Source organism: Mercenaria mercenaria, chromosome 11, assembly GCF_021730395.1.
Source record: "Mercenaria mercenaria strain notata chromosome 11, MADL_Memer_1, whole genome shotgun sequence".
In the NCBI taxonomy this organism is placed as follows: Eukaryota; Metazoa; Mollusca; class Bivalvia; order Venerida; family Veneridae; genus Mercenaria; species Mercenaria mercenaria.
In genome coordinates, this window is record NC_069371.1 from 26,544,806 (window position 1) to 26,688,984 (window position 144,179).

Below are 144,179 nucleotides of genomic sequence, written 5' to 3' on the forward strand. Positions count from 1 at the left end.
GCAATTTACCTAACCAATATTGACAATATGTCTCACCTCTCTCCATTTACTGCAGGAATAAGTAGAAGATTGTCACTTTCAAAGTAACAAACAACATATGAGACGACTTCGTTTGACACTTTGCACTTAGACTGTGTGTGCAGGCCTTTTAAAACACACCAGTTCAATACTAACGCATATTTGTTACTTCTACATTTACAAAACGATATTTTACCCTAAAAACGGTTCGCGGTCGGTAGGTAAAGTCAATGCTACAGAGGTCACAATTAAATAGATTAATAATACAATATTTGTTAGTAAAGTATTTATTTTGACTGAAATCTCATATAAACTAGAATAAGAGTTCTTTGCGTACTTCGGTTTTAGTAATGAACTGTCATTTATACGAAAAATGAAAACAATGGACTTCATATCTAAAATTGAACGAATGACATTTCGTCTTAATCATAATACTTATTGACAGCAAATACCGATGACTTTGTATGATGCATGGGGGTATTTAGTTTGTAACTGTAATCTGCAGTTAACAGAGCAAACATGAAAGGTTAAAAGCGTGTCAGTTTTGACAAGATATAATATGCTGTTTCTTTTTTTGACCGTTTCGTTCAATTTGATTGTCTAACAGAATTTTTTTTTAAAAGTGTGTAAAACAAATTTATTCGGATATCTTTTTTGCTGCTCCCGATGTTGGTCTACTTTTTATCGTCTGTCGGTCTGTCAGTCTGTCCGCAATTTTCGTGTCCGGTCTATATCTTTGTCATCGATGGATGGATTTTCAAATAACTTGGCATGAATGTGTACCACAGTAAGACGACGTGTCGCGCGCAAGACCCAGGTCCGTAGCTCAAAGGTCAAGGTCACACTTGGACATTAAAGGATAGTGCATTGATGGGCGTGTCCGGTTCATATCTTTGTCAACCATGGATGGATTTTCAAATAACTTGGCATGAATGTGTACCACAGTAAGACGACGTGTCGCGCGCAAGACCCAGGTCTGTAGCTCAAAGGTCAAGATGTTAAAGGTCATTTTTCATGATAGTGCATTGATGGGCGTGTCCGGTCCATATCTTTGTCATTCATGCATGGATTTTAAAATAACTACGCATGAATGTGTGGCACAGTAAGACGACGTGTCGCGCGCAAGACCCAGCTCCGTAGGTTAAAGGTCCTAAACTCTAACATCGGCCATAACTACTCATTCAAAGTGCCATCGGGGGCATATGTCATCCTATGGAGACAGCTCTTGTTTCAGTTTTTATTTATACTGCCAGTACAAAGATTTGAAATTGACTTGAAAACAATGACTATAAAAAGAAACAAAAGTAATAAATGTCATATCTACGTTTTACACACCTGTATCGGATATGTGTACTTCGGTACGTGTACTTCGGTTTCGGGTTTTACAAGTGTGTAAAACAAAAACAAAATATGACATTCATTCCTTTATTACAAAAACCTTTGTTCTTTTTCAACGCTTGGTAATACAGTATGATTCAGTACAACTTTTGTGGGATAGAGATATAGCCTTATGGCCGCGATAGTACAAATAAACATAAACATTGCAATATTTGTATTTCTTGTGGTCTTCAAATATTAGCATAATGAAGTAAGTAATAATCCTATCTATTTTTTTTTAATTTTTAGTCCAAACAAAAATCCGCCATTTAGTTTAATCTAACATTAATTTGACAGCCAGGGACAGACCGATTTCTAATGTTGGTAAAACTTGTGGTCCAACCCATTTGTATTTTCGCACCTTTGCTAAGTTACCGAATGTATCTTAATGTACAGTAGTATTATATATGTCTTGATGTAATGATAGTTTGCTGTTGTATATATATTTACATATGTATCTGTATATTATTGTCTTGATATACATTTACCATAATGTCTTGTGTGATAATTACAATAAAATATGATTAAACTAATACTGTCTAGAATGCTTATCTAATTTTATCGGACATATTTGTGCTTATCGATGTAACTGAAGACTCCAGGAGTTCACTGACACAAGTGGCGAAACTACAGATGCCGCACATGAAGCATTATGAATTATATTTTGAAATGAATGTATTTGTACATGGCAATGGCAATGAAAAATATATTAACAAAAAATATAAAAATTATAAAGTTTATATGATTATACCTCAGGTTTTAAAAGAAACAAAATAGCGTTGTCGGAGTACTGAACCCAAGCCGCTTTTGTTGCAAACCGCTGCGCAACCACTGTGACGTTCTGAATAATTAAGATAAAGCAAATCATGTCGATTTCTATAACTGACAGACGAGTCCAAAAACTGAACTATAAAGCGTTACAATCAAACTATAATTTATGTTTGTTTAAAAAAAAATCTCTGTCAGATAACAAAGTCAATAGGCCTACATTAGTGGTTCGTGTACGTTATTCATTATTCAGTCAGATAGAGTATAAGGTGAACGGCATAGCTATAGAAACTGCTGTTATAACAATGTGGTAGACTGTACAGACTCAGTCAAACCGAGGCTGCTATTATTTTGTTTGGCTAGTAGAATCTTCTTATAGATCATATTAGGTGTGTGACGTATCTGTGATGGGTCCCGGTCAGACCTTGTCTATCTAATCGGAACGTTGTTTTCTGTTTTATGCTTTAGCTTATTATTTATCGAGCAGCGTACTGGATCATGTTAGCAATCCAGATCACAATAGAGTATAAAATAAAATAGAAAATAGTCAGTGTTTTATGTCCCTTTAAAGGTTTTAGACGAATTATATTATGTGAAGATGAACTTCGGTAACAACAACAAAACAACTTACTAATAACAAAACACAATACCTTAGCAAGTAAACTTCTGCACTGAAATGCGATGGGAATAAATAAAGTTACCAAAGGTTAATACCAGTCTCATCATCCATTTCCGGTCTAAAGGTCGGACGGATGCTATAATGTCATTCTACTGTTAAACTGTTAAATTACAAAAGTACCTTTGTAAAAGCCTCAATATGGTTAATGCCTTTACTTCTTGTTTAATTTTCAAATTGTATCTGTTTGGTTTTGGTTTATTATTTTGATTGTTAATTTGATCAAATGTGGACTGTACGATGATTAATCATTGCTTCTAATATGTAAATACTAGTCTGTTACTTAAAGGATCAAATGATTTTCGATTACAACCGTTTACTTTCACTTTAATGAATAAGATTTCAGAGCATGAGCGTTGTGCGTAATCAGATTTATTCTCTTGAAATGATAGGAAATGGGCGGAAATCAGTTTTAACTTTTCAATAATAAATGACGTTGTGAGAGGGTACAGCATCACTTTCAGTCCTCCTAAAGATCATATAGCTTCGGTAGCCTAGTAGTAGAGCGCACGCTTCCGAGTGCGATAGATCGTGGATTCGCTTCCTTCAAAACGCGTAGTTCCTTTATTTTTGCCCCAGTAGCTCCCTTGCCTGGTCAGTTCGTATCACCGTGGCAGTGGATACCAGTAATGTTATGTACTTATTGTTGTGACTTAAATATAGAACTGTTTCCATAATCGACCTTATATATATATTGGTATAAATATAAACTAAACAATACAGATATGTTAAATTTGACATGGCTGATATTGCGTCTATTGATGTGTTATTGTGCTCTAAATCGTGTGGCTCGTTTTTGTCTAAAGCCTGATATCAGTACCGTATAAACAGAAATGGAAATACATGTTCTGATTCAGCACAACTAAATTAATAGATGTGTCGGACAATGAAATAACAATAATTATATTTTAGGCTATTTTTCTACCAGGATTTCAACAGAAAGCCATGTCAGATGTAGTATCGTCTTTTAAATTATATAAAGTTTACGTATGTTTTCAAGTGTTGAACTGTTTCCAAACCGTGCAAATATTTAGATAATATCATTTTTACTATAAAACAAGAAACATGCGCATTGAGATATTATATAACTTGCTGCGTTTAGTCTGTAATGTAATAATTCGAAAGTCAAAATTTCGAAATACAGAATTTCGAATACAGCAATATGCGTGTTCATTTCATTTTCTGGTAAGAGACAGCCACTCCAAAATCAGTTTTGCTTGTCCACTTATTAAGAAACAAAGCTTAATACTTGAGAAACCAACACAATATTTATGTACTCTAAGAAAGGAAATATTAATGATTCGAAAGCCCATTTAAAGTATTTGTTCTGGTTTTAATCAAGTTTTCCGTATGTGACAAAATTAATTTTCTTTTATGAGGTAGTAAAGGGAATGAATAACATCTGAGACTCGTGTGGGAGTTCTACCAAATTAAATTTTATCACTGTTTTAAAAAGTCTGGAAGGGTGTCTGGTAAAGTGTATTGCATTGAATCCAGCTTCTGACTTACAGATGTATTATAGAACTGAAAACATTTGCAGAATGTTGTAATCAGGAAAGGATACGAAAATTGACACATTATGGGAAAAGTGTAGCTTTACTGATGAAAAAGAAATTCAGCTCCAACACCTTACATTTGCACTAGTTCTTTCAACATACGTTGTTGCTTTGGCTATGTTATATGTTTCACGGTTTAGAATGAATTATTTTTTCTTTTCAACATATTTAATGGAAGAAAATAAAGGTCTAATTTCCAAGTTATTGTACACTAGGCATATCTGGTTGCACAGTATATTTTATAGAATCCATTTTGGTTGGACATTATGCGATATTTTTAATGGTGTACTTAGTAGCGGTTTTGTCCCTGAAACTTGGACCGAGGGTGTAATTGTACCTTTACATAAAAAAGGTGATAAGGGTAATGTAAAAAATATAGGGGGATAACTCTTGTAAGTTGCATGTCAAAATTATTCACAACTATTTTAAATAAAATAATTACTAATTTTTGTGAGCAATATAATACTATATCGGACGCGCAATTTGGCTTCAGGAAAGGAAGATCAACTGTTGATGCTAGTTTTATTTTGTTAAATCTTGTACAGAAATACCTGAATGATAATAAAAGACTCTATTGCTGTTTCGTAGATCTGAAAATGGCCTACGACGGTATTGACAGAAACGCATTGTGGTTAAAATTATTCAAACTTGGAATAGACGGTAAAATATTAAGAGTTATAAAAGATATGTACGAAAAGGTTAAATCTTGTGTGCGATTGTGTAATTGTTATTCTGATTTTTTTGAATATTCAGTAGGATTGCGTCAAGGGAGGTAATTTCGCCAGTACTATTTTCTTTGTTTATTGAAGACTTGGAATTGTTTTTCCAAAATGATATAAGCTCTGGGCTAACTGTTGACGATATTATAATCATTTTACTTTTATTTGCTGACGATATGGTTATTCTTGGTAAGTCTCCAGAGGAGTTAAATACATCTCTTGCGTTGTTGAACGGTTACTGCAAAAAATGGAGTTTAGAAGTTAACACGCAAAAGACTAAAGTAGTTGTTTTTCGAAAACGTGGTGGTTTATTTCAAAATGAAGAATTTACATATGATGGTAATATACTACAGGTTGTTAATGATTTTAATTATCTCGGTACGGTTTTCAACTATACTGGCAGTTTTGTATTAAATCAGCAACAATTAGCGGGTAAAGCATTAAAAGCATTAAATGTTCTATTAATAAATTGTAAAAAATATAAAATGAAACCAAAGGTACTATGTCAGTTATTTGAGTCATTCGTAGGATCTATACTACGTTATTCGTCCGAAATATGGGGATTTGGTATCTAAGGAAATTGAGATAATTCGCCTTAAATTTTTGAAGAAAATACTAAATGTAAAATTAAATACAGCAAATGCTACAGTATATGGAAAATTAGGCCGATATCCACTGTATATACAAAGGTATATTCGTATAGTGAAATATTGGTTCAAAATTATAAAAACAGATAATATTATTCTGAAACCTATATACAATATGTCTCATAAAGATTGTATAAATGGAAAGAAAAATTGTGTTTCTAGTGTAAAAAAAATGTTATGTGACTATGGATTTAACAATGTGTTTGAAAACCCAACGTCTATTAGCGAAACATACTTTTTACATATTTTTTAACAAAGGTTATTTGATTGTTTTGCTCAAGAGTGGTGTAATAGTAAGTCGTCGAACGCTGTGTTGGAATTGTATGATAATGTTAAGGTGACATTTGGGTATAAAAGCTATCTTGATGTTTTACCTTCTGGTCTTAGGTTTTATTTTATAATAACTAGATTTCGTGTTTCATCACATTCATTAAGAGTTCAAACCGGACGATATGGAGTTAATAGAATACCAAGAAATGAACTTTTTGTATTTTTGTAATTTAAATAATATAGATGATTAATTTCACTTTTTCTGTAAATGTCCATGTTTAGCTGATCTTAGAAGAAAATATATTGAATCTTATTTTTATAACAGACCAAATATGTATAAAGTTATTGAATTGCTAAAGTGCACTGATAAAAATAAACTCCTCAAATTATGTATTTATCAAATTGTCTTTAAATCGAAGAATTTCACTTTTGCAACTGTAATTATTGCCGTAACTGCTCATCCTCTAATAATTAGTGTATATTTGTATGTGTTTTAGTGTATCTGTTTTGTAACTTTTGAATATCGTGACCTATTGAATCTGTGTTTTGTAATGTATGTTATCTGACGATGTACATGTTGCACAAGTTAATAAAGAATATGTTCTGTTCTGTTCTGTTCAGTATGGTCGCCAAGTGGCGTAAACGATGCTTATTACCGAAGATAAGTTTGGTAAAGAACAATAGTAATACGGAAACCATAGTATTAACACCTCAAGGTGTTACCGTAACGGTATGACTTTAATATAATAAGTACCTAAAATTCCAAACATTTCCAAAAAGCGGGAAGTAGAAAATTTCATTAGATCTATGCAGCAGATGACAAATCAGAACCGTGTGACAAGAAACATAACAAGCGATTGGCTTGAAAAGTGACTAAAAGAAACAGATATTTTCCTCCATAATTCGCCATTTTTAATTTGGACCGGAAACCGATTGCCGTTATTAATGAAAAATAATATACAATGACATAGAAAGAAACAATTAAAGAGAAAGTGTTCAATGATGCGGCATTGTGGCTTCTTTTCGTGTCAATCTGACTGACATAAGCGATATCTTGACTAGATATTCGAGTTGTTTTTATTCTCGAAAAAAGTGAGTTTCATATATCGCTATTATTATATCAACCAGTCTGAATAATTGTTTAAACAGATAATACCATTTATAATTAATAAAAGTCTTTGTATAAGCTTCTAAAAAGACTGTACAGAATTGTTTAAGTCTGGAAATTAATAATTCAAAGGTCCTTTCATTACCTGAAGTAACTGTTTTACAGCTATTGGAGAAACTATCGAATTCTTTAAACTACATAGTAGTACTGGTTTTGTGTTTTTCTTATTATATTGATATTTTATAAGTATACAAAGTTCGAGTGCGATGTAAGTGATGAAATGGGTGACTACGTTCTTTGAATGATGTACTTTTGTCTTTGATTTTTATACCAAAGCAAACATGTTTTTAGGATCCGAGCCAAATATAGATTTTAAGAGTTAATCATAAACGCTGACTTCGAATCTGTGTGGGTTCAACCTCACTCGGGGCGTTGAATTCATCATTGTGTCCCCATATAACATAAGCTAGCATAATTATTGCGCCTTCACCATCCTCACAAAAAACTCAACGAATATACATATTTTTTTATTAAATTATTGACGATATAGATTTAAAACTTGCGGAAGTTTTAGGAGTATCAGATTGTAATATACAAATGATATTTAGTTGTTTAAAATGCGACATGTAAATATTTTAATACAAAATGGTAAGTACTGTGTGCGAAGAAAACAGTCAACTTTATGGTTGAAAATGCCAGTACTAATCTACAACAATAGTAATATGCATTTTGTTAGACATTGAACTTGTAAATTAAAGCCAAGTATCAGCCCCAACAATTATCTACCTAAAATGAATATTCTTTCAGTATAACATTTCAAAAATAAATTGCGAAGAATTTTTAGAAAAAAGATTTGGCACTCTGCCTTTAGTTATGTCGTGAAAAAAAATGTTGAAAGTCCTTACTAAGGTGTTGTTGATTTCAAATTGTCTGTTTGTATGGCTATGAGATATGTAGAACAATTGCATTATTCTTCGGCCTCGGCGTCTGCGTCCCGAACTGGTTAAGTTTTTTATGTAAGCTGGTAAAATAAAACCAATATACGCGAAAAAAGCTGGTATCTCTGTTACCACATTTGGGAATGGACTGGAACTTCACATATTTCACATCATTTACTGTAATAATTTGATATCCATTGCGCATGTCCCATAACTTTAGTTTGCAGTTTAGCAAAATTACATCCATTTTTCTACTAAGCATTTTTGTTACGTTTTGTATCTCAGTATCCACCTATGGGAATTTATTAAAACCTTCGCACACCTGCTCACTGTGACATGCACAGGTCCAATTACTCTGTTTTGTTTTCCTTTCACAAAGTCAGTCTACTTTTTTAACCAAACAATTTTCTTGTGTAACTGGATCATAAGAGGAAAAGAGGAAAAATCTTTACGACTCAAATTGTTTCCCTCTTCTGTACTTGTTCCCTCTTCTGTACTTGTTTATGTCTGATTTTAAATTTTTAAACTTTTTTCATGTTTTTTGCTGTATTCTATTATCTGTTTCTTGCACGAAATAAGGCTTAATATGTTATATTCGTATTTACTTGTAAATGTATGCGAAGAGTATAAAACTAACCTTTTTAAAATAACTATATTTAACCTTCCTGCTGAGTACAATTGCTTTACGTATGTCAGGAAATTTCTGTCATTAATATTGTCCCGTATTGTACCGGAAGTCGGTAATTCTTACGATAATCAGAAACATACGCTCATGATTATAACAACGAGAGCAACAGACAATTACGGAATTTAAGAAATGTGGTGGCAGAAATCGACCATTCCCTGAAAATAATATCTATAAGACTGTCCTTTGAGAGCACTGAACGCAACCAAGCAAAATTAAGTAAACATTTTTATAAAAGACTTACACACGTATGCATACTAGAATTTGATCATCCGTAAACAACCTACTCATTGATTGTTCAATAAATAAAGCACATGCTTACTTACTTTATTTTGCAATATTGAATAAATTGTAGCAGGATTAAGTAATATTTATGTTTCCGCTCAACTAGTTACGTTGTGATGTAGTGGCCTGCAGCTGAAGCTTTCTTTAAAACACAACACCATTATGACAGTTCTAATATTTTTATTTCCTACGAAGAGCATTGTACAGTTACTTATAAATGTTCAGTTAAATTTCAAAGATATAATCACTGTTCAATTAGCCTTTTAAAACAGTTCTATTAACGACTCTATTAACAACATTTCTTACTATATAATAGACAGTTATAAACGTATTTCAGCCTAGCTTTTAACAATGAATATTGAGTTTCAGCTCACGAGTGCGGGACTATGTCCCTAGCCCGTCACCTGGGCTGTTCCCTTCCTGATCAGTGTATATGGAGCTCATATAGGATTATACAGGAAACACACAGCAGACATTTTATTTAAATTCCTGTTCATTTAAGGATACTTAGAAAATAATTCACAGACGTGTACATGTCCTCCAGCTACTGAAGATTTGACAATCTCGTAATATACAGTTTTTGTGTATAATTTTAAAATCTCAAACTTCTGAAAGAAATACCCAAAATAAAATACAAAACCTAGCCATTATGAAATTGCACATGATGCCATTATTCAGTATGACGTAAACAACTGATTAATCCGGTATCATAGGTGTCTTTAGTTACTGACACCTCAAACACATTATACATGTATACATTCTTTTTATAGAAAAACAAATGTTACAATGAACTGAAATAGATACAGAATACTTGCAATAACAAGTACATACCTTGGTACTGTTTGTCAGTGTCAGAATGGTCTCGTGAATGATATTGTTATTAACAGCTTCTCAGCCTTGCTGGACTTTCATTACACAAAAACACATGTAGCAGCTTCTTAATATATATGTGCTTGCAATGAAACACGTACGTTGATGCAAAATAATCTTTTAGGCCCACGCGACACATGCTGATAGTTTCCTGACACAACGGGCCTTCAATATCACAAAAGTAAATGTACATTGTTCTATCCAGCTTTCTCTTCTCTTTATAAAGGAGAACAAAAATAGTTTATTTCATGCATAAATAACTTGAGCCATTATTGATCCTCGGCCACAAATCTGTTACAATATAATACAAGGTCAAAACATGTATTATACATATAAATATCATATGAAGTTTTACCGGTATGGTATGGCGAAGCATAGTATTGAGGTCGAAAAAAGTATACTGTTGGCTATACCATTGCATATAACATAACACATCTCTATGAAACATTATTTGTAGGGGTACAAAGGTATATAATGCGCATAAATAGTAATGCGTAGTAAATCTTTTTCTAACTTACAATCACAAAATATAATAAATAATAAGTTGCTTGAAGTTTTTCTATCTGTCGAATTCAATAGTCTAATAAATATCCACATACTAGGATTGTTGTTGTTTTTTTTCTATATCTCTTTGCCAATATAACGGTTTCTTACTTTGTACATAGGAAAACAAAGTGATATTTATCTTCTATGTCAGAACTTCTGTTGCCGCATGTCAAACATACTCTTTCATTTCTCTCTATCCTGTGTCTACCTCATCTGCCAGTTTCTATTCTAAGCATATGTGTTGATATTCCCGCTAAAAACCTTCTGTAATATTTACTTTACTGATCATTGCATTTAAATAACTTTCATACATAAAACATTTCTTCAAATGTTTATCTAACGACATATTCTATTATTCTGTAGGTTTTCTTACCTTAACATATCAACAGCTTTTGATCTGTTACTGACGGATTTTCCCACGTTTAACCGTAACTATGACTGTACAAAAATTATTTAGCATTATATGCCCTCAATATAATGACTTCATAATACAATTATCTAAGTTGATTGCGTTGAACCAATATTTGATTTCTCTAACATACATGTTTATAAACAAAGGTTATCTGCCTTATTCACCAGATATACATACTTAAAATCTTTTACAAATTTTCAAATGCACACGTTCTAACTCATTCGCCCTAATACTGTCCCATATTTCACGTGCATAATTCAGAATAAACCCCACAAATCCATTAAACAATTGACAAAATATTTTTGGATTCGGGCATACAATAACATGTTCATTGCTTTTAAACCTTTACCACCTGACACTGAAAGTTTTGGTCTTGAAACACCATCATTTTAGTTTTTACTTCGTTGACAATAAGTCCCTGTTTGTTACAATTATATTCTTTCAAAGAGTTCATGCTGCACTGAAGATCTTCCGGAGTCTCTGCTAATGGCACACATCAGCAATATTAACATCACCTCATTGAAATTAAAACCTAACAAGTAATGTTTTAGATGCTGTATTTCTTAAGAAGGCTTTGAAACAGTATGCCATCGAAACAAATAAGAATTAGTTGTTTTTACTATTTATATTTTTTCATTCAAAATTGAAAAGCGTTTATATTAAACTTAAAACTTTTATGCCATTCACAGTCTCGCAGAAAGTTGAAAAATTAAATTGTTAACCTATAAGAAACGACTAATGATATAATTAGTGACTGTTAAGAAATATCAGATATAAGAATTATCTCAAAATGTGTTTAAGTATTCTATTGGTAGTTGCCGCAGGTGCAAGATCGTTAGCAGACATGTTATTAAGGATGATACACTTTAAATGATTTGTGTCAGAAACTCTTACATATGTTGGTAATTCATCTTTCAGCGGGCTTTTTAATCGTCGACATTTATGTGGAAAATATGCATAACAAATTGTAAGTATAAACATTTAACAATGTGATGTTAATTTAGTAGGAGTGTTTTCACATCGAGAAATCACACACGTCTAAGTACTTTGAGAATACTCCCTTTAGCAAAGACCAATGACGCGTTATACTTCAGATTTTTTTTTTTTTGAAAGTTAAGTCATTATGTTCTTTTATACTTTATAAAAAGGTTTTAACAGAATCCTTTAATAGTTTGTCTGCTTTTATAACCAGTTACTACAAGAAACTGAAAATAGCAGATCAAACTGTTAAATGCTGTTAAATGTTAATATAGATTTAAAAAGAGTATTTGTTTTATAAACCTTTCATGCCAGTCCCCATACTTATCTAAGTTTCGCCGGATACACTGTATTGCCAATCGTTACTCACTACTGTTATCTAAAGTACTTATCATGATATTTATACGAAAGACCCGTGGTGACATTTCAGCATCATTATTTCACGCTTTCTGCTTCATGATCACGATTTCCACTTCATGAATTCACGAATTCACGATTTCTGCTTCCTGATTTCACGATTTCCACTTCACGAATTCACGATTTCACGATTAAACTTCACGATTTCTTGATTTCACGATTACATTTCACGATTTCCACTTCACGAATTCAAGATTTCACCATTACACTTCACGATTTCATGATTTCTTTATATCACTATTTCCAATTGGCCAATCCATTCCGTTACTCTCCATTCAATGAAGTGTATACGTAATGAATGGCCTGGGTTACCGAGGATGAGATTATACTCCTGCATACGTGTGTGTGGAGGTTGGGGAGGGATATTGGTGCCTGTACCAACACAGTATTGGATATACACTAAAACATGTATGAATACAATAAGATGCCCAAGTAGCTTTACTGTTTCAGACAATTCCAAAATATATAAGTATGTTTATTATGCCCCCGCCATTTATGGCGACGGGGCATTAAGTCTTGTAGTTGTCCGTCCGTCTTTCCGTTATTTTGGAATCCGTCTTTCTGTCCATAGACACATTGGTTTCCGTTCATTTAAAAGAGAAAGAGAATGATTGCTTGGATTGAATTTATATTTTGTATGTATATCCTTTCCACGCCTGTAACGTAGTAAAACGTCTAAGCCGCTGTTTTCATTTTGAACGGCCCTCGTGGTAAGGCCATTCTCTTGATCAACTCAGTTTTCATACCATTTACACAGCAGGTGGCAATAGCTTACATGTGAATAAGATGCATCGCTTTTCATTTAATAGAACAAAGATGGGGAGCTTACTTAAACCGAAAAAAAGGAACTGGAACAATTTCACATTTGAAGCAATAAATTAATGCATTCTAAAAGTGTTGTTTGTAATTCTATTTCCTCATCAGTTGAGGCATTTTCGGCCAGTTTCCACTTTCAGTAACCTGGTTGTGCAAATATATACAACACCATCTTACATGTAGCGAACATCCGCGATTTTCTACGTCATACATTAGTCATGTGACTAATAAAGTAGCCAAAAGTTGAAATTGTATTATTGTGAAATCGAGAAATCGTGAATTCTTGAAGTGGAAATCGTGAATTCGTGAAGTGGAAATCGCGAAATCAAGAAATCGTGAAGTTTAATGGTAAAATAGTGAATTCGTAAAATCGTGAAATCAAGAAATCGTGAAGTTTAATGGCGAAATCGTGAATTCTTGAAGTGGAAATCGTAAAACAGTGAAGTTTTATCGTGAATTCGTGAAGTGGAAATCGTGAAATCAGGAAGCAGAAATCGTAAATTCGAGAATTCATGAAGTGGAAATCGTGAAATCATGAAGCAGAAAGCGTGAAATAATGAAGTTGAAATGTCACCACGGGTCTTTCGTAATATTTAGCATAATTTTTATCAATCTTAGACTTTATGAACAATAATTTCTTGAACAGTTTGCCTTGGTTTATTTTCAAAACATCATATTTCAACCCGTAATGCAACAAGGGACGAAAAAGGATTGTCGTGTGACCGTTTGTTCAGTGATATATACTCAAGGAAGCATATGTTTCATTTAAGAAATGATGTATTCAAAACAGTAATGTGTGATTTGTCGTCAAGTAAGATCATTCTTTGGAATTCATCAGATGCAAGGAAATCATATATAGTAATACGCATCTAAGCGACAAACATTTCGATCCTTACACGAATTCAGTTATTATTACGTACATCCTTGACGACATCAACCAAATGTTTGCTTGTTTTATGATGTATGTGGAATTTTTTTTCTATGATGTGTGATGCTATGACGTAATAATGGAGACGTAAAATGTGAATTGCTGCATAATAACAAACAATTTTCAGTCTTCTGTGTTTCATAGGTTGCCTTAAAATTATATATATCGTCTGTTTACAATGCTTTGACAAGGTTTTACTCTTACTTAGCTATTTACTATGTAGTTGTTACTGAATAATATTAACTTCAAATAACTCTTTGACAAATCTAGACTTCTGCATGCATTTTTTTTTCATTACAGTCATGCAAAGGTCTTCTTAAATATCTGTGATTGCGTTTTCCTTGTAAATCGGTACCCATTGTGACACTGCTTCTTTTCCAACCAAATACACATTCCGGCCCATCCAGACAGTCCCTTGTTACGTTATGTGTTCTTTTTTGTTGTTGTTATTTCCAAACAACGGAAACGAACCGTTCGAGTACAATGAACGTTGTTTACCTCGTTTTCAGTACATTATGCAATTGGCGGGCTTAGATTCAAACAGTCTGTCTCAACTGATCTAAAGAGAAGCTTTCTAAATGAAAGTATCTTGATATCGATGTTATGCCGAAGTTAAGTTTCGTCATGAAACGTTTAATATAAACTAAATCAACTTCATCTGTGAAAATTAAGGAAGACGCATGTTCAACAAAATTAACACGCGCAAGAGATTTCTTTCACAAATGGATACAATTTTTATCGTTTTAAACAATTTTCCCAGGTGTTAATTATCTTTATGACTGTCTATTAACTGTATGACTGACGTGTGTCATTTTGAAAGCAGTTACTTTTTAAAATTATCTTTCAATTTCAGAAGCATAACAAACGGGCCGCTGGCCAGCTTTTACAAAAATCAGACCCTGATTCTTCGTTACTATTCAACAGAAAAACTGCAGTCCGTCCACTTAGCTCAATGAAGAGAGCGCAGATCTACGGATCGCGGGGTCGTATGTTTGATCCCCGGGCGGGGAATGTGTTCTCCGTGAATATTTGATAAAATACATTGTATTCTCCACCTCTGATCTATGTGATGGAGTTGATAGTTACTTGCGGAGAAAAGGTTTGTACTTGTACAGAATTCAGGAAGACTGGTTAGGCTTACTGCCCTCGTAACATAATTGAAATCCTGGTGGAAAAGGCGTTAAACAATAGAAACAAAAGCCATCACTAAGCTGTCTACTTTCAACTATCGCATCATTTCAAATGTGACATCAAAAGTCTAATTCAGTTAGATAATCTGTAACAACTGAAGCTAAACATTCTGTCAGACTGTTGTGTTTTTTTTAAAAAGAACAGTCTTTGTGTAAATATTCGTTCTTAACTTCAATATTAACAAAATGACCTGTAATTAATAAGACTCTGTTTTAGCGTCGTAATGGACTGTCTAATAGCTCTTTGACAGCGAGTCTTTCGTCTCCTCTTTCCTACAGGGAAATAAGTAAGAGGACGTGCTATTTCTTTCAAAGTATCAAACAACATAATAAACTATTTCGTTAGGTACGCACATGCGTCTAAAAATCTAGGAAACAGTCCAATATATTATCAGTAACCGATTCTAGCACATCTGTGTTAATTTGATTTATATGGTCAATTTACATGCTACTGAGAACAACCTTTCATGTATTTGTTTTTCAATATTGTTTCTTTCTGAATGGACATAAACTCAAGTTCCACAAGAAGGGTTTATCTATCAAATACAAACAACGCCAATTTCTCGTTCAGATGACGCAGTCAAATAGTGTAAAGTATTGATTTTGAAATATTTCAAATAGATTTGACAGCCAGTTTATAAAAGCAATGCCGGTAGTATTAACTGTTTCATAGGTTTTAATATTGCCATTTTGTTTGGCATCAAAACGTTATATATCTCGTATATGTTCATGTCTTTTTTCATTATATCTATAAATATATCTTTCCCCAACTGAGAAGTATATACTGAGGACGAGTTCGTCAAATATCAAAGCTAGCTGCACAAATGTAGAAAGGTTGAAAGCTATACAATTTAACATTGTAATGATTGTTTGTAATAATTAAGGATACACACGTGTTACATCAACAGGCATCGATGTAGGGTACAATAATTCCTTTCTGTAAGCCTCTCAAATACTTATCACTGCATATTATTTCAGCTTGGCCTTTGTGCAGAGTTGTTACTTTTCAGTAAAAGAGTGCTTTATCAAAAGAATATAGAAAGATTTGTTAGAACAACTGCAAGATGCATTATCAACAGCAAAACACACTAAACTTGCTAATAACCTTCAGCACTGACATGCAGTTAGAATCAATAATGTTAACAAAGGTTAATGCAATTTACATTTCCCAATTCTGATTTGAAGGTGGAACTGATTGCATGTCATTTCATAGGTAAATTATATAGAGAAGATGGATGTTAAAAAAAAAGTGATTAGCTGGGAGATACCTACAATGATTTTATTCATTGAACTTGAGATGATGATATTTCACGGTGTCTAACCATTACACGATGAGGAAGTTTTGCTATCAAAGTTATTTTTCTGTCGAAGTAAACACTTAATACTTTTGAAAATTCCGATTAATTCCTTTTCTGACTCCTTAAACTGAGGTCTGATTATTTTTTTGGTATTTTTCCTCTGATAGCATGTTAAATCGCTTCAAATTACAAACAGAATAAAACTCAAACATTTGCTTATTTTAAAAAGGACAATATTGATCAAGCACGAATTTCAATTATCTATGAATTTAAGGAAATAATATGTTCCTTGTTACAGTACATAATAATAATGAAATCTTAAGGATGTTTAAACGAGGCGAATAGTTTTTAATGTTCAAAGAACAGAAAATGCTCTAGTCAGAGGAAATAGCATCGCTTTCATTACTGCTAATAACCGGTATAATAAAAATCTTCCGTTTCTTTAAGGTCAATTCCTTACTGATGATGTTGAGTTTATTGCTATTTTATTATGCTTAGAATAATGATGACGAGTTACATTTTATATTTAGACCTACATCAGTTTATTTTGTCAAAGACAAAATGGTACTTCGCTTGCCAAGGGATAATCCATTTTTATACAGACACGGAATATTACGTATAGATGGGATATAATTCGCCACCTCAACGCAACAAAGTCGTAACTTATAATAAATCTATAATAAGATACGACTTTGTTGCGTTGAGATGACGAAATTATGCGCAAACGGTAGCTTTGCCACAATATAACAAAGATACATAAAATATACAGCCAGAAAAGGAAGCATATTCTTATGAAGATGCATCTAAATTATACAATTATAAAAAAGTTATTGAAATACGTACGATGAAGTTCTGCAAGAAGCTAGTACTGAACTTTCCAGTTTAAAACTATCTTCTGATACAAAATTTACATTTTCTTTAAACAATGTGTGCTTTAATCTCTTATGACCTATAACGCATGGATAACAGCATTTCTGTTTCTCGTTTATTTCGTTCTCCGCAGTTCAAGTCTTGCCAAATATATTAAATAGATTTCAGTATAAATTCATAACACGTGATCTGCATGACTTTGACGTGAGATTGTTGACTAGTAATGACAGTCGGAAAATCACGTATTTTCTCCTTATGCTATTTCGGCATTCTCCGTTTTTAACGGAAAGGCATTTGCGCGTTAAATTATATTTACGTCCAAGTATAATGAAAATAAGCAATAACATTGAAATTGCCAAGTTTCGGGACGGCAATCTTAAAATATATATCTTTGTATTATTGCAATGCATATATGTCTCAGATAATGCACTCACTTACAGTATGTTAAAACAATAGGTTTTCTACTATTGTACAGACACAGCGATATCATTATCATTTTCATAGTGGCCAGTAATTATTAAGAACTTTTTACGCTAATATATTTATTGGACAATTGGTAGAATATACTTTACAAAAGGTCTACTTTTATCACCATTTGATATGCTTTATAGAATTACATGCATTATTTAGACTATATTTGTCGTTCTCCATTGACCAGCAGTTTGTTAATATGATATGCCGCCATTATTCACTGTATATAACTACGAAAATGATGCTTAAATTGTCTACATGATGTAAACCTAAGTTGGAAAAAAAAAGTTTGAAAGTTTGAAAGTATTGCCTGCTTTTTAGATATACTTACAGATTTTCAAACATTTATTTTCCGTTTTCATACATAACATGTCTGTGACAATATTGTTAGGTGAACAGTCAATGTAACATTTGTTTCCCAACAAATAACATTACTTCTCAACTTCTTCAATTAATTTTTGACTGAGTGTACCACTCGTGTTCAAAACTCGTATCTGTTTTACTTTAAAACCAATTTTAAAAATAGTTTAGATTCCAAAATAGTTATTTAGACCTGTTAGATGCAAGTTTTTTGTCTCTTTTTTTTTTCACAGATTTTGCACGTTGTCAGTTAAATTGCAGTCACTGAGACAATGTGGGAGTTAAACAAAATTAAAATTTATCACTTGTTCAAATGGTCTGGAGAGGTGTGTGGCAAACAGAATATATTTGGAAACAAGCCACTAAATATAGGTAAACCATTCCTAAGAAATCATTTTTATACTGCATATATTATATCAGTGCTTAAATATTTTTGTTTAATGTTCTGTATTTTAAAGCGCTTAAATATTGCTTTACTGATAAAGAAGAAAAACAAGTTCGGCTATAATACTTTTCGCGGTTAGATAGCTAAGTACTCTAAGATGACTACTGATTAAATTCTAGGGATGTTTATATATGTACTTCGTAGACTATTATTCCTCTTAATATGTTGTAAAAATGTTCGGATCGAGTTGAAAATAACTTCAAAATTTGAAAAAAACATTTTTCATGAAGTCTGTTTTAATTATGTGTCTAGCGTAAATGTACGTATTTACGTAATGCGGGTATTTTGAAATGATTAAATTGTTTTGTATATGAAATATAACAGCATATTTGTAATTATATCCCACAAAACGAAGTTTTGGTGGGTGGGTGTATATAGGAGTGAGCTTGTCGGTCGGTCGGTCCGTTAGTTTTCATGGTTCCCGGATGATAACTCATGAAAGGCTTGACCGATTTAAATAATGTTTGGTATACAGGTGTAACATCAAAAATACAGGTCAGCTTTTACTTTGGGGTCAGTAGGTCAAAGGTCAAGGTCACAGTTACCCTGAACAGTTAAACTGTTTCTGGATGATAACTTGAGAACGCTTGGACCTAGGATCATAAATTTTGGTACATAGGTGTAACATCATAAAATACAGGTCGAATTCGACTTTGAGGTCAGTAGGTCAAAGGTCAAGGTCACAGTGACTCGGAACAGTTAAACGATTTCCGGATGATAACTTGAGAACGCTTGGGTCTAGGATCATATTTTTTGTACACAGGTGTAACATGATAAAATACAGGTGGTCAAGTTCGACACTGAGGTTAGTACGTCAAAGGTCAAGGTCACAATGATATGAAACAGTTAAACGGTTTCCAGACGATAACTTGCGAACGCTTAAGCCTAGGATCATGAAAATTGACAGGGAGGTTGGTTATGGTCAGCAGATGACCTCTTATGATTTTGAGGTTAGTAGGTCACAGATCAAGGTCACAGTGACACGGAACATTTAAAACGATTTTTCGGACAATAACTTCAGAACGCCTCGGACTAAACTTAAAATGGAGGTTGGTCATGACCCGCAGATGACCCCTTTTGATTTCGAGTTCAAAAGGTCAAAGATCAGAGTGACCCGGAACATTTAAACCTTTCCGTATAATAACTTGAGAACGCTTGGGCCGAGGATCATGAGACTTCATAGGAAGGTTGATCATGACCAGCAGATGACCTGTATTGATTTTGAGGTCAGTAGGTCAAAGGTCAAGCAAATTAGGCTTTGACATTGGCTTAGTTCTGTGACAAGGCCATATTGTGGGGGTATAATTCGTCACTCCTATGACAACTCTAGTTTTTGGCAGTTCTACTTTCAGTCATAATCGCTAGACAATTGTTCGGCAGTGGATAGTTTTAATTTGCAAATGTTACACTTTTTTCAATTATACATGTTTTGCACCATTTTAATTACATGTATTACCTTGAGATATGTTTGACTTGCATTAATTACTTAACATGAAAATGGAAGAAGTTGAAATTTAAATTTGATGTTCTCTAAGGAATATACCTAACATGGACACGCGAAGTATATATAATACACAGTAAATTATATATATCAAAATGCTAAAACCTCGCTAGATTTGCTCTGGGCTATCTTGTTTATATATTTTGCCGTGTAATGGGCTACAAAGAGTAAAATTCACTTAAAGAGAGACACCAAACCATTTTATAACAATTATGTATGTACATGCTTAGAGAGGGGCCTCCGTGGCCGAGTTGTTAAGGTCACTGACTTCAAATCACTTGCCCCTTATCGATGTGGGTTCGAGCCTCACTCGGGGCGTTGAATTCTTCATGTGAGGAAGCCATCCAGCTGGGTTATTCTACCCAGGTGCCCGCTCGTGATGAAATAATGCACGGAGGGGCACCTGGGGTCTTCCTCCACCATTAAAACTGGAAAGTCGCCATATGACCTACAGTTGTGTCGGTGCGACGTTAAATCCAACAAACATGTTTAGAGTCCGACAAGCAATCTTCAGAACAGATAAAGGCATGTTTATTTTTGTTCAATTTATTCTATAATTATTATACCACACGAAATAATGATAATTAATATTGCCTCAAAGCATCGGCAGATACCTCAGCTATCAATTTATTTCAAATTTACCTCAGATCTTAAACGCCATGAACAATAAAGTATACTAATTAATAACGTTCTATGTAAGTGTTTTCTAGACGCACTGTAAGCCTCATACCAAACTTAAGAGTCATAAAACACTGCCAATTATTACAGGGTAATGAAATTTAATTGCCATTCTTTTTATCTCGCATGTAATAAATATGCGCTATTAATGCATTCATAACAGACCTGTAACGATAGGCTGGTTCACCTTTCACACATATGTTTCTTTTGTTTTCATAACAGGTCTGGTTGTGATTTTTGAGGAAACTTTACAACATTATCATATTTTTATAGGGCTTTTAAATTTTCCTTTATTTTTGTTGTTGTGCTTATTGTTCAGTTTAAATATACTGATGAATATGTAATAATGAACAGAAATGTCAGTACATACATTAGTAAGGCTTTGAAATAGTACGACGAAACCGAATGAAATTATTTAAGAATCACGGTTATTCTACATTATGTCAGTATATACATTAGTAAGGCTTTGAAATAGTACGACGAAACCGAATGAAATTATTTAAGAATCACGGTTATTCTACATTATGCTGTTTTAGCAACGGGTGTCTGCAAAATGTCAATACTTTTTGATTACAAGAATAAAATTTTCAAGGTCACTGTATGCGAACAAAAAAAAAACATTCCTAAACCCCGTGCCGATACTTCCTAGATACTTCCTAACCTCTTCCGAAACGCTCTATAAAACGACCCTATGTGGAGTCAGATTGTAACAGAGACGTCAAAGTTATTGGACTGAGAATAGCAATATTTACCAATTCCGTTCTTATACAGTTCGCGTTTCTTCAGAGAGTTTATAACCGATATTTCGATACTTTATGTTTTTCAGTATTCCTTGAAGTGCCAGAGACGTTAATGCTGAGTATGGTATGGCAGATTTTACGACCAGTAATTTGGATGGAATATCACAGCCCAAGTTTATCAAGTGAAAGAAGATGTGGTTTTTATGATTTAACGATATATCAAGTGGTTCGACATGAGAAAGTGACTTTGATAAATTAAGGGATTTATCTGTTCATGAGTTAATGAAAATATCAGGTTCGATTCAATATACAGTACGAATTTATTACATTTACCGATCTAATCAGATACTGCACACATGGAAAAACAATTAATCAAAAACACTCGATTGAAATTTGGATATATTGATGTGATCGTATCTATGGTACCGCTTAATATTCTTTGATGTAGCTTTTTACAAAAACACGTTCCTGCTAGTCTACGATCAGGAAATACATCTGGTATTTTTTGCCTATGTATTGCCGGTAAGGCGGAAACATGTTGAATTAATTGGTACAAGATTGATGTTTTTTATCAATGTCAATTTAATTGCATATATCCGAACATTTCTACTGGAATAACTCTCGTGGAAATAAATTAGATATGATAAATTGAAACACTAATGGAAACATGAAGTAAGATATGATTATGCTCTGGTTTAGATCAGCAGTCTTATACAATTTTGAACGTTACATAGAGTATTCCGCTTTAGGGTATCATTTCATTAAGTGCACTATGGACACCATTTAGTTTGTTTTTTGGAACATTTTTAGTGCAATATCAGGTTTGACTGTGAAACTGTTTTGTATTGATATCACAAGAAATTAATTCAATGGATGTTATTGTCTTGGTTTTCGAAACGTTTACTTAGTAAACAAGCTACAGATATATTTATGTAAACTTTCAATCTTGCAGAAGATGAAAAAAGACGAAATGAATTTATAATTTACTTATAATTGTCTGAACTACAGTTTGTTGGCGGCGGATAAACACTTCTATTAACCACCTCCAGTTTAAAGAGATTATATATCTTCTTCCGTGATTTTAGCGGGAATAAAACATAAACTAAGGCAAAAAGAAAGACATAGCTTGCTATTAATGATGTAAATCGAACAGTAGTTGGTTATTACTTGCTAATGATATCTAAGAAAGTCTGAGAGTATAATAATTTACAGTTTCAAGCTCTAGACTGCAAGTGAATTTCTCATCTCCCGATGATATTGCTTTTCAGGGGAGGTCGTTAACAAAATGTTTAGTGTATTTCCGCGATTTCAATGAAAGAAGACAAATACTATCAAATGTAAATGAAGGAATAGGATCGTTTTGCTAGCGGATATACATCTTAAAAGAAATTCATGCTTGTTTTGACGCGGCTGGATATATTGTTTGAGTTTATCTAATTAAAAGAAAAGCAATTGAAACGTGGCTTTCAAAGTACTGCTTACATTGAACGATATTTAAAGCGAAGCTACGAATAGTAAGAATAATCATCTTTGTGACAAATACCCTTATCGGCTCTCTAGGAAGAACGGATGCAGGATTATTGCTGTTGTGAAACGTTCCATGTGTAATACGAATAAATCATTCTGACTGAACGGAATTAGACCAATTTCTTCAAAGAATATGAAGTTAAAATTAAGAGAAAGATAAAATAAAGAGGAATTAAAGCAAGCAATGATTTGGAACTTCTTTACTGATTAGATCTGGATTTCAAGTCCCAGACACACACGCATTGAGATCATTGGAAGGATATTTATCTTAGCTGCTTAAAACTGAACGATGCGTTACTTTATAAAAGTGTTTGGATTATTTGTACTGGATTTAATACGGATTATTATTGGAGGTAAGCGTACATTTTGTTCATATAACATACATTGTTTGTAAATCATGGTAAATAATACAATGTTTTAATATTATTCTAATAAATCATACATCTGACATGAAATACGCCATTTTCAAAACAATATAGATCAATGGTAAAAAGATATTCGGATATATTGATGTGATTTATATTGTTTAATAGTTTTCGTATATCGAAAACGCAAGTTAACCATATGTTCGAACCTAGCTTATGATCAAATTATCGCATACTATTCAGTAAGGCACCTAAGTCCTTAATGCAGTTGCTACGACGAATTATAAATTACATAATGTGTAGTTTTTAGACGTAAACTCCATGCAAATTTGTCATTAGATGCATTTGTTTTCTTAATCTACACAAATGAAGTGTTGTTTTTCCCGGCAATGATACACTTACCTGTATAAACGCGGTATCTACATCAGCTTGTAAAAAACATTTGTTAGCACTTAAGAGAGAAGTATCTGTATCAAAGCTTATTAGTATCATATAATTCTTATTGGAAGTGATTTTAAGGACCTACAGACGGATGATATTATGTATAAGGAATTCTATATTATAGTGGTTAAATAATAATACAATATTACATACCTACAAAAAATGTAAACTAGTATATTGAAAATAAAAATGTAAAAAGTAAATGTTAGGTAAAATCTTCATTAATAACTGTCAAGAAAATACAGATAACTGATACTTGAAATTTATTAGCATTCTTTTCTTTAAAATAAAAGGAAATGTTTTGTGTAAAGAAAACTAGGACTGACCCGCTATTAAAGTCGTTTTCCAGTACTTTTAGAACTGAGAAAACTTTGCAAAGTCTTTGACATTCATACTATCAAATTTAAAATATAATAATAAATTCACTAAATGACATGAATTGATAGAACTTCATACTTAACAATAATAATGAAAACACTATTGTATGGTTAAGCGATTTGAAGAACTAAATGTTTTCATATCTGGTCACGTAATGTCATTGTACTTGAAACGTATTTCCTTTTATCCTGCATGCCAATCGTATTGGTTTTTTCATGCATTGGCGGCTTAGTAAAAGAATGATGCGATTACTACATGCGTTCTTCATCATAGTTGTGATTTAGGACGAAAAACTTACCAAATAAGGTACAAGTACAACATTAAATTTAAAAATGTATATTCCATAATGCTCGGAACATTCAAATACATGACGTCATTTCGTTATAAAGTGAACATCGTAGTATTTTCGTCTATCATTTCTATTCTTGTACCCTAGAAAAATTTAACTAATACTAACGAAAAAAAAAAACACATTCAAAGAATTACTTTGCGGTTACATTCCATCACACGTGTCATTGAACAACTTCCAAAAAAAAAAAAATCATTCGGATACTGATATAAGATTATGTCGATATACAGTTGCGAATGAAGCCTTGTCTACTGCAGCAACAGTAACGCTATCAAAATCGCACATTTATATTATACATAATAATCGGATACCCTCTACATTTCAACGACATTTTCGTTTTCTTAAAGATCAACAATATTCACATATTACAATTTTCTGCGAGTAATTATCGTTGAAACCAATTATAGAAACAAGATTGTTTTCGACATATTGTTATTTTTTTTAATTGTAATGCCATTAAAGACATGATAAGAATACAATTATGGCTCATCGCGAGTTTGGCCATTCGTTGCAATTTTGTAAACACAGACTGAAAGATATTTCAGTCCGTGTCAAATCCGTTTTCTGTAAAATGATGGAATTAAAGGAGAATGAGCAAAGTTAGATTCTAGTCCTTGACCCCTTGCTAGATAGGCCGACACACTTCCCAAATATCTTGACTACACCACCGCTGCCTATTGATTACATGTTACGGGAATGTGTAAGTGCAAGCAATATGAAAATTCATGTAAAAATTTCACAGAAACAGACAGAATTTAGAGCCTTCAGTTATTGAAAAAGAAAAAGAGGTGTTTTATAGTGACTGTTTTCATCGAATTTGATCCTGGATCAGCAGTTACTTAAACTAACATCACCAAATTGGAAGAAATGCGATTTTAATGACATTCTTACCTTAATTAGGTGTTTTTGGTATCTTAATTTCTGACGTATTCTAGAATCAATTTCCATAAAATTTACAATAATTAATAGCAGAAAGTAAAAATCTGCAGTAACTTAATTAGAACGACATAAAGAATTTCCCAGAAGGAAATATATGAAAGTTTAGCCAATGCCCATAATGGAAATCCCGTCATTCAACATCTAGCTTGATGCAGCATTAGGTTTTTGTGTTACGCTTTGAATTTTGTTATAGTTTTCTTTATATGTGTTACGCATCAAATTTCGTTGTTGGTATGTCTGAAAGGATGGTTACTCTTTCGGCCTTTACTATATAGTAGTCATGGCCGTCTGATATAGGCACCTTGCCTACAAGAGTTTCTTTCTTTTCTTTCTCCGCCTCATGGCTAAGGCTGCGGGGATACTAAGATCTATAAAAAGAATAAAAATCTTGTTAGCTCCCAATATCATTTATTTATCTACGAAGCCAGAGTTTGTTTTTTTTTTTTTTTTTTTTTTTTTTTTTTGTTGTTGTTTTTTTTTGTACAAACATTCATATAAATCACATACATAACATCAAACATACATTAAATCAATGCTCAATAAACTTTAGAAAATGATAAATAATTCACCAAGCCTCGAGATTAACTCTTTAATGAACCAGAAAATCATACGCTAAGTTTATCAACAAATAGTTTTAATATACACAAACAAAAATCCTACCATTCTGGTTTCTTACATTAAATCAACATTCATGCAACATAAATATCATGTATTACAGTTTTTTCTTATAAGCTTTGGAATGTCTAACAGTTTTATTTTCAGTTTGCTTTTTTTTTAAATATACATCTAAATTTGTTTTCCTACGAAGAGAACTCAATGCCTAGAATATTATTCCAATGGACGAAAAACGCAGATTAAATAAGTTCTCAATGAAAGTACGCTTTAACTGATCGATAATTAAAGTACTCAATACGTTTCTTTTATTATGAGAATAATAACTAGTTAAACAATAATAAATCAACAGTAGAAAGAATCTACTAAATCTTACTCATAAACAAAAATACTTTGAAGTTTTCTGAATAGCGAAATGCATATGTATAAAACTAAACTATAGAAGTACAAATCTTACACATGAATAAAAATACTAAGTAGTTGTCTGAATAGCTGGATAGATATAAAACAAACAATTCCAATACACATGTGCCTAGCATTAAGATAAGATCTCTGTTAAAATTTAAAAGTTACCAATCAAGATTTTACAAAGTTGAAAAAAAATACAGAGTACAAAATTTTACTTACCTATAAAAAGAATAAAAATCTTGTCAGCTCCCAATAACATTTATTTTTCTACGAAGCCAGAGTTTTGGCTTTCTCGGGGTAGCTGATGTGCTTATAAAGGATTTGGAAACGGTTGATTTCTTCGAAATTATCCAGCTAAAAATCTTATTACAAATTCAACTGACCAATGAAAAATACGTACATAAAATCGGTTCGTCTCGGACCCTAAAACAGGATTTGGCAAGTAAGCAAATTAACTGCCATAAAACTGCCCGTAATACAGAAAAATAGTGTCCAAGTAAATCTTTGATGACACAATCTAATCCCTATTTATTGATTAAAAGTCATGTAACTAGTGTGCTAATTGTAAAAATGTGTTTGATTAAAGTCATATAACTAGTATGCTAATTGTAAAATGTGTTTGACATCTCAGTTAGATATTTCTGCTCAAAGGTCCTTATGCGTAATCGCAGGTAATGTATTATTAAAGGGATATAGCGTTAGACATCTTCAGGCCAGAGATTTCCAATTTACACATACCGTTATTCAATTATATCTATCTTTTATTTGTTTAGATCTACCTTAACATTATATGTCTGGACATGTCGAATTGCTTAGACTCCCAAATATATACAATTATTAGAAATCAAAAATTAAAAGAATTTCATACCATATAACAACAATTTACATCCCCTTACTTATAGTTATTAAAATCAAAATTAATAAAGAATTTCATAAAATATACCAAAAATTTACCGCAGAACATTTGTACCAGGGGAAACAATCCAGATATAAGAGTAAGACCTGTCAAGTGAAGAAACATAATAATCTTTTCCGTAATTATTGAAAACAATGGCATTTTCCGTGTTCACTCGTAAATGATTGATCACGCAACAGACGTTTAAAGCTTTACTTATAGGTTTTTCATTCATTTTTTATATGAACAGAGTAAAAAAAGATATCAAGAAATGAAAAAGAAAAAACAATTCTTACTTGAAACTGAGGGATATGAGTGCCATACACAAATGTTTATGAAACACAGTAACATGTATCTAAAGAGTCTTTTACGATGATAAAAAAGGAAGAATTTTTCAATACAAGTTATAAATTCACATGATCTAGAAGGTCAGAATTGAAATTTGTGTTCGTGTCGAGACGAGACAGAAATTTTCTACGTTAGAAGAACAGTGAGATAAATTTGTTGACACGTTCTCAGTATTAATTCTTGAGGGAGAGGAAAATACATATTATTGTAGCAGCATTTCTGGTTGCACTTACACTATCATCGATTATCGCAAGGCATGTCGGAAATATTTGATTTAAATTAATGTTATATTAAATCGGCCGTATATTATAATCTGTCTGTTATTATAGATCGTTAAAGAAGCGTTTTCTGGCTTGTGTTGTATTTCTTCAAAAATTCAGACTACCTGTGGGGAAAGAAATAGCGAAAACTTTTGGTAGCTTGTTATATCGGTATCCTGTTAGGAAATTGTTTTGATAATATATAAACCTGTTAGGAAATTGTTTTGGAAATATATAAACTTCTATGATTGAAATCCTTCAACTTAAGATGTTGTTCGGTAGATACGTTTTTCGTCCCTGTAACGATAGTTTACAATATAATTCAATGTCTAAATTGCTATTAAAATTGTTAAATGCAAGTCCAAAAATGGTAACTCTAATGTATAAGCTTTCAAATTATTATGTTAGCTTTTTATTGGATTATTGTGTTCATCATTTTAGACCACTTTTATATGCATAATACTTACATCTTTAATGAAATAATCATCAATTTTGTACCAATTAATTCAATATTTTCTCCGCTACACAGACGAGACATGATCAAAACAGATGTATTGATGATTGTGTTGTTGTTGGTTTTTGTTTGTTTAAATCCCTATATTGCGCATTTGCTATTATACTATCACTTTTCTCCTACACTGCTACCTAATGATTACAGACTGTGCTCTTAACAAACTACTACTGAATGCAAATTTTAAAGTCAACAGATGAGCCGTGCCATGGGAAAACCAACATAGTTGGTATGCGACCAGCATGGATCCAGACCAGCCTGCGCATCCGCGCAGTCTGGTCAGGATCCATGCTGTTCGCTAACAGTTTCTCCAGTTCCACTTTTGCTACCTAATGATTACAGACTGTGCTCTTAACAAACTACTACTGAATGCAAATTTTAAAGCCAACAGATGAGCCGTGCCATTGGAAAACCAACATAGGGGGTATGCGACCAGCATGGATCCAGACCAGCCTGCGCATCCGCGCAGGCTGGTCTGGATCCATGCTGGTCGCAAATCCACTATGTTGGTTTTCTCATGGCACGGCTCAGATAGACAATAACAACATTCAGGATTCGGAGTTGGATAAGAGAGGGGTGTTTTTTTCTTGCGACTCAGTGTTTAATCAAATTCGGTTCTGCAGGATAAGCTATTCCTAAAACTAACATTAATAAAATTGCATTTTCATTCGGGTTTTTTGTTCGCCATGTGTCTTATACATTCTGCAAATAGCTTACATAAAATTCGAAGTTACAAATAGCCTGCAGAAACTGTTAAAGCCATTAGGAACTGAATTCAAGCAAATTGCCTACTGGAAACATTGACACATTGGCCGAGAGAGCTAAGACGCTTTCCTAATGAGGTGAATCTTCTCTTGTAAGATTCCTGGCTAGTGTCTTTGGGCAAGGTACTTTGCGATTGCCTCAGTCAGCACCCTGTGAATAACATCTAATGTGAAGGCAATCTAAACATTCGTATTTCCGTGTTCAGTTCCCTGTAAAACTGACCATACAATTATTAGGCATACTAAAACCAACTGTGTTATTCTCTGACGAAAGACGAGATTGAATCTTTGAACATTGCAATATTATGCAAAGCAGTGTGAAAGCACATGTAATTAAGGTCAACTTAAACCAGCGTTATCATATCAACTAATAAAATCTGTAAGATCTTTTGATAGCATGGCCTGCATCCAAGCAATAATGGGAGACAGTTTGATTTAGTGACCCCTCAGGCCCATGGCACCGCCTTGACAAGAGCTCTGTTACACAGGTACTGAACGGAAATGAATTACGCTCACTATTCCTGAGACGGCTGTTATTAAAGATAAATCTTAAATTAAGAACATTTTTTTAAACAAAAAAACATATCGTGTTTCTTATTTTCATCCTTACGGTTTCAGTTAGATGGTATTTTTCCTACGCCTTCGCATGTGAATTATGATTTAAATATTGACTATGTCTATATAAATTAAACAGCTATTTGTAAAGAGAACCTGTAATATAACACTAGCAATTTCATGCCTTTATAATACACAAAGAAAAAGAGTTCATATTTTAGTAATTGAAGTCGTAGCCGTTTCTTTTGTTGAAATAATTTCTTGACTACGCAGTATTAAAAGCTTGTATTATGGAATTCTTTTTTTTTCTGTAAATAACGAAACAACATTGCATTTTGGTCGTTTTGGGCGACCTGTGGAATTTCAATTTCAACCGAGGAACACTGATGTTTCAACCGAGGAAACTGAAATGTTGATACTTGTAATACACGTTTTATTAAATTAATGACTTTCATAAATTATTGTAAAATATGTAATAAAATTGTATCATCGAGAATGTTGGAATAGAAACTTGTGTCTAGCAGGTGCAATTTGTGCCGAATGTGTAAGAACAAGACTGACATTTCCAGCTTTCAAAAATGAGAGAAAAATGAAATAAATTTATTGAGTTGATTTCTTTCTTACAGTTTTCCCGGCTACAGGACGGTATTGATTTCATCTTTACTTCCTGTTTATATCTGGGGTAAAGATAATTTAACAGCTGATTAAAACTGAACATTTTGATTGGTGGATGAAAAATTCCACAGGTTTCCGAATGAAATAGATAATAATTTCTTAAAGGGTGTGCTCTGAGCTGTATTGTTGGACGATACAGTATCCGTTGCTAGGCTCCTGTGGAAATAGCCAGTAAAACGTCATAAACCTGAATCCCCTGCGGCAGTGTTCTGCCACTCTGATACGGAGTGATCTCCCGTAAACGGTTTACAGTCAACTTGTCCCCTAGTCAACTCGTCTCCCAGTCAACTCGTCCCAATTTTGGTCAGTTCGTTTCCCTTGACGGTTTCAAAAACGGTCATTTAGCCCCACCCCCTCCACTTTTCGGCAACTCCTTTTTAGTCTTAATTTTTTGTCAAAGTTTCCTAGACTATGATTAATATAATTACGATGTAAAATTTGTGATATGTGTTCTGTAAAATATGTTCTACATAAAAAAGCATGAAAGTTTTTCTTTAAAAACTATATTTTGTTTTGCTTAATAAATACCCGATCGTATGTAAAAGTGCAGAGTGCATGCACGTTTCGTAGCTTAAAGTGTGCCGTGAATCTTTGTTTTTCTGTCTCTCAATACTGTAATTTTACTACGGCATTTAGATCATGAGCATCACGACATGTTAATCATGTTGGCAATGTCGATTTCAGGAGGTGGGTGGGGGAGTCTTAAAATACTTTTATCGTACTAAACAGGAATTTGGTGACATCTCTTCCGCTTATGTAATATCAAAATCCAATACGATGTAGCATGTTTTATGCCAATCCGTCCGCAATGAATTTATACCTTGCAACTCTTTTACTGTTGTTGTTGTAATTTTATAGATGAATATGCAACGAGATATTATTACTCAAACCAAAACATAACATTGTCAGGCTTGATTTGATGGACGTATTGCAACAGGTGAAAACGACAATTAAGATCAACAATACATTTATCATTATACATAAAAACTATGCCTGAAACACATACAAGGCGCCGCCTATCGCAGCCATAATTTACGATATATAGCCAAATATAAAAGGTAAATGCAGACTCCCTAGAAAATTGAGCACAACAAACACAGCAAGAGCAGCCAGCAACACGATGTAGGTCAAGCACAGGTAGAAACTATAGTTAAAAAGAAAAATTCCCGCAAATATTTTCCCCGGGTTTCGGTGAAACAACAAACCAAACAAATAAATATAAACAAACTACTTTTCACAGGTTTAATTTTAAATCCAAGACCTATAATCTAGCAAGGGCTGTAAAATGAGTACATATACTCTGTATATGAAGAAAACACATTCTTTGGTTCGAGTTTGTGTGCTTGTGAGTGCATTGACGTTTGCGCAGGCATGTGTGTGTGCGCGCGTGCATGTTTAAGCTTATTAGTAATTACTACCGTTTCACATACGGATGAGTTCTCCACTATTATTGTTTGTAATTTGAGGAAAGTGCAAGGCACAAAAGACCTTTCAATTCCAAAATTTTCCCTGATCATTTAGCGTGCACACGACTGTTATCCGAATGTTAGTAATTTTATTTGCACAACTCTGTCCCAGACAACAAATGTCCTCTCTTATTCGATAGTATTAGATCGTAACGTTCATAGTGTACAGTGTATATTACTGTATACTACAGATTCGTGTTTCATATCATAGTCAGCTTTGAAAATTATAGTATTTTTATCCAAAAAATTAAAAAAAAAAATAGAACGATTGTTCTACTTCCTCTTCGGTGCCTATCATTATGTTCATTTAGAAATATAATGGCAGTCCCTTGTACTCGTTTCATGTCGACAACGCAATTTCTTACAAATGCAGAATTAAGAATTACATCGGTAAGAAAAACAGAAATACGAAATCTTTCAGTGCAGTGCCATTAAGACTAGGATAGACATACAAGAATCTGTATAGCATGATAATTGGTGACTGCCCGGCCTCTGTGTTTTTATATTTCCTGGCTTCTCCGGTACAAATGTAAGGATACTTAATATTTGATTGTAGATCTAAATATTTATATCGCAAAATCATGGTTTGCTAGTAGTCTCATATCTATATATTTTACCTTATAAATGATAAAAGTATAAAAGTAGTTTTACCGAAATGATAATTCAGATTCGGTTACATACTCAGCGTACTTTATTTCGTCACTATCAGGCTGGTATTACAGGCGTTGTGCCCGTATGAGTTACAGCAAATGCGTCACTATCAGGCAGGTATAGGAGGCGTTGTGCCCGTATGAGTTACAGCAAATGCGTCACTATCAGGCTGGTATTGCAGGCGTTGTGCCCGTATGAGTTACAGCAAATGCGTCACTATCAGGCTGGTATAGCAGGCGTTGTGCCCGTATGAGTTACAGCAAATGCGTCACTATCAGGCTGGTATAGCAGGCGTTGTGTCCTTATGAGTTACAGCAAATGCGTCACTATCAGGCTGGTATTGCAGGCGTTGTGCCCGTATGAGTTACAGCAAATGCGTCACTATCAGGCTGGTATAGGAGGCGTTGTGCCCGTATGAGTTACAGCAAATGCGTCACTATCAGGCTGGTATAGGAGGCGTTGTGCCCGTATGAGTTACAGCAAATGCGTCACTATCAGGCTGGTATAGCAGGCGTTGTGTCCTTATGAGTTACAGCAAATGCGTCACTATCAGGCTGGTATTGCAGGCGTTGTGCCCGTATGAGTTACAGCAAATGCGTCACTATCAGGCTGGTATTGCAGGCGTTGTGCCCGTATGAGTTACAGCAAATGCGTCACTATCAGGCTGGTATTGCAGGCGTTGTGCCCGTATGAGTTACAGCAAATGCGTCACTATCAGGCTGGTATAGGAGGCGTTGTGCCCGTATGAGTTACAGCAAGGCTGGTATAGGAGGCGTTGTGCCCGTATGAGTTACAGCAAATGCGTCACTATCAGGCTAGTATTGCAGGCGTTGTGCCCGTATGAGTTACAGCAAATGCGTAACTTCCATACGAGAATATTTTATTGCAGATGATTAGTACGTGTCCTCTTTCTTTACACAGTTTATTCAGTGTTTGGTTTCCTGTTTTCTACGACAGGTTTCTTCTAATCACGAGGGATAAACATAGTTTATGTCTAGCTTATACTCACCTTACAGTTAGTGTACACGGAGAGATACATATATTGCCAACAATAAAAGATCAGTGCAACTTTTGTGCCACTGATATATTCTATGGCTTACTTACCAATAAATCATATCTTATCCCGTATTTCTACTCAAATCTTAATAAAATATTTTCGATTCATCCTTTGAGCTTACAAAGACTGTATACAACCTTTTATAAAAAAAACTAATTCCTGCAGTGATGCCATTTCGTCTGAAGATCTTAATTATACCTTGGGGTATGATTACATTTGGTTCAGAAAAACGGTATTTTTTTTTTCAATTTATGTTTGCAGTAAGGTTTTTTTTTTCTTGGGTTTTAAATTTGCAGCTACGGAAATTCCCGATGTGACAGTAAAGATCACTTCGGAATGATTTATAAAAGAATGAAAAGCGTAATTACTGATAGTTCATTACACATTTATGGTATTGCAACCAGGGAAAATTTCAAACTTTATTCAGTATGATTATAAAATTTTCAAGCTCGTTATTTCCAAATAACCTGATCAGAAATAGATAACGGATAGAAGGAGATCACAATTTTAAAAGTGTATTTCTACATGTTGAAAAGATGGGATATTGACATTGAGATTGACTGACTGACTGACTGACTGACTGATAGATTGACTAAATAACTGAATGAAAAAATGGTCAAAATCGTCATATATTAACTTAAAGATAGTTCTTTACGTTTGGATCACACTTTTTTTCTACAATGTAAAATTTGATTAAACTCTGTTTTTTAATACCTGCAGAGTATATTTGACACACAGAAAATACGGCGAATATTATTTTCTTATGCTAGACAGCTTTAAAAAAATTAGACCTCACACATGTTTTCATAAGCGGCGTCCAAAGAAAAATCACAATCTCTGGATTCTAGCCTTGTGTAGATTGTATACATTACCTGAAAAGAGCTCATATTTCACCACATGTTTTTCATTTTTGGATTGATTTAGGATGAAAACCTTAATGTTTTTAATCTGTCTGGTCATATTTTTCCATCCCAGGTCCGATACTCATGCCTGTGGAAAATTATAAACACTGAATCCAAGTCACATTAAATTTCCATGATTTACTACGAAAGATGCAGTTTATACACAACTGGAAGTTTTTTCCTATTGAATGTAAATGAGCCGTGCCATGGGAAAACCAACATAGTGGGTTTGCGAGCAGCATGGATCCAGACCAGCCTGCGCATCCGCGCAGTCTGGTCAGGCTCCATGCTGTTCGCTTTTAAAGCCTATTGGAATTGGAGAAACTGTTAGCGAACAGCATGGAGCCTGACCAGACTGCGCGGATGCGCAGGCTGGTCTGGATCCATGCTGGTCGCAAAGCCACTATGTTGGTTTTCTCATGGCACGGCTCATTTAAGTGTTGTGATGTTAGGATGCAGACGTTACTCCTACCAGGGCGACACACATCAATGCATCATATAACTCCCAGAGGTATGATTTAAGACAATTGGTGACTATTAGTTTTTGTTATGAACACATTTTTATGTAACACATTTGTTGCATACAAAATTATTAGCAATGAAGTCGTAAAGGTTGGATCATTTACCAATGGAACTATCTAAACTGTATTATTGAACTATTGTACATTCACATACCAGTACCTTTACTTCACACTGTTCACTCTAGCGTTCTCTAGGGCGGAATGATACACCCCCTATTGAGTGCAGTTATAATGAATGCTATCTTGACTTTACAAAATAGATATTTTGATTTCGTTTGTTAATTCGCACATGTTAGAAATATACAGTTTACATCCGCAGATCTGTTCATATGGCGGTGTACATTGAACCTTCAGTCTGAGTACAATTCCTTGTAAAGCGACACGTGGTCCTCATTTAAAATAATGGACGAGCCCTTATAGAGAAAACAATAGGCAACTTACGAGAAATATTTACAGAGCAGGAAATCTGCCATTTTAAAATTAAAATTGAAGAGGGAAGCTGTCTAACTGACTTACATTAAAGAAACAAAGACTAATAGTTTTTCTATAATTTTATTACCGCCCGCCTTCCCAGATATATTTGAGACGGAAATTACTTTTTGCACCTCGAACATGCTGAATTGCATTTGGCAGAATATAATCGAGCACAATGACATTCGCACACAAAATGCAATCACTAATTAAACTTTCTGTAATTTCAATCAAACCGGGTTTGTGCCTGAGGCAAACTGATTTTGAATTTAAATACAGTGAGTCAAAATCTAGAGTCACATCGAATGCTTTTAAATATTCAAGACGTTCAGTTGTAGCAAGTGGTTCAATTTTGTTGGGTAAACAGTCACACCTATACAGCTTAGGCGTAAAAAAAATTGTTTGTTTCCGGTATCCCGACCTACCCTAAATTGTTGGCCCGATCCTAAATGTTTTTATGACCTTGGAGAACATTTTTTTCAACTTTTTAACAAAAAGATGCAAAACTGCACTTTTTATGCTTTAAACATGACCAGTGATGTTAGAAATCAACTTACTGATGCTCTAAAGGCATAACCCCCTTATTTGTAATCACTTTTTAACAAAAAAATAATTTTCGAAAAGTCTCCCTTAATAAAAAAAAAATCCAAAGAAAAAAAAATTTCCGACCTACCTACCCTAATTTTTTTGAGCATGTTACCGGAAACAAAGAATTTTTTTAGGCCTTATGATGATCGGGGAAGAACCCTGGTGCTTCGCCGAATAATGTTTCATGGATGGACGGATATCTTATTAGAACAACCGGTTGTCCCTCATGGAAGCTGTATCACCTCCTCGAAAGAAGAATTTTAAACACCTAGCGAAGTTTCTTAATCATATAGATGAGAGGCATGTTATTCCAACCATTAGAGTTTGTATAATATTTGTATAATATAGATAAGAGTATTGGAGGTTATATGTATAACCCTTCAGAGTTCAAAAATGTTGACTGGGCAATTATGATTGTTTTTACGGAAGTGTAAAAGTGCCAACAAAATACGTTATAGGTGGCTAAAGGATTTGAAAGATCCCTATATTGGTGGTTTTAGAACAATAATGCTTTTAGTATATCAAGTAGATTTTGTGTAAGTACATTAAATTTTATAAAAACATTTTAAATGTTGTCGTTCGAAATGGGACATTGCCATAGCTTTATTTAAAATGTTCAGTACTAAGCATACAAATAAAGCTGTTTTCATAATGAATGTACAGGAAATGTTTTTTCCAGCCTTACTTTATCTTGCAAATGTAGAATTTGAATTATCAAACTTGAATGAAGATATTAAGATTAAAATGGTATGTTTTAATTTCTGAAGAATATAAACTTGGACTTATTAAAGTAGAATTGGCCGTAACACTGAGGGATGATATATCAAATTCATATGTCACAGTGCAACATATTTCAATGGAATCAATTTCATCTAAGTGCATTTACGAAACCAACACATCTTTGTGATACATGGGTATGTATCGAAGGTCAAAACAGAAACCCTTGTGTCTGGAAGCTAAAATTTCATCTGTAAATGATTCATGGTAATTTAGTAAGCGTTGTGTCTTAAATTAAAAAGGAAAACAAGTTCTTCAGTCGATGAAGTGAGAGATAAACAATAAACGTTCGACTTTTTATGCATCGATGGCTTCAGTTGTATTCTGTCAATTGCTTGATAAAAATGCGTAGAATTGGAAACAACCAATAGAGAATTTTAGTTTTCTAACAAACATGCGTTTTTTTTTCAACTTAAGTAAAAGTTGCGTACATATAGTTTACATAGAAATATCATGTTATAATGAACCACAGTGGTATGACGGACTGTTTCAGATGTAAATGATAAGACTTAATAAGCTTACGACAAACTTGAAGTACGGTTATACCAGCATTTTCGTATGTAAGAATAAAACCCAACACTATGCCGTTTATTACAGCAAATCATTTCAGTAACCTGATCGTCTTTATAATTCAAGTCCCAGAATACTTGATCCAGCTATAGCTGTACTCTAAGTTATGTATTTATCTTTTGAAATGGAAGACAGATAATGTATTTAATGTAATTATACGGAGCAAAGCTACGTATAGCGTAAAACAACATGTGGTGAGGTTTCAAATAAAAAAAACATATAAAATCATATAAGCTCGCAGGACATTTTCTCCTAAATAAATTGTTGATTAATTCAAAACTATCTGCGATATCTTATAAATGAACACCTGTACTCATAGATATGTATTATGTCACTGTATTTCTTGGCAGCAGAATGCAGACTTTTATACTCCAGAACACCTTGCATATAAATTATGGCATTTTTAAAACACTACACCAGTGTAAGTAACTATGCCGCTAATGTTTTTGACTGTAGCAATGAAACCAATTTGTCTTGATGAACGTAAATAGATATACCACTACCATTCGCCTCTTCAACAAATGAATACGGAATGATCTCAGTGCTCATATTTATTTATTTATTTATTTATTAAATCATATTATTATGATTGTTGACTCAAGAATATAACAAAAAGTGTTAATTTGATATTCCGCTTACTGAAGCTGTATCCTGCCAATAAACCAGAGAGCAGTTTATATCTTCTTGTCTCCAGACATTGTTGTTGAATGTAGATGCAGTTGAAGACATACTTTTGCACAAAGATCTAAATGCGAAATAGTGGACATAGTGTTAGAGTTTTTAGTAAATGTAACTGTATACAATGACTTCTTAAAACAGATGTGTCTGTAATAGGTTGTTTTTTTTTTTCAAAAAATATTTACATAAAAATAGCAGCAAAAGCCAGACTTAAACCTCTTTGATTAATGAAGGCAGAATAAAGAAATTATCTGGATTATTTTTCCGATGCTCCTAAGCACTGTTTAGTTACAAATGGGAATATCCAATATATTACTTTATGAGTTATTAAAAGTACAATACTTCCTGTTACATGTACAGAATTGTCAGGTTCTTGCAGAAAGGAAGTAAGTGATGTAGAGCACTGGTGCTTTGATGCATGTACAGAATTGTCAGGTTCTTGCAGAAAGGCAGTACATGATGTAGAGCACTGGTGCTTTGATGCATGTACAGAATTGTCAGGTTCTTGCAGAAAGGCAGTAAGTGATGTAGAACACTGGTGCTTTGATGCATGTACAGAATTGTCAGGTTCTTGCAGAAAGATAGTAAGTGATGTAGAGCACTGGTGCTTTGATGCATGTACAGAATTGTCAGGTTCTTGCAGAAAGGCAGTAAGTGATGTAGAACACTGGTGCTTTGATGCATGTACAGAATTGTCAGGTTCTTGCAGAAAGGCAGTAAGTGATGTAGAGCACTGGTGCTTTGATGCATGTACAGAATTGTCAGGTTCTTGCAGAAAGGCAGAGCACTGGTGCTTTGATGCATGTACAGAATTGTCAGGTTCTTGCAGAAAGGCAGTAAGTGATGTAGAGCACTGGTGCTTTGATATATGTACAGAATTGTCAGGTTCTTGCAGAAAGGCAGTAAGTGATGTAGAACACTGGTGCTTTGATACATGTACAGAATTGTCAGGTTCTTGCAGAAAGGCAGTAAGTGATGTTGAACACTAGTGCGTTGATGCATGTACAGAATTGTCAGGTTCTTGAAGAAAGGAAGTACGTGATGTAGAACACTGGTGCTTTGATACATGTACAGAATTTTCAGGTTCTTGCAGAAAGGCAGTAAGTGATGTAGAACACTGGTGCTTTGATACATGTACAGAATTGTCAGGTTCTTGCAGAAAGGCAGTAAGTGATGTAGAACACTGGTGCTTTGATACATGTACAGAATTGTCAGGTTCTTGCAGAAAGGCAGTAAGTGATGTAGAACACTGGTGCTTTGATACATGTACAGAATTGTCAGGTTCTTGCAGAAAGGCAGTAAATGATGTAGAACACTGGTGCTTTGATACATGTACAGAATTGTCAGGTTCTTACAGAAAGGCAGTAAGTGATGTAGAACACTTTGATACATGTACAGAATTGTCAGGTTCTTGCGGAAAGGCAGTAAGTGATGTAGAACACTTTGATGCATGTACAGAATTGTGATGTAGAACACTGGTGCTTTGATACATGTACAGAATTGTCAGGTTCTTGTAGAAAGGCAGTAAGTGATGTAGAACACTAGTGCTGTTATACATGTACAGAATTGTCAGGTTCTTGTAGAAAGGCAGTAAGTGATGTTGAACACAAGTGTTGTGATACATGTACAGAATTGTCAGGTTCTTGTAGAAAGAAAGTAAGTGATGTTGAACACTAGTGCTGTGATACATGTACAGAATTGTCAGGTTCTTGCAGAAAGGAAGTAAGTGATGTAGAGCACTGGTGCTGTTATACATGTACAGAATTGTCAGGTTCTTGCAGAAAGGAAGTAAGTGATGTAGAACACTGGTGCTGTTATACATGTACAGAATTGTCAGGTCCATGCAGTAAGAAAGTAAGTGATGTAGAAAACTGGTGCTGTGATGCATGTACAGAATTGTCAGGTTCTTGCAGAAAGGAAGTAAGTGATGTAGAACACTGGTGCTTTGATGCATGTACAGAATTGTCAGGTTCTTGCAGAAAGGAAGTAAGTGATGTAGAACACTGGTGCTTTGATACATGTACAGAATTTTCAGGTTCTTGCAGAAAGGCAGTAAGTGATGTAGAACACTGGTGCTTTGATACATGTACAGAATTGTCAGGTTCTTGCAGAAGTAAGTGATGTAGAACACTAGTGCTGTTATACATGTACAGAATTGTCAGGTTCTTGTAGAAAGGCAGTAAGTGATGTAGAACACTATTGCTGTGATACATGTACAGAATTGTCAGGTTCTTGTAGAAAGGAAATAAGTGATGTAGAACACTGGTGCTTTGATGCATGTACAGAATTTTCAGGTTCTTGTAGAAAGGAAGTTAGTGATGTAGAACTCTAGTGCTGTGGTACATGTACAGAATTGTCAGGTTCTTGTTGAAAGGAAGTAAGTGATGTAGAACACTGGTGCTTTGATACATGTACAGAATTGTTAGATTCCTGCAGAAAGGAAGCTATTGATGTAATAAGATCAAGTAAACTTGGAAGACGATTAACATACTTTTCCAAAGAACTCGCCTGTGCACAAATATTGTTAGAGTTACCCCCTAATTTACAGATGACTTGTCAGTAATATCATAGTAGATCTCTTCATTCATGTATGCCTGTCAACCACACAAGCAAAGTTTTAATAGGATATTAGGCAAACAGGCAGAAAAGGCACACTTTCGTTGCGGGTTAAACGAACGTAAGCGTAAATTGGACATGCATTCATAAAAGATGTGTCACAAAATGTTTTAAACCGAAAAGAATTTAATCAAAAACTGTTGCACACAATCGGTTTACAGCTATTAGTTTCATCAAGTTTGTGATGAATTGGAAAACAAACAGAAAAAAATAGATAAAATTTTGAGAGATCATAAATCCAAACAAGATGCAATGTTTCAGGACTATAGTGCTTTAAAAGCCGAAAATTGTAAACTCAGCGAGGAATTGACAGAATTGCAGGCTAGTTCAATGAGGGACAATCTTTTGTTTTTCGGTTTTGCGGAGGAGAAGTCCACAGAAGGCCGGAAATCGGAGGATTGCAGAGGAAAGGTCTTGACCCTTTGCCGTGACACCCTCGCGATGGATGACGTCGATTCGATAAAACTCCCCCGTGTGCATCGTATTGGGAAGTACACCGCCGGGAAAGTCCGTCCAATCGTGGCTAATTTTTTATACACGCCAGATAAAGTAGCTGTAAAACAGGCCGCGTTTGAAAGGCTCAAGGACAGCGATTACCGGGTCAGCGACCAATAACCAAGGGCGATTCAGGAGAAGCGCAGGCAGTTAATCCCTGACTTGAAAAAGGCCCGTGCAGACGGACGGATATGATGCTATTATATCCTATGACAAACTCTTAATTAGGGGCAGAAAATTCCATAATACGGCACACCAGCAGATGGAAAATGAGCAGACTGCAACAGAGGTAGTCAGTGTGTAGGCCAGCAGCGAACAAAAAACTGTTTCAGTCCTCCTGTGGAATATACAAGGTCTTGCCAAAAAACTTGATGGTGGAGATTTTCTTAATTTAATACAGGAGTATGATTTGTTAATTTTCACTAAAACTTGGTGTACTCAATTGACAAATATCAATTTAAAAGGATTTGAGTGTCTTAATTGTCCAAGACCTAAAACCAATAAAAAGGCCAAGCGTAATAGTGGAGGAATTATAGTTTACTATAAAAATACATTGTGTGGATTGATTGAGCTGGTGAAACATGACCGTAGGGGTATATTGTGGTATAAGATTAACTCGGGTGAAAAGAGCTTATATTTTGCAGTGTGCTATATTCCGCCGGAGGACTCGTGTGTTTATACCAGCAATAGTTCTTGTCTTTTCCAATTTGACTTTTTTGAGCAGTTATCGGATGATATCCAGTCATATAAACAGTTAGGCGAAGTATTTATTTGTGGCGATTTGAATAGCCGTACCGGCGAATCGCCGGATTTCGTTACAGATATTAACCTATCGAGATTCGTAAATACTCCACAATTTGATAGTTACAATATTCCGATTCGTAAATCAGATGATAAAATGATAAATGCTTACGGCAGAAAACTCTTAACGTTGTGTAAGGAGAATGACTTATTCTTAACAAACGGTAGATTAGAGACAGGGAAATACACGTATCATTGTGTTAGTAGGGGTAGACATGGCGCAAGTGTTGTTGACTATTTGATCACTAGTGCGGACAATTTTAAAATTATTTCTGATATGAGTGTGCGGGATTTGAACGAATTTTTAGATCATTGCCCTATATCATTTAATTTGCTTTGTGAAAATAAACTCATACAAAAAGAGAATGCACAAACAATAACACAATTAAATGGGACCCAAATGCAAAAGGTGATTTATTAGATCTGCTTAAATCAAAAAGAAATATTTTTAATGACTTGACAGAAAATATCATGGAAGATAGAGGTGAAATTAGTGATAATATTGTATCTTTTACAAATTAACGAGTGTTCGTTTCAGATGTTTGGTAAAGTTTTTACTGTCAAAAATGATAGTACCCAGAAAAATAGAAATCCATGGTTTAATAGTGACTGTAGAAATGCAAAACGTCAATTTATGCAAGACAAACGTACACTTAAATCAAATTATTCAGGGTTTAATAGACTTAAGTTTTTAGAAAGTAGAAGATTATTCGTAAATGTAAAGCGTAAAACCAAGAAAGCATATTTTTCAGATGAAAAACGTAAGCTATCTGAAATGAGTAGAAAATCGCCTAGGTCGTTTTGGAAGAAAATTAATTGTTACAGAAACAAAAATTCTTGTAATGATGATATAAACTTAGATGAATTTGCTACATATTATAACAATTTGTTAAACGCGGATAATGCATCCGCATCCGATACAGAAACACTGAATTTTGATATTCCTGAGAACAGTAATGTATATATTGATTGTCTAGACAAGTCTTTCACACAAGATGAAATAGAAAAAACTATTTCTAGCTTGACGCGAAACAAAGCACCAGGATATGATCAAGTAGTTTCGGATTTCTTTATTGATTCATTTTTAGTAAAGATATTTAATAAGTTATATTCAGATGGAAATTACCCCAGTTGTTGGACAAAGGGTATTATTGTACCATTGCAAAAAAAGGGAGACAAATCTAACCCTGCGAATTACAGAGGTATAACTCTTGTTAGTACAATGGGAAAAATATTCTCTCTTGCTCTTCGTAATAGATTGAATAAGTGGTGCGAAGAACAACATGTTTTTAATGATTCACAATTTGGTTTTAGGAATAATAGAAGTACATCTGATTGTGTTTTTATTTTACATAGTATTATTAAGAAAATAATTTCAAGTAAACAATCTTTACATTGTTGTTTTGTAGACAATGAAAAGGCATTTGACACTGTAAATAGGGAAGCTTTATGGTATAAACTTACACATATTGGATTAAGTTCTAAAATTTTGAAAATCATGAATTCAATGTATGCACAGGTAACAGCATGTGTCAGAAATTTTACGACACTGTCAGAGTTCTTTGACGTCTCTTTGGGCCTTAAACAAGGAGAACCCCTACGTGAATGACGTCACATGTAATATGAATTTTAATGCATTGACGGAACCGACTTAAACCAACTATGTATGTATATGCTTTTATTTGCAGATGATATGTTATTATTCACAACTACGCCAGAGAGCCTACAGGCTCAGATTGATAGTCTTTATATGTATTCACTAAAATGGGGATTGAAAATCAATATAAATAAAACAAAAATTTGTATTTTTAATAACAAGAGATTGCAACCTAATGTACAATTCTTTGTAAATAACGAATCGTTAGAAATTATTGATTCATTTTGTTACCTTGGGGTAAAATTTACCCGTAACGGTAATTTTACAGAAGCTATCTCAACATTATCCGATCAGGCATTGAGAGCTTTGAACGGTCTTTATTCAATTTTTTCAAGGGTAAAAATGGACGTTAAAACTAAGCTTTTACTGTTTGACCGAATAGTTATGCCTATTCTTCTATACTGTGCAGAAATATGGGGAGTATATAATGTAAAAGATATAGAAAAAATACACATGAAATTTTGCAAAAGAATACTAGGGGTAAAAACTCAGACATCAAATATGGCTGTCCTAGGAGAGCTAGGTAGATATTCTTTGTCAGTTATGTGTAAATAAAGAGTAATAAAATACTGGTTTAAAATTATGAAAAATAAACAGTCTATCATGTACAAAATATTCATAAATGAAAGAGAACATGTGAATGGAACCAATTGTTTACCATGGGTTAAATCTGTGAAAAAGTTTCTAGACGAATTAGGTATTGGGTATATTTTCTATCAGAACGATATCGATGGCCAGTTATTTCCTATGTTAAAACAAAAATTAAAAGACCAGTTTACTCAAGAATGGCGTGCCTCCATAGACAGCTGTACAAAACTAGAGTATTATAGAAAAAGTAAAAGATCATTTGGTCTTGAAAATTATTTGACTTTTTGCGAAAATGATCACCTAAGGAGATTAATCACATGTTTTCGTTTATCATCTCATCGTTTAGCTATAGAAACAGGGAGATATAATGGTGTAGAAAGAAATAATAGAACATGTCAAAATTGTACCAATTTAGTTGAAACTGAGTACCATTTTATTATGTGTTGTCCTAAATATAGAGAGCTAAGAAAAATGTTTTAACCAAAATATTGTATGAATTGGCCAACAATTGAAAAGTTTATTACACTTATGAAAACAAAAAATCAGAGAACCATTGTTAAGTTTGGAAAATTTTTAAAAGCTGCATATAAGCTTAGAAATAACACAGATTAATAAGTAATAAAGTTCATGTTCTTCTGTTCTGGTAATACGTACATAACGCTTTAGTTATAATACGTATATCTCTGCTTGTCTGTCTTGTATTACACAAGACATACAACAGTGAGATATGTTGCTATTATATGCATGTTCACATGTCATTCTTGTTATTTCGTTTCGAACAAGTGTGGTACTTGTGAATCCTGCATGTTTTTCAGATCATAGTTATATATTTGTAAACATGTATATCTGTATAAGTTATTAGAATAAAACTATTATGTGTAACATGTAATTATATGGTAAACCTTCCTTTAAGCCTGTCTCACACAGAACACGGTTGGGCACACGGTTCCAATACGGTATACTCGGTTATACACGGGTTGACTGGTACGAGTATTGAGCGCCAACCGTGCCTGGGGATGAGTTGGTACGATTTAGACTCGAATGTAGCACGAGTATGTATGAACAAAGCACGGATATACTCGGTCAAGCAAGGTTTGTCACGGTTGGAACACGATTTGCAAAACGATTTTCATACGATTGTTGTACGGTTCCAAGTACGGTATAGTACGGTCTGTTACGGCCTAGTACAATTAAACACGACTTTTTCTCGATTAACTGGACATTTACAGGGTTTACATACGGTCCCACCGACTTTTGTTCGAGTTATGCTCGAATTATCACACATTCGTGTATGTTTTGATATAAATTGACTCGTTTTGATGGCTTGGCTTCATAAATTTTCGAACTTTCAACAGAGAAGTTATCAAAATGGCAGATGACAGAATAAGGGAATTAGAAATCATGATAAGACTGATAGACATTGAGATTATTTTGGCCAGAAGGCGTGAGGGGGTGCAGCAGTTCCTGGAGGGCCCATCGAGCTGGCATCCGAGTCTGAATCTCTGGGTATCTCGTCAGGTGGTGCCAGCGGGTCCTGCAGCTCATCAGGGTCGACAGGGTCAACAGGTTGAAGTGGTCGGAGGGCCTTGGTGGCCCTTTTTGTATTCTCGCTGGGAGAATCTTCCATGGGGATTCTTTTGGGGACCTTCTTCTTCTTTGGAGGCATTATGTAGCAAGTACTCTGTTGTTCAAGGTGGCAGCAGGTAGTTGTGTTTTCTGTTGTGTTCGAGTGCTGTATGATCATACACGAGCTTTGTACAGACGTAGAGACCGTGTCTGGTCGTACTTGACCATGTATAATTCGTACTTGAACCGTATTGGTCGTATGGCGATCGTATGAAACCGTATTGGTCGTATGGCGATCGTATAAAACCGTGTGACCACTCGTGTGAATCGTACGGTGATCGTGTGACATTCGAGTGTTAATCCGGGTGTTGGATGTAGGACTTGGGAACGGTTTCACACAATTCAATACGATTTATATATTACGATATTGACACGGTTGAGCTCACTCGTGGAGTGGACTTCATGTGCGGTTGTATATACGGTCTCGTACGGTCTCACACGGTCTCTCACGGTCTTGTACGATCGCTAATACGATCATACACGGACATGGCACCCGTGCCAGTTTTTTAAAAGTTTTAAAATTCATACGCGGCTTTCACGAATACACTCGAATGGCCCGAGTGTAACTCGGATAAGCCCACGGTTGGTTCGGTTGTATGTACGGTTTACACGGGTGGCCAACCGTATAAGCCGTGTGTTCTGTGTGAGACAGGCTTTACAGATCGTGATACCTTATTATACATATAGATCTAAATCATTATATTTAAATTCAAAATACTTAGGAGTATGCGACCACGTTGTCTATGACAAATGTTTCGTATTATATAATATATGATGCATTTTATGTTTGTAATATTTATTTTGTTTGTAATGTTCGTTGCCAAAGTCATGTGAATGATGATGTGCAATAAAAGTATTTGTTGTTGTTGTTGTTGTTGTTATTATTAGGTATTGTTTGCAACGTTATGTTATAAAGCCAAAGAATAAATATTTCAATAGCCGTATAACAGCAATTGTCAGACCTGAAATTATTATACCAAAATACTCGGCTATGCATTCATATTCCGACAATATTCATGTTTTGTGTGAAAGTAATGATTTAGAAATTAACGCATTTCTACGTAATACAATTGGCGGTAATGATGTATTTGTGCAGTCGACGTGTATGTAATCGTGCGATCTGGTCGATGAGGTTTTCCATCTGTGCTTGAAACAACTCCAAATAATATGATAGATACACTAGAAGATTTTCAGCATTCCACATCATTCTAAACAATCAAACATTCAATTGTTTTTAATTCAGTTTTGGGTAACTATTAAAGGCGTACGCTAGAATTCCCTGTATATGATATGGGCGAAAATTTTCCCAATAACAGAATTTCTTTAAACTTTGGATATTGATGGACAATCATCTAAGAAACAAAAATATGCAATAAAAATCATAGGTCACCGGTATCGAAAAAGAGTTATCTGCCCTTGAAAACGTCATTTTTGGGGGAAATGCCGTTTTCAAGGGCAGATAACACTTTTTTGATACCGGTGACCTACGATTTTTATTACATTTTTTTGTTTCTTAGATGATTGTCCTTCAATATCCAAAGTTTGAAGAAATTCTGTTATTGGCAAAATTTTCGCACCAAATTCTAGCATACGTCCTTAAAATTACTTCAGTTAGTACCAAATAGTTCGAGAATATTTATGATTAGATTTAGAATTACAGCACATAGTCTAAGACTACAGACTGGATGATATGAGCTTTATTGCAAGTGTTGTAATGAAAGAGATATAAGAACTGAATTTCATTTTATTATTATGCGGCCTTGTTATACCGATGTAGAATTGATTAGTCAGCAATATTTGGTAAAAGTCAGCATAAAGCAGACTTTACATCTTAAATAATGTATTGTAATATCACATTATCATGTTGCACGTTAAGCTTTTTTCATTACACCGTTCATGCTCAGACAATTTGGAAAGCTGCTTTTAAATAACTTTGATAATGATATGTTTGTGCTATACCATAGAATTCATTTGACCTATATATATATATATATAATTGTGAAAAAGAACATATTTTCTTAAATAATTGATGATGTACTTTTTACAAGTCAAAACAAATTCTACGTTCTGTTTTGTGTTATTTCAGATGGACCCCAAAGTAACCACTAAATACATGTTATAGGCTTGTACGTGTAAATATCTAAAATAAACGTAACATGCAGTAATATTTAAAAACACTTTCACATGACGTTAGCAATAGACCTTTACAGCTAATTTCTTTCTTCCAACTTTGACCTATTTTTTTTCTTAACCACCTTTTCCCTTTTCTCACGACAAAGACATAAAGATAGTTGTGGAGCTGCCAAAGAGATTTTTAGCACACAGATTCATTTGTTAAGGACTATTTTTCTGAATGATTTATTCCTTTGTTTGCACAGACTATTCGAAAACATAATATTGATCTTAAATGCGTGTAAGGCAATTAACCTAGCAGATGATTATCAGTTACACCAGTTATAACAATTTGTTGTTGTCGTTGTTTTGAGTTGAGAAAAATATTGAAAGAACGTCAATTTCATATCCGTAAAGTATTTATGAAATGCAATAATGAACTGTCAAATATTGAACACCCACATTGTTGACATATATTATGAAATGCATTAATATTTTCTACTCAAATTTGGTAACCGCAATGCCGGCATCGCAATACACTCGCATATTTTGAAACAGAACAGGGTAAAACATTATCCCCATCTCACTAACAGTATCAGTGCTGTTCATTGCTGACCGCCGCCCCTAATTACTTGATGTAACTAAACTCTGGAGATCAGTCATTTATAGCCCGCCTGCTTAGCTCAAAAGGGAGAGTGCAGATCTGCGGATCACGCGGTCGTGTGTTCGATCCCGAGCGTTGCATATGTTCTCCGTGGCGATTTGATAAAAGACATTGTGTCAGACATAATTCGTCATCCACCTCTGATTCACGTGGGGAAGTTGGCAGCTACTTGCGGAGAACAGGTTTGCACTGGTACATTGTACAGAATCTATGAACACTGGTTAGGTTAACTGCCCGCCGTTACATTACCGAAATACTATTGGAAATGGCGTCAAACCCAAAACAAACAATCAAACAGTCCTTTATATGACAGTGAGGCAGATCGCATTAGATAGGAAGCCTATTATAAACCGAGTACTAACGACGAAAATAGTAATGCCAATGTATATGCCTGAAAAAAAAGATAATTACATTTTGTATTTGAAGAGTGGATATGGGGAGAGAACTAAAGAATCAACACAGAACAGTTTGTTTAAAATGTTCAGTACATTGCTGTGTGTCTCATTATGTTCACTTTTCTATAATTTTGCTATTCAGAATATTAAGACTGAATAATCGTTAAATTCAAGGGGTAGGTGTACAGTTACTTATATTGAAAGGGTTACACAGAAAAATATACATAATATAAACTGCATAAACTATCTACACTTATTGGTGGGAGGGCAGGCATATATAATTGTGAGGGAATGCCAAACTGTTACAAAAATCGGCTCATTTCTACGACCTGTAAAATTTCGCTGAGAGCGCCAACAGCAACAGCTGATGATGCTACAGCTCCTGATATTACTGTTTCCCTAAGTAAATGAGTACATGAGTAGGGAAAATGCATAATTAGAAGGTAAAATGAGTAAATGAGCAGGTACCTTAAGTAATGAGGAGGTAAAATGAGTAATAATGAGGGCGCTTCTGTTACTCCGAAATGCGTTGTTGGCGCTCTCTGCGAAATTTTGTAAATACCTTGCAAGGGTATATCTGCTACAAAATTTAAGGTCGTATAAATGAGTCGATTTTTGTAATAGTTTGACATTCCCTCACAATTATATATGCCTCCCTCACAACAACACCGCGGAGATGAGCACATGCGACGTTTGTGGCAAAATTTTCAGCAGACGAGATAACATGTTACGTCATAAGAAGACGATGCACAACGATGAAAGCGGTGAATCAGTCAATACAGAGGAAGTGGACGTCTCGGATGATGAGAGCGATAATGAATTCTCAAACACAAACGAGTATAGAGAGGATGATGATGATTCCTCCGACGACGACGAAACAGAGCACACGTGGAGTATCATTATAGACCAAACGTTTGAAAAGTGGCAACCGGAATACATTGAAAGAGTTCAAAGCTATGTGGAGGAGGAAGCTATCACGATAGATACCGCTAGGAATCGCGTTTTTCGCGACATGAGAGACAAATATAGGAAAACGATAGCGAAAGCCTTTGCTAACGCTATTCTATGGTACCTTGCTCTTAAAGAAGATCCTATTTATAGAGCCCTTAAGGAAACGGCATCCGATCTGGAGTTGATGGATGGGTACCCTATTGAGGATGCGTATAAGTACGCGATTAACAAAAAGATTTACCTTTTTGAAAATGTTCTAAAACGATACGAAACTCCAGAAATAACGGAAACAGCACCAGTTCAGCAGGATGGAGCTGGAGTTGGAGCTGGAAGTGTGCCACAGATAGACGCCGAGGGGCCGGTGCAGAGGGTCGAACGTTGGGCAGAAAGCGAACTGTTAAGGTTAAAAAATCAGCCACGAATATGCATTATTGGAAAACGTTATTAAAGTGGTTGAAAAAAAAAGACAATTAAACTGTATACATGACTTTGTTTTATTTAGCGATTACTAGTAATTTATCGAATGAGGAGGAGGTGATTTCTTGCTATGTCTACAAGAAAATAAATAAAATTGACTATAATATGAAAAATGAAAATAAAGTAACATCAAAATTACAAAGTTTGTTGATTTTTTTCACCAGGTATTTAAGAAGAGATCATGTTCCGCCTTACCGCACACAGTATAATTGAAACGGATTGAATAGTCATTTGTGAAAAGACCGTGGCCACTTAGTCATTTGATCCCCGGGTATTGTTATATCAATTAATGGGCTAAATTGAATAAATTTGATTGTAATTGATATCTCGTAATATAAAGTGAAATTCTTTTATGATAGGACAATAGAAAATTGATTAAGAAAATTTAATGATTATGGACAAAACAATGAAAGTTTGACAATGAAAAATAAAACTAGGCTGACAATAAAAAGAGTACCGTTATATAATGTCCTCTATTGTTTAAAATTAGAGAATCTGGGTGGTAACGGAATGTTGGGTGCGGCTGTGACGTCATGGGAAATTCCGATTGACTCACCTAGTCTCTATTGTAATTTTGGAATGTTGGGTGCGGCTCCCCATTGTTCTAGGGCATTGTCCTGTCCGCCATATTGTTGCGCGATAATGACGTCATGGGTTTTTCCCCGTAACGTGTTAACCTCGCCTCTGAGGCCCCTATTGTTCGTGTGCAGTCATAGGATAACACCCCATTGTTCCTGCGAAGTCATAGGATACCCGCCCCATTGTTCGTGCGCGGTCATGGATGACGTCATGGGGTCACGTGATAGCCTCGGAGCCTCGGAGGCACTCTCCGAAATCGGCGGGACTATACTACTCACAGCTACATTTGTAATTACTAGACAGTAATATGACCATGTTTTCCAACTGACGTAATGTGGAAGAAAATTTATTACATCCCAAACATTCACTTCACAATATTAATTTTACGAATACTGTTACTGCTTTGTACATATTGGGCGCAAGTTTTAACTGAATTGCAGTTTCTGCGATTACTTCGTTTCCAACGAAATTGTTACAACATTCAGAATGATGATTGCAAAAAGCATTGCATCTATTCATCTAGGAATACTGAACAAGGAAGCTCCATAAACGCCGCTATCCCAGCATTAAATAGTAATAATTTAAGATCTGTATACAGAAGAAGGTGATCGATACTGACTACCATGGCAGATAAATGGGTAGTATAACATTTGAGAAACAAAGTGCTATTTATGTTTATAGGATTTCGGCAACTGAACCGGTTGCGCGCAGTATTTATTTAAGGCATCGCATCGAAAATACTTCTTGTTTTATCTGTTTACAGTAATACTTCTCATTTTATGACCTATGTGAGTTTACACTGACATGGATTAAATCGCAACGTCCATATATGGCAAATGTTTTATTATTGCAATTTGTGTCTAAATATTTTGATGTTCATTTCTGATTATTTTATATTCAATCTGACGCTGTTATTTCTTTTGACCATTTGAATTCTGAGCATGTTGGGCTTGTGCTGTAGTTCATGTCATACAAGATTCACAATGTACCCAACCGCCTCGGTGGCATAGTGGTAGTGTGCCCGTTTCGAGTGCGGGAGGTCGTGGGTTCGATCCTTGGCTGCTTCATACCAAAGACGTAACAATGGTACTAGTAGTTTCCTCGCATGGCGCTCAGCATTAAGAGGAAAGTGCTAGGACTGGTTAGCCCATTGTCAGTATAATGTGACTGGGTGAGGTATTATGTAACGTGTCTACGGCGTGATATTCCATCGAAGGCAGCACTATACAGTTGGGCATTGTGCTCACTGCTACATGTAGACTGTTAGAAAAACGTTAACTCTGAACACACAAACACTACAAAACTACATGAAGAAACAACAGATAATTGAGACTGAACGAGTATATTTTGAGGGATCAATTCTGGCTGAATACATTCCCAAACAAAACTCCAGGTACACAAATTTAAAAACTAAATACTATTCATATATGATTTTTAAAATCTAGGTCAAACACTCCATATATATCTTTACTGTCAAGTGTTACAACTCTGGTCTTGCTGAGTAAAATTGCAAACAAAAGCCATAAGATACACAACTTCAAATGCTTTTTGAGATATGTACGATATAAATTCGGACGGACAGACCTACGGTCAAAAGCAAATCAATCTAAATGCACCCCGAACCCAATTTTTAAAGGTGGATTACATGTAGGCGTCCATATCATGTCACCAACAGCCAGCTTTTTAATATTTTTGCCGAATCCTTTAAATTAATTGTCATCTAGTCAAAATAATTCTGGACTTAACAGGCGTATCGCAAAATATAAAATCAAAGCAGATGTTTAATATTCTTAAAAAGAGATGTATTTTTTTTTTTACTGTTTTCAGAAAATTATGCTAGTAATTCGCCTGACTCTCCTAATGTCAGGATAATTATTTCTGTTAGGTTACATCAATCAGTTCATTGTTTATTGTCCCGGCATATCTAGAAATAGATATAACATATATTAGAGATGTGACGTATATAGACAGTCTTAGACAATTCGCCACGTTCAGATATGCTAGAACGCGTGAGTGTATTCGTTTCTTGCATCAAAAACAAAAAGCTTTATTTTTCTGCCATCTGTACAGTTACATGCAAAGGATTAGCACTTTTTGTTGAATCTTTTACAACAGTACAATTTAGATAATTTTGTTACACACATTGTGTCTCTGGAAATTGTAAAAGAGATAACTTGTTCTCTTTAAATAAAGCAAAATTAAGCAACATCCTGCATGAATTGGAGAGACTGCGACGCGACGTAAGTGACAGTTTATTAACTAATTGTTTAGAAACTAGAACTGAAACAAAATAATACACTCTTGAAATAAAACTCGTGCAGAATTGTGTTTTGAAATCAACTTAGCTAATATGCGATTCAAACCAAAAAGGTCGGGTAATACCCAATTGAATCTGGATGCTCATCTGCTTCTCTGAATTGATATACTTTTTCGTACATTGAAATCTTACACTTACTTCATATGATACTCTGAACCACAGAAAATATTGAATCATACATGAACTATGAATTTATGTGTTTTGTATGTTTTGCACAGACCCTCTCATAAAAATGTCGGAGCAACAACATATAGTTTTAAATTTGCAAATTTTATTGTGGCTACACAGGATACATTTAAATATTGTTTCACTTTAAATCGTCACAACAGATGTGGCATGTCCGGAAAAGCTTGAAAAATACAATCCTCCAAAACGTCTATGTATTTTTAAGCAGACACAATAAACATGACTGAAGATTGTTTCTAATAAAAAAAATTGCAGGTGTCTTCAAGATCTTTATTGTGAAAAAATAATTTGAAAGCTCTTGTGTGAACCTACCTGTAATTGGTACCTTCTTCTTCTGTGGAGCTGTAATGAACGTTTGTCCGAATATTACATATTTTTGGAATAAAATGCCGGTCAGTAGCCAAAACTTTAAAGACGGAATGTAAATGGTTAAGACTGTTGACCGGCAAGCCTTTCAACAGTGTTTCATTATTTCCTTCAAGTTTAGACTTTAGCCCAGAAAATATAGACCGGTCAGTAGCACAAACTATGAACCGACGATTTATATAAGGTTTCATGTAATAATGTACATTTTTGCTTTTGTTTCGATCTCGTCCAAAAAAAACCAAAAGGTCGTAAGCGGAATATAGTACTTTAATGAAAATTGAAAAAATGTATATTTTGTTTTACAGATTTCACACCAAAACCAGTTTCATTGCAAGCTTTTATATACCTGACAGTAACGAGGGTGAGATATTTATCAAGATGAAGTTATTCAAGGAATTGCATATACACTTTTTTACAATCAGTAACAAACCCTAGGGGCAGCGTTGAATGGAAAACCGAGCCTAGCGAGGTTTCTATCAACGCTGTCCCGAGGTTTGGGAAAACACCTGCCTTACTCCGGCAGTCACGTTTTCGTGTCTACCATTAATATTATTGAAACATTTTCGAAAATTATGAATTTAAAAAAATCGCTAATACACTATGATGTCATATGCTCACGTGTAGCTTATAGGGAAAAGATAAGGTGATATTCTACCCAGATAACCTTGTCTTTCCCTGCCAGGTAGGCAAGCAAATTCCATCTACACCTTCAATCAGTGAAAGATTATTATATATCTGATTCTTGCTGCCTATCACATAATATGCAATCTTTAAAGGTAGTAAGTGTCAGATACTGCTGTGGCACCGTTAAATGTCGCAACACCGCTAAATGTCGCAAATTTCCGTTAAATGCCGCAAGGTTGACGTTAAATGTCGCAAAAACATATGTATGTCACAAAATCACCTGCCGCTGTATGTCGCACCTTTAACGCTAAACATCGCAAGAATTTGTCACCTTTATTTGTCGCAGCACCAACGCTAAATACGAGACGACGCGCGACATGCGACATTTAATGGTGGTTGCGACATTTAGCAGTAGTGCGACATTCCACGGTGCCACAACTTCCTTTTTCTTCAGTAGATACTCCTAAACCTGATTGAAACATGGGTCGTTAATAACAGTTACGACCTTACATTTTTAACAAAATGCGATTTTGGTTCAATAAACCGGGTCACAAAATTAAAAGTTTATGTACAGATTATGGTCCTTTAGATGCAGTAGGTAATACAAGATCGTAAGTAACAGTGATTTCCGGGTAGTCGATATTGCGGTTGTGTAATATTTCATGTTTCTCAACAAATGTATGACCGCAAGAGGCGACTGAAAGCGACTTATAGTTTAGCTGTATCTCTGTAATACCAGAAGAAACAACATTTATGATTCCAAGCCTTATGTTTATCGTGATATAAATGAACTAACCTTTTACTCTTGTTTGGCGCTATATAATATGTTTTATGGTTGCGCACCGTAAAACACAAATCAAGTCAAATCAAAAGTATTTAAATCTTATTTCTTTTATTGACATTTCTATAAAAGAAACAAAAACGTGTAAAAGTCAGATGAAAAAAAGTTTCACCCAGGTGTTTCTGCACCAGGAAAGGCAAAAAAACAATCGCATCGGAGCCACTTTGTCCGCGTGTTCTGTTACAAATAGTGGGAACATCTCCTATAAAGAAGATGGGACCTTGATTTACTCAGAAATCTGCCGGCAGTTGCTAAATTATCAAATTATCGATGTCACTTATAATATCAATATCTAAGCAACGCAACTTCCATTTTTATATACAACAGTTCTTGAACATAATTATATATTATGTATAAGTTACATGGTAGTTTTACATGAATACGAGTGACTAAATACATGATATACAATAAAGATATACCCATCAAGAATTGCATGTACAAATTATATCTTTTACTTTGTATTAACATGTATGCTATTATAAACAGTAACACACATCTAAGCGTTTATCCCCGAAGTATCAGTTTTATATTTTTGATATTTTTACAGTTTATCGTCAATTAACAATTTCGAATGGGCATTTTCTATACAAAAACAGGGGATCAAACTGACAGTTACAAGTCAATGAAACTAACTCATACTTGTCAAATGGTAATGAAATAATCCGCCACGAAAGTGCTAAGGCCGTAGGAAGTTAGAAGGGCAAAAGGCTCAGACATGATTCATTATACAAAAAAAAGTTTTGGTTGAGATATCGAAATGAAACTTGGCCAATATGTAGCTTCAAAAAGTAAAAAACTCAAAAAACGTTATTTTAAATGGATTGATGTATTGAAACTAAACTAGATATTTAGTAAGCTTGTAGACAAACCAAGGTTGGAACTGCATGTGGGGTCACTGGGGTCGTGTTTATGGCTGACATAACTAAATTGATATGTATACTACTAGTACTACTGCTACATGCGCTACTTCATACGAACATTTCAACGTTTCGCAGTGCCCTAAAGCGTCGGTCAAAATATAGAAATTTTAGAAAGCAGCGGACGAATAGTGGTTTAAATCCTAGTCAAGGCTTTGATTTTTCTGTTTTGAGGAATAAAAAGAGAGCCATAAAATGCCAGAGGTTCAAGGTCGTTTATTACAAAAGTTAATTTCTGATTGGATTATCAAAACGTAATCTATTTTATATGTCTAATGATGTCATCTGTTTTGTGGCGTGTAACAGAAGGTTCGTCTATACGTCGTATTTGTCAGTGTTCTTTTATCCTTTACACGCTCAAATTTATTTAGTTCAATAAATCTTCAAGTTGTTCTTGCAAAGAAAATTTGTCAAGGCATTTTTTTAAATATAATGTCATGGTCAGAACACTATATACCAGCATTTACTTTTCATATATATCCTTATGAACTGAATCGATATGGCAACAGCACGATCGAGAACAACAATGCTTAACATCAGTCTGTAGTGTATTGTTCCAATTTAACGAGAAATAGTTTATAGAATACAGAGATGTAACCTATATAAACGGGCCAAGAAAAGATGCAAATCTCATGTGTGTTCTAAGGCTTGTGAAACTTTTTGTGTTAAATGGTGCCGACGTGAAAACGCTGATCCCAATGCATAATCGTCTTAGAAGCGTAATATCTTTAACATTGTCGATTCCCGTATCAAATTTTATAAAACAAATGAGAATCTACGTCCATCTAAACCCAAGTCTACTGTACATCTGAAAAAGGAATCCAAGAATTTCATTCTAAGTATGTTTTAATTCCAGCAGACAAGGCGTCAAAAATATTATCATCATTTGAGGCTTACATTATATTATTGATTTACGAAACGAACTAAATAGTACTAAAGCTTATACATTGAGTACTTTTGTAGAACAACATTTGATCACTGATCACATCACTGAAGTTTCTAATTTGAAAGTTCGTACATATGACCAGCAAATTAAACTTCCAATCATGTATTTGATTCCAAAATTACATAAACAACCAGCTCGTTTTATCGCTAATTCAAGCTCGTGTACCACTACAAATATTTCCAAGTTATTAACATCAAGCCTTACTGCTGTAAAAGCCCACGTGAAAAGGTATTGTGACAAAGTATACGAAAACTCTGGTAAAAGCTTATTTTGGTCGGTAAAAAATTCTGGCGAAAACCTGGATAAATTTAGAATTAATAATTACAAGGTTCTTCAGTCAGTACATACGATTTTTCTACTTTGTATACCACTTTACCACATAACTTAATAAATGAAAAACTAACTGCCCTAATTCAAAAGACTTTTGCCAGGGAAAATGCTACTTTTCTCGCTTGCAATTTCGATAAAGGATTTTAAGCTCACCTGAGCAGTTACAGTGATCGCTTGATGTCCCTCGTCCGTCGTATGTCAAATTTAGCTTGTGTGTGCGATAGAGGCTGTATTTTTCAATTGATCTTCATGAAATTTTGTCAGAATGACTGCCTTGATGAAATCTAGTCAAGTTCGAATATATAGATCATCTGGGGTCGAAAACAAGGTCACTAGGTCAAATCAAATAAAACATTGTGTATGCAATAGGAACTGAATTTTACACTGGATCTTCATGAAATTTAATAAGAATGTTTGTCTGGATGAAATCTAGGTCAGGTTTTAATATTGGTCATCTGGGTAAAAAACTAGGCCACTCGGTCAAATAAAAAAAACCTTGTGTATGCAATAGGGGCTGCATTTTACACTGGATATACATAAAATTTAGTCAGAATGGTTACCTTGATGAAATCTAGGTCAAGTTCGTATATGGGTAATATGGTAATTTGTATTCTTTGTGGTAGATACACAACACATCTTGGTAATTTGTTTTCTTTGTGGTAGATACACAACGCATCCTGGTAATTTATTTTCTTTGTGGTAGATATACATTATGTCCTAGTAATTTGCTTTCTTGGTAGTAGATATACATCATGTCCTGGTAATTTGTTTTCTTGGTGGCAGATATATGTCATGTCCTGGTAACTGGTTTCTTGCTGGTAGATATACATCATGTTCTGGTAATTTGGTTTCTTGGTGGTAGATAAGCATCCTTTCCTAACAATTTGGTTTTTTGCTGGTAGGTATACATCATGTTCTGGTAATTTGTTTTCTTGGTGGTAGATATGCATCATTTCCTAACAATTTGGTTTCTTGCTGGTAGATATACATCATGTTCTGGTAATTTGTTTTCTTGGTGATAGATATGCATTATTTCCAAACAGTTTGGTTTCTTGCTGGTAGATTTTCATCATGTCCTGGTAATTGTTTTAGTTGTAGGTCCCGTGTTGTTCTGTGTATGAAACCACTGTCTTACCCTTGCATGATCATAAAAGGTGAATAATTTGGTTTGAACACTTAGTTTTGCTGTAACTCTGTGATTCCAGAAACTAAAAAAATTATGATTCCATACCTCTAGTTAATGAGATATGAAACCAAAGTTTTTAGTCCTGTATTGTGTTGGTGCCCCTTAAAACTCAAACCCACAAAATCTTGAGGGTAGATAAATATAGTTTTCTTGTTTCGTGGGGCTGTTGTGAAATGATTGATTGAAATTGTGTTGTTTTAATTTGTTTTGTTTTTGGGTCATTTGGTTAAAAGTCAAGGTCAAAGTTGCCTTGAGGTTGAATGATCATTTTCTACCAACTGGACCCACAGCAGCCAAGTTCAGAGGATAATACCTTGTGGTCATAAGATGACTGAATTGTCCTTGAGTAATTGGGTTATTAGGTCAAGGGTTTAAGTCATGCTGTTCTTGAGACAGAAAATTACATACCCATACCATCATAGGGACACATGTGTTTTACAAACAGCTCTTGTCTGGTAATTTGTTTTGCTAGGTAAATGTCATGTCATTTAAAATTAGTAATTCTATAATGGTAGATTGACATTTTATTTTTGCCGTTTTCAGATATGATTTTTTAGTGTTTAAATGTTAGAGGCAATATGTTATGGTAATTTTCCCTTGGGTGTTACATAATCGCCATTATTTGGAATAATTGTTAGTTACTTGAAATATTAACATTACATCCACATGTGTTTTTACCTAATATATGATTACTGGCATGCTTGGTATGCTTAATTGGCAAATATTTGAGCCATGCCATGGGAAAACCAACATAGTGGGTATGCGACCAGCATGGATCCAGACCAGCCTGCGCATCCGCGCAGTCTGGTCAGGATCCATGCTGTTCGCTAACAGTTTCTCCAATTCCAAAAGGCTTTAAAAGCGAACAGCATGGAGCCTGACCAGACTGCGCGGATGCGCAGGCTGGTCTGGATCCATGCTGGTCGCATACCCACTATGTTGGTTTTCTCATGGCACGGCTCATTTTTGGTAAAAAATACTTGTAGTGCACTCATTGTTCTGTAAAAGTCTTTGTCAGATATACAGCTTTATATCTAAAGTGCCAAATGTGTGAAATTATTTTTGTGGTATGTATGAAAGTGGATTACCACCATGTATTTCCTTGTAAATCTCTTATGTTTGTAAAGTGGATCATCATGTCATGGTCGTTGTGTGATCCACCACCATGTTTTTCCTTGTAAATCTCTTATGTTTATAAAGGGGACCATCATGTTATGGTCATTGTGTGATTCACCACCATGTTGTTCCTTGTAAATCTCTCATGTTTATAAAGGGGGTCACCCGCTCAAATCGAAGGAAAAGCTTGTTAACACCCTATAGGCCACATTTATGCCCCTATCTTCCTGACACTTGGTCAGAACATTTATCTTGATGATCTTTTGGCCAAGTTTGAATCTGGGTCATATGGGGTCAAAAACTAGGTCACAAGGCCAGGTCAAAGGAAAATCATGTTAAACACTCTAAAGACCACATTTTTAAGTTTGAAACGCATGAGAAATGGTCAGAATGTTTGTCTTTATGAAATCTAGGTTAAGATTGAATATGGGTCATCTGGGGACAAAAGCTAAAATCAAACAAAAACTATGTGTGTGCAATAGGGGCTGCATTTTTAACTGGATATTCATGAAATTTGATCAGAATGATCGTCTTGATGAAGTCTAGGTCAAGATCGAATATGGGTCATCCCTGGTCAAAAACTAGGTCACCTGGTCAAATCAAAGAAAAACATTGTGTATGCAACAGGGGCTGCATTTTTCATTTGGAGTGCATGAAACTTTATCAGAATGTTTGTCTCCATGAAATCTCAGAAAAAATTTATCTGGGTCATGTTGGGTCAAAACCTTGGTCACTAGGTCAAATCAAAAGAAAAGCTTGTTTACACTCTAAAGGCCACTTTTTTGCTCCAATCTTCAGGAAATTTTGTCAGAATGTTTGTTTTCGTGATTTTTTGGAAGAGTTTTAATCTGGATCATTAGTGGTCAAAAACTAGGTCACTAGGTCAAATCAAAGAAAACGCTTGTTTACACTCAAGAGGTCACATATTTGGTCAAATGAAAATTGGTCAGAATATTTGTCTCCATAACATCTCGGGCGGGTTAAGAACTGGGTCAGGTTGGGTCAAAAACTAGGACACTATGCAAAATTGAGAGAAAATATTGTTAACATTCTAGAGGCAACATTTTTGCTCCAATCTTCATGAAACTTGGTCAGAATGTTTATCTTCTTGAAATCTCAGAAGAGTTTGAAACTGGGTCATGTGGTTCAAAAACTAGGTCACTAGGTCAAACATGTTTACACTGTTATGATGTGTTACTCAGGTGAGCGACCTAGGGCCATCTTAGCCCTCTTGTTTACTTTACTTATTGCATTGTAAAAAATATATTATATGGACCTGTGACGAAGCTTGTAAACCTCTTTCCTTTTTATTGAACAATATTTACGCCAGGTTTGGGAATGCAGTTTTTAGACCAGTAATTGGTATTCCCATGGGAACAAATTGTGCACCCCTTGTCACAGATTTGTTTTTATATTGTTTTGAAAGAGCTTTAATGTTGGGCCTTTCTGCAGATACACAGGCTGACATTATTACGGCATTTAATAATACATCACGCTAGATGATCTACTTAATATGGATAATCCGTTTTTTGCTCAGTTGGTAGATACTATTTATCCCCGGGAGCTGCAGTTAAATAAAACTAACAACTCGGATACTACTGCTTCTTTTCTAGATTTACATCACCCTATTTACGACAAATTTATACATACCAAAATATATGACAAGTGGGATGATTGTAATTTTAGTATTGTAAATTTCGCCCATTTGGGTGGGACGTACCCCAGGCAACATCTTATGGGATATATATTTCTCAGTTAATTCGGTTTGCAAGAGCGTGTAGTCATGTTGAGGATTTCGATGAACATAATCAATATATTACAAATAAGCTTCTTCAACACGGCTACCGTTATTATAAATTACGCAAACACTTTGCTAAATTTTACTATCGTAATTCAGATTTGGTTTTAAAATACATGACAATTTAAAGACACGTCAGTGAGAAGGTATATCAAAACCCGTTTTTTATGGGGATGTGGTTTACAAACTTCGTAAGATTTTGGGTCATGGCAATGTTTCAGTTGTATGTAGTAAAGTTATCAAAACTGTTTTGAGACACACCTCATGTTTGGTGTTAAGCCCTTTAACAGTTGGACGCTACGCTTTCCTCTTTGATTGTGTCTGACGGAACATGCGGAGGACTCTATGATAGGTAGTTCTTAAATCTCACCGGGACTGAGCTATTCTGATTTTTGTCTTCTGGCCTGTTTCGTCGGGCCCTTTAGGGTGTTTCCCTTGTTGCTCTGTCTTCTGCAAAGGCATCGAGTACATGCGTTTTAGGTTCTTAAGAATCGCATTGATATAAATATACAAGAGCTTTTTTGTGTTTTACATTACATGCCTTCTGTTGCCTTTGCGTATGTTAGGGTTTCACTTGGCGGGGATAACTTTTATTTACACTGTCCTGTGACTTTGGAACATGGTGGGGGTAAGAGTGGTTTAAACCGGTTTAAGCTCCCCAGTGGTGTTTTTCCAAGGTGGTGCCCCACTGTGTTCTTCTATTTGTTCGTTTTGTCCTTGTGTGTTAGCTTTGTGTAAGTGTGTGTGTTGGTCGTGTGCACGTCTGGGTGTTGGGTTTACGTTTTGGGAGGCTGCGTTTTTAGAATGTGGCTTTCCCTGTTGGATATTCATTCCTGTTTTTGTGCTAGATATGTCAGTGCCTATTCAACAACTGTTATAATAATACCAAGACGAGTCAAGAACAACGAAATTATTTGACTGTTGATTACATAATGTATAGATATAAGGTGGGTGTTGATTTTAGGAAAGTAGAAACCCAATATAGTAAATGTTTTTACAATCTAACTGTGATAAAAGATGCATCTTTATTTCGAAATCTGACTGAAGCTTTTAATTTGAATTCTTTTCTTTTTCTTCATATTAACATTTTTTGATGAAGACATCAGATAAATACTTTGTTTGAATAAACCTTTTATGATGCAACTGGGAATTCTAACAAGACCAGATTTAATTTTCTCATTTAAACAAACAATACTAAAACTGTGTTTTAAGCTGCATATGCACTGTTTGTAAGTTACTATCATAACGTCATAGCGTCATAGCGGCGAGCTGCAAAAGAAAACCACACCAAACGGGCAATTGTTCGTGAACGTCGGCGAAAATTTGTTAGAAAGTCTTGAAAACATGTACGAATCGAAATAACATACCTCAAACAGTATTTTGCTCTTGAATACATTCATAGTTTGTCGTTCAGATGCGTATCATTGTATCTTTCAGGCTGCGTCATCGCAATATAATTCTTTCGCACAGGAACTCCAAATGTTTGTGTGCATTGAAAACTCACTGTTCGGAATGTATTATTTCTTAAATATCTTTAACTTTTCCATAAAAGAGAACAAACACTGTAGATGTCTTTTATACATGACTTAAGGAATTTTATTACATAGACTCTTTCTTTGAACTTATATCTTTTAAAAGTTGTAAGTATACAGACGCTGTCATGGCTTCACTCTTAATTAATCCTCTTTAAATCAAGTAAGGGACCTTGCAAATTCCTTGTAAATGATATAATATATCTGATCTTTAAAAGCCTGGCCAGATGAAGATTTTGACTAAATCAATGCTTTCAAAATTGATTTAAAGATATTGAATATATGACCACGGGATATTGCTGTCCAATGAAATGTAGAATTATCGAAGAAGTCAGAAATTGCAATAATTTTAAACATAAGCACTTCAAACACTCCAAATATTCAAACATAATGTAGCCTTTAAACCACTTTTCATAGTCTATATTTTCACAAACTTTATATATATATAAATCTGGTATAATAATAATGATATATGGCGTCCACGTCCAGATTAACCTCCTGTATATTTGCATTTGTCCATTATGTCTTTAAGCCATTCGATGTTAATACTCTAATTACCTGCCGCCGAAGAAATCCATGATTTCTGTAAATACCTGATTACTACATCAAAAGGCCTTTAACTTTGCAGTATTTGAACTGACCTTAAAAATGAAGCGTACCCCATGGTAATCACGTGTATGCCATTTTCTTGAAATCTCTTTTGAAGTGTGGTAGTTGCACACACCACAAACCTTTACAATGCACCGGATTATCGCTTGTTCGACCAGCCACTTGTTTGTAAAATAATACCTATATAACCCCTAAACGTTTGTTAATAGGGGTATAAACTTAAAATGCTATTCGTACCAGAAGAAAAACAAATGCAATGAATGTCTTTTTCTCAATGTCACTTCCAGAAACAGATCACTCTGTATCAGCACAATTACTGAATAAATCCTCCGTATTCATTTACCAATTTCCCCTGAAATTGTTGTCATATTTGTTTGTTATGTTATATATCAAGTTGATTGATTTATACCATTTCACAAGATAATTTCCTATTGAATACATATATAGTCCAGAAATAAACAAGATAGAATGAGACATTCATGTACAAACACAGAAAATTTGCAATTCTGTTTTGCATTGTAAGACAAGACCAAAGTAATTACCTCATTTGAATTTATTTCTTTGGTCAATATGTTTGAAGCTTTTGTAAATAAAGGTTCGGAGTCTGATGCGTTAATATTGAGACGTAATATTTAATAAAGTACCTATCGAAGATGGTTTAAAGAAACTTCATGATTTGCGATTAATTTTTAAGGTTGTCTTGACATTTAGATATTTCTTTTACAAGGTAGACGCCCACTGATCTTCCCTCTAGGAGTATTAACTTTGTTCACAAAATGGCTTAGGGCAACCCTTTATTTTATCTGGGGACCAAACGCCGCTCTTCATGGAATTACACGCCTCAACACGTGTATCATTGAAGGTTCAATGTTCACCGCCGTTTGAATACATCTGCGGATGTCTCTAAATTGCTTTTTGTACCTTTAACATGTGTCATGTTGAGTTCTGCTCAACCCGGGGCTAGAGGGCGTGGACGGTAGCATGCATTTCCACTACCGTCCATGAACAAGCTCAATCAAACCGAGCCTGCAACATTTTCGTTTTTGTTGTGTTGAGCGACCTGTGGAGTTTCCACTTTTTCTATTTTAGTTCCTTTGCAGCCATATTGGCGTACATAATACACCTGCAATCAGACAGTCTGTTTACATTACAAATATAAAGAGAACATTATAGTTCTGTATTTTCATCATATGGTTACACGATAGAATATTTAAGTGGTGAAGTGAAATATGATCAATTATTATACCATGAGATGGAAACAGAATATTTAGACAAACTAATAAATTTCTTCTTTCCGCCAACGCCTTGTAAAATGTAGGGAAAGTAGAGATATCTTCCTATCCTAGTTGCACAACTAGATAGATTTCGTTTAGTTTTGATTATTGATGTTGCCTACGACTTGTCAAAGATTTGTATTGACACTTAAATAAATATTCAGTAGAAATTTAAGTATGCATTTTATGATTACCTCGCTTTCCCTGTCTTGGTTCTGCAACCAAGCTAATTTAGAAATTTCTGATGGAACAGATTGTTGAAATAATCCAATAATGTAAGATTAAAATCCAAAGAAATATTCGGCTTGTTAAAGTTCTTTAAAGAGATCTCTATTAGAAGGTATCTTATTTAAAAACAATGTCATAAAATGTTGCTTAAATGTCATTTAAATGTGCATTCATCACCGCCTTAAACTTTAGATGTCTAAAAAATAAAAAAAAGATAATCGAATACACAGGGTCTATACTGGGTGTATCGCCCTAACTGCCACTTAAACCGATAGCAAAATCTTTGAACCACTTTGTAGCCAAGCATGCCAGAATTAGGAGCCATTTTTTATTTCAGTCATGCATTTTGATGCATAAAATGGTATTAAAATGATACCCTGGTATAACTTAATCTTTTTCCATCATTTTGGTATGCTACATGTCATGCGTTTTCTTTGGAAATGTGGAAGATAACCATATCCAAACAAGGCACTGTTTAGTGTGTCCTTTAACCCATACTTCGCACTTAAATATAGATAGTTCTAAATTTTCTCATCAATATTGTCATAGCAGAAATACAACAGGTATTTTTAAAAAATCTTTTAATCTATCATTTAGGTATATTTATAGCCTTGTCAAATTTCTCTTTGTAATTAAAATGCCTATTTCTTGATTTAAACACATTAGTTTTAGCTCGGTATTTTCAACCTTAATTTTCCAATTTTATATTACTTCAGAACCACACATAGTTTCATTTCTTTTTCTAATGAAAAATACTTTTCAAAGAACTTAACTTCGTTATAATAGTAACAGTTCTCTTCTAATGCACACATATCCATATATAGGGAAAATCCCACTATCACATTTTATTTCAAGATTATAACAACGCATATCAACGTTTGGGCACGTGAGGGAGTGAACTAACTGTTTGTTATTTTGTATCTCAAATATTCTTCAAGCTGCTTTCTTATGTGTCCATTACACAAACCAGTCAAGTATAAGTTACGCTCCTCCGGGCATACAAACTTGAATCTCGAGCTACGTTTGAGTCGCCATATTTGTTTGTTAAAAGAATATTATCTTTGATAATTGACTTATAATAAACATGATTTTAAGTACAACTGCTAAAATGTTTATAAAACATTAGAACCTGAAACTCTCATACAAGAAGTTGCATATTGATTTATGAAGTAACAGTCATGCATTTTATTAAATCGTACACTTTAAACAGTGTCACAAGATTGATTTTCTCTATATATAAATAATTAATCTTCATAAATATGTGTAATCACCTGTAAACGAAAACCACATTATAGTTGTCCTACGTTATGTCTTTACATACATTTTTGACATCGCCTTTTCTTTTACAGACGGATATGTTTCCCCATGAATTCTCTTTACTCGTGTTTGTTTATAGACTTAGTCTTTGATACACCACATGAAAGGAAGTGAAGTCAAATCAGAAGGGGTGTGGGGTTGGGATAAACGTCCTTATTTGTGAAGAAGGACTTCATTTTGGAGTATTTGCTGTTAAATAACATTCTGGTACTACTGAATGCCTTCAGTACTAAACAGTTGATATTATTACGGTATATGTCAACTAAATGTTACAACATAATTGGGTTATTATAACAATAATAGGGTTATTATAACAGTTGCTCGATCTGGGATGTATTCGGAGCGGATTTTTGCCAGATCGGATCTCACGAGGCGCGCAAGCGCACAGTGTGATCCGACCTTGCAAAATCCACTAGAGCCGAATACAAAATCCCAGATCTAGGTACTGTTATAATGACCCTTTTATTATATACCTCTACCATTTTGTTTGTTGTTTTGTTATTGAACGGAATCTTCAAAGTTTATCGATATTAAAATGGAAGTTAGTTTAGTTTTTATATGCGCTATTTATAGAACTCTGTCAGGTAATGCATATATGAATGACAGTAGTCCGGCAGCATACAATATGGAATTTAAAAGGTACAATAAGGAATTTTTGTCGTGATATTTAATTGTTAAATACAAGCCGATTTTTCTACAGATTTTATATAGGTATATAATAAGCAAAATTATTATGTATGTCTGTTTATTGTATACAAAACGTTTGATAGACAACATGGACAAACACCCTGTATGCTGTGTTCCCTGCTTCCCCCCACCCCCCTTTGAATTGCCAAGTAAAACATACAAACCATTATGAAAACAACCCAGAACTGACATGCCTTTATTCCCGGGATGACTACAAATAACGCGTATTTTAAAGTCAACTAAACGACGCACATGACATATGTGACATATCTAGACTAAGTTGAAAGTTTTCTATTCTCTCGTGTACTTCGAAAAATATGTCCTATATCTTTAACTGTCAAGCTAGACAGAAGGAGTATTTAACATCCATTTCTCTTGGTTGAATTCTGTTTACAATTATTTTAGACTGCGATAACATATATGAACAGATGACCTACTACAAACGCTTCAGTCATTCGTTCAGAAGTTTGGTAATTTTTCATTAATAATCTGCACAGTATGTGTTTAATAATTGAACAGATGTATGGCAATTTTCTAGACAATACCTCAAAAGGGCAAATCATTTTAAAAGTTGCTGTGGTTTAATCATGAACAGGACCATGATACATACACTGCAATGACACTGTGGCTTGAGAGGAAAGTAACGGATCCTACTTAACATATATTTTACTTTTACTGTTTTTACACATAATCTTATGCTTTTGTTCTTTAGTGCTGACTGTATGAGTTTAACTATATTTTATAACGCCAGATGGTCTTCAGATGTCGGATACTATATCATCCGTTAACCTAGGAACTAAGTCATGCATATGCAATTGACATTGTAACAAGCATCTTGCCTACAATATCATACGAAAAGGGGTCATTCCATCACCGAAACCATTGGCCACGTTTACGCTTATGATAGTCAAACTGATCAAACTGCGTTTAGAAACGATGCTGCTTATCACAGCCTTCTGGTGGTTATGTGTCCTCATGGTCTCTTATTTGTGCCTAAGATTAGTTCTCTAGAGTAACATGCATTCATAAGGATATCATATAAGATTTCAATTAAATGAAAATTACATACATACATGTACGTTCTGCAATCACAAAGTAGTGTATTGTTTTACAGATTCGACACGTCCACTGTACCACATCAATACGTGTGATGAAACTGGTCGCAAAGCTCTGTTTTGTGAAGAAGGCGAGGTTATAAAGATTGTTGATGTGAGGCTTATGCCTCATAACTATTCCAGTCAGAAGCGTGATGTTGTAGCGAGCCTTTGTAATGGCCTTAACTCGTGTTCCTTTGTTGATCTCAGAAAACAATTGTTCTATTATTGTCGGAATTATCCAGACCAGCAAGTCTACACTTCGTTTGAATGTATTCCAGGTAAGTTGTAATTTTCCTCATTGATTGTGTCTCAGCTAGTAAAATAGCACGATTTTTATCTCACAGGTGCCATGAATTTCAAGATTTTTGAGCTATTGAAAGTGATATATAGGTAGTTTGGAAGCTTACAACATGATAACATACAACTATGATTCCAAAGAGTACTTAAATAATATAATATATTACTATTTTCCATAACATTTTAATAATAACAGGTCAACCTGATGCAAATGAAGAGAAAATCACAAAACTTTCCTAAACAATACCATGTACACATTTTTAAGCAGTTTTAACAATACAGGTGAGTGTGTTACTTCGAAATACTAGAGTTTATGGTTACTACGTAAAGAGATAGTGAGATGAGGTAATTAATTACTACAGTAATAGCTAATTAATACATAATATCACAAAAATGACTGTTCACAAAATAAATTCGAATGATTTGTTGATCAAATACTTCTTTCTCCATAAACTTGTTTTACAGGGATATTACTGTTTATGTATACATTATTTAATGTGATTTTATACTGACGCTCGAAAAAAATGAATTGCAATGAGGAAACCATAACGATCTAGACTTTTGGATAAATGAATCGTTTTCTAATTTAAAATTAATCAAATATTTTATCTCTTTACACCGAAATCGAATATTTTTTTCATGTATTTCTGATAAAAACGTTTATAGAAGCGAATATCAGGTATCTTTAAATGGGTGAAAATGTCGTGCTGTCTCCAAAGTTGCAGTGTAATTTTCTGTTTTCTCAAAATATAGCTCTATTCATCACAAAAGGCGTATTGATAACAGAAACGATTTTACAGTTATTATTGCCACAATCAATGGTCCAAATACTCAACACATTATTTACAAATTGGGCTGACGGTTAACAAAAGATGATTTACAAGTGTACTTGTGACCTATGACAGCAGTCATAACTTATCTAGTTCGATTCAACATCACAGACGACAACATACATATTAATCTTCCAGTGAAAGAATATGACCATATTTTATCCAGTTCATTGCTTTACCAGTGTCACTTAATTCAAGATTTGTTATTAATCACTTCTGGTTTCTCTTGTTGCTCTACCACCACCTCCAAATGCAGTATGGAAACGCACACATAGTGAACCTCTTTAAGTTTTATTTCGTTTTGTCGCTCACATTATTTTTAGCGGTAAAAGAATTGCGTTGGCATGTATATAAAAGCATAATATGTTTTATATAATATATATATGGTTGAGTCTGTTGTAAACCAATAATAATATTTCAATTGTATTTTGTACAATATTCTTTGACATGCTTTTGAGTCTTTGCGTTTCGAATTTTAAAATGCATTCATGTAAATGTTGAGATAGGTAATTATTAGCGTTTTGTGTATACATTCTTCTCTTGCTTTTCCTAGAATTAGGGTTTAGCTGTCAATTATTCACGATCGTTTAAATCACGTCTCATGCCGAAGTTAATAATTACTTCTACGTAATTTACTGATGTAGTTTAATCATTTACGCTTAAACTGTGCAGTAAACTTGGACGAGAATTCTGTTTTGTCTTCGAAGTAGCATACCATATATTGGTGGTAATAAAATAATGTTTATTGACAGAGGTGGGTACAGTTACATGTTGTGCATCTCATTCCTTGTAATAAACAAGTTTTATAAGTAAGTACTGAAACAAAAAGTACAAAACAGGCAAACATCTTGTCTACACTGTTTACGGTCTGTCAAATCACGCGCTGTGTCTTTTTTGCATTCGAAGTAGGGATATGATTAAAAGTGACGCAAAAGACACAACTCTGATCTTTCTCGCCACACAAATAACTATAAACTTCACAATGCTGCCACACTTTTTTTCGACAGTGTGATATTTGAATGTGTGTAACTTGTTGAATATTGTGTTTTGTTTATTAAGAGTTGAACAATGTTCAGAGCAAACAATATTTCTAAAAATGACGTTAATACAATAGCCCTAAATTGAAAAGTAAATTAAATTTATCGCGTAAAATGTTCGTTTTTCATTGTTTAAACACATTTAAACTTTACACGAACACCATATTCATCATTCATTTTATAGAAACAAACGTCTCTAGCATATTTTGGACCAACTGATTGTTGGTTCGAAAATACTTACCCCAATGCAGATCCCGGAAAAATATCGGCGAACTGCTTCGTCCGCCACGAGCTACATGTAATTTGATCGCAACCAGCAATCTATGGGTGTGTGTTCGAACCTGAAAAGTCTTAAATATAAAACAGTAGATCCGATTTGGCAGCACTCTTGTTGGGCGCCTAAATAGCGCTTACTAACATGTCGACGTGACACAAAAATTGTCATGTTATAACAAACAAATATATTTTATATTTTCATTTTAAATTTGACGATCTCAAACTCGTCAGTTGTTTAATTAAATATAATCATAGATATTATCCTTACAAGCTCCTTACAAGAAGATATACACTCTTTCTCAATACACCATTAAATTAATTTTAATTGCATATCATATTTACATTTTTCAGCATAAACATTCCAATGTCGTAACGTACAAAAAGAACAAATACCATAATGATTTTCTTATCTGCCATATAATTCCATGATAATTGTTTAAACTATTTTCAGCCAGTGTGAAACCGGTGTGTCGTACAAACATCTGTAGCACGGATAACCCAACAATCAAGTGTCGCCGTGGCAACGTTTTTCATCTTATAGGGACCAAATGTTTCAGCATGATACAGGATTGCCCTCCAGAAGTATATACTCGGATATATAGATCATGTGAAGGCCAAAGACAGTGTCAGCTCTCGGTTTTGAGGGCAGGGATTCCAGAAAGTATATGTAATGACAGTCTGTTTCGGCAACAGAATCTGTTCATGGATTATGTATGTGTTGATAGTAAGTGTCACATTCCTTATTGCACATTTTTGTTGTATTCTGTTATCGTATTTTGAGCATAAAAGTTCACGATAAGTAAAAAACGGAATATCCAAAATTTAAAAAAGCAGAATAAAAGTGTAGCCATTTACAGTAACTAAAACAACCTGCACAAATTTTATGATATATGGAAACATTTAACTTCTATTTAACTAAATGTAGACGACTCCTTATGTTTGCTTTGTTCATTCTTAATCTTTTGTCAATCGTTCTTTCTGGATGTTACTTAAAGCGATAATTACCGGAAATAGCAGAAATTTTAAATGAATTGAAACATGCGAAGTATATAAAACAATGACATTCAAAATCATTCCAAGACATCTAACTTGTCATCTATTTGTTCTATTCTGTTTCTTTTAACAGAAAGTGTGATAACATCAACATGCACTGGTCAGTTCATTGACCAAAAGCCTCGGTTTGGTATTCTACAAAATCACGGATATCCAAACAATCCTACAGGTAACGATAAAGGATGTTACTGGGTTATCTACCGTGATAAGAATACTTACGAAGAAATTGAAGTGATAGTGCATGAGGCATATTCTGTTGAAGGCCAGCATCTGTGTGATTCACAGTTTCTACAGGTACGTTGTAAAACAAGATAGAAACATGTTACTCTACAATATCAATTAAATATTTAAATACAAAGATGATAATGGAATAATAGTATGAAATAGCATAAAAAAGATTGAATTGCACACTGAGTGACATTACAATAGATTCATCAGTACTTTCATAGTCAACTGAATATAGTTACAAATGCAAATAATGTCTTCTTCTTAGGTCACTTATATATGATGTTCTGTCCATGTCGGTGCATTTGTAAACTTTCCAGTGTATATCAACATCAGTCTTAATTATTAATGTAGCATTATAGTGATCGATGATTTAGTTAAAACATTTGTGCAAATACCGGTAATAGTCAATGAATAATAGGGAACGGTGGTTAAGTTGTGGACCGCTGACCTATGGGTCGTGGGTTCGAATACCAGTTGGGTCACGACCATGCCTTCTGATATGACACCAGTACTGGTTTTACCGGTTAGCTTGCCAGACTCCGATGTGCGACCTTATCAAACATTTAATACCAGAAAAACAAAACATACTTTCAGTGTAGTTGCTTAAATCTCAGTGAATAAAACAGTTTCAACATGTACCTTAACAATTAAAATAAGACACTTCTTAATAAAACAATCTTCTTCAAAAGAGTGTCCGTAGAACTTTTAACTTTAACAAAAAACCAAACTGAAAAATAGACTAAACTAAAACAGAAATAATAAGGTATCCTTTTATCCTCTTTTATTCAAACAATTTAAAAGTATCTGTACAATTTTAGAGCCGGAATGAGTATGGACCCTTTTTTTTAAAGACTTTTGACTTTAACATGATTACATAAAACAGACCAATAGAATTTCAGGACAGCAGTGACATGATTAAACTTGATTTGAATATATTAGACGAAACTCAACGAAATTCCTTATTTTACCAACTTGAATTAAAATTACGCGAGCTGACCACCACGTAAGGAAGGTTGAAAGTAGTGCGAAAGATCTTATCATTTATGACCTAATATCCCCTCTTAAGACTGCTTTAAGAGTCTGTAACTAAGTGATAAATCATAAAGTTACGATGAGAATCTATTGATAGACCTTAACCCTATTAGTTTGTTGGCTTAAGCTAACGTCCGAGGAAAATGACAGGAATTAAGATGCAAAAAATGACAGGATAAAAGAAAGTAATCTAGCTATATGTTTGATCCCAAAATTTCTTTCTTTATCCTAAGACATCACGTCCAAGCTTTAAAAACTGTCTATATTTCAAAATGTAAATCAGTATGACAATAAAGGAAAGAAAGTCTTGTTAAACAATATACACAAAAATGTACTGTATCATAAACAGTTTATACAACAAATCACTTCATGGAACTACTCCTCAAGTTCATTTCACCCCGTATTTATCCATGTTTGTGATTCACTCACATTTTTGGTTTAGATTTCATTGTATATAAATAAATAAATCTGTGAAAATTCATTTCTGATTTCATGTGATATACACCTATCAAATGACTTACCATCGACAGTGAAATATATTTGCCCGAAGTTCGAAGGAATGGCACGCTACTTCATTTCTCCTAAGATATAGATACTTGCAATTAGGTTGTTTAAGGGAATTTGACTTGAGACTAATATATTTATACTACTTTCATCTTGTAATCGATTCCTAAATTCAATACAAAAATTCTTAACCCTTTTCCTTTTAGGAATCATTCATGGCGTTAAGCATGTTTCGGTCCTTGAAAATAAAATTTAATTTTATATTTCTTCTCTCAAAGCACCTCAAAGGCTTACATACATAGCAAGACTAAGCATCGGTCTAGTTATGAACTATTTTTCAAAATGCAATACTTTTTGTACTCGGACATTTGTTTTGATATTTTACATTTACACCCAGCGTTGTACTACCATCAAGGAAAGATTGACTGGTGAATGTTTTAGATTGCCGAGAAGTTTATTCTATCCGATTTTCATTAAAATTAATGAAGTATCTTAAATAATTAAAAGGTTTATTTTGAGGAGAAAGACTGGATAGGACACAAAATATTTAATTACACAAGCTTTGAAGAAGACTTATTGACAATCTCAAATACTCGGTTCAACATTACTTATTCAGTACAGTGATTAATCTTCTATATGCTAAAACATTGCCTCTTCAGTATAGTGATACATTTTTTATTTATAAGTTATTAAGGTTATAGAACCCTAACAGTGAGGTTTGGCGGCTGTGGAAAGTCTCAGTCATTCAGATATGGTTTCAAAATTTAAGAGTAATTTATAGACACTTCTGCGAGAAGGTGTGTCAAGGCCCGATTTTTATTGGGATGTAGTTTACAAACTTCGTAAGATTTTGGGTCATGACAATTTTCAAGAAGATTTCTGTCTTCTGGTCTGTTTCGTCGGGCCTTCAAGGATGTACATTCATTTTTATTTCTACAATTAAGATCTTTTATAGTCTGTGAGCTTGAAGAACATTAGTTTCTAAGACAAATAAGAGCAGAAAAAGCACATGTCAAAAAAACATATTAATTTTATGTTTACAAAAAAAGATACGTATTTAAGATTAAAAAAAGTAGTTTGCTGCATTCTGAATGACACACAAAAATGCTTCAAAATGGAAAGAAAGAGATATATTTAGTAAAAAAATTTAAAAACTGGTGGAATTTGATATTTAATAATTTTTATTTTGATATATACTTCTTAGATACATTACTATTAAGTGTTATGTTGAAACTTTTATTACCGTTGTAGCTTATCATTATATACTAGTATATCAGTCAGAAAAATATCTGAACCAAACCCGATCTATTTAAATAGATATTCGAAATTACCGACCCCTACCCCATTGTACATATTCGAAATTATCGACCCCTACCCCATTGTACATCTTAAATCAATTTAAGGCAATGCCGACCAAAATTAAGGTTGAAAACAAATCACAACAAGTAGAATCTGTTTGCTTAAATAGTTATATTTTAATTATTTAAAATTTAGTTTTGGTATATATATTGTCAGAAAGAAATATTCAAAGAAACATTTTTTTTTTCAAAATGGCAGATATCCTGAAAAAACGCTCGTACATTTTGTTGTTTCCCATGTTGCTCGGTCTTCTGCCAAAGCATTGAGTACATGCGATAATATTTGCGTGTGTTAGGGATTCACTTGGCGGGGATAACTTAAATTTTCTTTGACTTTGGGACATGGTGGAGGTAAAAGCGAGTTAGGTGCACCATAACCCGGTATAAGCTTCCAAGTGGTACGTTCGCCATTGACCGTTTCTAAGACGGTGACACACTATGCTCTTTGTCCTCATTTGTTTACTTTTTGTGTGCGTTGCTCGTGTGCACGTCCGCGTGCTGGTTTGCGATAAAGGGGCGTTTATGGAAAGTTGTTTTCGCTGTTGAATATTTATCCTTGTTTTTTTTTCCATAACTTGAAATCAGTGTTGTTAATTTTTTGTCCGTTGGAATCAAGAAATCCATTCATTTTCGTCATTATAGAGTTCCGCTTTAGGCTAACAGTATGCAAGTGGTAGTGTTTTTTTTCCATTTCATCCAACGACAGAGCCTGATTTTGTTTTGCTTGGTTGCTTTCTACGTTTTGTAAGAATCATTCTAATATGCTTGTCTCTGTTAAAACACATTTACGCTAGAATGACGTCACGTTAACGTACGGTAACGTCAAAGTTTTTGTTGCGACCAAGACAGAGCGCTACTATATTTTATCAACTGTTTTAGACTAAGGGCATATAAAAATCGAAATAATTTATAGCAAAACCGCTGCGCCCTTGTAAAATTATTACGCACAACGTATAACCCCCTATCGTGCATAAATAATGCCAAAACACTCTTTTGCTATAAATTATGAATTACACAAACAATTGGTCCAGTTATATTAAGAGCATTGTGTTAAAATTAGATATGATAGATTATTTTACAAATAAAACTGTAGTGGACTTGACATCGATACCCTGAAAAAATAAACAACTGCTACGTAAATATTTGAAGAGGGACCTACAGACTGTATCAAAATTAAGGACTTACAGATTGTTTAAATTTGATTTCAAGTGTAAAGGCTATTTATTAAAAATAAGTATGAAACTAAAAAAGTACAAACGGTCACTTGTGGCTCAGTTTAGGTCAGGGGTATTACCCTTACATGGTTAAACTGGAAGATTGTTGGCGAGTCACCGGAAAAAAGACTTTGTACATTATGCATATCTCAATCAGGTGAAAATAAAAGAACACTTTCTACTAGACTGTAGCTTAAACGAAGATATAAGCAAAGGGTTATTTGAAGATGCGCTCAGGAACACTGTATATATGAACATACGTACATCCGAAAAACTCTCATTTATTGTGAATAACCATGTTAGGCTATTAGCAAAATATCTAGTAGTCCTAAGCATTTGTAAAACGAAGAAACACAATTTACACACTCATAACTTTATTTGATATCTTGTAGATATAATATATATATGATTTTTTATTTGGAAATGACCGGAATAAATAACCTTTCACCTAGATAGGTCACAGTCCTTACATTCGCAGTCATAGTCTCTTCTCATATTTTATGTTAAATTACTTCTCTTCATAGTTGTAACATGGTTACCTTTTCCTGCTGCCGAATGTAATTCAGCCAAGATATTTAACTGGGGGCAATCTATAAATGAAAGATCTCTGACTAGGAAATATGAGTATATAAAAAATAAACTTATTATCAGACTAGAAGCTAGTCTACCTTTCACCCAACTATATTCCAAATAACATCAGTTACCATCACCCATCTTCTTACATTCCGCATAAAATTTCAATTTAACTAGATAAAAGTCGCAAATTCAGAGCAAAAGACAGGTTAATGAATTATTTTCAGAAGAATAAATATACAAACACATTTAGTTTGTCGTGAATGTTGTCGTATATCGTCACGTTAGCTTCTGGTTGGGCATGCGCATATACAAAGGTTAAGGTAATCTACCTTCATATTGATTATACTATTCACTTAAGTTCAAGCAATGAATCTCTTTTAGCTAGTCATAGAAGACACTTTCTAAATTGATCTGTCTTTGAAGTCCGAAAATAGCAGTAATTAGCACACGTATTGTTAAGAGAGCACGAGTGACAATCGAAGAAGACAATGAATATTTTACTTAACACGTCAAACAAAGAGAGTTTTTATCAGTTTTCACATTATTTATCTAGATTTCCATAAAAATTCTACTGAGGAAGGACAAAGCGTCTGCAAAAAGTAGTTAAATATTGAAGAAAAATATACCTAACTGAATTTAAACAAAAAGCTAAATAACATATTTTCGTCTGAAACATTTTATAGACACCATTTCGTTACTTGTTTGAAACCTAAACAAAATGGTTTTTATTTCGCTTACGATTCTGATTAGGACAATACACATTTTTATTCCTATGTAAGCAACCAATATAAGTTTTATCATTCAAAAATATATTTGAGACTGTCTGATATTAGGCAATGCATTCATAAATTGGTTTTAGTGTGTTATATTATATACATATTGCATTCCTGAGAGGGTGATATGAAAAATGTTCACCGCGATATATATGAATATTGACCGAGGCGCCAGACGAGGTCTATATTCATATTTCGAGCGGTGAACATTTTTCATATCACCCTCTCAGGAATGCAATATTTATTTTATTATACCGAAAGATTATAAAGATCAAAGCATTTACTGGAAAATCAACATAGTAATTTATTTAGCATTAAAGAGTAATTACTAACCAAATAAAGAAGACAAAATTAAAAAGTCTTTTCTTGTTAGCACTTATAATTTGTGGCGACTTTGCCATGTAATAAGACTTTTTTGATAGATTTAATCGAGACGTTTACATACTATATTTATTCTAATATTTTAACATTGTGTCAATCAGTAGCGTTCGAAAAACGGCGATAACTTTCTTTTTTTCTAAACGAAACATGTAAGTGTGAGCGCTCATTTTCTTAGATCATTTCCAAACTTATTATAGTAGTTTCGATTCAATATTTGATGAAAAATTGTTTTCGAAATATTTTGCACGTAGCATTAAAAAAACAAAATTCGGCCGTTTTCGCACATGCAAGAGCAGCAGAAAAGAGTAATTTAATCCTAAAGTATAATTATATAAGCACCTCGTCTGAAAATTTATCGACTCACTCTTTTAATCAATGCAGAAGTATAAATCTCTCAACGGGTGATATGAAAAAATAATATCACATGCGCAGAAAAACAAAATAACGCTGTTGCGCATGTGATATGAAATTTTGGATCATATCACCTGCGCAGAAATTGAAAATAACGATTGTGCGCATGTGATATAAAATCACTGGGGAATATGATATATTATTCAAGTTAAACTGATGAGAAATTTGCATTGGACATTCATGTGAGGTATAATAAAATATTATATATCATTTAATAATATCAACAAAACGTGCCTGTAACGTTCCTTTATTTCCAACATTAATCATAAATGAAAAGGTGATGCCGACATTTTTAGTACAATATTCTGTTAATTAGCATTACACAAATTGAATGGCTTCTTGTAATTTCCCTATTTATCGGTAAGCCTCTCTATATGTGTTTTATTATTTGGATATAAAGATGAAGTCTTACAGACTTTTGTATCAGTTTTGTTTAATTTTTAACCAGTAATGAATCCTTTGCCAGTAAATAAAACAATCTATTTTATCCTTTGCCAGTAAATAAAACAACATATTTTATCCTTTGCCAGTAAATAAAACAACCTATTTTATCCTTTGCCAGTAAATAAAACAATCTATTGAAGACTATTTATATAAGGTATCCTGTAATAATCTTTGCTATGTTGTTCGAATCTTGAAATAAAATGTTCTCAGGCTGTATAAACATAATAGCAAAAAGCAATAAAATATAATGTCTTTACACTCAATCTAATTTGGGTATCAAAAAAATATCTTGTCAGTTATGAAATTCATTATCCTATGTGAACCATGTTGACGTTTTTCTAGAAGTATCATTTTATTTGCATATTCGATAATTCAGGCGATATAAGATCATATTTCTGTCATCCCACAAGAATAACAATGAGGAGACATACGTCAGTTATTTGAATTTATTCTACTATTATATCAGACAGACAACTTTGATGAGAAACCGCTTCGATTTATATGTTAATAACAAACGAAAGTAAATTACTTAATCTATCCTGCTTTAAGTCCCCCGCCACCCCAGATAGTTATTATGATAATACGAAATTCAAATAATAGTATATTTGTGACAGTTTCAAACCCGACTGTACAGAACAATAAAGAAATGTTAAACACTAGCGATAAGCCTAATATCATGCATTGTGACAAGACGGTTCCAAAATCTTTGCATAGCAATCCAGCGTCTGTAATAATTTGGGATCCATCCCGTGTCTCCCATCATAGATAAAAAAGACATTTTTCCTTCATCACATATCTTTTTTATGGACAAGTAAAGATATAGCCGACTGGTTATTCATCGGATTATGTGTTCTGTGTTTACGGTTTATAGGTTTATAAGTCTTATGGAACTGTACGCTTGTCACATCGTTGCTTCTACCTAAACATGTGAAATGTGAACACAATTTATGCTGTCTGCATGTGACAATAAGTATAGCATCAAAGTAGATACTTGTTTGCGGACTGGAAAAGAGCATATATAAGTGATGAAGTGGTAATTATTCAGAGGGCAAGGAAAGACTAATTGTCAAGGAATATACGAGAAAGCCCATTTGAATATTCAATTAGAACAGCAAAATGCAATTAATATACTACAGTTGTACCACCTAATTTCAGGGGGCATTTCATTATATTCAAAATACTCCATGAAAATACAGAAAATAGGAGTTTTCCTAAAACTATTACATTTGTAAGTTGAAGAAGAAATGCTAAGTGCCAAAATTATAGAAATATGTCTTTAAAATATATTAGTGTGCGTCCCCCCCCCCCCCCCCCCCCCCCCCCCCCCCCACCCGCGGTCGTCTGATTGTATGACCTGGTGGTCAAGTGGAAATACGTCTGACTACCAATCCAGATGTTTGCTGCAGGTCAGATACAAATCAACATGTTATCCTAGAATGTTCCGTATTTTTTTGTATATTCGACAATTCAGGCGATATGAGGTCACGGTCAAAATACACCGGTGATGTACATTTGTTCTGGTTTGTGTGGCACAGAGGCAATTTGTGGCCTCAGAGAGATCCTGTGTTGAACTTACCGCATATAGGCTGACATTTAACTTTGATATTAGAGAGGAATGTCATATTGGATAAGGTTTGTCAGCTGTTTGCGTAAATGTAGCATCATTCAAGTCCATGTCTTATCAATGATTTCAATTGTTATGTTTATTAAGGCTTAAACCTCACATAAAACACCGATAATTCAGGACTCATTTTGCATTTTGTTTGTGAAGCACACAATGGTATAATTATGTTCGTTTAAAGTCTCTCTGTCTATAATAATTTATATTTTGAGCTTGTACTCTCGTGTTGAAGGTTCTAGCGGAACCCAAGCATACAACAATGAACATACAGCCTGCCACGGTACAAACAAATTGTGGCGCTGTAGTGGAAATTTCGCTAAAATAGGAGATAACGGCTTCTGCTTAAATTATTGTATTCAAATAATGGCTCAGACAGAGGTATAAAAAGATTAGAAGTTGATAACTCAGTAAATAAGCAATTTGCTGGCAACTTGAGCCTGCAAAAATATAACAGCAATTTACTTTTGCGCAATTTAACAAAGCGGTTTCAGCTTTGATAAAGTTATATTTGCATATGAATTTTAAATGGTAAGCTTTAGGAACTGGTACAAAATGCAATCTTCCCAGTATGACAAGTCCTAACTATGAGATTCCCAGGAGATAAATACAGTGACATGGCATCTTAAGAAAGGCATTCAGCAAGCAATTATTGTAAGTGTCATTTTCTGTCATTTATATCAAAATCAAATTTGTACAAGGATGTATTTTGAAAGCATAGAACGCAAAAGGATAAAATAATAAAAGACTCGGTTTGATTGATTGATAAAAGACTCGATTTGATTGAGTATATTCATTAAATGGGTTGAGATGTGCTGCAATCCTCAGCGGAAATTCAAAATACATTACATGTTAAAGTGAAACTTTGAATAGACAGAAGTAATAACAACACCGAGTCAAAGAATGGTACATTTTAACAGACAATTGTATGTCAAATATGAATATAATGTTCAGTTGATCAAAGAATGCAGACTTCATAAAAGTCTGAATATGTTAAAATATACTCTGCAAATGTGTAGCATAAACGTAATTTATTTTTTTCTTCAAATGCTACACGCATCTTATTTTTCGCGGGCATTTAATATTGCTGAGAAAGGGGATTGATTAGTATCTGAATTTTGTTATTAGTTAATAATTGCCAAGTAATTATGCTGGTGTTAACAAAGGCAAGAAATTGACTCTTTGTCAACATAAAGAGGAATAATTCTTTTAGAACATTTTGTATGGCCTCATAGATATTCTTATGAACAAACAAATACCCGAAGTTATATTTCCCGAAATTTGAAATATGCAATATAAGAATTGTCAAATAGAAAATCGCCATGTTTTTTACGTTCAGTTTTCATTGATGAAATATTAGATATGCTCTTGATGCAACTATTATGCAAAACTACAGTTCTATAAATAGGATAGACATATATTTTCTGACATTGAGTCCTTTTTCAAATAATTAAGACTACATTCTATTAGAAAGAAACACAGGAACATAAATGCACATCCAAACAATATCCATGTTCTAATACTAGACAGCCAGTATAATTGTAGAGTAAATATCAGGAGTCTGATAAAGTAGTCCATGCATAGTTATTTCTTAACTGAATTCAGCTTAAGGTAGTTCTGCACGTTTGAAAAACCAGAATTTATGAAGTGACGTCATTTACTATTACAACATAAAGTCTGGATCCACCATACAAAAGGGTAAATCAAATCATGAATAAATAGCAACTTTATGTTAACTGATAACATCGGCAATATTTCAGTCTTGCTAAAGAAAGAAATGTTGATACGTGAAACAAATCCAAATTCAGACATTCAGCTGGAAATTTACGGATTTTTTTAACAATGTGCATAAATCTAAAACTAAGCTCACGGACTTATAAATTTCGTTTAACCAAATGACGAAAACGTTGTTTATTAAAATCTGTGAGATGATTCGTTTCAATCTACAATTTAGAATTTTCCTATACTGAAAAATGTCCAATTATGAAAATGAGATTCAGGTTCAAATCAGTGTAGACAAAACCTCTTTTTATTGACCGCATTTTAACATATCTAGGTGGTTTTTGAAAATTTGTGTTGTAATCAAATTCTGCATTGTAGAATAACTTGAGAAAAAACACCAAGTCGGCCCTGTGGGGCTTGTGATATGTTACTACCTTTATTGTAGAAAAGTTCATTTTTAGAGTCATAATCATCCCCATTTGTCTGTTCTCCAGTTGCGAAACAGAAAAATTCTGAAAATTTTATATTTTCAAATATTTGACATTTAATTGACACAGTTTGTGAATTGTAAAAGTGCATGTCAGATCATTTTAAGAAATCATTTTTGTTAAATGTTTTTGTCCTCGAAATTGCAAACAACAAGAAGTAATGTGTCGATTTCTAATATGACATTTCTGATTGTGTGTTTTCTTCAAATTATTCTTTTTCTCACACATGATCATATGATACATTCTTTAATGTCACATTTGGTTTAAATGTCACAGTTATAAGAGTTTAGCCCTATGTTATTCTTATAATAACAATGATTATCAGTATGCTTATGAAATAATCTTCGATAGTAAAATTACTGATTTGGCTCCTTGTATACAAAACGTTATTTTGATCCATACCACTTTACTAAATGTATTACAAAATGATTTTACTGAAGGTTTGAAAATATGCCAAATGTCTGACATTAACTTGAAATTGATAGCAAAAATTATCGACAAAATGTACAAAAAAAAAAAAAGATCGTTGATCAACCTTGATTCCACTCAATTTTAACAGACATTAATGATGTGTGGATACGATCTTATATAAGATGATTAAGAGCGTACTTTGATCACTGCATGAGGTATTTCTGATAAACAGAAGCAAACTTTAAAGATTATGATCGAGAACAATATTTATTGATAAGAGGAAAAACAATATCACGAATTACTTTTGTTTCGTTTTTATATTGATTTATCCTTTATAAAAAATTGTTATGGACAACATCTAGCTATCATAATTTAATATGTAATGCAGATTATTCGTAAATATATGAATATGAGCTAAAGGTTTCTCTAATTGCAATAGGCTTTGAAAGCGAACAGCATGGATGCGCAGGCTGGTCTGGACCCAAGCTGGTCGCAAACGCACTATGTTGGTTTTCTCATGGCGCGACTCATATATGTGTACTCAAAACACAGGGACCAGTAGTAACCTGTGGGAGGGGGAGGGGAGAAAATACTGTGACAGTGATGAAATATACCAAAAGTAATCTATTTCTATTTTTTTTTCAAAACAATATGTAGTCCATTTTCTTATATATACAATGTAAGGCATTGAATTAAAATGGAAGGGGCGGTGTGTTGTTTTTCTTCATACGAGTGGTTATGCTTTATGATACGGGATTGGAGGATGAATAAATATATTAGTGCGCTCAAAGTGCTCTAATAAATTTGCAAGCGACCGATGACAAGTTGTGTGTTTCTAGTCGGTCAATACATTAAAAGGAATGACATTTCATTTGTAAGCAGATTGTTTTAAGAAGACCAAATTAACTCTAAGGCTTGTAAGTAAATGTGCTTTTCTGCTACAGAGTAAGAATGAAACCAGGGAGAATGCATTCTGTTGTTGCATTGTGAAATACCACGTAAAAGTTTGTATATGTGCCTCTTTTAAAGCATATGTTATGAATTATAAACTTGTTACAGTTCATACTAAATTGTTAAGTACTCTCAGGTCAAATAATAAATTACTTTCACTTAATCTAAAAACGCCAAATCTGCTTTTAAGTGTGTTTACAACTGTTGCTTTCTGGACTGTATTACAAAGTTTATTTGCTTTATATTTATTGTACCGCAAGCTTAGCTTAGTAGGTAGAGCGTTGGTCTACGGATCGAGAGGTCGCAAGTTCGATCCTCGGGCGGGGCGTATGTTCTCCGTGACTATTTGATTATCGACATTGTGTCTGAAATCATTAGTCCTCTGATTCATGTGGGGAAGTTGGCAGTTACTTGCGGAGAACAGGTTTGTACTGGTACAGAATCCAGGAACACTGATTAGGTTAACTGCCCGCCGTTACATGACTGAAATACTGTTGAAAAACGGCGTTAAACCCAAAACAAACAAACAAATTTATATTGATTGTGATAAACAACCTAGACTAGAAATTCATACGGGTGTTGAATAAACATGGGTGTCTCGCCGAGGGGAAAACTTGTCACAAATGTAAGAACAAGTATACATCATTAGCTTATTTAAATTGATGTTATCCTTGTGTATCAATAATAGCTTAGACATCAGATTATCTTCAATGTTTAGTGCGTCTTATACACATTAATGGTAATATGTAACTGTAAAATTAATTATGAAATATTGACATCAATTGAAACATTTGAGAGAACTAACTTACAACTTCATTTGCATATTTGCGGAACCCGTATCGGTAACAATCTTTTAATTTGCATACCTGTGGCTTGTTTAATGTTAGTCATACAGGGCAACTTTTACCTTGCATTTTCTAAAGCTCAGCTACACAGACTAAATAGAGTCATACTGTTTTTGTTTCCAATCTAAAATAATGTGGTAAATTGTGTCCAAAACTGAGCTTAAATTAACCCTTGTCGAAAAAAATGTATTTAATTTTTACCTTATCAAATTACGTACGTTATAAACTTGTCTTTATCTTGTTTGTAAATTGTATCTTCTTACTTCGTCTTCACTGGAAATGGTCCAAAATAAAAAATATTGTTTTCTCTCAAAAGATGGTGATGATTCAAAACGTGATTACAGTAATTTTATTGTTATTGTTTGAGCCTTTATTGCAAAATATGAGAAAGACTGTAAATGTTGAGTTAAGAACATAACTGTTTCCACAATTTTGCCTTCTGACTTATTTTTCGGGATATAAGGATTAAGAGTGTGGTTTGCTGCAGGGCGATGCTAGTCAGTATTCCTCTGTTTGTTTTGTCCTAATTTCTATATTTTACGGTATCTATGTAAGAGGGTTTTGTTTATTTGTTAGTCGTGTAAACAGTCAAAGAGTAATGTGTGAGGGGTCTGCTTTCTGTAAACGTGGCTGTACCTACCGGATCTAAATCCTGGTATTACATCATGAATCGAAGCAGTCTCGAAAACCCATGTTATTCCTTCTGTGGCAAGGTGACATAAGACCATTCGTATCTGTCTGTTCCCTATTGTAGTTCATTTGTTCATTCAATATTATTATTCAGATATAATCATTTTCTTCTCAGGTACAATACACCTTATGCGAAACGCACCAGCAGACAATGGACAGATTCTGTGATAAAGGTCGTGTAAATGTTAGGATAAGATCATGCGGCACAGTGTATGTTACACATTATACATTCCTTAAAGGGGAAGACAGGGGAAATCGCTTTCTGTTGTCATATTCTGGTAAGTAGCTGTGTAGCATTCGTGTTTGCTCAATGCTGCTAGATAAATGCTTCCCAAGTGGTAAACGGATTTGTTTTTATCCAGAGCAGAATTCTTGAATGTAAGAACAAGTCTTGCTTATTAATCAATTAAATGTTATGTTGATATGCCTGCCCTCTTTTGAGAAAATCTGCTTGGAGGCATTTTTAATTATAACATCAGCGGAAGCTATAAACGTACAATGCAAACTTAGCAAAGCATTCATAACTGGAAACGTTACTCTTGAAAATTGTAAGTACAGAATGTTCATTGTACAGCAGTAAGAGTCCCCTATCAAAAGGGGCAAAGACAACCTTTGAACATTGTAAAAATATAAATATAAGACAAATGGACAAACTACAGTAAGGTGCAAATTTTCAGTATTGTAATCTACAAATATTTTTTTCAGTTATGACGGGATAATTTTTTGTCGTATTTTAAAATAAATTTTTGTCCTATCTACTACTTTATTTGATGAAAGGACATGCATGTTCATCAGGTTTCGTGAAAAAAAACTTGTCCTGTTAAGGTATTGGAGACTTCCCTTTGTAAGAATTATTAAGTGATCGATTACTGGAAAAAAGGTAAAAAATAATCATCATTTAATCAATTACATTTTGTAAGTAATCGACCCAACGTCTTGTTCACACTGATAATTATTCCGAAAATAGTTTTGCAATATGTTTGCTTTGTTTTGTTTTTGACTGTTCATTTTTGTGTAGTATTGCAATCACTGATGTTTATAACTGACCATTTTTATGCTAGGGGCATGACCTCCACCAAAAAACCCTTTATGGTTTTTATGATAATTTTGGTGGATGGTATTTCTTTATTCTTAGTAAATGACAGATTAATGTGTCCAAACACAAATCCGTCATTATTCCACTTTCTGACATGCCCAAAAATATTTTTTTTATTTGGAATAACATTTCTCATTTCTGTGTACGAAATCTCTGATCACTCCGAAACGTTTTCTCCTGATTAATACACTATTCAAATCCTTATGTTTTGCGAACATGGTGTTGTGAATGAAGTTAACTAAGCACTTAGTCTTGCGTAATGACTGTTTTATGCTAGATGTATTATAGATGTATGCGTCTTGTTTACATCACCTTATAACCGTGCTGCAAACTAAACGAATGTCTTTTACATGTATCTTCTAATAAAGCCAATATAATAGTTTAAAGCTTTCCTCTCTCTCATCCTTTGTTTTAGTAGTCAGTTAAAACCAGTTTATTATGAACTGACTTTGACAACCTGTTTTTATTTATTTCTGATCGTTAGGAATCATGAAGCTCATTAAAATTACTGTACTTATAAAGGTCTTCTCAGATGGTGTGAGGGTTGTAGCACATTTCATTTCCTCTCACAAAAATACTCAGTAAACTTGGCTTTGTAACACTCTATTTTTCAAAAAAATATTTTTTATAGATTTGATTACTCATGTGAGTTATTTACAAACATCTTGATTACTAAATGCTGACTACTACTCCTGACCAATGCTTGCGTTGTAGTTAAAACCTGCGAGTATATAGTCATAGTCCGCCAGTAAACGGACTTGAACCGCGACGTGTATGTCGGAATTTATTACTCTTGCAACACTGCCCTCCTTCATTTACAATGGGGTGAATATAACACCACAGCGTTTCTAATGCAAAATAATAGTTTGTTGCATGGTGTGAAGTAAGAAAACCCTGATTGTTTCCTGTTTTTGCAAATATCAAAAATTAAAAATCTCATGTCAGGAATTCCCCCTTGAAGTTTTTATTTCTTAAATATCGATTGTAGGGCTGTAAAAGTCTGCTGTTAAATACGATACATGCGAGACATTTTATAGTTTAGTTTTGAATTTCAAACACCTGTAAAGACTTAAATATCAACTTTCTTTTCTACGATATACATTTATTTCATCTTTTCAGGAGAAGCTCGTGTAATTACTAATTTTGTTTTATTTATACTGACCTCGTGTCATAAAACATCGTGATAAGTCTATGGATAAGTAGCATCTAAGCGGAAATAGTTAACACTTCTGTTTCAATACTTATAATCATATTGAATCTGTGAGAATACAATGCGTAAAGATACTGGTTTAACGCGATATAAATACATTACCCAGACATCTAGTATGTTTTCATATATAACAATGCTTAAGTTGATGGAACATGTAAGCGTTCATGGCGAATACTTTGATAAACACTGCAACTTCAATGAAACTTTGATACATGTTAACTAAACCTAGTTAGCAGTGTTATGTTCTATTCACTTGGTTCTGAAACACGCGTTAGTGATGCCAAAGGTATAGTTGAGTATATTGCCATTATATGTGTTCATAATTGCAATCAAGAACAACAAATTGAAAAACAAATTGACAAAGTCAAGGTTTTTGTTTATATTCATATATTCATAATAAAAAGTGCACACCTGCTGTTGTAAGCGCAATCTGACGACTACTTGCCGCAACATACACTAAAATGTCTACAGAAAAAAACATTTATAAGGAAGAAAATTACAACAAAAACAAAATGACGTCTTTTTCGTGTCCTACTTTGTCGTGTCTTTACAAAAAGAACATTTATTACCTGGGTAATATATTAATCTTTTCTAGGAAAAAAGTCCGGTGGGTGGGTGGGGTGGGGTGGGGGGGCGGTGGGCGTTGGGCGTGGCCAAGTGGTTAAGGTCACTGATATCGAATCACTTACCCCTAACCGATGTGTGTTCGAGCCTCACTCGGGGCGTTGAATTCCTCGTGTTATGAAGCCGTCCAGCTGGCTTCAGGAAGGTCGATGGCTCTACCCAGGTGCCCGCTAGTGATAGAATAATGTACGGAGGAGCACCTGGGGTCTTCCTCCAACGTCAAAGCTGGAAAGTCGCCATTTTACCTAAAATTGTGTCGGTGCGACGTTAAACACAACAAAAAAAAATCAAAATATACACCTCTGCATTCTTGTAAAAGGAAATAATGGAAAGTGCAACACCCCTCAAGCCCTCTTGCGCCGGCTTAAGCGGACCTCTATCACACATCTATTGAATGGACTCCATGATACCAAAGGATTAGAAAAAATTACAAATTAATAACACTGAATCCAAGTAAAGAAAGACATTTTATAACCGCAACACGGAACAAAAAGATTGCTATTTCGATAGTTAAAAAATCAATAAGAAGATCTTTGGAAGCATTTAATGCAACCAAGCAAAACATATGAGCAGACTCAGCTGGATTAAGTGCCAGCTTAAGCGGAATTGGAGATATGTCCACTGATGTTTGTTACAACACCAGACGGTAAAAGCAGTTGACCTCATATGATTTGTCTGAAATACTCGTAAAGATAATATGCTTTGAGAGTTCAATACAAATACCATTATAATGTAGAAAATGAAGAAATGAGTTCAGGTTATATTTATGCTATTTCTGCACAATAACATCATTTTGTTAAGTAAAAAGTAGTTGCTTTTACTCTTACCACATACGCATTACGCAGAATTTTTTGCTGTTAGTAACTACATCTAAATTTAGTGTGCCCTCGGATCAAACCTGTTGGTCAGTAGTCAAAAGAATTTGCCCGAGATCCGAATGACAGAGGACATCATTTCTTTTACTATTAACCAGCGAGAAATTCAGTGTCATTTAAAACATGTAATCAGAAATAATTTTCATAGTTTTAACAAGTATTGTCTATTGCCTAACACTATTCAACATGCTTCGACAAGTGTTTAACCTGTGTCAACAGTGACAACTTATATGAAATAAAATGGACAGCAGAAAAATTAAAGTCTTCCGTTTTCTTAAATTTTGCTTTAAAACTCATTTCGACGGAATGAAGATTATCTAACTAAGAAACAAAATACTCGGACTTTGTTTAGCGATCTGCATATTTTGTCAGTTTCTAGCGACTTGCTATTATTCTTACCATTGAATGGATACAGTAAAACCTGCTTTAGTGGTTACCTCTATTACGCAGCCAACCAGGCTCAAGCAGCCAAAGTCTCATTTCTCAAAATGGTGATTCATTCTATTAATTACCTGCATTAAGCAGCCACCTGCTGTAAGCAGCTACTTTTTTCCACTCCCTTGACTGGCTGCTTAAGACAGGGTTTACTGTATATCTCTTTTTTATAAAACGTTTCAAATTTGATGTTCGAAAATTACAATAATTTTTAAGCCCTGTCTTTATCATATGCGGAGGAATAATCACCCAACAGAAATGCTTTTAGGCATATCAATAGAGGAATGCTAGGATTATAAACTTGTAACCATGCTATTAACGATTACATAACGACATTTGACCGATGATCTTAACTTTTGAAAATACTTCATCTGTAATAAATGTAACGCCATATCCTTAAGATGCACGTGAAATAAAATCTTAAGATTGTAGCTTAATCAAAACAAACCATTTCTTCCCCATTTGTAGTATTTCGATGAAAGGTATAAACTCTTTCGAATATTATTTTAAATCTCAATGAAATTAATTATATCCTTAAGATGCATGTGAATAAAAACTTAAGATTGTAGCCTAATCAAAACAAACCATTTCTTCCCCATTGGTAGTATTTCGATGAAAGGTATGGACTCTTTCGAATATCATTTTAAATCTCAATGAAATTAATTTCTATTCTCTATTTACTTTTCTCAAAACTGAGATTAACGAGCAAGTAGAGTACACGTTTATTTCTGTTACAGTAAAGTCACCCTCTACAACTTCGGAACCGTATGAAAAATATGCCTCACAGTGTGAAAAGCGTAACCCTGCAATATTTACCGTACGTTATACACTTCCGCAACCTGAAACAACAACAACAACCACACCTACTCCATACGTCAAGCCAACCAAAGGTCGTGTAATGCTTCCCGAGGACCAACCAATCAACGATAGCAGTGTTGGGGACCCGGAAGGTAATGTAATAGATTAGATGGTTTTAACTTGTTTTTTGTGAGCGTATATGTGCAAGCGTAAGTGCGTGGATTTTGTCTTATTTAATGATTTGATTCTGCCACAGAGACTTATTTTTCGCCATACATGAACGCCTGCCTTTTATTTAAATTTACCAATTAATTAATCTGCAAACTCTTTACATGAAAGAGGGCTGTGAAATACCGTCAAAACTATTCTTGTAGAATAAGTTTAGCTCGATACATGTAGGTAAAACAAAGCTTGTATAGAACAATCTTTTATTTTTATTTATATCGTAAACAAGATTAACATGTATAATATCTTATGTTCATGTTATGAAATTCAGTATTGTGTATTATAATGCCATGTCCACACTTTTACAGTTGAGCCAACAGAAGAAGTAAAGGACGAAGATGACAAGGACTCATTTGACCCTTGGCGTATGGTTACACTTCTGCGTATGATTTCCTTACCACTCCAAAAACATATTTTTATGTTCATTATTATTTTACAGTTTCTAACATGTCTATTATTGAAATTATTACTAACACAAATTTGAAGTCAGTAATGATAATGTCCGTGAGCCCATTTCAAACTTTTACAATTATATTTAAGTTACATATCGGTTGTGCATGGTTTTGTTGGGAGTTGTCATTTTTATTTGTTAAGTTTAATGGTAAAAAAGGCAGTGGATAGATAATTTCCATAGCATGGCAAAAAAAATCACTATGCTCATAGGACACTCTATAAAATCATTTAAAACTGCTAATATTTTTCATTGTAACGTCATGAATGGAACTAAATAAAAAACATTAAAGAACAACTTTGTTTTATCCACTGTTCAATAAAGCAAACTATTATACGTCCAAATACCTTGTTGAAAGTGGCTTATATATGACTGAGAATAAATTCCTACTTTTATTTTTGTTGCAGGCGTTGTGGTCGTTAATATATTTCTCGGTTTGCTGATAGTTGCCTTAATCATGGCTCTTACGTTCGTTTGTTACAGGTAATGTTTATTCTTCCGTCCGTCTGCATACCAAACGAACAAGACTCAAATTCTTGTAAACAGTTCTTAAACAAACACTTTTGAAAGAAACCCCGTTCAGTTTCCATTAGAAATCTCTCGAAATATACAAAAAACACCAGCTTGCAGGAAAAAATATATTGAAACAAAAAGTATGGATGTAACTTAAGTAAGAAGTAAATGGTATTAAAGGAAAATTCAATGTTTTTTTATGTTTGAAAGCCTAACATCTAATTATGTTGACACGTAAATTTACTGATTTCAGATCACATTTCAGATATATAACTATCGGAAGGGAAAAGAAGCGTGAAACAGCTAAAAAGAGTGAAACAGCAACGACTCTAGACGACAAACAGAGTACGGAGATGCAACTTTTACCTCAAGATGGTGACGTGGTGGCATCTTCATCCAACAGGCAAACCAACAGATCTCATGAAAGTCTAAGTTCAGATGACAGACAAGATCCCGCTACTTACGAAACAACGATATTTCACTTTAATAGACCTAATGTAGATACTGATGATGAAACTATGTTTTGTGATGCGGGTACAGGTGTTTCGTCTTTCTTACCTCATCCGCCTTTAAGGCGGAGTAATGGTAAACAACAAAATGCTGAATCAGCGTATTCAAGTCTTGATGAGCAAGAAGACATAGCAGATTATTCTCAAATCCATGACCAGCAACAAACTGAAACTCAAACATTTCCAAATAAAAATATATCAAATGAGAAAAATGCTCAACTTATAAAACAAATTTCAATCGACGACGAGCGTCGCCAAATAACTGATATGCCTTTACAAAACTTATCACATCATTTAAATATAAATGAAGATAACTATGCCGTTGTGAAAAAAGTTCCTGGTCAACGAAATCACAATAGGTCACCAGATCAAACTGATAATTATCAAACTGTTATCGACAATAGTAAGGAAAGTCAACTTGCTCGTCATATCCACGCCGTGCCTGAAGATATTTGTTCTCGTGATCACTCGACGCCAACCACAATGCAACTAATACCGGAACATGACTGTCTGTTACATAAATTACCTCCTCCCCCACCACCACCTGCTCGATTGCCTGGCTGGGATTCGCCAGCCAGAAGCAGTTATTCATCAGTTCAAGCAGATGTATAGCGGAAAAATGATAACAGCCACCTGTCAATGACAAGCATCTGTGAAAAAGTATAAATTTTTGAAGTACAGTCTTGGGAAAAAGACCAATTATGTTATGCCTATATATATATATATATATATATATATATATATATATATATTGCGTTTTGGCTATGATACTCCTTATCTATTTCGAAATAAACTGTACACTGACCATTTCCTTAATAATAGTATCTAATTAAGAAAAAACGAAAATTGAAGAATAACTTTATACTGTGTGTTTAATACAAATGTATATATCGTGTTACTGAATAATGATTCGCTATCAAAGCAAATGAAAACAGTATTACTTGAATAACCCAGCAGAAAACTTAAGAAAACTTATATATATTGTTTACGCCCCCACATATAATACCCAATTTCTGTGTCTATATTCAATAATACCGTCATAACAAAATGATCTCGCTTAGCTATCACACAACAATGGTTGATTATGAAGCCCGTCTACATTTTCTATTTTACCAGAAATGTCAGTGTTTTATAGGCTTGTATATGTCAGCTGTGTTTGTAAATTATGTTATTAACTCCTAACGTTTAGAAAACTTCACGTGATCGTGCATTTGGAATCTACCAAATAGCAGTACGAAAATAATTCACCTTTCTCCTAAAAACTGTCTCGTAGAGCATGGATTCCTCATTAAACTGTCTTAGGAGTCCATGTTATACATACCATTATACTTTTGCAAAACGCATCGACACTGGTGTTTCAGCGTCAGAAAGACAAGTTGATAATAACATCATTATGTAATTAGACAATATAATTAAACACTGTTGCTGTTTAATGGTTAAGTTACCTTAGATTACTTACAAAAATGTACATACGTTATTGATATGACATATTAACGATTCGCTTCTTCCAACCAAGAGCTTGAATGTACGAATTATAAAAATAATAGAAAGCTGTTTTCGATGTCCTGAATGGTATATCCCTATTCAGATAACATTACAAAACAATGATAAATACATTTGTTTTTAAAAGAAATGTAAAACGAATCTATTTTCAAAGTAAATGTTCGATTTTTGTAGATTTACTGCTTGTAAAAGCTGGCAGTGGTGTGCAGTATATTTTGAAATAATTCTGGTGTATACTTTATAATTATATTGAAACACTTGTGTATTTTATGATTATATCGAAACGCATCTGTGTTTGTCGGTCAACAAATTTAACAAGATGCTTTACAGCCACCCATAACCTCGTGGCACCAGTCGTTACTTTCTTCAAGAAGCTGAATATTTGTAAGCTTATGTATAGCCGACAACGGCAACCCGTATACAAAATGTAATAGTTTTTCTTCTATAGAACTATAAGACAAACATCTGCATTATCTAATTGATTAATTATGCGAAACATACATACTAGTGAATGATCTTTATATAGTACATCATTATATTGGAATGCACAAATACATATGAATAAGGAAGGGGGTTTCAAATTAAAAATCGAACGCTGTAATGACATGATCATAATGACAGCTACGTCTAGCGACTTTACAGACATTTACCGAAACAATTATACTAACTTAAGCAATTTCTGTAACGCTACAGTCACACATACGGATATGTCCGTGCGTTGAGGTACGGTGCGGACAGGATTAGTCTGTGGGTGTATAACTACGGAGAAGTACGTCCTTGTACGGGAAAAATGGTGAGAAACAGGAAACAAACAAAACAATACAGGACGCGAATAAGTACGGATAGGTACGAGGTACTACGTTGAATTACGTTTTACTGCGCCTTGCAACTTGCCCAGCGCACGGACGGGTCTGCGGTAAACTACGTTGAACTATGCTAAAGTACGAGCAGCCTCGGATAACTACGTTCGCTACGGCAAGGTACGTAACAGCACGGATAAGTACGTTTAAGTAGGTTTAACTACGGATGAATAAGTTTCAGCCAAATTGGACTAAAGTCACGCTCAAATTGCTACGGTTGGGTCAAACTTCTGTGCATGTTCAAAAGTTGGAGAAACTTGCAAGTTTGGAATAAGTTTTGAATACGTTTTGACCACATTTTGGTACGGATTAATACGAATGACTACTCTGAGGTACGGGACAGGTACGGATTACTACGTTTCTGTCCGTAGCTAGACGTAGCTATCCGCGCCGTATGTGTGACGGGGGTATAAGATAAAATATTATCCCAAAAGGCGCTCATAAGTTTGAAAATAGATATACACAAAGCGAGCATACAATATTGATTTATTCGTTTAGATATGTTGGGGAAAAATGCATACGAGTGTACAGGGGAGTGATAAACAATGAAGTTTTACACTGCTGTAAACAATTGAACAACTGCAATAAATTTTCATATATGCCACTGTTCAGTCTAATTTAAAAAAATATCAAAACACTTCAGCGATACATCGCGCAACAGATGTCTGATTAAACTGCTGACAGATGAAGCGGACGCGTTTCGTTGTACATGGTGTTTCCGGCAAGTAGGCGTAAGATCAAATACAATATATAGGTTTCGATGACAACAGTTGAAATGCGGATATATATAAAATTATATCCGGAGAATTGGAGAAAACATTAATGATATTATAATACTATACAGTTTGCAACATTGTTTACTTTTATGTAACGTTGACAGATCTGCTAAGGTAAATATTCTGAAGATATTGATAAAATTTGAACACAATCACCAGCGATGTTCTCTGTCACGAAATAATTATTCTAGCTATTCTTTTAATGAAATTCTTCATGAAATGCCTAAAGGTTTGATGTTCGCATAGTTGCGATAAAGAAGAAACCTCCCCGGTATATGTGTTCAAATATGGCGGTTGAAAAAATAACATTGAACTGCATTAAAAAAAAAATATACCTACATTTTTTGTTAAACTGTAGTGGAAATGGTAGTGTTTTGAACATACATAATATGGAAATAAGTATTATACTTCTCATTATTTCAGCATATTGTACGTTGACTAGAAGGTATTTATTTCAATGCAAAATCAAAATGTTTTTCACTTGAACACCAAATGCAATGCTTTCTTGAGTAGCATAGCGAATCTCAATTTTTATGTCAGATCTGGTGTTCACGATTGAATATTTAAAATCTGGTGATCACAAGTAAGTATGTAAGACCTTGTGTTCACGAGTGAAAATTGATTGAGCTTATGTGTAAAAAAACATATTTTCTATTTATTACATGTTTTTTCCAAACTTTGTACAGGTGGTATTTTTCACCTTAAGAAGATATTAAAATCCCAAGTGACAAATGTACGTAATATATTTCACTTTGAAAATATCATACATATTTCGCTCCAATATTTCAGTCTCACTGAAAAACATACATTGTATAATAAAAAGTAATTTACATATTTTTCATCAATATGCGTTACTGTGATAAGATAAAAGTTTACATTTATTCAATTTTGGAAGTATTCAAACCATATAATTCATTGTATATTAAGTGTATTGAATGTGACAAAATGTATGAGTGGGTGAACTGTTTTGTAATCGATTATCATCTTCTGCGATGATTGATAATGGAACATGTCACATCATGTATTTAAGTTGTAACACTAAAAGAAGTCGGTCAATATACAGAAAGACGAAAACATGTTCAAAAACAATCTCTGTTTTAAAGATTATCGAATCCGAATACTAGTTGACAATTGTCATAATAACAAGTCTATAAATTTTATTCTAAACGTCGATCTTTAAACTGATGCCAACTTCTTTATAATGTCATTTTTAATCAATGATATTTAAGGGCGGTTACATTAATTTGTCTTGAACAGAACAAAACAAACTTTTCAACTAGTAAACTAAATAGCGAAATTAATGAATTATCGCAGAGCGGCTACAAAACGGTATTGTTTTAATGTGACATTACAGAAACAATGATGTTACGTAACGGCTACCATAAAAGTCATTTTTATCGTAAAAGCAGTATAAGTTACCGTTATTGAAATGTCTTGCAGAAGACTGATCTTCTTCAAAGTATAGTTCGATGCATTAGAAATACATTTTCAGATAAGTGGACTGTTTGGATTGTAATATTTATTTTCCCATTTTGTTGCTATTTTTGTATTTATTTACTAATTTCAATGCCAAAATGACTATGTTTTCCTTCTTCCTTCAGTATAAAATACGGATTTCAAAAAAGTATAATATGAAAAAATCCTTAATGTACAAAGATAAATCCAAACCTTTTTATCACCGGATCATTTAATCGCACAGAATGCTATGAATAACTGCAGTTTAACAAATTTGAATTAACACAGGAATTCTTGAATCATAATGTTCATGCACGCTGAGAAGTACTGTTAACAATACTGTTCACTGCTTACCTAACGCAGTAGACATGTCATGCCGCGGACCACATATTTTGCAGAATGTACATGCTACTTGCATTTACGTTTTTATATGTTTTATAGACGGTAAATAAAGATTCCATGAACTCATCGAATCGCTTTGCTTTAATTTCTGTTCACATTTACTGACTCATGAAATTAATTTCGTATTTCGTTGAACTACGTTTTTATTCCATACGCTTGTGTATGATACCGAGCAAATATTTGATATCTATGTACAATAGCTAGCTCTAATATTTGGGTTAGTTGACAAGAGTAAGTACAATTTGAAAGGCGATCTTTTGCAAGCATTATATGTTTTTGTCATGAGCTTTTTATCTTAACGTTACCAGCTACTGAACACGTGAATCTATCATCATGCATTTTAGATGTTAACATTTTGCTCTTTTGTCAGTTTAAACATAGTTAAAACGAAAGCGCGTCAGTTAACACAAATGGGACAATGAACGACGATACATGTTTATTTTAATCATCTCTTGCGTAATATTATGCATTTCTCTTAAAACTGATGTTAAACAAACATTTACTATGGGACAGAGCGCAGCTATGAAGCTGTTTAACTTTTATACCATATTACGTAAACAATGAAAACTTACATTGTATATATCCACTAGCCACGTACAGTCTGGAATATGCTATATTAGACTAAAATACGTTAATCACTTTTACAGATTTTCAATTTATACTGTTAGATCCGAAATGCTATAGACTATAGAATTGAAACTTTTTGTTTCCATAATTTTTATTTCACAAAAGTATATACAAGCAAGTACATAGCATTTCCACACATATATTGAAACATATAACAATGAATAAATACATATAACAAATTTCCTTTCTCACAATACTTTTGTGTTTTATAGTGATAATTGAATAGGAAGGAAGGAAGGAAGGAAACAAGTGTACTAAGAAGTTGAAGATAGAAAAAATAGAGTTTTATGTAAGGTATAGTGCATGGGGAAACATGTTCAAATCTTGTTTAAATGAATTTATTCTATTTTTCATTGCTAAGAAAACATGACATTGCTTTCATACGTTTACAAATATGTGCATATTTATACATTGTTAAACATAGAGGTATCATAATAAGGAGTTGTTTTTAAGAGTCAGTGCATCTCGATATTGTTAAACACAATATCTGTTGAAACTGTATGTATGTGTTTTTTGCGAAATATCTACTGGGTCTATGACATATTGTTACATATAAAGATTCTATGTTTATACGAATAAATGTTACATCAGTACTTTTGTTTGTGTACATTGGCATAGTAATATCGTGGTAATACGACGAATTGCTGCTATGCAAGGACGACGTATTGCATAAACAGGTGACTAATGTAAAGAAACTGTACAGCACAACACTTTGAACATAAAAGCAAGAAACGCTTAGCCAGTTATACTGAATCTGACTACAAGTTGAGCAAACAAGGCGCATCAATGCTTGCTAGCCTGGAAGAGATTAGTACTAGACAAATGTTGCAATTTTTATTTTTAATTTAACAATTCCGGTTTTGTCACAGTTAAATCGTGGCGTTCAGATGAGATTCAATTTTTGACTACGTAACAAATCCTCAAATACTGGTTTTATAATAGTCCAAGCATACAAAATCCACGTTCTTTTGTGGATTGTCCTGCTAAAGGCATGAATAAATTAAAACAAGAAATTAAGGAGCATATGTGGCACAAATTATTTTAATCAAACAGCAGAAACACATATTTATATATATATTAAACATGCTGTACATCGATTCAGGTCTAAATAAGTGTGTTTTATAAGGAGTTGCAACTTGTAACGAGGTCGTTGTTTCGGCATCAAAAGGAGAGAAGAACTAAGAAACCAGTTTGTTTAGCTGAGTTTGTGTTACAAATCTCTCTAATAATACTTTTTTTCTATTTTGACAAGCTTACTGGCAATTGGTATGCTCAATTCTTTGATAAAATCAGTATACCTGCCCTGACTAACAAGACATTACTGAGTATCATGAGACGTGAATAACATTGTTCTATTAGATCAACATATATATGATGACAGCAATTTTTTCAATCACACGATCTATATAATCCTAGTCTTATACGAATATGGAACGCAAAATACATTAGATATCTGTTCGATTAGAACTGTCGTTATCATATTAGGAAAATTCTATTCGAACACGTCTTTAATGTATGTTTGTGGAGGAAAGTCATGTTAGCCAACAGTTCAACCCACTTTTATATGTGTAATAGATCTACTGGAATTCATCAAACCATCAATTTTATACCAATCAATTCGACGTTGTTCCGCTTTACTGTTAGTACATGATCATCACAAATGTATTTCCTGAATGTGTAATGGCAGGAATGTTCTGTTGTAAACTGCTTTTATAAAAACCATCAGTTTGCTCATTCGCTTAGATATGATTATAATTTCACAAACAACGCTGCCTATTGATTATGTCTACACTCCTAAAAGATGTTTTCAGCATACCTTTTATAGAAAACAAAGAATGGTATGTTGATTTCAAACACCAGACAGGCAATTAGAGTCTTCAGAATTTCAAGATCAAGGAACTGTGAGCAGTTCATTCGAATTTGATCCTAGCAGAATTACTAATATCCTAGTTGAACATAACAAGCACTTTTCGATAACATATTTCCCTAAACTCGATACCTAGTGCATTATAAAAACAATTAAAAAAACTAATAATCTTTAAAATGATATTGATATCTAAAAGTGATCGTGGACAAGATCAGTTTTGGGTATCATAATATTTTATCATTTCTGAGCTTGCACAAGCTGTAACTTTGACATGCATGGAGCAATTTCTTATTGACTCGATGCGACAGAGTGTCACGCGCAAACCCCAGGTCCTATCTCAAAGTTCAATGTCACATTTTGGGATCAAAAGTCATGTAATGGCTTGTCCAAATCGTGTTCCAACATGCATGGAGTAATCTTATTAATATTTGGCAATAAGATATATCGCAAACCACAGACCTATTTCTAAAAATCCGTGTTTACACTTTGGATCAAAAGTCATGTCAGATGTTGTCTAGACCAGAACAGACATGCACTGAGCCATCCTATTAATATGGGAGTATAATAACCTCAGAGAAACTAGAGTATTGTCACAAGACACTTGTCCTTATCTCAAAGGTTAAGGTCACACTTAACGTTAAAGTGATGTCTGATCTTATTAGTGCTGTAACTTTGACTTGTATGGAGCTTTCATTTTAATTGTCATTGAGGAGGTGTTTCATTAAATAACGGGCTTGACATGTTTGTACTTCGTGCAGCAACATTCTAGCTTTGTTAAGCTAGAATTTTAGCACAACACAATTTAATGTCGAACACCAGACCGGGCATAAACACAAACCATGGACCGGCGATTTATATAATGAGTCCTGTAACAATAGTTTCTGACTATCAATATTTAACTTTTCACATTGTACATAAAGAGGTCTGTCCAGAGTATTAGGAAATGCAATCAAATTTGATTTCGGAATACCAACGTCACGTGGATCACGAAGCAGATACATTCATACACCTTTATTTTACCAAATTTAGCAAGTGCTGAGAAAAGAAATATGACTCATGTGACTCGCTTTTTATGGCATTACACTCTGTGCATCATTGAAGGTGTTCCATGTGCCTCGTCGTATGAATACATTTGCGGATGTTTCTAAATTATATTCTAGTACTTATAACAGGTGTTAATGCTCAACCCGGGGCTAGAGGTCGTAGATGGTAGCTTGCATTTTCACTTCCGTCCATGAACAGGCTCAATCAAACTGAGCCTGCAACATTTTTGTTTATGTCATGTTGGGAGACTTCAACAACACATTTTGGGGCTTAGGTGAAAACTTGAAAACCTAAATTTAACATAACATAGTCTTTATCCAGAACTGTTTAATGCATTTTTTCACTTTATTGACCTATAAAATATTTCGAACTTTGTAATTTCTTGCCTTTTGATTAATTGTCTTGTAAGATTCAAGCTTTGAACTTTTTGTACGAATTTTTTCAAATCCATTAGTTTGTTGGTGCCGACTTACATAAAAGCCTTTTTTCTTCTGGCAGTCATTCTGGAACTGAAAATTTCCATCATGCGATACAATTACGAGCATGTTGCAGCACTTTTCCGCCATTTTATTGCTATTTAGAAAGAGGCCACTAGGACAGTTGCCGACAATGGTTCCCGAAATTTTGATAGTGATGGTCTTTATAATTTATTGTCCGCTGATAATATTTAGGTAGAATCGCTCATCTAAAGGTGTTTGATTATTATTTTAAGTTAAATAATTGTTTGTGCGAAATAACTTTAAATATTCTTAAATAGATAAGACTGCACGTAAACTAATAAAACACATTGTTCATTATTATTTTATTAAAGATCCCTTTAAAAGAATATTTAATATGCGCTAGAAGGAACCTTTTGGTAAGCTAAATCTTGTTTATATTTAAGATGTCATGTAATAATTCTAGGAAACTGTAAGATTGAGGTACCGATTAGGTAAAACACTAACCCGATTTCTCGGTATATTTGTCATTTAGCAATAGTAATGTCCGAATGGTTCAATCTTTGCCATATTAAATGTCTCGTGTGTGGTTTTCTTTCCTAGATATTCTTCAGTAAGCATCGTCTAACTGTATGAAAACTATTCATACATGTTTTAACATGACCTATGCAATAACTGCATCGTTGTGTACAAATGAGATAATACTCCCACCACAAATATGACATAAACAAAGAACGATCCAATATAAAAAACATAGATTTACTGATATTTATTTATTCTCAATTTGTATTAGAATATACTTCAATACAATGAGCCTTCAAAGCCAACAATGAGAAGTAAAATTTCCTGCAGAGATGCCTTTATGCTCAATGATTTCGATGATACCTTAAGGTATAATTATAAAAGCCAGTTTTATAACTTAATGTTTGCAGTACAGTTTGTGTTTTGTTGGTTTGTTTGATTGTGTGTGTTTTTACTTGCAGATATGATCAGTCCCGGTGCTACAATAAATGCCACTTTAAAAAACTAATTAGATAATCACTCTTCAAACATTGGCATGGGTCAAATTTTATTCATTACGTGCTTTTTAAAATGATGCAGTTTCAACACCTACAGTTATTGCTATCAGAAAGTAATGTTGGCACTACTTATTGTAGCATAATCAAAAACATTTCTGAATTCAGATGTTGCTATTATGTAGCCACTAAGAGGACAATTTATTCACAAGAAACATATTAAAACTCCTCAGTTTCACTTATAGGCTAGCGTGTCACGAAGAATAAACGTTTAATAATTATTAATAATTTTTAGACCACCTTTTCTTTTTTCATCATTTCAAAAAAACTATTTTGTGACTGTGAATTCCTCAACGATTGAGAGTTCACCTCTATGTGCACATGCCCGTATTACAATTGAAGGTCAAACAGATTACTGAAAATTTGACTGGAATTTTCTGTCGTTTTAGACTCATAAAATTAATTGACATTTCTCTGTAATGAGTAAGTTTGGTAAAAAGTAACTTAGAGTTCAATTCAAATTCTTCAATATGCACAGTACCCATTTGTCGAACTCAGCTTTTGAGGTGAGAAATGAGCGGCTGAAACTGACTAGTGTTGCCCATACTCGCCCTTCACATCTCACGCTCATGTCTCTGTACTGTAAATAGGATAGGGTATTCCTTTTACACAGTAGTTTAATCGATGATGTTTTCTTTCCGGTCTGTTGCCAGTGTCAGACAGGCAGTAAACACGCATATTCTTCCCAAAAAGGATGATAACTAAGAGTCGTGTGGCGTTTTTAGAGAGTATCAAATACAAATGTATCTCTAAGGACTTTTAAAATGAGCTGGAAAGATCTTTCGACCAAAGCAATAGTAGAAGAAAGATGCTACATGCACAGTGCGTCTCTAAACGTCAAATCTCAACAATCACTCTATTCACGGACATGCAGTTCGAATAACAAGCTTATGTCTCGAATGAGTTCATAAAATTTGTAACATCTACCCCTGTTAATGTAGTAATGGTCCCTAAACTACCATTTAAATTAAAACAGAAATTTCTAAGTCACTTAGAAATGGTAGTTAAGTTTCCCAATATCCTGGTTTTGCAAAGATATCCTGGTGGCTGTTAAATTCAAGTCCTTCTAAGTCAATTTTCAAAAATATGTGAAAGTTAAAATCGCATCTGCTAAGTACACTCGGTATACATGTATTTTCAATTAAGAATAAAAAACACGAAATCAACATTAAACCTGTTAGTTTTTTAACGTTACAGCTATATTTTATCTAATGCAAGAACATATACATAGAATTTCCACAATTCATTATCGGCGGTTTGGGTTTGCTTTGATTAAATGTCATAAACATACAGCTGTAACAGACTAGTTAGTAATACGTGGTATGACAACATCGATATTGAAATACAACACTTACTGATTTTACACTTTTGCTGTATATTTGAAGTAAAATGGAAATTAAATGTCTCTGTTTATGTAACGATTTAGACATATGAACACGATCAAATCAATGTTTTCTGATGAAAGAAACAAGCTCAGGTCTGTATCGTTTACTACAAATGCATCCAAAAAATAGATTTGTTCTCGTCTCTATTTTTTATGTCCCCAGATAGATTTACCAGCTGTACCTATAATCAAATATATGACCTACGCTATAAATATTTCTTTTTGTCATCGCACACTTCCAGTGAGTTGACAAAATAATTAAAAATGATCATTTGTAGTACGAAAATGCTTGCAGAAAATCTTTACACAAGAATAAGAAGAAATTCATCGTTCATTGACCTGGAACTAAGCACTAGTAACGATCTTGACCATACTGATCTAGAGGTCTCTTTGATCGGAATTCTACTGCCTGAAAGCAAAACATCTATGTGTTGTCATACAGTCACTGGACGATTCTACAAGAACTCTGTACTAAAGAAAATGAAAACAGATTTACAATAAGAAACGTGCAAGCAAATGATGGCAATGTGTCCATCTTATACACGACAACGCCTTCTCTCACAAGTGCGAGATTGAAGTCTTTTTGGCTTCTGAAAAGGTCGAGTTGTAAACCATCCGCCTTATTTACCTGATCTAAGTCCCTGTGACTTTTTTATTTCCAATGTTTAAGAAAATGCTTTCTTGAAAGAGATGTGAGTCCAAAAGTGTCTCAAACAGATACCAAAAAAAAAAAGACTATTTATCTGCTTTTCGCGATTGGGTAAAATGGTTACAAAAATGTGTTTCGGTAAAGGGGAAATACTTTGAAGGTTTGTAATAAAAATAATTTTGATAAAATGTAGCACTTAAGAAATCCGAACCCAATGACAAACGTTTTGCAGGACCCTCATATTAGTGATAACAATCATGACTATGTGCATGTCATGTTGTTAATTTCGTGTTTGCCTATTTATTTATTTATGAATCAAGTTGTCCTAACCATACAGTGCATACTATTACCGAAATAAATCTATCTGTATCCATTTGAGGCCTCTAAACTTCACGTGAAAAAAATGGATGACTTTAGCGTGTTTAGCAATACACCGTTTTAAAACACATTTGTTCAAATTATGTTTAAAAAATATATTTTCCAACAGATAGTACATCTCTTTTTGCGACCTTGAAAAATTATGTTTATATGAACAGAAATTCAGTCGGGAGCAAACGATTTTGACTATTGATCGGCAGGGCATTCAGTATATTGATATAATTACAAGACCACTTATATGAATCACCGGTCCATAGTTCGTGTTTTATGATCGGTTACATTCAATTATTCTGATGTCAAATTATTAAACAATAATTAAATAGCTTGCAAGATTGGCTAGAATTTTCATGCTTCCTGTGAAATTTAGTGCACGCGGGTTAATTAGCAGGCGTAATTGTACAATAGCAGCAACATTACGAATGTTCAAATATAAATCTAATATATTTGGCAATTTTTCAGAAAGTTGAAGTAATACAAGTCTGAAGTTCATTACCAGTTGTTACATAGTTATTTTCATGGTTTTCAGAAAAGTGAGCAAGCAGTTTCGGTGACTCTCCCAATACTCTCACTTGGAAAATATAACAGTATATAATTATTACCGTTACGTTGCATCTATCAGTTCTTTGTATATTGTCCCAGTGGATCTGGAAATAGATATAAAATATATTAGAGATGTGAGGTATGTAGACAAGCTTAGACAATTTTCTACTTTCTAACTAGAATGCTTGAGTGTCTCGCAAATAATTGTTTACATTCAGATTTTGCATCATACATAGCTTCAACGTGTAGACTTCAGTCATCTGTACAGTCACGTGCAAAGGCCTGGTGTTTTTGGTTGAATCCGCAAATTAACAGTATAACACTATAGATAAATTTGTCAAACATCTTGCCTTCCCTTGATAATAGTACAAACGTTTACTCGTTCTTCTTAAACAAATCTAGCCAAAATCAGATATAGCAATTTTTTGCTCGTCCGACTGGTTTACATGTTTAGATGTTTAAAAAGGTCTAAGAAAAGTGTAATTGTATGATGCATTAGTTATTCTTTGTAAAAATGAAACGCCTAATAACATTGTTTTTTTTAACTGTAACTACATTACCACCCACATTGGGATCAGTTTTGAAACACCAAAGGAAGTTAGCGTCGTAGCCGTTATTTATTCTTTATATTTATGATAGTAAGTTTTAAAGGATTTTCTAGTAAGTACCGATAAAATAGCATGATACTTTCAATTAAAATGAATTGATATCAATTTTCATAGATCTCTTGTAATTGCGCACGTATTAATTACTTATGAACACATGTCGTTCTTTACAAGAGGTAACTTTCCCGATATTTGATATAAGTATAACCTCTGTATCTTTGATGTAATATCAGTGTACATCATAAACAAGTGCACTATATAGTCTATCAAGTATCGTCATATACTATACTTAAAGATACCAAGAATATCATATCGATTTAGCGCATATCTTTGCCGTATTAAACACAAAATTAAGTAGAAAAAACTACTTATCTACGACTTCAAAGTGTAATAACGAAATAAGATGGACTCATTAAACATTTTAAACGAACAGTAGCAAAGTTGTTCGTATTGTGCAAAACACATTGATCACCTCAAACTTTTTATGAAGATCATTATCACTGACTTAAGTACACAATAATGTATTACGTAAACTTCTTAACATTGACTTCGTATTTAAATTCTCAACAATTTAAGCTGAGTTAGTACACGTAAACGCTGTAATGTTGTCAGTCGTTCCATACATTAATTATGGATTGATGTGTTTTGTATATTTCGACAGATACTCTCTTAAAAATGCCTTGAAAAATATATGATTCTGCAAACACCATTTTTGCTCAATTCCCATGACACACTTCATTATCGTTTCACTGTAAATCATCTCAACAGATGTGGTATTTCCGGATAATCTTGAACATAACAATCTTCTAAGACGTCTATGAATATTTAAGCACAAGTAAGAAATAAGAGTTAAGATTGTTCCTTTTTCTAATTAACAAATGCACATAGCATGTGTCTACAAGTCCTTTATGTCCGAAAAGATATTGAAGGCTGTTGTATTTCATGTATCATGAATCGATAGTGTGTATCTTTTTTTTTTTAGTTAAAACGAGTATTAGTCTGAACAGTTTATTTTATCAATTTCAATATTGCTGATATTAAATTATCTTCAAACGGAAACGTCAAACGTTAATATATGGAATAAATCAAATAAATATCAAGTATCATCTTATAACATTTCTATGGTAGAAACTGCTATCCTATAGAGCTATACCTGTTTCTGTGGTAACAAAAGTGAAAACTTACCACAGGATCTTGTCTAATGCTGCGATTGATATGTATGTATATACTTTTGCACGTGTCGAGCTTCAGCAAAATATCTAATAACCTTGAATGCATGTATTTCCATACAAGTATGGAAGTATGATATTCGCTCTAGCAGGTATGATGACATTGATTTAAAATGTTTGAAGAAAAATTGATATGTTCTCGCGAATTTCCTTTTTGTTTTTATAGACAGTGTAAAAGGGTAAAACCCACAACCGATATGCAAAAAATGCGACATAATTAGATAAACCTACAAACACTCGCTACTCTCTTGTGTACTTCGGATGACATGTAATATATTTTGAAACGTCTAGCCAGACGTAAAATGTATTGATATTTTCTTTTGGCTACAAATCGCCCTATTACCTTCTTCTTCAAACGATTTTATTTAAAACAATTTGAAATATCGGTCAGTTACAAACGGGTTAGTCATTCATTTATTAAACTCGTTAAACTTTTAATAATAATCATGCACATTATGTTTTTTTCTGAGTGTAAAGTAATTTAACAGAGATGTATTCCAATTTTCTAGACAACACCTTGATAGAAAACGTCATTTTGGAATCTTCTTGTCTATATTGCGATATCTAAAAAGCATTTTTACGGATTCAGCCCATCAACGTTGCCACGTAAATATGTGTGATAAAACTGTCGTGAAACTATATTCTGTGAAAAGGGCAGTGTTATAAACTGTGTTGATGACTGTTTAAGTCAGAAGCTGCAATGGCATCATCTCGTCTTTATTGATCTCGGAAAGTAAATGTTTTATCCCCGATTTGCAGGTGTACACTTCGTTTGACTGTGCCCCCCGTGTAGGTGGAATTATAGATGTGTCATATATTAAAACGTAGCACGAATTTCCAAGTTGAAAAGAAACTAAACCGAAAGCAGTAAGTACAGTAGTCCTATACAGCACCTGTCATCAGATTTCCGATTTTATTCCGTTATTTGATCTTTATGTTTAAGATAAAACAAATAATAAAAATATGAGAATTTGAGACATTCTTGAAATTGTTATTTGTTGTAAAATATTGAAAGAATTAATTGAAATAAAATGAAAATATCTTTTAAATAATATCAGTAGCAATGCAAGAGCCGCATGAAAAAACCTAATCGCGATCATTTTTGTATAATCATGATAATGATTAACTATGTCTCTGTAGGTGTACTGTCTTGTGATCTTTATTTCTAAATTGTAAGCAATGCTTATATTATTGTTTCATAATTTGTTATGATGAAAACCTTATGTTTGTGTTTGTGGGCTGCAAGAATAGCGTAATTCAATTTTTGATTAGACAGCAACAGACCATGCTTGCCAGATTAGATAAAGATTTTCGAATGTACTTACTTGTGACTTACAGCCATGCCTATAATGTACTAACTTTGATTAATCACACAATATAGTTTCACTGAAAATAGTAGAGAAATACATGATCGATCTTCAAGTAACAAAATGACCGTTTTTGGAAAATTATCTGGCAATGCGTAAACAAAACTACTCATTTCACCAAAAGTGGAAATATAACATTGCTCTTCAATCTGTAAATAACACTCAAACGTAACAGTAGCAGCAATGATACACATGTGTTTTCAAATTGTTCGAAATGATTTCAATTGGGATATTGCAGAAGCATACATGTAATAATACGTTTCTATATATTGGTGGCATATTATTTTACAAAATTGTGTAAGATATTTTTTGTTTCTTTAAGTTTTGTTTTTGAAGATGCAGAGTTAATGAAGGGTACTTAAGCATTATTGCATTTTCATGGTCAAATCGTTCTCTTGCATCTTACAGAATTAGCATTTAACGGTAAATTCCTCACGATACATTAAATCACATCTTGGGCGACACTTAATGAATATCTCTTCCTTATTTACTGTCCACCATAATCATTTACGCCTTATTGGTATTCTATACTTCAACTTCAATTGCTGATTTATTGAATGAGTTCAACTTAAATAAAATAGAAAGATGAAATTTATACACCTTTAAAATGTAAGTCCTGAAACAAACAGAAAAATACCTAGATTTTGCACACTTTTTATTTACACCCATAGTACGAGTATATTTAAAGCGATTGGACTCCACAGCGGGTACATACAGTTTGATAGCATTTGAAGATAAAGTGATGGTTCACAAATGATATAATTTCATGTTGTTTCCCGTTTGCCAGTTGTTTAGCGTAACATTATTGTTAGAAACATAAATGTAGTTTCTAATATTTGTTGTATCTGACGCTATTTATTTGACGTCTGTTTGGCGTCTTCAGCCACGTGATAATTTGCGGCGTTCGTTGACGTCAACATCATACTTGTTTATACTTCCGCCCAGACTTTGAAACGTTAACTGAACTGAACGTTAACTGTGGACATTAATTATTCTGATGAGACTTGATGAGTAAGAGACCAAATTCGGTAACGAAATACTGTTAATTTATTCAAAGCTTAATTATTGAACTCGAAGTTATGATATTGAATTTGTTAAATAACATAAAATGAATATATAGACTTTAAATTTAATTATCTGAATGATTGGATAGTGCAAGCTTTGTTGATGTGAAGTATGTTCAAAAGTACATCTGTTGTTTATATGAGTATATGAATAATTGGTGAACGTTGTATGAATGTTGTTTATATGTTTTTATTTGCAGAGAATCGCTATAACTAGAGAAATAAAAGAGTAAAGGCGCATCTCTCGTTAAGTCACTGAGTTGATCCAAGTCCCAGAACAATTCTCGAATCGTCGAATAATCGAATGCTCGAATCCAGCGGTTGATGTGGATCCACTGAAGAAACAGTGACGATACCATTGGATACAAGATGACAGACTCTGAAAATAAAACCTTTCAAGGACTTAAGCGGTCAAGGTCAGCACAATGTGCGCAACTGACGAAACTGTATAAGGAGTTGGAGCAATACATGATTTCTCATGATAATGATGATCTTGTTGAAAACTTGTATGTGAAACTGTGCGACAAATTCAACGCTTTCAAGAACATACATTTAGAGTGCCTAGACTTATGTGACGAACCCGCCGATTGTGAAAATCTAGAACAATCCTATGAGTGTTATCATAATAATTTCACAGAGTTTCAGGAAAGATATGAACAATGGAAGTCATCGAACCAGTATAATGAAAATGACGAAATTTGTAGCAATGCGTCATCAACGTGTAAAACGAAACTTGCGAGTTCCAAAGCTAAACGTTTGATTGCTGAGCAAAAGTTAAATTCTCTTAGAAAAAAACACGAGCTTGAACTGGCGCGCAGAGAAATAGAAATTAAACAATAAGAACTTGAATATCAGTGTGAATTAGAGCAAGCGCGTATTGAAGAATCGGTCTGGCACGAGGCATTGGAGGAAGAAATTGGTGAGCACGTGCAAGATTCGTCATATGTGAAGCAGACGACAGTAAATGATTTCACTTCCGGTCATGAACAGTCTGATAAGAACAAAAGAAGTGCACACGACGACTGTGTAATTATAAATACACCTAACAACACTCATTTGGTAACGGAGCAACGTAAGAATGGATCAATGAATCAGAACGCGCATCCATCTGAGAATGTAGTCACGAGCGTTTTGAGAAATACAGACACTAACGTTTTGAGAAATACAGACACTAACGTTTGAGAAATACATACACTAGCATAGAATCAGCTTTTCAGTTGCTGGCAAATACGTTACAAGAAGGATTCAACTTACCAAAGCCGGACTCCTGAGATTCAGCGGTTCAACATTGGAATATTGCAAATTTGTGAATAACTTTGAAACAAACATTGACTGTAAAGTTCGTGACGACAGGTTACGGCTTAGTTACTTGATACAATACTGTGACGGAGAGGCAAAGAGTGCAATAGAAGACTGTGTATTACTGAGTCCAAGTGAAGGTTATAAACGAGCAAGAGACATTTTGTACTCACGGTACGGTAGGCCACATAACATTGCTAGAACTTATGTAGATAAAATTGTTAATGGTCATTCCTTAAAGGCGTCTGACACTAATGGTCTTTCAGATTTAGCACTTGAGATGAGAAAATGTGAAATTACTTTGTCTCAGTTAGGATTTAAGTCAGACATAGATAACACAGACAACTTACGTCGCATTGTTTGACGTTTGCCTATGCACGTCCGCGGTAAATGGGTAGATATTGCACACTCAATTACTGAGTCTGGTAGGGAACCGGGCTTTTCAGATCTAGTGAAATTTGTAGAAGAAAAGGCTCGAATCGCCACTTCCCTATATGGCCTTGACCTTGCAAATGAGAAGAGTCATGGTAAGATTGTTGAAGATCGAACCTTTAAGTCAAAGCCAAGTCCTGCACCTCGTAGAAATAATGCAATCAGTTTTGCTACGAATAGTGCAATAAACAATTCTATGTATAAGCCGTCACGTAAGTGCTATTGTTGTTCAGGTAGTTGTAAAGATTTAGCTTCATGTACGAAATTTACAGCCATGAATTTAAATGACAGGGAACAGTTTGTAAAAAAGAACAGACTTTGTTTCAATTGTTTAAAGGGCAAACATTTTTCTAACGTTTGTAGAAAACCTACTGGGTGCAATGTAACAGAATGTAAATCTAGACACCACTTTCTTTTACATAGTTGGGTAGATAGTATATCTGATCACACAGATCAACAATCCGTCGTAAATTGCGCAACTAAAAGCGGATCTTGTGTGAAGAACTGTTTAGGTATAATACCTGTACTTGTTAGAGGTAAAAGTGGGACATACTGCAAGACTAATGCTCTGCTTGACGAGGGAGCTGACCAAACATTATGTGATGAACGCTTGTTGAAAACGCTGAACCTACCCTCCAAATCTGTGACGTTCAAGATGTCTACAGCAAGCTCTTCCGGTATTATCGTCGAAGGACAGGAAGTCGAGCTACACGTGCAACCGGCGTCAGGTGGTAACGACGTTACGTTGAGAAAAGTTTGGTCAGTGAAATCTCTTCCAGTATCAACTAGATCTGCTGCGAGAAACGCTGACATCCGAGATCTACCATATTTATCAATGATAAAAATCCCTAAAAACGACTCTAGCTCTGTGATGCTTCTTATTGGAACAGATGCACCACAGGCACATATACCCTTAGAAGTGCGTTCAGGCCGCCATGATCAACCCTACGCCATTAAAACTCAACTAGGCTGGGCAGTGCGTGGACCTGTAACAGACACTACAACACAGAAAACAGCTAATGTAAATTTTCAGCAGTCAGCTGATGTATTGTTACAACAACAACTTGAGAAAATGTGGACTACGGACTTTGATGACAAAGTGAAAGTAGAAAGAAATTCAATGTCACTAGAAGACAAGAAAGCTTTAAACACTATGAACTCTTCGTTGCGATATGAAAATGGACATTACGAACTGAAATTACCATGGCGTGACGAGAAAGCAGTAATGCCTAACAACTTGACTCTTGCGCATGCGCGACTCGAAAATTTGAAGAGGAAGTTAGCACGAGATCAATGGAGACACGTAGATACGGCTTCCAATCCAGTAGACGTCGCTTCTAGAGGAATGCATGCCAGTGATTTTAAGACAATGAAATTTTGGATGCATGGACCTGAATTCCTTCAAAAAGATGAAAGCAATTGGCCAAGCCACCTAACTAAACTTGAATTAGACGACGATGACACTGAGCTGAAAAAAAGAGGTTGTCGTCAACACAACTAGTGCAGTTGAATCCATTCAAAGTATAATAGATAGATACTCCAGTTGGACGAAGCTGAGAAGGGCCTTTGCTTGGTTACTAAGATATAAGGCATACTGCAGACGTAAACACTTAAACCACACCTTGGGACTGAGTGAAGGTGACTTGAGCACCAATGAACTCAACATGGCGGAACATACCATATTAGCGTTGGTTCAACGTACGTCGTTTACCGATGAGAGAATATGTCTACAAAATGGGAATTCTGTAAGAAAAGACAGTTGTTTAGCATCTTTGAACCCGATTATACACAATGACCTAATCAGAGTACAAGGACGCTTACAATGCGAATATCCAAGCAAATATCCAGTCGTACTACCTAGCAAACACCATGTAACAAAACTAATAATAAAACATATCCACGAACATAATGGTCACGTTGGAAAAGAGCATGTACTTTCTATGTCACGTGAGAAATATTGGATTCTACACGGACCTAGCGCAGTGAAGAGTATTTTGAGAGGTTGCATCCCATGCAGACGACAACATACACCATTAATGACCCAACAGATGGCGCCCTTGCTTGACGAGCAGACGACACCGGATATGCCACCATTTTCCCATATTGGAATCGATTATTTCGGACCAATTATTGTGAAGACAGCTCGTGCACGAGAAAAGCGTTATGGCTGTATTTTCACGTGCCTAACGTCGCGAGCGGTACATTTTGAAATTGCTCACAGTCTATCTACTGATTCCTTCATATCTGCCTTTCAACGCTTTCAAAGTCGACGTGGACGCCCACGGAAAGTCTTCAGTGATAATGGAACCAATCTTGTTGGAGGTGAAACTGAACTACGAAAATCATTGCAGCTATGGAACCAGTCCAAACTCAGTGGATTTTTTGCTCAGAACGACATTGAATGGCATTTCAACCCTCCGAACGCAAGCCATATGGGAGGAGCATGGGAACGTTTAATTCGTTCTACTAAAGTTATATTGAAATCTCTCGTCCGAGAACAACTACTTAACGACGAGCAGCTGCTTACATTTATGGCTGAAACTGAGAAAATACTAAATGACAGACCTTTGACACCCGTTAGCAGTGATCCCAGAGACCCACCAGCATTAACGCCGAGTATGCTACTGCTAATGAAATCAAACCAGTGCTTACCTGTTGCTATCTTTAAGAAGCAAGATATATACGCAAAACGGTGGTGGAGACAAGTGCAGTATCTCGCAGATGTATTTTGGAAACGATGGTTGAGAGAATACTTACCACTACTTCAGAAACGTCAGAAATGGCAACGTAAAACTGTAAACCTGAAGAAAGATGATGTAGTTCTTCTTGCCGTTGACAACGTTCCCAGAGGACAGTGGCCACTAGCCCGAGTGGTTGACGTGAATCTTGGTAGAGATGGCCTAGTTAGAAGCTGTGTGATCAGAACTAAATCAGGTCAATTAATTAGGCCAGTTACTAAACTGTGTCTTCTTGAGGCTTCAATGTAAATTTGATCCTAACTTTTTTCGAAGCTAAATAATAATTATAACAAACAAGTAAGAGCCAAGTTTTGTTGTACAAATTGTTATAAATGCGCTACTTAGGAATTGTCTTTATGAAGCGTAGATAATTGTTTTTTGGTTAGATTTCGCGCACCTTGCATAGATTAACTAATTACGTGAAATATGTCATCAACTTAAGAATTATTGATTATTGATAAAGCATGGAAGTGTAATTTTTTGAAAAGTTTATTTGTTATGAAATGTATGTAATTTCATAGTTGGGACTGTTAGAAACATAAATGTAGTTTCTAATATTTGTTGTATCTGGCGCTATTTATTTGACGTCTGTTTGGCGTCTTCTGCCACGTGATAATTTGCGGCGTTCGTTGACGTCAACATCATACTTGTTTATACTTCCGCCCAGACTTTGAAACGTTAACTGAACTGAACGTTAACTGTGGACATTAATTATTCTGATGAGACTTGATGAGTAAGAGACCAAATTCGGTAACTAAATACTGTTAATTTATTCAAAGCGTAATTATTGAACTCGAAGTTATGATATTGAATTTGTTAAATAACATAAAATGAATATATAGACTTTAAATTTAATTATCTGAATGATTGGATAGTGCAAGCTTTGTTGATGTGAAGTATGTTCAAAAGTACATCTGTTGTTTATATGAGTATATGAATAATTGGTGAACGTTGTATGAATGTTGTTTATATGTTTTTATTTGCAGAGAATCGCTATAACTAGAGAAATAAAAGAGTAAAGGCGCATCTCTCGTTTAGTCACTGAGTTGATCCAAGTCCCAGAACAATTATCATAGACTTTAGACCTGCAATCCCAAAGTTTTCAATGATATAATTCCGTAAACCTTAAAATACTATTTACGTAAAGTAGCATAAAATGCTCGCCATTTCGTAATACAATATAAAACACATAAATGATTTATAAATTGCAAAGAATACCTATATTTTATTCAGCAATAAAAATCACCATCACATAATATATGTTTAAAACAAACAAGTTATAGTAATAATGGTGTTCGTATCTGCTATAAAAAAGTTCTGATTGATTTCGTCATGGCAGCGTGTTCACCTTTTATATGGATTATATAATTACGTATTTATAATAAATTGTAGATTTTGCAACGTAGTTTGTTTTAGGCATGAAATATCTTTATATTTCCTGTGTGTGACAGAAAGAAAATACGAATATTCCATAATTGTAACGCTGCAATGTAGCTTAAACAACCTGCATACATTATGTAGAATACGTTGCCGCCAGATAGGTCGTGTAATGTAGGGATTTCCCTGCGTAAACGTGTATTGCTTATATATGTTCCTTTAAGAAAAAAATTCAACCTTTGCTGAGGTACATGGCTTTCTACAGAAAGCTTTTAACATTTAATAAGGAGGAAAACATGATTACGATGCACTCTTCAGCTAATTTAGGTCGGAATATATCGACGTATAACTTTTTATCATTAATTACGGTTACCACTGTTTGACTATATTTAAGAAAACAGTCAATGCATATTAAAGCTGGAATATATACAAAAGCCAAGACAGTGCTTGTATTGCAAACTATTACACGTCCAAATAATTTCAAAAATATAGAATAGATGCTTGCAATTGACCGTTTCAAGACAGTCATTAAATCGAGAATAAAACCTCTAAACCAACTGCTGACGAAATGCTTCATACATTCAAAGCAATTATTTTAGCCGATAACTATTAATGTCTTAAAACACGTATACATGTAATAAACTCAGACTAGATCAGTCAAAGCAATATTGAGTTTTTACCATGTTTTAACGAATACTCCAATGCAATACAATTTGCACCCAGTTAGTTGCACCTAATTTACAGTCATTTGTGGCATCGTGTATTGAATTTTAAATTTAAGATCAGGGAATGTTTGTTAATTACTCTTTGTTTTAGACAGCAGAATATGTAATTTTATTTGTTTATCGTTAATATGAATTTAGTATCTTAAACAATTCCACCTTTTGGACGTCAGGGCGACGACGTGCCAGGGAAGAGATAAAGCTTCTGAGCCCATTAGAAGTTTCAAAAAATTGTTTCCTTTTAAACTAAAATTATCATATTGATAGTCTATCATAGATCTTTCCTTAGAAACAAACTTTCTTATTGTTATGACTCATGCCTAAAAATGTATCGCCTGCTTTGATCTGCTCCTAAATTATTTCTTAATTTGCGTATTTTCCAGCACACTTAGTTAAGATTCTTCGGGTGCTTAGCTGCTAACTTCATGATGCTTTACTTCTAAGCACAGAGAAAATGTCTTGCCTAGTCTTGCCTGGTTGAAGAAATACCTCGAATTGATTCTAGTTTCTTTTTCATTTCATTAGAAAAGGTATTAGGCACCAGTGCCAGCGCTTAACGTAGTGATTATATTTATATGCATTTATCAAATGCAAATCTTTCCAAAAGGCAAATAAAATATTCAGTCATATAAGGTATTCAGTCTGTTGCATGTTTCCGTTAAAGTTTCATTTGTACGGTTCAATGGTTCTAGTGACTTTCCGCATGCATTTTAGCTAGATTTGTTTTCTCAGATTTGAATATAACCATGCGTGCATTCTTGCTTCTTTCTTACTTTCGATATTAGCTTACATGATACCAGATGATTTCATGAAGGAACTCTATGAAATAATAGGTCTCTTTCTGGCTTAGGGCTAATCCATTGTTTTGACTGGGAATCATACGCCACTTTTTCATGAATTCGGTAATTGAATGTTCCATGTATAGTGCAACCTCTGTAGAGCAACACCCTTTGGGAGATACAAATATTGACTGTTATGTAGAGGTTGTTGTTCTGAAGAGGCAAATTTGATAGTATATTTCAGCTTTGGGAAATTTTGATGCTGCTGTTATAGAGAGGTTTTTACTTAAGAGAGGGCTGCTCTGGAGAGGTTGTACTGTATATTCCGCCGTACACAGTAGCATTCCTTTCATTTACCCTCCACGAACTGGCTCAATCCAATCGAGCCTGCAACATTTGCGTTTTTGTTGTGTTGGACGACTGTGGGTTTCCACTATTTATTCGCTATGTCGTTGAAATTCTCTTGTTGTATACACATTACAGAATAAAGGAAATAAAACAAAATTTCTGAACTTCAAACTGAGTTAGGGAAACTTCAGTAAAGAGTGAACCATGTTGATGTTTCTCCAAAACCGTCATATTATTTGCATAATTATCTGGAAATTCAGGCGACATCAGATCAAATGGCTGACGACCAAAAAAGAATAATAATGAGGAAACATACGTCAGTGTTTTAGATTTATTCTACTATTATATGACCGAGACAAACAGTTTATTTGGTGAGAAAACCTATGTATTTGTATGGAAACAAAAATGGAAGTTAATTCAAACTTTGTCTTCCTTCTAGTTCTATAAACAACAAAAAATCAAATAAGAGTGCAAGCGTTATTTCTGCAAAGTTAAATGTAGACTATCGGGTGTACAACACTTTACATTAGATTGCATGATAAAACTCAGACAAAACTAAAATTATTCACAAATATATATAATTTCTATTTTCTTCGTTTAAGCGCATTCGTAAGAAAAAATAAGCCCATTTGGTCTAAAATGAAGTTAAATGGCCGTTGAAAGGTGAACAAAAAATCTTAAAGACAAACAAACAAAAACAGCCTTTCGGTGGAGATGGTATTAAGAAGATTATATGAATCCTTAATTGCGAGAGGAATAATACTTAATGTATTTTTACAGCAAAAAACAAGTAGGCAGTCATATTTGTTTAATGATCTGTGTCTTATTATATGAAATGCTTTATTCCGAGATTCTTGAAAGAATTAAATCATCATGACCACGATGTCAATTTTGTATTAATGGTGAATTTGTTTATTTTTCCACTCGTTCTTAAGATTAATTTTGATTCCTCTAAGTATCTTTGTAGTGTGTTTCTACATTTGTATTTTGAGGATATCCGGGGGTACCATAACATTTAAGCATCCATTCCATGAGAGAAAATATATACTTTCCTACTTTTAAGATTGTCCTATACAATTTTCTGTATCTATTTATAACATGTGCAGCCGTTATGGATGACCTTCTTTTAACCAAAACATGCTGAGTTTACTGTAATTCCTTTTTAATGTACTTCCAAGGGGTAAGTCATGCAGCAAAAGAATGGCGATTGACGACATTAAATACGGCCAAAGGCTCTACCTTGATGGAACAAGAACTGAAAAGGTTTTCTCAACGGCCATTACACAATTTTATACAACCTCAAGGAACATGTCCTTCGGTAGTTTATTTTTGCTGGGTTGGGCTATATCACTGCATTTTGGTAAAGCTTTCTTCCAAAAATGTAAGAATCAACCTGGCAATTTGTTCTTCAAGAAATTCAAAATATGACCGAAGTCTGTATTTTGTGTTTGTTATTTTTTTTTTCATTTAGGGAATGTAGGTGCAGTGTAATGATTACGTGTATAAAATGCCTCATCTGCAGAAATATATGTATATGCATATTTTTTTTGAATATGATATACCAACTCCACCGGATAAGATGTTACGTTAAGTACGCCTGAAACAAAATTTTAATAGTGTACTTCAGAGCTATGCATTTCAGCTGTCAGATGCAATAGCGGCAGCAGAATATTTATTGATGCGATAAGATAGCTGTAACAGTTACACAATTTAATATTCCCAAGACGAGAATGTCTAATATTGAGTGTTTCTATTTGTGATATCATATTACATGACAACGGAAAGAGGTTATTAAGCAATTATCAGAAGTGTCATATTCCGTCCAAAGAAAAAGAAATAAAAAAGAAACATTGTATACTTTAGCATATGAAATGGATACGCTACTACATAAATGCACAAATGTGAGTAAAATGTTTAAAGCTTATTTGGTAACGATGTTTGGAAAATTTAATCAAATATCGAAGGAAATTTGGAATATATAATAGAAAACTGATAAAAATGAAAATGTTGCAGGCTAGGGTTGATTGAGCTTAGTGGAAATGCATGCTATCGTCTATGCCCTCTAGTCTCAGATTGAGCAAAATTTAACATTTCGATTCAATGATATCCGGAGTGCAGTTCCATGAGAAACGACGTACCGTCCTCAGTAAAAATAACGTGCTTGTCCTTAACGAGAGAACAAGTGGAAGAACTGTACAAAATTGAATTTAGAGAGAGGATCTGTGTGTATGTAACCTGTTTAAAGCAGAAACGTCCAATATTAAAATGTAGGCGCCTTATCCAGAAGGGGCGATTAGCTAAGAAAGCGGGAGTACGGAATCTCTCAAGCGAAATATTTCAGCTAAAAATTAAATCATTGACACGATATAAATGACATTCTGAATGAAATGAAAAGTTTGAAATATAACATGTCTGACTGAATGAAGACGAGCGCAAGACAAAATGAGCATGGAAAAACATATAAACTCAGTTTGTAGATCAGGGTACGGACAGCTACGTCAAATAGGCCACATCAGGAAATATCTTAATACAGATGCTCAAAATCTCTAGTAAATTCACTAGTCACTTCACGCCTTGATTATTGCAATGCGCTCTTGTTGAATAGACTTCAAAGTCTTCAGAACACTTCAGCTCGAATTATAACGAGAATATCGCGTTATGATCACATTACGCCGGTATTAAAAGAACTGCATTGGATACCAGTTACTCATAGAGCGGACTTTAAGATTCTAGTTCACACATACAAAGCATTGCATGACCAATCACCGGTCTATGTTAAAGACTTGCTGGAAGTCTATCAGCCAGCTAGAAATTTGAGATCCAAGAACAACTCAAAACAACTAGTTGTTCCAAAAAGCAAAACTGTGAGGTACGGTGAACGTAGTTTTTCATCAGCTGCCCCGAAGTTATGGAATGCTCTTCCGGCTACCATTAGAGACGCTAAAAGCTTGGATGCTTTCAAACGATCATTGAAAACACACTTTTTCTTCAAGATCTATTAAAACTCACTTTGCACTGGAAAAGAAGCTTTCCAATGGAAATTATTTCCTATTGTTAATTGTTCTTTAAAAATATCTAGGACAATTAAAATGTAGAGTAAAACCTGATACAGGCAGAATACCTTTTATTGTTGATTTTTTGTGTGTGTGTGTTTTATTGTATGTCCATATCATTCTGTGATATGTAGTTTGTACAGCGCTTTTGAACGTTTATTTTATAGATGAAAAGAGCGCTATAAAAATCTGGTAAATAATATAATATAATGTATTATGGAATAAGAAAAGTGGCGAATGGATGTAAAGCCTTACTGAGGTGTATAGTTATGTATCGTTGAATGCTACTCCTACAAATTGTACATACATTTAACCACAAATAATGGTCATTATTTATCATAATATTTGGAAACACATATGCTGAGGACTCTTGCGGAAAATGACAGCAGATTTGGTTTGATTTTGGAGCACTTTATTTAGATTGCACCTTTATTTATGAAAGCTCTTTTATGCCATGTCGTTCTATCTGGTTGCTGAGATCACGGGGTCCATAACGTGTATATGTGTATAGAATTCCTCTGAGGCCGTTGCTTAGGGAGGAGTTAGGTGTGCTGCACACTTCGTTAATTTACTCCACGTAAACAGACTCAGTCAAGCAAAGAATGCTACTATTTAGTTGTCTTCTGTGCTTCCGCAGGATGTTCTCGTTAATTAAATTAACTATCATTACCAAAACAGCATGATTAAAGTACCGTATACCGTTCTTAAAACTTCTTGCCGTACTTAGACCATGTGCTGTTGTTTCCTTGCTTTTTGTAATCATAGTGATATTTTATTAATAGAAATCCACCTAGGTCAGTGCTAGCGGTCGTAAAAGGTGTTGCACATTTCATAACTTCTCATGGACTGACTCAATTAGACCGAGTTTGCTGTTTTGTTTCTCTGTCATGTTCTATGCATCCAAATTATCTTATTGTAAATTGTATTCGATGTATCTTTCTGCAAAAGTATCTTCACAATACTTTCAAATTCTAAATTGAAGATCATTTTAGATAAGCGGCTGATTTTATATCAAATATAAACAATAAATAATCCATTAATAATGCACTGAATGAAAATGAAATATGATTTATGTTGATGTCACAGTTAGAACTGGATTATATGTATTAGTAATTTTAGATCATTAATCATTCGGACAGTTTTATCCGTTAGACATGTCGTATAAAATAGAAGGAGTGGAAACTCCGTAGGTCGCCTAATAAATTGCTGCAGACTCGGTTTTACTGAGTCTGTTCATGGATGGCAGTGAAATTGCATGCTACCGTCCACGTCCTCACTTCTGCACATCCTGGGGCTAGAGGGACCGTATCATGTAATTCAACTACCATCCAAATACAGTTATCCTTAAACAAAATGATTCAAATTTATGTATGATACTTAAAAAAACGTATTATAATGTCAATACTAAAATGGTTTAGCAATTTTAATTTTGCGCAAAAATGGCACATGCCCCAGTTTTCATACATAAAATTAGCAATAAAATATTTATGTGTATGCTTCAGAAACTGAAAAGTATTAACTCTTCCCGATAGGAACCCTATTGACGTTGAGAGTTTAGTGACATGCACCTCAGGAAAGACATTCAGCAATTATTTAAAGTGCCATATCCTTTAAATAAAATAAAATCTGATACCGAGAATACCATTAGACAGTACAGAGTAAAATTGATTTGATTGAATATGTTTATTAGCAGGATCTACTGCACACACCGTCTTAAGTGTGAGTTAAATTTTACAGCGTGTTCATGTGTTACAGAATCTTATTCAAGTTTTCATTTAAAGGCCGCATGCATCTGTGTTTGCGCGTGTGTTAATTAAAACTATATCCGGGTCTGTAATGCAGGGTATTAGTTTGTACACACTAATGTTTCTGTTAGAAATTAAAGTGAGATGAATATTGTCTGACAGTGTGAATAAGTCTAGAGTCTATTAGAAAGGATCTCGTGAACATAAGAGCATAAGGAGATTTTTTAAAATTATATTATTTTGTCATGTACGTAATATATAAAGGTATACATACAGTCTTTGTCTTGTCATGCCAGACTGTTGAAAAAAAATCATTTTATCATTCTTGTCACGGGTGGTCGACTTGTTAATGTCGCTGAATTTGAATCATTGCCACTCAACGCTGTGGACTATATACCTCGCTTGGACTTGTAGAAGTCTTTCACATCAGAAAGCCATCCTGCAGGCTTATATGGAACATGGGTGAATCTATCCAGGGGCCCGTCGGCCTGAAATTATGCCTGGATTGGGGAATGAGACACCTTGGATCTTCATCCACTATGAAATGCTGCAAAGTGACCTAGACCTAGACCTAGAGTTATGTGTGGCGTTAAACCAAACAAAACCCAAACTCATTTAAATAATTAGCAATCACTGAAATTGCAAAATGTTACTCGTAAATTTATCGACAGTTTAAATTTCACTTTTGAATAAAAGGTCATCTCATTGTATGTTTTTCTTCTAATTTAGATATGACGAGTACTATTATTTTCTTTTGTTCTAGAAATGTTAACATGATGCATACATCATTGTCTGACTTTTGTGAAATATCGCAAGCCAGTATAGTCCTTATATTATTTTTGTAATAAGAATTAACAATTTGCTGTTATAAAATTGTCCTTTGATTTTACTGAATTATTGATAATATTGATACGAAAAGTAATGTTGATTCCTATTCCATCTCTAAAATGTACTACTAAATGGCTTTATTAAAGTTTATGTAAGCTTGCCAAATGGCTGACGCTTACTTCAAATCTATAGACAGAAAACGAAAAAAATACTTACAATAAAAACATCATGGAACAAACAGCTTACACAAGCGTTTAATGACCTGAATGATATATGGATACGATACATTAGAAGATAAAATCAATATTTTGATCGCTGCATGAGTTATTGCTAATACCTCGTTTGCTGATGATGAGATGCAAACATCTAAAGAGAATATTATAACATAAAGAGAAACATTTATCATGATGATTTTACTTAATTACTTTTCTTTCGTTTTCATGGTGTCTTAAGTTTGATTTAAAATAGCAAACTACTGCGGTTAATCGTAAAAATCTAACTATAATTGAATAGAGAAAAAAAAAACCTGTCTTCTAAAAAACTTAATATTGAGAGAAAAAGATAATGAAAACACAATAGTATGAAATAAAATAACGTTTTGATTTTTATTTATTTAGATCATTAACTATCTTGTACATTTACAAATATGACAATACATAATTTATACAGAATTAGCTCTTCTAGGTTTATTGATGCTGTAAGTGAGCTATTACAAAAACTGAAATTCTTATCGCAGATGGATAATTCTGGTATTAAGTGACTTTAGATTTTATTCAACAATTATACAGGGCAAAGAATTTAGCAAATATTCTACGTATAAACATTTTTTTTTAATTAAATGAAGTTTATCTGATACCCTAAGTGCAAATTAACATAACTTTGGAGGAATTTATTACTAGGAAACATAATGACGCAGGAACATCAATGTTAAGCCTTTGTTAAATTTGCTTAGTTTTTGTTGCCCCCAGATTCCAGTTCATTAAGATAGGCTTCTTAAAACTGGTATCAGAGGCCTCTCATATTCACAGATATACAGGTTTATTATACTTAAAAATAGGAACCAGCAGTAAAACTGGAGAATATACTTAAATGTTTCCGGTTTTAAAATTAAACAATAAGTATCGATAAAAAAGATACACGGCCGGGTTAGTCAATGTATACTCTAAGCCACTCTGCACTTTTACATACGATCGGGTATGTATAAAGCAAAACAAACTGTTTTACAGAACACAAAGTTTACATCATAATTATAATACTCATAATCAAGGAAACTTTGACAAAAAAAATAATACTTAAAAGGAGGGGCGAAATGACCATTTTTGGAATCGTCAAGGGATACGAAATGACCAAAATAGGGATGAATTGACTGGGATACGTGTTGACTGTAAATCGTTTACGGGAGATCACTCCGTATCAGAATGGCAGAGTTTGCAGGTTTGTATCCGAACTCTGCCGCGGTTTCACTACCGAGCGTATTCAGGTTGATGACGTAAGCTATTTCCACAGGAGTCTTGCAACGGGTTATACTGTCTAACAATACAGCTCAAAGCACATGCACACCCTTTAAGAAAATATTATCTACTCCATTCGAAAACCTGTTGATTTTGTCATCCACCAATCAAAGAGTACAGTTTTAATCAGTTTTAATGAACTTCACCCCGGATATTTACAGGAAGTAAAAGTGAAATCAGTACCGGGCAGTGGCCGGAAAAAGATATATATCAAAACAGTTGATTACACACAGAAGATAAATAATTGGGTTTTAATATCAAAATGACAATGAATATTAGATTGTCTTATACATGTGTAAGGCACATAGATAAACTGGAAGAGGGCGATGGTTTGGCAAAAAACAAATTGTTACAATTTTTACTTTCAAATATAGAACTGGGACGATTACTCGGTTAATCGGATTCGATTCGATTACTAGGTGAAATCGATTTCAATTTTGCAAAACTGGTAATTGCTCTCAAACAATAAACGTCACGAGTCGTACTTTATCTTTATACATTTCGTTGACCAGCACATCGATCCACAGTATTTCCCGCTAAAACACATCAGCTGAACATAATCAATAGTCTCGGACTTGCCTGTCATGATGTATTTAAAACAAAATACACCAAAATATAACTTATTAATTGTCACACTACTTGCATCCGATAAAGTCGGTAAGTTTCTAATGAAGTCAGCTGCTAGTACCTTGACACGATCACCAGGAAAGAAAACAACATTTTCAAGATGACGGCCGATTATTAATAATAATCGCTTCGATTCGATTTCAAACAAATGATTAACTGGTTTAAAAGTTTTGAAATCGTCCCAGCCCTATCCAAAAATGCAACATGTTAATCAAATTCTACTTTAAAATACTATATCGGCGACTGCATATATACTGATTCGTCACTATAAATCTTTAAAACAGAACGAAAAATTGGGATATTACAAATACAATTAATAATTAATTCATGTGCGAAGTTGCGTATTCCATTATAACAACTAATGAAATGATACAGTTATTCCATTTGTATGTGGATTGTTTCCAGATGACACATTTAACCTTATAATCAATAGATATATCGAATACAAAATAGTGTAAATGTCTGTCCATTTCAAAATCGGCTCTTGATACATCTGGTCCTCGATGAAGGGCTAGGGCAAGTTGTTCGAGATCAATTTGTCAAACTGGATGAGTTGGTTTTATTTTGCCTTTGTGAAAAAACTATACTCACATTAATTACGTACCGTCACTTTTACTTAAGGCTAATTGTCAACCGGCGTTTTGCTTTTTCGCAACATGTAACAAGGGATATTAGCTATCTAACCTTGGGAATATTACCGGCATTCACCTACAGTCTTAAAACTTTTCGAAAGTGAAATGGGCTGTTGATGTGTTTGGTCCTCGGAAAGTTGGCTAGGTTAGGTTTAGGGAGGGGGATTTTTTTTGAAGTTGTTAAAACTGGTGATTGGGTTTTTTAAATTTTAAAGTGATTAAACATAATCGCATTAATGATGTACCGGGTTTTATTTGAGGCCCGGTATCAATGGCTTTTTGTTTTTCTCAAACCGTACTAAGGGGCACTATTATCGACTTTTTAAAAATCAGGGGCATTCCCAACGTTTGTACTTTTTAGGAAAGGGTTTGGGGGTTTTGGTTTTTTTGAAATTAAATGGCAGTTGTTTCTGCCGGAGGGGAAATTTACGTGACAATCGATCTTTTTGGTTGACATAACTTCATAGAAAACATAAAAACCCAATTTTAAAATTCAGTTTTTTTCAATTCAAAATATTTATCAAATCGTTCATTTTAGTTACGAGTGCCAATAGTTTGAAAAATGCCCCCGAAACGTTGCGTTTCTTCTAGGGGTCTGAAAACACAACGGGGGCATGGGCCTGAAATTTTTCTTATGTCACCTCTCTCGAACCCTGTCTGTTATTCGTGTCGACAACGACAGTATTAGAGTGCATTAGCCAGAACCAATAGCCCCGTTCATTCCTCGCGACAAAGGGTTTTTGATTTCATTTTCCCCAATTGTATGTCATAATTTCCTATCACAATACAAGAATCTGTTATTTTTCGACAAAGCTGTCTGAATTCACAACGGATTCGACAAGTCCGTAAGAACACACTGTTGATTTTCGATGTCGTCGTCTGAAAAAACCATACGGGGTTTTCTTCAAATAACTCTGGTGCATTCTGAGCAACAATGTATGGTCTGCTCGTTGTTTTCTTTTTTTTCGTCATCTTCTTTTCTTTATGCATTCCAGTTTTCGAGATCTCTGTTCAGGTTTTAAAAAAATGAAAAACAAGTTAAAATTTCACCCGCCAAATTTTTGAGAAAAATTTAAATTTGCATTTGACATTTTGAGAGCTGAAGAATAATGAAGTCAAGTGCCGATTTTCCCGATACTGTACCGAAAAAAAATTTTTTAAATCCATCGTTTTTCTGTTTGGGTCAAAAAAAGAGGCTGGTTTAAAGCAAACCCGTTTGATTGTCAAAAAATTTTTACTAATATAGCGTAATCGGTTTTTGCATCTAGGGGGGTTTTGAAAATCTTTATTCACTAAATATTTGCTGCTGACTAGTATCCATTTAGAAATTTTTCGATTTTTCGTTTTGAATGTTCTTGGCTTATCAAAGCAAATTAACTTTTGGGTTTCTTTTTCTAAAGTATGTTGCTGCTTTTTTTCCTTTTTTGGGAAGCTTTTGCAGTTAAATTTTGCATGAATATTTACTCATCCATGTTTCCCACGTTCCTTTTCACATATATCCAATTATTTGCTTTTATGAGTCCCCAGAACTTCTTTGTCTTTAAAAATTTTTTTGGGGTTCTTTGCCAAATTCTAAGCCCAATTGGCTGTTGTATTCAGTGCGAACCCTTTTTCTTTCAGATAAAAAAACAAAGTTATTGAAAATTTAATTTCTGTTTCTGAAAATAGAGAAGGAATGTATGAAAGGTAAAGGTTTTAAAAATTTAATTTAATTTAAGCAGGTTTAAAAAGCTTGGCCCCGAGCGGCCCCCCCGACCGCGTTTGTTCGAAAGCGTCAAATAGAGGAAAGATTTTTAAAATTTTAAAACATTGTGTCAGCTTTTAAATTTTATAAATTTCTTCTTTAAAAGTATTAATGTTTTTGGTAATTTATTTTCAGCAGGGTTGGAGTAAAATCAACATGTTTGTAAAAGTCTTATCTTCTTTTAAAAAAATGTATCCCTTTTTTAGATGTTTGATGTTCTTTCTTTCTTTTATTGAAATGTAACCAACCTGCTCTTAAAGCATTTTTTTGGGATTGTTTTTTCGTGTTGATACACCTTTTGCCATGCACATTTAGTTTGCTGGTTCTTTTAAAACTCCTCTTTTTTCCCAGCCCCTTCTTTCTGCAGTCGTCTTTTTTGAAGTGCAAACCATTTGTTTTTTCCCAATGCATTCGGTTTGAATTTCTTCACAGTACTTCTCTTTGGTTTGTGAAGGGAAAAATGCTTGCGTGTGGTGTTTTTCTTTTTCTTTCCCTTCTTTGCCAATGATGAGTTTGAGTACTTCCTTCGAAGTGAATAAATTTTTTTGTATTATTGTCTGTAATTTGTTCAAAGTAAAAAAAAAATTTTGTAAGAGTTCCGTCCTTTCTTTTAACGGGCTTTGTTTTTCTAGCTTTGTGTCATGAAGTTTTTTTTCTGGATAATTCTTTGTGCATTCTTTATTCCGTAACATGCATCCTCCTTTGTTTTACATCTTTCATCATCGAATGAATAAAATTCCTATTTTCTCTTTTGCTGTAATGCATGACTTTTTCTTCGATGCTATATGCATATAGAATGAAGCTCAAGTGTCGATTTCTTTTGGACTGTCCCGAAAAATCTTTTTCAATCACTGCTTTTGATTGGTCAATAAAAAAGGGCGTGGTTTAAATCCCACTTTTTGATTGGTCGAAACAATTTTCGCTGGGGGGAGGTGTGGTATCACTTAGTGTCATTCTGTATCAAAAACGATGAACATGCGTCGCGATTTACTAAAATCCTCATGACAGAAGCCGTCGAAAAGCAATGGAAACGTTTGTTTTACAAGCGAAGAGGCAAGTGAGAGAGCCAAAAAAATCAAAAACATGAAAACGTGGTAACCTCAAATGGATCGCGGACGACCCCCTTCCTTATAAAGAGTAGCATGCGGCACACGAAATAAATTGTGGAAAACAAAATCAAGAGGCGCGAACGAAACAGATTTTGGAGTAAAAGTGCTGCGAATTTCTCGGGAAATAAAGGGTTTGTTGAGGGTGAACTTGGTGAGTTGATACTTTGAGATTTGCATTTTGAATTTAAAATTTGAACTCGATACTTTTACTCCCTAATATGACTTTTTTGAATAACCCTTGTAAAACTTTTGTAAAAAAACTGACGTTGTTTTTTTTTTCTTTTTTAGAAAAATAGGGAAAAAAAGCGAAGAAAAACCCCCTAACAGACACCTGTATAAGCGATGGGACAAGACGAGTGCCAGACTCATCAGCCGCCCCAGAGTACGAAACCAAACGTCCAGTAAGAGGCATGGGAGGATTACACAAGCTAAAACCTTACACGAGGCTTTCATAACGGTTCCAGCGTACGTTGAGCGAAACGGCTTGGAAAAGGGGGAACTGATATGTTGGTCATCAGGAGCCTGGGGAAGCAAAGAAAGAGGAAAGGGACGAACTGTCTAGATTATGTTGTCTGCAAAAAAGATCAACATTAGTGTTTTGGGCCACCATTTTGCAAAAGATTGTGTCGATGGGAAAAAAGCAAAGGGCAAGGTGCTTTTGCAATCCCAAAATAAGATCGGGAAAAAATGAGACAAACCCGATTGATATTTTTGCTTTGTTCTCATAAAATAGTACTTGGGAAAAAAAAAAGTTGGAAACAGTGCCGTGTCTTACTTGTCTAAAATAATGAAAACTAGCAATCCCTTAGGTTGGACAATTTTAAAAAACAATGTCCTAATCGGACTGGGTTTTCATGTGTTTCTGTACAAGGTAAAAGAACGCTGTACAAATCCTTAGTTTAAATTTTTTTCATTAAAATACTTTTTCACCCCTTGAGAAATAATGGGCATATTCAACTCATACGGAAAACGTTGCTGAATAAGACCCTTGTATGTTTATATCAATTTTGTCGTGGTAAAAAAAACACCCAGTTTGCTAATCACCCAAAAAAAGCTGATTTTCCTTTTTTTTTAAGTTTGTGCCAATTTCAAAGCAAAAAAATGGTCTAAAAATAGCATCAAGGGGCTTTAGCATGTAAAAATATCGGTCCCAAATTTCCAGTAGAATTGCATTTGTTTTTTTAATATAATAAAACAAAATCGGCCTGAGGTACGAGCCCACGTATTCGTTCGCATCGCAAAATCACCTTTAGAAAAATGTACAGTACCAAAAATTTTATGGCTTGGTTTGCCGACTTGTATGGCATGTTCGAGACCCCGGGACATCAAGAAACTCTTTTCACGGCCTCGAAAATGGTGCATTAAAAAAAATTTGGGATAGAGTACCAAATTAAAACCAAAGTCACTTTAAATTGCAAGATCAGTATCTCCCAAGCATTGTCATGCCAGTCCCCCATACTTGCCGGGAACAAAGGGATTAAAGGGTATTCGGGGTCCCCAGAGAGAAGTTCGCCCTTCCCCAAAGAAAGTGGCATGGGATTTTAGTCTTGCAGACAATCATAGCAAGGGGGGCCAAATAATTCCCTTACTAGCGTCATGTTACTGACACCAAATCGGGTTTGTCCTCATTAAAGCTTGACCCACGGTCTATGAAAGAATTGAATGGAAAGTCGGTTGCCGTTGGGCCATTTGCATTAGAAAATTTGGTTTTTTTTTTTTTTGAAGCAAAAAAGAAGAAAAAGGTTTCATCGTTTTAGACACCGTTTCATGCCAAAGAGGTAATTAATACAAAATTTAATCGAAGCTTTTATTTTTGATTACAAATAAGAGTAAAGTTTTCAAAAATTCGAAATTTTGGCATTTTGTTATCATGAGGTTTTTAGAGCAAGAGCGTTTTCCTAATTTTAAACTAAACAAGTAAAAACGAAACGCCCTTGCCGTATCCACCACAAGTAAAGTACAAGCCCGTGAAAAAAACAATACCCATGCTACAATAAGTTTTGCACAACTTTAAAATTTAACAACTAACTCTAAGACATAACTATAATTTTAAACATCTTAACTATTTTATACTAAGGTTGCAAGGTCCCCTCGCTCTCGTTTCAAACAACTTGTCATGCTCCTAACTGCAAAAAAATGAAGTAAAATTGGTTCGTTAATTTGGCATGCATTTTTTGGGGATTGCAAAAAGCACTGAACGATCAACAGGTGACCCTGTACCCTCAATTCGGGAAAGAGCTCAACTGATGCAAGATCAAACAGTAGACACTCAGACGATCGAAGAAGTATTATAATGGGGGTGTCATTTCAAACAAATGAAATTCCAGCTGGTTTAAACGGAAAGAAATGGTCGGGATGAGGGGACAGGGGCCAACCGTTTTCCATTTTTGGTATATCGATCCCTCGCCCTCCCAACTACGCGAACAGGGGAAATTTTCAATTGTCGAAAAACCCCGGCCAAATTTAGCCGAACCCAAAACTTGGCATCGCTATGCCAATGTGTTGCCGTCTTATGTCCTAACCCAAAACCCAACGTGTACAATCGAAGCGACGCGACTTTGCCCAATCTCCCCCCGGGTTTTCTTTTGTTTGTTTCTTGTCACCCCGAATAAAACTTTATCGAAAATTGAAAATTTTAAAATGAAAAATCTTAACAACTGCCGGAAACACCTTTGGGAAAATTGGTGAAACCGCCCCCCTAACGAAAAAAACTGGCTTGTCAGCCGCTTTAAAGGCTCTACCTGCCGAAAAATAACAAATGTGACGTCACGAACGTTTGATTGGTGATAGTTTCAACGTGGTTTCGCCCAAAGGGACGAGCTACACTAAAGAAACTGACCAAACAGCGTCGGATTTTTCCTCAAGTTGCAAGTGGTCCATGACCAATTTAAGCCGCGAGAGCGGCGTTTTTTGCATCGTCCGGGTTGGTTGTGTGACAACGTGGTTTCGAATCGTTTGATTGGAGCCAAAAAAATAGCCCCGGGCCCAAAGTATGTTCAGAGGTGAAGCCCCCAAAGCCCAAATTTTTCCTTTAATACTTTAAATACACGGTATGGAAAACCCCCTTTCATGATGGTTGAAAAGCCCCAAAAGCCCAAATTTTTTTTAAATACTTAAAAACACGTGATGTACCATCCCGGGGGGTATATGTTTGCTAAAACATGAAATCTATAACTTAAAAAGTACAAGGTGGACGTTTTGGAAAAAATGTCCCTACATACAAGGGAAATGCTTTTGGGATTTGTAGCATACAGTTTTAATAGGAGAAGTTTTTCCTTCCTTGGACAATTCGTATAGTGTCATGATGCTGTTTTACGAACAGAAATCCTACATAACAAAAAACTATCAAGGGGGACGTTTTGGAAAATTTGTCAGAAAAAAAACAAAAGCTTTGACATTTCTTAGGTATAAACGTTTTTGAAATTAAAAAGTTTTTCCCTCATTGGCATGATGTTCAAAACGGTTAAAATTTGTAATTTAAGGGAAAAATTTTTAACGTCTGGTTTTGTTTCCCCCTTTATCGAAATTTTGGAAAAAATTGAACAAAGTGAGAAAATGTAACTATCCTGTGACGCATCGGGACAAAAATTACATTTCTTCAATGCCGGATAAACCTAGAAAAAAAGGCGGTACTGGATAGACATTCGTGCTTTTTCCCGACTAACTGCGGCGTCCGGGCGCTAGGCAACCAAAAAAGGTATTTCGCACATCTCAAAAGAGGGAACGTCGGTTTCCCCTTTGGGGGAAAAAGCTTAAAGCTGTCCATGAATTTTGCGGTGGGCAAAGTAAATTCCCCCTACCGGTTGCTGCCCGCCCAAAAACGGATCGGGCATTATAACCACCCTTAAACCTTTGCCCAGCCGATCAGAACAACAAGGGAGGAAAAATACTCAACACCCGAAAAGGGCAGGTACATTGCATCGAAAAAACATTTCAAATCTTGGTAAGTTTTCTAAAAAGCAGCCTTAGGTCAGTTTTGCTTTTTTATAGTTTGATTAGAGTCTTATTTTGATTTTGTATTACAGCTTCTGAAAGGTCTCTAATTTTGTTTGGGTTTTTAAAAAAATGTAACTCCGCTTCTCAAGTAGTAAATTTTTGCTTTATTCGCATTAGACGTGCATTTTTACACATTAAGGGTTTTATGAATTGATGCAATGAAAATAGTTGGCTTTAAAAGGGTCGATAGCAAATACAAAATGGGAAAATTCGGGAAAAAAAAGATCCAGCAAAAGTTTTGGGTTTTTTAACGTGTTAAAATTTTGAAGTACTTCGCCTTATCAAATATCCAAAAAATAAATTCTTGAAAATTTTTTTAGTTGACTTTTTTTTCCCAAAGTGTACTTTTATTGAAAAGATCCCTTTCTCGATGTTCAATTTTTTCCGAATGTGATAGACCCCACTGGTTTCCCAAATACTTCCAAAATTTATTAAGACGCGTCTTTGGGAAAAAAGTCGGTAAGTAATTTTATAATTTCGGACAGAGGGGGAAACATATGATTTGGTACGACGAAACAGACAAATCACATTAGGAGATTTCATAAATTTTTTATATGAATAACAACCAACAAGCAATAGTGTGCCTCTTTTCGGGAAAAACTTGTAGGGGAAATTGTACATACAAAACAAAAAATTAAATTTTAAAACATAGAGTCATCTCTTGTTTTCGAAAATAAAAAACACACTTCATGTTTTTAAACAAAAATGTGCAACATGAGCAGCTGAAACAAAAAGAAAATTTTTTAACAGATGAAATAATTTTGAAAGTACCCGTCCCAATAAATTTTTCACAAAAAAAAGCAAGTATAACATTAAATTAAAAAGGTTTATTTCTTGTTTAAAATTTTTTTTAGCTGTGCATAATGTTGAATGGAATACCCATTGTCTTTTCTTTGTGCCCTTTTGGGAAATTTTTTTCACACCCCACTGCGGGGTAACTTTTTTGGCAGGTCACCACTTCACAACTTTTGCTCTGAAAAAAAAATGAAAAAAGGGAAAAACAATTCAATCAATTGTTTATTTTCTATGTGGAAAAAACACGGGAAAGGGTTTGAAAAGGGTTTTTTTCACTCTTAAAAAATTTCAAATGCAAACTTTTCCCAAGTATCAAGCATCAAGCATGGGAGCTTGAAGGGGCCTTTTATACTTGTGAGTATTTGGGGGAAATGAAACCTTTTTTTTTGTTTGTGGAAAATCTGTCACACAAAATTTCCCAATTTGTTTGTAAAACTTGAAAAACATTTTTGGCGGGAAAAAATACATCACAGTGCTAAAAAAAATAAAGAAAAGCATTAGAAATCCAGTTTTCTTGGTAACTCTTTTTGCAAAAGTGCTTATGCTTTTTTACCACAATGAAAAAGAAAAAATTAAAAGTCCAGAAATGTTTCCATTATGTAAAAAGGGAAGCATCTCAAAAAGTTGGGGAAATTTTTTCATTGAAACAAAACGTGATACCCGAAACATGCTTTTCAGTGCCTCAAAAAAGGGCTGAAATTATTCCTTTTTTAGTCCGTCAAATTGCTTATTTATTCTTCTAGACCCCCAAAAACATTGAAACAGGGGGTCTATGGTTTCCCACCTTGTGGCTTTGCCATAACGTGTTCAGACGCTATCAATTTACCCGGCTTGGCTGGAAAGGCCTTTTTTAAATTTTTCAATAAAACTCAAAGGGAAAAACCCGACCTCCCTTTTGCATGGTTTTTGTCTGTGTTTTTCCCACCCCGGCCACCCTTGGTAGTTTTCGCCCGGAAAGCCTTTTTGAGATGTTTTTGTCAAAAAAGATTGTTCAGCCCCCTCCATTTTGAAGCACAAGAAAATGATTTTTTTCCCACAGAAATTACGTTCGCGCGAAAAAAGCCTTTACTCCGTCCTTGCTAAACCCTTGGTTGACCTACGTTTGACCCCCGTGACCCAGGTACCGCCCGATTTGGGAAAAAATACGGTCTAATTTTAGATTTGGGGTTTTCCCAAAAAAAGTTCGGAGAGGGGTGAACGAAAAGGGAAATTTGAAATGATGTTTTAAAGTCAGTTCTGATCCCAGAAAGCCAAAAAAAGTGCCCTCATTTTTAAAGCGGAGAAAATTTGTCTTTGGGGGGTTTGGGAATTGTCAGTTGCGTATTTGTTTTTTTTTTTTTTGCGATTTTTCCCCCCAAAACATGGCCTTTTTTGTCAGGGAGCGGCCATTTTTTTTTTGTTTACCGTGGGTGTGTATTTCTGTCTAAAAAAATTAAGTCTTTCCCAAGATTGTAAATTATGCACAATTATCATAAAACAAGAAAGGGGTTTTTCCCTATAAAATTTGGAGACCAAAAAAACACAAATTTTACATGAGATTGAAAAAAAGGGAATTTTTTTCAAGTCTAAAAAATTCACTCATTTTCGCGCCTTTTTTGACAAATTCCGTCCCCTTTTTCGGGATTTAAAAAATCTACAAATCGAAATTTTTTGGGAAAAAAAAATTTTTTGAAAGCATTTATTGGGGCTGGGTAACGGGCCCTTTTGATTTAAAGAGTTTTTTTTTGGGTTTCGGCTTTTTAAAAAATTTTGGGAGGGTTTTGAAAGTTGAAAATTGCAAATGGCGCATCATTTTTTATCCCCGGAAATTTGGGGTCTGTCACTTCTGAGCTAAAAATATCTATTTCCAAAAATTTGGTAAATTTTGAAAAAAAAAACATCAAAAACAAAAAAAGGGTTTAGTGTCGAATGAGCCAACAACAAAAATTTTCATTGAAAAGTGAAATAAGTTTATTTTTTTTTAAAAATCATCATTTTCGCGAGCATTTCGCACGAATTAGAAAAATTTTTTCCCCATGGTAAAAAAAAAACTTTTAAAACCCAAGTTTTTCAAAAACAGATTTTTACATGCTTTCATTACGCTTGCGAACGGGGCTTTCTTGCCCCTTAAAGAGATATTTTTTACTTACAGCTTTTGGGCAAAATAAAAGCTCTAAAAGTTTGAAAAAAATTGCAAAATTCTGCTCATATAAAGTTGAAAAAAAAGTAAAAATTTTAAGTGTTTTTTCCCTACTACAAACTTATAAAAAAGAAAGGGAATATGTCATTGCTGACAAAAAAATCCACCAACCTTTTCATTTTGTTATTTCCCAAAATTTTCGCCCGAATTTTTCCCAAAAAGCTCCAAAACTCAGAGAAAAACTTTTTACTTTTTTTTGTTCAATCCCAGTTGGACTGCCACGCCTGTCAGTAGGGTGTAGGGCTTTTAAATTGATCAAGAAAAGTCACAGTTGTTTCGCATACTTCTATATGAGAACTTATAACCAGAAAAATTTTTGTTATTGTCAGTTTAACGTTCTTGAAATAAAAAACAAAAAAATTTTTGAATGAACAGTAGGACTTTATTTTTTCTGTACTGTGTTACATTTTTCAAGCTAAGTCATTTTTGTTTTTAAAAATTTATTCTTTCCCCAATTTTTTTAAAACGTGGTGGTCTAATTTAATTTAAAGTTAAAAAGTTCAGTAGAACCCTTTTCTGCTCCCCCATCATTTTGGGTTCCCTCCTGATTTTCAAAATTAAAAATTCCCCAAAATTTTGGGTCCCAACTGTTTCTCACAAACCCTCGAGTTCTAATCAGGAAAGATAAGTTTCTTTTATTTTCTAAGCTTTTACATCCCTGTTGAATTTAATTTTTTATCCAAGTCTTCCTTTTTTTTTTGTTTTGTCCCCGTACTTCCGTACAGACATTCTTTGCAGTCAGAAAAACACGTAACGCGCCTTTTCATCAATTAATTTTTCATGTCTGGGGATGTTTGAGGGAAGGGCCACATTTAAACCTTTTCCCGTTCGTGATGAGGTGGGGAATAATTCCCTCAAGTTTTTTACCCAAATTTTCCCAAAATTAGGTTTCTTTAAAAATTTGCTTTTGTTTAATTTGGGCACCCTTTTGATGTGTCGGACCCGCCTCGTCCGTACAGTACAAAGGAATTTTGAAATTTTTGTTGAAAAACCGCCGGTATTTTCCATCTTGAACTTATGAATGAAGTAAAAATTTAACTCCTTCCTGAGCTTTTTTACTACATTTCTTTAAAAAAATTTTTAAAAAAATAAATCTGGACTCGAAAAAATCGCCCCGCGGCATGCCAAAATTCTCCTGAAAAAAATGCACACAGTTTGGGACTGCCTTGGGAAAAAATCAGTATTACTGGCAACAGTGTGTTTTCCCTTTTCTGGGTTTTTAAACCCAAAGGGGGTTTTCCGAATGTCTCAAGCATTCTATTATGAGCACCGTTTTTTTAAAATTTAAACTTTTGCAAAATTTTTAATTGCTCCAAGTGATTTTCCCTTTTTTCCCGGCTAATCCATTTGATATTTTCTGGAAGGCAATCGTTTGTTTACAGGGCAAGCTTTAAAGCTTTTGTAATTTTGCCTGGTATAGGCTTAACAAAAGGGATTTGTAAGTAGGGTAGATGTCTTTAAATTATTTTTTTTTAGTTTATTGTTTTTTATTCATGTAAATTTTCCATCTTTGGAAAGCTGTACGTTTAGTCTTGGCATTTTTGGTTTCTAAGTACAAGTAAATTGCTTCTTTAGCAGGGGCATAAATTTCCCTCCGAGGCGGAAGTAACGTCCATCTCGTAGGTTTTAAAAAGTCTTTATTACAGTTTGGTTTTGGTTGTTAGGTTTTGTTTAAAATTTGGTTTTTCTAATAATTGTCCTTGGGCTTTGGGGTTTTGAGGAAATTTCTTTTGTTTCCCATTGAAGAAATTTTAGCATTCTTTGGGTTTTTTACGGGGTTTTTTCTTAAGTAAGGGCGTGCCCTTTCCCCCTTGTTTTTCTACTATCCCCGTTGGGCTATGTAGCCTTTTTGTTTTTTGTTTTGTGTTGTAGCTGAGTATGATATCCCCGTTGCCATGGTTTAAGTGTTTCTTTTTGTTGGCTTTTTCGTTCTGAATAGGAGGGACTTCAAAATGTCCCGATTTTCATCATGTGGACGGTCATTAATAATGTAAGCGCCATCTTTTTTTGTTCGCCCCTTTTGTGTTTTCTACCGTTTTTTTTTTTAGCTTTCAAAATACCCTCTTTTTTAATTGGGGGCTCTGTTCTTTTTCTTGTCTGTTTCCGTGTCAATTCCAAACCTCAGAAACTTTTTTGGAAAAATGTATCATCAAAGGCCATCTGCGTTGCATTTTTTTTCCTGGGGGCAAAACAGGATATTTCCTTTTCGTTTTTTTCGTAGTTTTTTCTTGTGAAAACTGTTTCTATCCCTGTTGTTTGATTTTATGAAGACAACACACTGCTTTTTTTAACTTTTTCCCATAAGTCAGTTTATGCAAAAAATTTTTTTTTTCTTTGGTTTTTAAAATCAACCCTCCCCTTCATCCTGTTCCAATGTATATTTCCCCTGATCAAGGGTTTTTTTGAAAACAACAAGCGTGTACTAAAATGAAAAGTTTTTCCATAAAAATTCCCCATTTAAAAGGGGGGGGGGTCTTTTTTTAGTATTTTTTCTTTTTTTCCCGGCAAAAATCACTCTAAAAAAACCCCACTTCTACACAAACACCTTTGCAAAACAAATTTTTTTCAAATCCCTTTTTTGGGGTCTGGGATTTATGTTTCTTCTGACCACTAAAAATTTTAAATGAAAGCTTTTGGTAAAAAAAAAGTTAAAATCCCTTTGTAATTTAAACATTTTTCTCTAAAAAGTTCGAAAAACCCTCAAAATGTCATGTTAAGTATTGAAATTACTTTTTTTTGTTTCCTGAACGGCAGTAAAAGATTAATCTTTGCGTTAACTATTAGATGACTCAAATTAAAAAACAAAGTTTTCCCCTTCCCGGTATGTCCTCGAAAGGGAAAAAAAATTACCTTTCTTCACATATGCCTAAAGAAATTTTCCCTCATTGGAAACTAGATGGATCTTTAAGGGGTTTCCAATATGGTTCTACTTAGTAATATTTGTGGTAAACGAAACATTTTTTCAAATTTTTTTTAAATTTAAGGACATTTTGGTACCCCTATACTCAAGGATTCAAAATAAAAAATTCATATTCAAATACAATGTATTCAATTGTTACCAAATATAGAAAATACCTTTAAACCTGTTCGTTCGTTGTTTAAAAATGTGTATGTTTTGTTTTAAGTTAAAAAAAAATTTATGATCGAATAGTATAGGGCTTGTTTTTCCAATGGGGAAAAATTGAAATATTGGAATTTTAAAAGGTTTTAAAACAAGGGGGGAATGCATTTTACATTTATTGAGTCTTGATCGTACAAATTATGCCCCAAATTTGGACAAGGCAGACATAACGGTAACAAGGAAATATGCTTTTTTGTTCTGCCGCTATTAGCTATGATAGATAAGACTACACATGCTAATACACTTTAATATGAATTTCTTTTAAACATTTAAACTTGTTGGAAGATGAAAGTTTGTATAATTAGGAAAGGAGAAATAACTGAAGAATTGTAAAACTTAGTGATAAATCTCCCATAACATTTTAAATTAATTAATTACAAGCTTTTACTTTGTGTGAAAAAAGATGTTTTAAAAAGATTAATTAGCTGGAGAATTTAAATTAATAAGATCCCAAAAATTTTTTTCATTATTATTCCCTTTAGTTTGGAAGTAAAGTCATTTTCATTTTAGTTTTTTTTAAAAACTAAAGACCCCCAAAAAATTTTAAAAAAAGTAACACTGGTTATATTTTAAAAAAATTTCGGTTGTATTTATGCTACAAAAAAACAATTTGAACTGTACATAGAGGTTATTTTTAACTTTAGGGGTTGAATTTTCAACAGAATTTTTATGGGGGGATTTAGTAGTTTGAAGGAAAAAAAAACCAGAAAATGTCTCAAATATAGGGACAATCTTGATTTTTGGCCCCGGGAAATTCTGGTAACGCCAATACGTGTGTGGCTTTAATGTGTACCAGTGCTGAAATGTTGTATACTGGCATACTTAAGTATAAATGTTTCCCTTTGATATTAGAAAAAAAAAGATTTTTTATGTTTCTGCAATACTGGTGGGTACGTTCGTATTTTACCTCTTTGTAAAAGAGCGTCTTAGTGTCGAATTCGAACAGAGATTTTCAAAAAACCAAAAATTTATACAAAAATTTTTTTAAAAAAATCGTCGGCATTTAGTTTTTGGGGGGTTTTGAACGCTAAACATTGTTTCTCATGTGACTAAGAAAAAACTTCTAGGGGTCATAAAAAAAAAAAATTGTTTTCACATGTTACTGAGAGGGGGGTATTTGAAACATAAATTTTGTCGAAATTCATAAAAACTTCCGCAATTATTATAAAAGCTTCTTAAACGCTTTATTGTGTTTTGAAGCAGGTGAGTAAACAAATGATAAAATATTCCGTTAAATTGTTTTTATTTTAGGAAAAGCATTTTATTTTTGTTCAGTTAAAATCAAAAAGGAAAGCTCCCCTTAAAATACCACAAAATTTTCAGATTTTTAAGGATTTTTTGAGGTTTTTTTTTAATTGGCTGCACAATAGCTAAAGATGACAAAGTATCAATAAAACTTATGATGGAATTAATTTAAGGTTTGACAATATTTCTAGTAATATAACGGCCTTAAATGAGCAATTTAGTTACTTGCATCATTTTATTCGCGTAGGACGAATTTTCGCGATTTAGCGCTAGGACAGAAGCCAAATTTTAAAGACCCCATTATTTTTTTAAAAATTTTTTTTTCTTTTTAAAAATAGAAAATGCGCGAATTAAAGCCCACGCGCCCCCCTTTTTAATTTAGAAATTTCATGAGCAAATTTTAAAATGATTTTCACAGTAAATAATTGAAAAAAAAAAGCCATGGATTTTAAAAAATGCTTGCGCTTTGAAATTCAAAAAAATTTATTCCAAATTTCATAATTATCCCTAGCTATGTACTTTTTTGTAACGCTTTTTTCTATATTTTTTGGCGTTAGTTTTCTTTTTTTTTTGTAAAATACATCTTTGTCCCCCTTTGTTCTAAAGTCTGAAAAGCAGCCTTTTGCCCTGCGCGTGCCCAAATGGTATTATTTGGTTCAGTTTGATTTTTTTGGTAGTCAATCAAAATTTTTGCGGTTGTTCCATCATTTTTCGGAGGAAATGGGGACAGATTAATGTTAATTCAATATACGTATCCAAAAGCCAAAAATATTCTTTTTCTTTCTGACAAGTTAAATTTATCTATTTATTTGGATCTGCTTTCTATTTTTGGTACAAGAATTTGTCATTACCCTAATAGGTTCTATTTTAAGACGCCCCCCTAAAAAGAGTGGGATCGTACAATTTTGTAAAATAGGTGGCGATGAACCCAAAGGGGTACGGACCGAAAAGGGAGGAAAGCAAAAAAAGGTTTTAAATTTCGCATTCTTAGTATATATATTGGGCCCGTTTTAAATTTTGAAACCGATACCTCTGGGTCTAATGGACCCAGTGTTTCAATTTTTTAAGTTTGTTGTATTTAGTAAAACAATACAAAACCAATTCAAGGGGTTTGGAGGAGGGGAGGGGGCGATGGGATTTAAAATTTTTTTCACTGGTTTTCAAATAATTAATTACTTAAATTTTACATTTATGGAATTTCAAGTTTTTCTTTATACCTGATCCAATGCATTGTCAGGTGAAAAAAGATTAGTTTTTAAAAAGGCTAAATTTTCATTTAATCGGTAATTTTTACATCAGCAAAGGTTTTGAGATTTGAGATTATTCACAAAAATATGCATTCTGCAGTAACAGACAGCCAAGCGTATAACTTTCTTTTGACAAAGTTAATATTTTCTTACTTATGTTAAGTTCCTTATAAACGTTTAAAGGTAATACACCAGGCTTTGACCCTGAGACCCTAGTCCGGTCCCGAAAAAATAAGAGCATGTCAGTATAATGCACAAATTTCCCTGCTTTAATCCCAAAATGGCAGTACAGATTTTTCCCCCTTGACTTCTTCTGCAAAAAGATGCTAAGAAATACCCGTGGTAAGGTTTTTCACAGAACAGTATTCTTTAAACTGACTCTATTGTGTATACTTTTATAGGAACTTTCATATAACACCACTTACAGCGTTTCCACTGCACAACATATGAAACAAAAACAATTCACACAGAATCCATTTTCTAACCCACCGTTTGTAAAGAAATAACCATTTGCGTATGCTCGTCTTTTAAAATTAAAAATTGTCAAGGTCTGCCCTCCCCGAACATTTCGTTTTCTAAAAAACTGTTATTAAATTTCAAACTGTGCTGAGGATTATTCTTAAGTACGATAAATTAGAAACTTTATAGCTTTTAAGTTTGAAATTCAGACACCTTTAAGAACTTAAATATCAGTTTTCATTTCCATAATATGCTATTGTTTTGTCCTTTTTGTCACAGAAGGCTTTGTTTTTCTCTTTGTCATATTTAGTAGGTACTGGTCTAAATAAAATTGGGAATTGTCTAGGGGTTTTAAATTACATCGAGGAGACAATTTTTTTGGCATGTTATTTCTTTTTATTTAAAAAATATAAAAAGCAAAAAAATAAAATGTTAAATTTTTCCCGTATCATCAGCTATGTTTTCCGGGGAAAAAAAATATGCCTCATTCCTGCGAAAAAAAAGAGGAAAATGTTCGCTATTGTATCCGGTTTGGAAAAGTCGTTGGTTGGTATGCATAAAAAAACCAATAGTAATAGAAAACATATAGAAGTCCTTTGGAAGATAGAAGCAACCAAGCAAAAATAGCAGACTCGGGTTTTGGGTTTTTCAGAGGAAAAGTTAGTGGAAAATGCAAATTCCTCACGCCCAGCAGAATGGAAATCCCTGACCCCGTAAATTTTAAATGGCAATGTCCCAAGAAAAAAAAAGGACATTTAAAATATGGTCGGCAGACAGGGCCAAATTCAGTTTTAATTAAGGAGGTTTAAAGAAAAAAAATTTATTTCATATTATGATTTTACCAAATTGATTTTTATTTTAGTGCGTTTTATTCGCACCGCGTGATCGAAGAACCATTCAGTTACTTGACTTTAGTTAGTATGGCGCAACTTATTTACAAGCATGTCCCATGTAAAGTACATACGATAAAGTTTTGTCTTTTAAGGATTTAACTAAAAATAATAAATATAGAATTAAAGACGTAATTTTTGTCGTGCAAGAAAACAGGTTGTAGTTTAGGCCCTTTTCCATATGCCCGAAAAGTATCCCATGGAAAGCTTCGTCAAATTTTTCCTTTTTCTTTTCCATCTTTCGCCAGTCACAATACGTTTCGTGGAGGGCTCAAAATTGGGAGGAAAAACGGGTTAAAAAAATAACTATAAATCTTTTTTGCGGGGCCCGAAAAAATCAGCCCCTTTTTAAGAATGTCTAAAGTTAATGCTTCATCTTTATGTTTAAATAAAGTTGTATATGTCTCGTCTGAATGATGGTGGATTTAAAATTTTTTTTGCTTTTTTTTTCCACTGATACTAAAAAAATTTTTTAAGGGTTCGGGTTTTGAAACCTTATATCAGATAAAAAACAGTCACTTGACTATAAGGTTTAGATTGTTTCAGGACTTACGAAAAATTTTACCTTTATCGTAGTTTAAAATTCTTGTAAATTCCTTCTGTGTTTCTATGTCTGCTGGTTTATTAGGAAACATTTTTTCGGTGGCACGCGCGTTTGTTCCCATAACGAAGTTTAGATGTTTTTTGTGTCATTTTAACAGCGCAAAACGCGGGCCTGACAAAGATGAATACAACGTTTCGCGCTATCAAAAAAAGGAGCATTTAGCAGGCAAGACAACGAAATGCACGCGGGGCATGGGCTAAACAAAACGTTTTTTGTGGGGCACGCGCAAGGACGAAAGAAAACGACGGGCGGCGGAAAGACGAAACAACGAAAGGGATTGCCCCGCGCACAAACAATTTTTTTTTTTAGGGAGCGGAAACGTCAGATTTTAAAAATCTTTAAAAAAAAGGGAAAACCAGCGAACAACGTTCCAAGAACGCGCCACAAAGACCCACGGATTTTAAGCCCTTTTAAAATGGGACATGTAGGGAAAAAACAGAAGCAAAAAATTTGACAAAAAAAGGGAAAAAAAAAAAAAAGAAAAGAGGGGAAGAAGAAAAAAGGAAAAAAAAAAAAAAAAGAAGGGGGAAAAGTTTGTTTTATGGGGAAAATTTTAAAGAAATTTAAGATTTTTTATCAATATTTAATAAGAAAAATTTCATTTTTTTTCCCAATTTTTAAAATACAACCTTTTTTTAAAAAAACAAACCTTTTGAAAAATTTTTTGTTTTTTACCTGATTTAAAAGTTCTTTTGAAATGCAACCCCCTTTTTTTTTTTTGTTTTTTTCCCCCCCTTTTTATTTTTTTCCCCATTTTGGGGTTTTTTTTTTTTTTTAAAAATTAAGAATGTGTCTTTTTTGTGCCGTTTGAAAATTTTTAACCAAAATAATGTTTTCCTTTCCCTTTTCTTTTTTTTTTTTTTGAAAAACTTTTGGGTGGGGGGGTTTTGCAGTTTTTCCAAAAAAATTTTTTTTCTGCCTTTTTCCCTTTGTTGGCAAAAACCCGTCTGTCCC

At 34.0% G+C, this 144,179-nt stretch overlaps 3 protein-coding genes across 6 annotated transcripts; all 3 read left to right on the top strand.

The window, feature by feature from the left end:
* Positions 1-21,650: 21,650 nt before the first annotated feature.
* Positions 21,651-98,696, top strand: LOC123532455 (uncharacterized). Of its 4 annotated transcripts, none has more exons than XM_045313891.2 (9): positions 21,651-23,447; positions 68,625-68,885; positions 71,499-71,771; positions 72,174-72,394; positions 85,862-86,024; positions 90,724-90,936; positions 91,318-91,392; positions 91,868-91,943; positions 92,227-98,696. In XM_045313891.2, exons 1-9 carry the CDS (start codon positions 23,384-23,386, stop codon positions 93,092-93,094), a joined length of 2,214 nt encoding a protein of 737 aa, XP_045169826.2. In that variant the 5' UTR covers positions 21,651-23,383; the 3' UTR covers positions 93,095-98,696. The 4 variants fall into 4 exon arrangements, with proteins under 4 accessions (XP_045169826.2, XP_045169827.2, XP_045169828.2 ...); XM_045313892.2 differs by having other exon boundaries at positions 92,239-98,696; XM_045313893.2 differs by having other exon boundaries at positions 91,318-91,374.
* A 12,721-nt stretch (positions 98,697-111,417) lies between these two features.
* On the top strand, positions 111,418-112,977 carry LOC123552996 (uncharacterized). Its single transcript, XM_045342747.2, has one exon. It carries the CDS (start codon positions 111,418-111,420, stop codon positions 112,975-112,977), a length of 1,560 nt encoding a protein of 519 aa, XP_045198682.2.
* Positions 112,978-113,140: 163 nt separating this feature from the next.
* LOC128546725 (uncharacterized) lies at positions 113,141-114,463 on the top strand. The gene has a single exon (XM_053517997.1). The coding sequence runs from the start codon at positions 113,141-113,143 to the stop codon at positions 114,461-114,463; it is 1,323 nt and encodes a 440-aa protein (XP_053373972.1).
* Positions 114,464-144,179: the final 29,716 nt, after the last annotated feature.

What these genes read in the sequence shown, in the direction of transcription:
- LOC123552996 (XM_045342747.2), top strand. Translation starts at nt 111,418, where the DNA reads ATGCACGTCCGCGGTAAATGGGTAGATATTGCACACTCAATTACTGAG.
- LOC128546725 (XM_053517997.1), top strand. Translation starts at nt 113,141, where the DNA reads ATGGCGGAACATACCATATTAGCGTTGGTTCAACGTACGTCGTTTACC.
- LOC123532455 (XM_045313891.2), top strand. Translation starts at nt 23,384, where the DNA reads ATGCGTTACTTTATAAAAGTGTTTGGATTATTTGTACTGGATTTAATA. An exon ending in AATACGGATTATTATTGGAG is followed by an intron (nt 23,448 to 68,624) that starts GTAAGCGTACAT and finishes ATTGTTTTACAG; the next exon opens with ATTCGACACGTCCACTGTAC. An exon ending in GGATTATGTATGTGTTGATA is followed by an intron (nt 71,772 to 72,173) that starts GTAAGTGTCACA and finishes TTCTTTTAACAG; the next exon opens with AAAGTGTGATAACATCAACA.